The 110,376-nt window shown below is 47.9% G+C and overlaps 2 protein-coding genes across 5 annotated transcripts; both read right to left on the bottom strand.

Moving 5' to 3' along the window:
• Nucleotides 1-608: 608 nt before the first annotated feature.
• LOC140457041 (solute carrier family 22 member 6-A-like) lies at nucleotides 609-40,933 on the bottom strand. The gene is made up of 10 exons (XM_072550965.1): nucleotides 40,516-40,933; nucleotides 31,434-31,539; nucleotides 29,906-30,060; nucleotides 27,823-27,991; nucleotides 21,670-21,793; nucleotides 19,350-19,465; nucleotides 14,168-14,382; nucleotides 9,770-9,878; nucleotides 5,555-5,758; nucleotides 609-3,566 (listed from the first exon to the last, which is right to left on the bottom strand). Exons 1-10 carry the CDS (start codon nucleotides 40,913-40,915, stop codon nucleotides 3,473-3,475), a joined length of 1,692 nt encoding a protein of 563 aa, XP_072407066.1. The 5' UTR covers nucleotides 40,916-40,933; the 3' UTR covers nucleotides 609-3,472.
• A 6,890-nt stretch (nucleotides 40,934-47,823) lies between these two features.
• Nucleotides 47,824-104,203, bottom strand: LOC140457042 (solute carrier family 22 member 6-A-like). Of its 4 annotated transcripts, none has more exons than XM_072550968.1 (13): nucleotides 103,991-104,203; nucleotides 97,034-97,111; nucleotides 94,565-94,645; nucleotides 90,453-90,910; nucleotides 74,972-75,075; nucleotides 72,000-72,154; nucleotides 71,085-71,253; nucleotides 64,369-64,492; nucleotides 60,711-60,826; nucleotides 59,705-59,919; nucleotides 57,141-57,249; nucleotides 56,320-56,523; nucleotides 47,824-49,032 (listed from the first exon to the last, which is right to left on the bottom strand). In XM_072550968.1, the coding sequence occupies exons 4-13, from the start codon at nucleotides 90,855-90,857 to the stop codon at nucleotides 48,939-48,941; spliced, it is 1,695 nt and encodes a 564-aa protein (XP_072407069.1). In that variant the 5' UTR covers nucleotides 90,858-90,910; nucleotides 94,565-94,645; nucleotides 97,034-97,111; nucleotides 103,991-104,203; the 3' UTR covers nucleotides 47,824-48,938. The 4 variants fall into 4 exon arrangements, with proteins under 4 accessions (XP_072407069.1, XP_072407068.1, XP_072407067.1 ...); XM_072550967.1 differs by having other exon boundaries at nucleotides 94,565-94,642; nucleotides 97,034-97,114; XM_072550966.1 differs by having other exon boundaries at nucleotides 97,034-97,114.
• Between the last annotated feature and the right edge of the window lie 6,173 nt (nucleotides 104,204-110,376).

Genomic DNA, 110,376 nt, shown 5'->3' on the forward strand with positions numbered 1-110,376 from the left:
AATGCCAGCTTTTAAAAGCCACGGTGGCACAGTGGTTAGCACTGCTGCCTCACAGCGCTACAGACCTGGGTTCAATTCCTGCCTCAAGCGATGGACTGTGTGGAGTTTGTACGTTCTCCCCATGTCTGCGTGGGGTTTCCTCCCACAGTCCAAAAATGTGCAGGTCAGGTGAATTGGCCATGCTAAATTGCCCGTAGTGTTAGGTGAAGGGGTAAATGTAGGGAAATGGGTCTGGGTGGGTTGCTCTTCAGCGGGCCGGTGTGGATTTGCTGGGCCGAAGGACCTGTTTCCACACTGTAACTAATCTAATTTTCTAAAAACATTGAATTCAAATTCCACCGTCTGCCCTGGCGGGATTTGAACTGGGTCCCCAGAACATGTATCTGGGTTAACCTCCAGCGATAATATTGCTTGGCTGTCATTTCCCCCCTCTTGAGGTAAAAACAATGACTGCAGATGCTGGAAAGCAAATACTGGATTAGTGGTGCTGGAAGAGCACAGCAGTTCAGGCAGCATCCAACGAGCAGCGAAATCGACGTTTCGGGCAAAAGCCAACGTCGATTTCGCTGCTCGTTGGATGCTGCCTGAACTGCTGTGCTCTTCCAGCACCACTAATCCAGAATTTCCCCCCTCTTGTTTAACAATGTCACATTGACACACAGGACGGAATCTTGTGCTTCCAGAGGTGGGAGCTTTCAAAGTGGGAAGGCACATAAACAGATGGTGTAATGTCACACCCGAACTTTCACCCCTTTCCCGTCTGTGCCAGTATTAGATTTGGGCCCGCTCAAAGCTTATCCGCAATTGGTTACCCAGTTGCATTGGGGAAGTCACCATGCCCAGGGTAGCACAGTGTGGGCTGCCTGTTGGCTGGGGAGAGGGGAGGGAGTCCTTCAATCATTGGTGATCAGTACCTGATTGAGAGGTCGGACATAGGGTGGAGGGGGGAGGTGGTGACTGGTGACAGTCTTGCCCACTTGGTCACGCCAGAAACACTTCTCCTGAGCATCATTCTGGTAGCAGCCATTGGTGAGTGGTTGGGCACTGCCAGGCCTCAACGAACAATCTAATTAATGTTCGATTCAGTGGGCTTTGACTGGAAGAGGCAGTGCATGTCTGTCTCCAGTTGGCTGAATAGATCACCTCTGCCAAGACCATGGGCAATAAATGATAGATCTTCACCTCACAAAAGGAGGATATTTTTGCACATTATGGCTTCCTAGTCCCAAGGCACTCAGGCCAAGTGTACTAGCCTCCCTGCCAAGGTTATTTAGCACAGACCCAAGGCTGATCCCAGTTCAGTGCTGTTCAATTTACATTAGATTCCCTAATGTAAGTGGAAACAGGCCCTTCAGCCCAACAAGGCCACACCGACCCTCCGAAGAGTAACCTTCCCAGACCCATTTCCCTCTGTCTAATGTACCCAACACTATGGGCAATCCATCCTAACCTGCACATTTTTGGACTGTGGGAGGAAACTCACACAGACACGGGGGGAATGTGCAAACTCCACACAGACAGTCACCTGAGGTTGGACTCAAACCTGGGACCCTGGTGACCCTGACCACTGAGCCAACATGCCATTTTAACAATGGAATCATTGGAGATGCACAATAGAGTCATAGAGATGTATAGCATGGAAACAGACCCTTCGGTCCAACTTGTCTATTCCAACTAGATATTCTACATTAATCTAGTCCCGTTTGCCAGCATTTGGCCCATATCCCTCTGAACCCTTCCTATTCACGTCCCCATCCAGATGCCTTTTAAATGTTGTCATTGTACCAGCCTCCACCACTTCCTCTGATTCCATACATGCACCACCGTCTGCGTGAAAAAGTTGCCCCTTAGGTCCCTTTTAAATCTTTCCCCTCTCACCCTAAACCTATGCCCCTCTAATTCTGGAGTCCCCCACCCTGGGGTGAAGGACCTTGTCTATTCACCCTATCCATGCCCTCTCATGATTTTATAAACCTCTATAAGGTCACCCCTCAACCACTGACACTCCAGAGAAAATAAGTGAAAAGTTACGAAATCTGGATTGAGACCATCTTTGGCATGACGTTTGAGGATTTTTTTTTAAGCTTTGAGAAATCTGTGCTACTACCCTAGTGATCTAGTGCATCTGAGAGCTACTGTATGTCAATGCGTCATTGAGTGAGTTGTGACAAGAAGGTGTAGTTAGTAAGTTTGCAGACAGCACCAAAATTGGTGGCATAGTAGTCAGTGAAGACGGTTTTCTAAGATTACAAAGGGATTTTGATCAAATGGGTCAATGGGACGAAAGATGGAGTTCAATCCGGATAAATGCGAGGTATTGCATTTTGGTACAACAAATAAGGATAGGGCTTACATAATTAATGGTAGGGCCTTGGGTAGTGTTGACGTTTCGGGCAAAAGTCCCTCATCAGGAATGAAGGACTTTTGCCTGAAACGTCGATTCCCCTGCTCCTCGGATGCTGCCTGACCAGCCGTGATTTTCCAGCAACACACTCCCAACTCTGATCTCCAGCATCTGCAGGCCTCACTTTTGCCCTGGGTAGTGTTGTAGAACAGCAGGACCGAGGCAGGTTCAGGTCCATAATCCTTTGAAGTTTGCGTCGCAGGGTGTTTGAAAAGGCATTTAGCACACTTGCCTTCATTGCTTAATCCTTTGAGTTGGGACGTCATGTGGAGGTTGGACAGGACATTGGTGAGGCCTCTTCTGCAGTACTGTATCCAGTTCTGGTCGCTCTGCTTTAGGAAGGAGTTTATTAAGCTGGCGATGGTTCAGAAGGGATTTACTAGGATGTTGCCAGGTTTGGAAGGTTTGAATTCTAAAGAAAGGCTGGGTAGGCTGGGACTTATTTCCCTGGAGAGTAGGATGTTGAGAGGCGACCTTATAAAATTATGAAGGTAGTCGTCTTTCCCATAGGGTGGGGATTTCAAGATGAGAGGGGCACATGTTTAAGGTGAGGGAGAGCGATTTATAAAAGATATGAGGGGCAAAGTTTGTACATAGAGGGTGGTTCGCATGTGGAATGAGCTTCCCCAGGAAGTGTGGACACAGTTACAATATTTAAAAGACATTTGGATAAGGTAATGAATAGGAAAGGGTTTGGAGGGATATGGGCCAGAAGCAGGCAGCTGGGACTAGTTTAGTTTAAGATTATGGTCGGCATGGGCCGGTTGGAATAAAGGGTCTGTTTCTGTGCTGTATGACTCGATGACTCTTAAGCAGACCCATGCCACACAGTACAATAAAAGCACCATACAGTGGGTGCTGAGGATCTGCAGTAAAAACAGAAAGTGCTGGAGAAACGCAGCAGATCTGGCAGCAACTGTGCAGAAGGAAACAGAGTTAATGTTCCAAATTCAAGCCTTAGCTGTTTCTCTTTCTCTCTGCTGAGTATCAATTACACCTTCTGTTTTCTTCGGCTACACTACATCTGTCACGTAGACACTGAAGAAAGCTGGTTGTTGTTGTGTTTGGTTACACAGTCTGTTTCATCAATGATAGGTAGGTTTCCTGGAGTGCAACATCAGCCCTCTTGGAGTCCTTGGCCTTTTCAGCATCTTTTATTGTTCTGGAAATAAATGAGTTAGAACGTCGTGAACAGTGATTCAAAAACGCTCAAATTCTCTCCTGTTCCTTGACTATTTTTCCTACGTTCGCCTCACTCTCAAGGTCTAAACCAAGTCCTGTTTTCGCCCAGAATCTCACACACCTCCCAGCAGGTGCTGGCTGGATTGTGAAGACGATGGGAACCCTATGAATTTCTGATGCCTTTTGGCACATCTCCCTAAGACCATAGACATAGGAGTGGAAGTAAGGCCATTCGGCCCATCGCGTCCACTCCGCCATTCAATCATGGCTGATGGGCATTTCAACGCCACTAACCCATATTCTCCCCGTAACCCTTAATTCCTTGCGAGATTAAGCATCTTCCTGCTCTGGTCAGTATTTCCTGGATTAAATGTTGTTCAGCAATGTGGCTGGGAGCTCTCTCTCCCAGTAGAGAATCCCTCCAGTATGAAAGCAGGCCATTCGGCCCATCGAGTCCACATTGACCCTCTGAATGGCATCCCACCCACACCCACTTTTATCCCTGTAACTGCCATGGCTAACCCACCTAACACTATGGGACAATTTAGCACGGCCAATCCACCCTAACCTGCACATCCCTGGGCACTATGGGACAATTTAGCACGGTCAATCCACCCTAACCTGCACATCCGTGGGCACTATGGGACAATTTAGCATGGCCAATCCACCCTAACCTGCACATCCCTGGGCACTATGGGACAATTTAGCATGGCCAATCCACCCTAACCTGCACATCCCTGGACACGATGGGACAATTTAGCACGGCCAATCCACCCTAACCTGCACATCCCTGGGCACTATGGGACAATTTAGCACGGCCAATCCACCCTAACCTGCACATCCCTGGGCACTATGGGACAATTTAGCACGGCCAATCCCACCCTAACCTGCACATCCCTGGACACTATGGGACAATTTAGCACGGCCAATCCACCCTAACCTGCACATCCCTGGGCACTCTGGGACAATTTAGCACAGCCAATCCACCCTAACCTGCACATCTTTGGACTGTGGGGGGAAACCCGATCACCCGGAGGAAACCCCATGCAGACACAGGAGAAGATTCTGCAAACTCCACACAGACAGTTGTCCGAGGGTGGCATCGAACCCTGGCTCTGTGTGGCAGCAGTGCCATCCTTTATTCTCATGGGGGAGGTGACAGCCTAGCGATATTATCGCTGGTCTAGTAATCCAGAGTCCCAGGTAATGTTCTGGGGTCCTGGGTATGAGTCCCGCCACAGCAGATGGGGGAATTTGAATTCACGAAAAATCTGGAATTAAGAGTCTAATGATGACCATGAATCCATTCTTGGAGAAGAACCCACTTGGTTCACTAATGTCCTTTATGGATGGAAACTGGCATTCTTACCAGGTCTGGCCAACATGTGACTCCAGACCCACAGTGGTATGGTTGACTCTTATCTGCCCTCTGGGATATTAGGGATGGGGCAATAAATGCTAGCCTAGCCGGTGATGCCCTCATCCCGTGAGTGAATAACAAAAATGAAGTCCAAAACCCTTGAAATAAGGGCCAACCTTCCATTACCATTCCTGATTACCTGCTGTCCCTGTGTACTACCTTGAAACATGAGGGCAAGGATTAATGAATGTTTGGAGGCAAGGATCAGCCCTTGTCAGAGAGACACCCTCAGATGACAGGTTGACCAGGAAAGGTGGAAGAAATCTGAGGGAAGAGTTCTGGCAATCACATACAGCACACTCTATGCCAACCTTTGGGATCAGTGATCAACTCTCACCTTTTCACGGGTTGCACACCTTTTCTGCCTATTTAAGTCATGCTTCACACCCAAATTGAAAACATGAGCCTAATAAACTATTTTAAAAGTATTTAAATATTTTAGATTCCAAACCCAAACTCTTACTAAAGAGCTCATTGCTTGGCATCCTTTCGGCCATTTTGTTTTTAACACGTCTCTCAGGTCAGTGGGAATTTCCGCCGTTACAAACCTGTTTTCTGTTTCTTCGATGGTTTCCGGTAAAGGGGTGTTCCGTGTTTCAGGCAGGAGAAAGGCTGCAATTCCCGCTATTATTGCCATCCCGCCGTATATGGTCATGGGCAGAAACGAGAGGTAATCGCCGCTCATCCTTACGATAGGTGCTAACATGGACCCCACGCGGGCCATTGTGCTCACGAGCCCCATTCCCGTCTGCCTGCGCAGGATACACAAGAGAACAGCGAGAGGGAAGAGATGGTTACGGAACATTTCACCTCGTTACAATTTTTCTGACTTCCTTTCCTCTTCCCATGAAAATGCAGGCTCTGGCTGTAATAGTCTATTACATCACATGCTACTTCCCATATAAAGTAAAGTCACCACAGTCCCACTCTCTCATTAGAATCATCATATAAACCCTACAGTGTGGAGGCAGGCCACACCAACCCCTCCAAAGAGAATCCCCCCCCACCCCCCAACTCTGCATTTCCCACCTTAAGCTGCACACCAAGAGGCTATTTAGCATGGCCAATCCACCCTAACCTGCACATTCCTGAATACTATCGGACAATCATCCCGGACGAGCCCCCGTTTCAAGGGGTGGCACGGTGGCTCAGTGGTTAGCACTGTTGCCTCACAGCACCAGGGTCCCAGGCTCGATTCCAGCCTTGGATGTCTGTGTGGAGTTTACACACTCTCCCTGTGTCTGCGTGGGTTTCCTCCGGGTGCTCTGGTTTCCTCCCACAGTCCAAAGATGTGCTAAATTGCCTGCAGTGTTAGATGCATTAGTCAGAGGGAAATAGGTCTGGGTGGGTTACTCATCGGAGGGTCGGTGTGGGCTTATGGGTCGAAGGGCCTGTTTCCACATTGTAGGGAATCGAATTGAATCTAATCTAATCTAAAAAATGTTGCATGGGCAATCCACCCTAACCTACACATCTATGGACACTATGGGACAATTTAGCATGGCTAACCTGCACATCCCTGGACACTATGGGGCAATTTAGCACGGCCAATCCACCCCAACCTGCACATCTCTGGGCACTATGGGACAATTTAGCACGGCCAATCCACCCCAACCTGCACATCCCTGGACACTATGGGACAATTTAGCACGGCCAATCCACCCCAACCTGCACATCTTTGGACTTTGGAAGGAAACCCACACAGTCACGGGGAGAACGTGCACACTCCACAGAGACAGTCACCCGAGGGTGGAATCGAACCCAGATCCCTGGCACCGTGAGGCAGCGGTGCTAACCACTGAGCAACCACACGAGTGAGAGAATGAGAGAGATGACTGGTAGTGCCTTAACCTGAGAGTCACCATCTCTTAGTTGAGGGGAGAGGTTGAGAAGGAGAGTCCTTTAAGGTAACTCAAATGGTGTAGGAATTGAATCTCTAACCAACCATCCAGCCAACTGAGCTAACAAAGCTTCCTACAACGTCCTGATGTAACCAATGCGCAATGACCTTGCACTCTTTACTCTAACATAAATCTAAACCGTATCTTTCATTTCAGTATCAAAAAAGCTTATAAGCTTGATTACAACATTTTGATAGCGCCAGCATTCTTCATTAGGATGTGGCCTCTGATGGGAACGATGCCCACCAGTGGCTCAGTGGGTTAGCGCTGCTGCCTCACAACACCAGGAATCTGGGTTCAATCCCACCCTCGGGCAACTGTCTGTGTGGAGCTTGCACATTCTCCCCGCGTCTGCGTGGGGTTTCCTCCGGGTGCTCTGGTTTCCTCCTGCAGTCCAAAGATGAGCAGGTCAGGGTGGATTGGCCGTGGGAAATTGCCCTGTCGTGTTGAGGCTGGGTGGATTAGCTTTGGGATATGCAGGGGAAGAAGGATTGGGTGGGATGCCCGCCGGAGGGTCAGTGTGGACTTGAGGGACCAAAAGGCCTGCTTCCACCCTGTCGGGATTCTATGATTCTGCAAATGCTTCGTATTGTTTTCACTGTCATACCCTTCATGGCACATGTCCAAAGTTGCCTTTTTTTGCTTGCAGTCTTTTCTGAGTTAGAGCTAAGCTTACTACAAGGACATGAGCACAGAATTTAGGATGAGTGGAGGTTAAGGCACCTATTTGATGAAAAGCTGGACGTGTCACAGGCAAAAAAAAAATCTTTTTTCTACCCATAACTGCATTCACCTTTCTGATGTGGAGCCTTGCTAGATGCTACACAGTTTGCCTGGATAACTCCTATGACTGCAGTTCAATATAATGTTTTTACTACAAGAGTTGCTTTAGTTTTCCCTAAAGATGTGACACATTGCTATTTAATGGGAATTCTTTCTTTAATCTGGTCAATCTCTTATCAACAATGGTGACCTCTGGCTCTTATCAACAGAAAGTCTACTAAGTATCCCCTTTGCAATTCTATCTCACTGTAACATAGCTGATGCATTACTTAAAAACATTCTGCACTGTCTGTTGCAAATGCTTCATCGTTTTTTTCTGCTCTCTTCATTGAGATCACTAAGTCCTCCAGGAGGTGGATTCCACAGCACCTGGTCAAGACAGGTTCACCAGAGCATAGCACTGCTCTCTTGTCAGAGACAACTGGTAGTGAGTTCAACCTGATGGTCACAACCTCAGGTGAGGGGGAAGAGGTCAAGAAGGAGAATCCTTCACGGTAACCTCAGCTGACAACAGGAATTGAACCCATGCTGTTAGCATCACATGGTTTTCACAAACCAACCAGCCAGCCAAATGAGCTAAACTGACCCCACAGCAACTGGTACCTCAGGACTGATCATGTACAAATCTAGATTGTGGAGGGATCGTTGTTTTGCGTTGTTTTTTCATCCGCCGACCCCCAGGTTTTTGTGAACATTGCTCCAAGCGGTAGTACAATCATAGAATCCCTACAATTTGGAAGCAGGCCGTTCGGCCCGTTGAGTGTACACCAACATTCTGAAGGGAATCCCACACAGACCTACACCCTACCTTATCCCCTGTAACCCTGTGTTTCCCATGGCCAATCCACCCTCATCTGCATGTCTCTGGACACTACGAGGCAATTTAACACGGCCATTCCACCCTAACCTGCACATCCCAGGACACTATGGGACAGTTTAGCACAGCCAATCCACCCTAACGTGTACATCCCTGGGCACTATGGGACAATTTAGCACGGCCAATCCACCCTAACCTGCACATCCCTGGGCACTATGGGACAATTTAGCACGGCCAATCCACCCTAACCTGCACATCCCTGGACACTATGGGACATTTAGCACGGCCAATCCACCCTAACCTGCACATCCCTGGGCACTATGGGACAATTTAGCACGACCAATCCACCCTAACCTGCACATCCCTGGCTACTATGGGACAATTTAGCACGGCCAATCCACCCTAACCTGCACATCCCTGGGCACTATGGGACAATTTAGTATTGACAATCCAACTTTACCTACACATCCCTGGCTATTACAGGACAATTTAGTGTGTCCAATCCACCCTAGCCTGAACATCCTAGGACTGTGGGAGGAAACCTGGCAGAATCCCACACGGACATCACCGGAGTTTGGAACCGGGCCCAGGGTCCCTGGTGCCGTGAGGCAGCAGCGCCAACCTCTGAGCTGCTGTACAAAGAGAGAAGAAACCTCAGATAAATTCGCCTGATACTGTTGGGCAATCAATGTGCGCTAAACACGACCTCAGAGGCACACTTCCCAGCGATTGGGGAGCAGAAAATAAAAGAACCCAAGCATGCTGGGATACTTTACTGTTCATTAACCCAGGGTGATCAAAGTGATCTCAACCGCTGGATTAGCCGAGATAAGGCTGGTCTGTTTTGGGCTGTGTTTGCGACAGAGCCTCAACTCACTGTTCTAGTAAAGGCAGAAGGTGAACTTGCTGAACCACAACAGCTGAAGGAAAAAAATGTGTTGTGTGTGTGTGTGTGTTGTGTTTTGGTGTGTGTGTGTGTGTGTGTGTGTGTATGTGTGTGTGTGTTGTGTTGTGTGTGTGTGTGAGTGTGTGTGTGTATGTGTGTGTGTTGTGTTTGTGTGTGTGTGTGTGTGTGTGTGTGTGTGTATGTGTGTGTGTGTATATTGTGATGTGTGTGTGTGTTGTGTTGTGTGTGTGTGTATTGTGTTATGTGTGTGTGTGTGTGTGCTGTGTTGTGGTGTGTGTGTGTGTCTGTGTGTGTTGTGTGTGTGTGTGAGAGAGAGAGTATGTGTGTCTGTGTGTGTGTGTGAGTGTGTACTCACCTGACCACAGTAGGGTAGAGTTCACCTGAAAAGAGGTAGCAACAGCTGAAGGCTGCGGATAGACACCCTTTCCCAAGGGCAGCGAATAATGTTCGTAAGGACTGCATCTCTGTCGGAAAAACAGAACAGCCCACGGTTTACTGACTAATATTTTGAACAAATTAACTGTGGGATGAAAGTCGTCGACGTTTTGAGGTGATGTGTTGAGCTGCACAAGTAGAAATTCCACTGGAGTATTTACCAATTGGTTACAAACAGAAGGACAGCAAACGTTTCATTAATCGGCAGCTATGGGATAAAGGGACACGTCAGTTGATTGGATATTCCGGGTAATCAAGAGGTTCACATAATCAATGTAAGAACACACGCTAAGTAATAGAAATGTAATTCAGGGGGTATACACATCACTTTAGTAACAGTTCACATCACTACAGCTTTGCCTTAAATAAAACTTAATGGCAAAATGGTGGCTTACTGGCTCGCACTGCTGCCTCACGGGACCAGGGTTCTATCTCACCCTCGGGCGACTGTCTGTGTGGAGTTTGCACTTTCTCCCCGTGTCTGCGTGGGTTTCCTCCAGATGCTCCATTTTCCTCCCACAGTCCAAAGGCGTGCAGGTCAGGGCGGGGTGGCCATGCTAAATTGCCCTGTAACATCCAGGCCCGTGCAGGTTAAGTGGGTTAGTCATGGGGAAATGCAGGGTTACAGGGATAGAGTCAGTATGGGCTCGATGGGCTGAAAGGCCCACTTCCACACTGTGGGAATTCTATGATTCAGGGACCCTTCACGCTCACACCTCAGCAGACTGCTCAGAGATAGAGCCATAGAGATGTACAGCACGGAAACAGACATTTCGGTCCAACCCATCCATGCCGACCAGATATCCCAACCCAATTGTGGTACTTGAGGAGAAATTAACTCAAAGTTGACTCAACTGTCAATGTGGCCATTTGATGGAAGAACAAGTATTATTTATATTCAAGTAAATAAATTAGAAAAGCTATAATCACTGGACAGAATATTCATGGTATTTGTGGTATATAATTTTTCCCGGTTTATCGAGAGTGCCAGATCATAAGGTTAATAAAAAGTTTGCAGTGTTTCTACGTAGACAAGAACATATAAGTTAGGAGTGAACCTGCCTCTCAGCCTTTGATTCACCATTCACTGAGATTTGATTACTCCACATTTCTCGTACTCCTGTTCTCATTTCACCCCTTTGCTTAACAAGAGTCTAAGAAGGACGTCCTCTTGTGGTATGTTGGTAGGGTTCCTACCCCCTGGACTATAAAGCCTGGGGTTCAAGTCTTACTGGCTCCAGAGGTGTGTAATAACACCACTGAACAAGTTGATTAGAAAAATAGGTTAAGTAAAACAAAAGAAGGGGCCCTCCTACCCTACAGCGGTAGTGTCCAAGGATGTACAGGTCAGGGTGAATTGGCCACGCTAAACTGCCCGTAGTGTTAGGTAAGGGGTAAATGTAGGGGAATGGGTAGGTTGCACTTCGGCGGGGTGGTGTGGACTTGTTGGGCCGAAGGGCCTGTTTCCACACTGTAATGTAATCTAATCTAATCTAATCTATCCCTACTTCAGTCTGTGAGGTCCAGGTTCAAACCCCACTTGCTCCAGAAGTGTGGAACGATATCTCTGAATGGGTTGTTTCAACGAAATAGGTTAAAAAAAAAATCTAAGGAGGGGCCCTCTTGTGGGACAGTAGTAGTGTCTCTACCGCAGACTGGGAGGTCTGGACTCAAGTCCCACCTGCTCCAGAGGTGTGCAATAACATCCTTGAACAGGTTGATTTGGTTCACCAAAATAAAAGAAAAACAAGAATTTAAGTACCCCTGCCTCAAAGTATTCAAAGGCCCCATTTCCACCGAGTAGGAGATTTCCAGAGAATCTGTGAGAATTGGGTGACTATTTTATTCCAAACGCTGGTTCTTCAAGACAAGGTAACATGCCACCTCACAGCCACCTTGTCAGGACTCCTCTGTATCTTACACTTTAATCAAGTCATCTCTGACTATTCTAGACTCAGCGGACAGCAGCCTAGCCTGTCTAACCTTTTCTCATTAGGTAAACCACCCATTCCAGGGATTAGCCCAGTAACCCTTGTAAGAACTGCCTCCAAGGCATTTATATTCTTTCTTAAATAAGGAGATCAATACTGTGTGTAGAACTCCAGACGTGGTCTCACCAGTGGCCAATCTGACTGAATCATAATCTCCCTTATTTTGTCTTCAATTGCCCTCGCAATACATAAATCCATTCTATTAATATTCTTGCTGTACCTGCATGTCGCCTTTTGATGTTCACGCATTAGGACAACTAGATCGCTGTGAATCTTAGAGCTGCAATCTCTCACTAATTAGATAATATTTGATTTGATTTATTATTGGCAACTACTGAGATACAGTGAAAAGTTTTGCTTTGCATGCTAACCAGAGAGCATTGGTGAGGCCTCTTCTGGAGTACTGTGCCCAGTTCTGGTCGCCCTGTTACAGGAAGGATATTACTAAGTTGGAAAGAGTTCAGAAGAGACTTACCAGGATGTTGCCGGGAGTAGAGGGATTGAGTTATAAGGAGAGGCTGGATTGGCTGGGACTTCTTTCACTGGAGAGTGGTAGGTTGAGGGGTGACCTGATAGAGGTCTACAAAATCATGAGGGGTATAGATAAGGTGAATGGCAGGTGTCTTTTCCCTAAGGTGCAGGATTTCAAAACTAGAGAGTATGTCTTTAAGATGAGAGGGAGAAAGATTTTAAAAAGACACAAGGGGCAATTGTTTTACACAGAGGGTGGTTTGTGTGTGGAATGAACTTCCAGAGAATATGGTGGATGCGGATAGAGTTACAACATTTAAAAGCCATTTGGATAAGGACATGAATAGGAAAGGGTTCGGAGGGATATGGACCAGGAGCAGGCAGGTGGGACTAGTTTAATTTGGGATTATGGTCTGCATGGACTGGTTGGGCCAAAGGGTCTTTTTCCATGCTGTATGACTCTATGAAATCATACCTTACATAAGTATATTGGGGTAATAGAACAGAATGCAAAATGTAGTGTTACAGATACAGAGGAGTTGCAGAGAAAGTTCAACTCTAATATACAAAACGCCTGTTCATAAATCTGATAACGGCGGGGAAGAAACTGTTCTTGCCTGTGTTGGTGCGCGTTCTCAAATCTCTGTATTTTCTGTCTGGTGGAAGAGGGTGGGAGAGATTACAACTGGGGTGGGAGGGGTCTTTGATGATGTTGGCTGCCTTCCCGAGGCATTGGGAAATGTAGCAGGAGTCAATGGATGGAATGCTGGTGTTCCATGATGGATTGGGCTGTGTCCATATAATTTTCTATAGTTCCTCGTGATCTTGGACAGAGCAGTTCCCCAACCAAGCTGTGATGCATCTGGATAGGATGCTTTCTGTGGTGCAGAAAGCTTCCTTGTGAAGTCATTTTTCTCAGAGGGCAGTTTCACGCTTTCCCACATTATACTCCATTTTCCCATTCATTTAATCTGTTTCGATCTCTTTGCAATATCCTTATGTCCTTTTCACAATTTTATATTCACCCTTTGACTGTGTCATCAGTAAACTTGGCAACCATATCTCCAGTCCATTCATCTGAGTTATTTATGCCCATTGTAAGAGTTGAGAGCCCAACACTGGTCCTTGTGGCACCCCCCTCATTAGTCAATGCCAACTCTCATTTCTTCCTCCTGTCTGATTTCTGTCTGCCAAAATCTTTCATCGGCATCAATTTGTTACCCCTGACGCCATGAGCTTTTAATTTCTCCAATCTCCTTTGATGTGTCTCCTCAACAGTAACCTTGCAGCAATTTAAATGTGGTATTATCCAAAGGATAAGCATCTAGGGATAAAGGCAGCAGAGACGTGGGAACACCACCCCCTTGTAAGTCCTTTCTGAACCACTCACCCTCCTGACTTGGAAATATATCAGCCGTTCCTTCACTGTCGCCGGGTCAAAATCCTGGAATTCCCTCTCTCAGGGCATTGTGGGTCAACCTACAGCAGGTGGACTGCAGCGGTTCAAGAAGGCAGCTCAACACCACCTTCTCAAGGGGGAAAGAAATGCCGGGCCCAACCAGTTGACACCCACATCCCACTAATGAATAACTAAAAACATAAATCCACTGATCCCCCATTATGCACAATGCACATTACTTCATTAAAGAACTTCAATAAATTGTTCGATAAACGTGATTGTCCTTTCTCTAAACCATGTAGACTCTGCCCAATGACCTTTTACTCATCAACATGCCATTGCTATAGCATCTTCAATCGTAAGTTCTTACATCTTACCTGTGGAACATCCCTCTGGGGGTGGAACATTTCTCAACTGGGGTAAAAATTGACCAAGTTCTGTGACTATTAACCCTTACCTTTTGGGACAAAGATGTTCACCAGGTTAAAGCTCCCTGCCATGATAAGTGAAGTGGCCTGTGTGAACCTTCTTCCGATCAGGCTCATGAAGAGAAACGCAAGCAGTTTCGCTGGGATGTCTACAGCTCCGAAAATCAGCTGGATGAGGTAAATATCAACGCCAAATCCTTGCAGGTCTATCGCCAACCCGTAATAGGCAAAACTGGTCGAAAACCTACGACAGCAAAGAGAAGGATCAGCATTCCCTTTAATTTTCCTTACTGATAATTGCCTCCGATGTGCTTGCAACAGCGACTTTTGGGATCGGACGTCAGTGCTGTGATAGCGTGCTGGTGTCAGTCACTATGGATGGAATAGAGTCATACGTCATGGAAACAGACCCTTTGGTCCAACCAGTCCATGCTGACCATAAGCTAGTCCCACCTGCCTGCTCCTGGTCCATATCCCTCCAAACCTTTCCTATCCATGTACTTATCCAAATGTCTTTTAAACGTTGTAACTCTACCCACATCCACCACTTCCTCAGGAAGTTCATACGATGTATGAACCACAAGCTGTGTAAACAAGTTGCCCCTTATATCCTTCTGAAATGTTTCTCCTCTCACCTTTAAAAATATATGCCCCTAGTCTTGAAAGCCCCCCACCCTCGGGAAAAGACTCTAGAGATTCACTGGAAGGGAGGCTGGTTTTCAGGATAGACTGGGCTATGTTCACAACTCTTTGTAGTTTCTTGCAGTCTTGGGCAGAGCCGTTGCCGTACCACACTGTTATGCGTGTGTCTATGAGCAGGCGAGCATGTACCTTTAAGAGACCAGCACGGTGGCTCATTGGTTAGCACTGCTGCCTCACAGCGCATGGAACCTGGGTTTAATTCCAGCCTCGGGCGACTGTCTGTGTGAAGTTTGCATGTTCTCCCCATGTCTGTGTGCGTTTCCTCCGGGTGCTCCAGTTTCCTCCCTCAGTCCAAAGGTAGACAATAGACAATAGGTGCAGGAGTAGGCCATTCTGCCCTTCGAGCCTGCGCCACCATTCAATATGATCGTGGCTGATCATCCTTAATCAGTATCCTCTTCCTGCCTTATCTCCATTATCCTTGATTCCACTATCCTTGAGAGCTCTGTCCAACTCTTTCTTAAACGAATCCAGAGACTGGGCCTCCACTGCCCTCTGGGGCAGAGCATTCCACATATCCACCACTCTCTGGGTGAAGAAGTTTCTCCTCAACTCTGTCCTAAATGGCCTACCCCTTGTTTTTAAGCTGTGTCCTCTGGTTCAGGACTCACCCATCAGCGGAAACATGTTTCCTGCCTCCAGAGTGTCCAATCCTTTATTAATCTTATACGTCTCAATCAGATCCCCTCTCAGTCTTCTAAACTCAAGAAGTCGCTCCAATCTTTCAACATAAGATAAGATTCCAGGAATTGACTTCGTGAACCTACACTGCACTCCCTCAATAGCCAGAATGTGCAGGTTAGGGTGGATTGGCCATGCTAAATTATCCCATAGTGTCCAAGGAGTCTGCAGTCTAGGTGGATTAGCCATGGGATGTGTTGGGGTTGCAGGGATAGGGTGGGATGGTCTTCGGAGGTTTAATGTGGACTTGTTGGGCCAAATGACCTGTTTCCACACTGTAGGGATCCTTTGATATCTGTGTAACACCTTGCCATGCGATTGCCTAGTCGCATCTTTAATTTGTAATCCATTAAAAGGGTGTTGCTTTGTGAATAAACCTTCTGATTCGAGTTCCCAGTGAGAAGCCTGTCTCAGTGCTGGTTAGGAGAGGAAATGGCTTAGTGGAATTTTCGCTCGACTGTTAATTCTGAGACCCAGGTAATGTCCTGGGCACCTGGGTTTGAATCCCACCACAGCAGATGGTGCACTTTGAATTCAATAAAAAAAATCTGGAATTAAGAGTCTAATGATGACTGTGAATCCACTGCCAATCGCTGTAAAAACCCATCTGGTTCACTAATGTCCTTTAGGGAAGGAATCTGCCATCCTTACCGAGCCTACGTGTGACTCCAGACCCTAGCAGCATGGCTGACTCTTAACTGCCCTCTGATTCCACATGTTTTTATTGAATTAAATTCAACCATTGGCCGCGGCTGGATTTGAACCCAGGTCCCTGGAACCATTTACTGGATCTCTGGATTAACAGTCCAAAAGGTGTGGTGCTGGAAAAAGCACAGCCACCCAGGCAGCACCTGAGGAGCAGGAGTCAACATTTCGAGGGTAAGCTCTTCATCAGGAATTCCCGAAACGTCGACTTTCCTGCTCTTTGGATGCTGGCTGACTGGCTGTGCTTTTTCCAGCACCACACCTTTTTTGACTCTGATCTCCAGCATCTGCAGTCCTCGCTTCCTCCCTGGATTAACGGTTTGGTCGTAACATAATGCGGCCGCCATGTACCACTTCACCTGACGAAGGAGCAGCCCCAACCTAGTCAGCGCATTTGAAACCTTGTGATTTAAAATAGACCTGTTGGACTATAAACTGATGTTGTGTGACCTCTGACTTTGTCCACCCCAGTCCAACCCTGGCACCTCCACAAACATGGCTTCTCTGCCCATGACCTGAAGGACTGGCTCCCCCATGACCACATTTAGAGACCGGCAGTAACTCTCTGGTATTCTGTTCTTACCCAATGACAGGCCAGCCTTGGTTCAGTAGTGACATCCTCACCTCTGAAGGATGAGTCAGGAACTAAGTAATGTCTCATGGTTGATTTCAGTTTAGTTATAATCACACATTTAAAGTAATAATTTATAGATCAATCTAATATTATAATTTTCTGTTTAATAGTAGCCAACCTGAACCTTAGTCCTCCAACATCATGACATAGGTAGTCAGAGTTAGGTATCCTTGCCTTTATTGGTCAGTGCATGGGGTATAGGAGCTGGGAGGTCATGTTGTGGCTGTACAGGACATTGGTTAGGCCACTTTTGCAATACTGCGTTCAATTCTGGTCTCCTTGCTATAAGAAGAGTGTTGTGAAACTTGAAAAGGTACAGAAAACATTTAGATTAGATACCCTACAGTGTGGAAACAGGCCCTTCGGCCCAACAAGTCCACACCGACCCTTGGAAGAGTAACCCACCCAGACCCATTTCCCTCTGACTAATGCACCTTACACCATGGGCAACTTAGCATGGCCAATTCACCTGGCCTGCACATTTTTGGACTGTGGGAGGAAACAGGACCATCTGGAGGAAACCCACGCAGACACGGGGAGAACGTCTAAACTCCACACAGACAGTCACCCGAGGTTGGGATCGATCCGGGATCCCTAGTGCAGTAAGGCAGCAGTGTTAACCACTGAGCCACCGTGCCACCTGGAAGTTATGATGATGTTGCCACGGTTGGAGGGATTGAGCTATCAGGAGGGGCTGAATAAGCTGAGACTGTTTTCCCTGGAGTGTCGGAGACTGAGGAGTGACCTTATAGAGGTTTATGAGGGTCATGGTTGGGGTGAATAGCCAAGGTCTTTTTCCCCAGGGTAAGGGAGTCCAAAACTAGAGGGCATAGGTTTAGGGTGAGAGGGGAAAGATTTAAAAACAGACCTAAGGGGAAACTTTTTCACGCAGAGGGTGGTGCGTGTGTGGAATGAGCTGCCAGAGGAAGTGGTGGAGGCTGGTACAATTGCAACATTTAAAAGGCATCTGGATGGGTATATGAATAGGAAGGGTTTGGAGGGATATGGGCCAATGCTGTAAAATGAAAGTCGTCTGTTCCGATGCTATATATCTCCAAGATGCTGTGACTCTACTCTTCGAACTGAACCAGAAAGCAAGATCCAAAGTGTGCCCATAACGTTGCTGCCATGCTTTAGTAGGTATTAATTATAGCCTCAGCAAAGTTTCCTGAGTTTCTGCACTTGTCTATCTCCTGTTGTCTTATTGGCTAAAGTCTCAAATGAACAAATATTGGTTTCTGAGTATAAGACCACTGAAACCTACTCCTTGGAATCAGGAGTTCAAGTAGTCAAGCCTGATTTTAGATTCCTGAATCTGTAATCAACATTGACGACTCATTGAGTGTTTCCCTGGCTGCCTCTTCTTCTTGTCTATTTGCTACGTAATGCCCATCGGCATCTCCTGCCCACAGAGTCATACAGCATGGAAACACACCATGTTGTCCAACCAGTCCATTCCGAACAAAACTGCCGAATTAAACTAGTCCCACCTGCCTGCTCCTGGCCCATGTCCCTCCAAACCCTTTCCTATTCATGTCCTGATCCAAATGTCTTTTAAACGTTGTAACTGTACCACATCCACCACTTCCTCAGGAAGTTGATTCCACATGTGGAACCATCTTCTGTTTAAAAATATTTGCCCCCATATATTTTATAAATCTCTCTCCTCTCACCTTAAAAATATGTCCGAGTCTTGAAATTCCCCCACCCTTGGGAAAAGACAACTACTGTTAACTCTATCTATACCTCCCATGACTTTTATAAAGTTTTATATGGTCTCCTCTCAACTTCCTATGTTCCGGTAAAAAATGTTTCAGTCTATCTTTATAATTTAAAACCTCCATTCTCGGCAACATCCTGGTAAATCTCTTCTGAACCCTCTCCAGTTTAATAATCTCCTTCCTGTAACTGGGTGACCAGAACTGGACACAGTACCCCAGACGAGGCCTCACCAATGTCCTGTACAACCCCAGCATGACGTCCCAACTCCTGTACTCCTGAGCAATGAAGGCAAGCGTGCTCGATGCCTTCTTAACCATCCTGTGATGCAAATTTCAAGGAATTATGTACCTGAAACCCTAGGTCCCTCTGTTTTACAACCATCCCCAACCATTAATTGTATAAGCCCCACCCTTGTACCAAAATGTAACACTTTGTATTTTCTGTTTAATAGTAGCCAACCTGAACCATAGTCCTCCAACATCATGACGTAGGTAGTCAGAGTTAGGTATCCTTGCCTTTATTGGTCAGTGCATGGGGTATAGGAGCTGGGAGGTCATGTTGTGGCTGTACAGGACATTGGTTAGGCCACTTTTGCAATACTGCGTTCAATTCTGGTCTCCTTGCTATTTGTATTTTGTAGTTTGTATTTTAGCAGATTTAATTCCATCTGCCAATTTTCAGCCATCTTCTCCTAGTTAAGGAAAAATCATGATCCAAATTTGCTGACGTAAGTTTAAAAAGCAAACAAATATTTCCCAACAACTTACCAAACAAGCATGGTACAGCAGGCTATCTTGCGCATGACAGGAGTCCGGAACAGATCGAACACACTTCGCCTGTTGTTGATGACCAACTGTTCACTTTCCATATTTGACTTCAGAATCTGTGATACACACACACGCAAGGCTATGACATAATGTCATTAAAATGTGTGTTCCCTTCTCCTACAAGTTTGTGTTATAAAGAAAGGCTGGGCTCTTTTTCACTGGAGTGTAGGCAGTTCAGAGGTGACCTTATAGACGTGTATAACATCATGAGGGGTATAGATAGGGTTAATGCTTGGTGTCTTTTCCCTTGGGTGGGGAATTTCAAGACAAAGGGGTGCATTTTTAAGGTGAGAGGAGAAAGATTTAAAAAAGACATGAGGGGCAATTTATTTTTTACATAGAGGGCGGTTCACGTGTGGAATGAACTTCCAGAGGAAGTAGAGGATGCGAATACAGTTACAACATATAAAAGACATTTGGATAAGGACATGAATAGGAAAGGGTTTGGAGGGACATGGGCCAGGAGCAGGCAGGTGGGACTAGGTTTGTTTGGGATTATGTTCGGCATGGACTAGTTAGAACGAAGGGTCTGTTTCTGTGCTGTATGACTCTATGACATAAATGATCCATATTCTGGATTAGTGGTGCTGGAAGAGCACAGCAGTTCAGGCAGCATCCAAGTAGCTTCTTTGGATGCTGCCTGAACTGCTGTGCTCTTCCAGCACCACTAATCCAGAATCTGGTTTCCAGCGTCTGCAGTCATGGTTTTTACCTCATAAATGATCCATAGTTTAGTGCTCTTTAAGGTGCATTACAGCAAACAAGGATGATGACAAAACCATGGACATGAAACTGAAGTCCAGTGTATAGAGAGCCACCAACATGACTGAGTGCGGGAGAAGATAAGGTTGGTCTGAAGGGAGCGGATGTAAAATACCATCTCTCCTCCCTAGTTGGATGGCACCAGGATGGCTGGAAGGCTGCCATTTTCTTCCAAATGTACACCAGAGCAAACCGGTCCGAAGCGAAACCTTCGAACCCAACTAACCTCTTCAATCTCCCGCCCTTGCTACTCTGAAACATTGAGGTGCGATATCTTCTAACAGGATCCTAAGAATGTCAAACACCTGAAATATTGCAATAATATCGCGTGACTTCGTGAGGTCTATTTTGTCCTCTTTCTTTTTTAATGGAGAAAGGTTGAGACAAGCAGTCTGCTCAAAACCAATGAAGTAAGCAGCTTGTGAGGCCTGGGGGCTTGATTTTAAATGTTGGAACAATAGAAGCAGCCTGGCTGGGTGGGGTCAAGCTCCCACAGAACCAGGGTTTATAGTTCTAGCTTTCAGTAGCAGTTGCTGGGGTCTTAAAGCTGGATGTGGAAGCTTTTCTTACTCTGTCTGTTACAGTGAGAAGCTGGGGTTCTGTTCTTGTTGCATGAATTGCCTGTGAGACAATCTATTTTACTAAGTTTGCCTTTGTCACGGGTGTGTTTATGGGATGTTACTCTGTTGGAACAGTTAATTAGTAGTAGTTTATATATATATATATATATATATATTATTTTGTTAAGCATTTCAATAGTTACAATTAAGCTAATTCTTTTCTTTTGAGTTTTATTTTGCTTGTATTTTAACTGTAGTGTAAATAAAAGTGTTAAAGTCGAGAAGTTTGACCAATTGAATTGCATCTGGAACACAACATCTTACACCTACTGTTAAAATAAAGAAACGTTAGGATCTAGGCTATGTTAATATATTTTGATTTGATTTGATTTATTATTGTCACACGTACCAAGGGACAGTTTTGTTTTGAGCGTGCAGTACAGGCAGATCATACCATACAAAGTGCACTAGGGTGATAGAACAGAGCAAGGAATACAATGTTATGGCTCCAGAGAAGGTGCACAGACAGCGAGATTAACATGAGTTTGAAATTTGAGAAGTCCACTCAGGAGTCTGGTAACAGCGGGGAAGAAGCTGTTCTTGCATCTGTTGGGACATGTGTTTAAGCTTTTGTATGTGCTGCCTGACAGAAGAGGTTGGAAGAGATTATAACTGGGGGGTGGAAGGAGTCTTTGATGATGTTGACTGCCTTTCCAAGGTTTGGAACAATTTGTCAAATGTGGTGCTGGAAAAGCACAGCGGGTCTGGCAGCATCTGAGGAGCAGGAGAATTGACATTTCGGGCATAAGCCCTTCATCAGGAAGGGCTGCCCTAACAATATGTCTCTGCAAGATTAGGGTAAAGACCATCGGTTCAGTGATGGAACAAGCTGGGGTGAGTTTCAGTGTAAAACGCACACTCTTAAGACCATCACTTACTTCGACAGTGAGTTTTTTCCCCTCCTCCTCCTTGCCATTCATTTTTGCCACTCTCCTGAGCTGTTTCAGGGCGACATCAGCCTTGTCATTCAGAATGAGCCAGCGAGCAGACTCCGGGAACCACCTTGTGAGAGTGACCACACACATATACATTGGGGTTATTATCGCAACAGTGGGGAAAAAAAAAATCTTTCAGGCAACTTCTGATCATTTAGGAGGGTGCCTCAGCACAGAGATGGAAAAGAAGGATAAATTCTCAATACCACATCCTATTTTCACAATTCTCTTCCCTTACACAGGGTTACTTGCTAACTGAGTAGTTGTTCAGATAACAACTACACATTAAGCTTTTGCAAGTACCCCATTTTGGATGTAAACATGAATAGGACGTTGAATGGGGATTAGATTTTATTGTCACGTGTACTCAGGTACAGGAGTACATTGAAAAGTATACAACGTAGCCATTCCCGGCATTATCTTAGGTACAAAAGTACCAAGGTGCAAAATCTTGGGTACAAAGTAGAAAAAATAGTAAAAGGTTAAACATTACAGTCCCTCTTAGTATAAAGTAGAAAGATAAAGAAGTTAAAAGTTAGACATCACAGTTATTCTTAGCATTGAGTAGAAAAAAATAAAGAAATAAAGTTAAAAGTTCAAAAGTTTTTCTGAAGTGCTGAGTCATGCTGAGCTTGCACTCCCTGTATGACCTTAATCTCCTCCATTTTGACTCACTCTCCAGGAGACCTGGGAGTGCCTGCTCTCACCATCATGTTGAACTCATTCTCCCCATGATGGCTCGCTCTCCTCTGCCTTGCACAAACCCGCTCTCCACAGAAAGCAAGTACGTCAAAGAAAGGAAAGAAAGCAGTGAAAGAAGAAAGCTAAAACGTAAATGCGACCGAGAAAGGCTAATGTTCTGGCGACATGGGCCCGCAATCCTGCCACGGTGAGATCTGAGTACAATTTAAAATCTTGAATTTAAAACAAACAAGTTGGTCTAATGAGGACCATGTAATTAAGTGTCAATTGTTGGAAAGGTTCACCTGGTTCACTAATGTTCTTTAAGGAAGGAAATCTGCTCCCCTTTTACCTGGTCTAGCCTACATATGTTTCCAGACCCACAGCCATGTGGTAGACTCTTAACTGGTCCTCTGGGCAACTAGGGATCGGCAATAAATGTTAGTTCCATCATCCCTCCAACCTTCTTAACTAGCTTGTTAGTCGCACCATCTCGTCTAACTTGTCTAACTATTTAGTTCAACCATCTCTTCTAACCTTTCTATCTAACTAGTTAGTTTAATCATCTTGCCTAACCTTTCTAACAAGCTCAAAGAGTCATAGAGTCACGGAGCTGTACTGCGCAGAAACAGACCCTTTGGTCCAACTCGTCCATGCCATTTAGATATTCTAAATTAATCTAGTCCCATTTGCCAGAGTTTGGCCCATATCCCTCTAAACTCTTCCAATTCATGTACCCATCCAATTGCCTTTTAAATGTTGCATCCACCACTTCCTCTGGCAGCTCATTCCATGCACGCGCCAACTTCTACATGAAAATATTGCCCCCTTCGGTCCCTTTTAAATCTTTCCCCTCTCACCTTAAACCTATGCCCTTTAGTTGTGGACTCCCTTACCCTGGGGAAAAAAGACCTTGGCTATACACCCGATCCATGCCCCTCATGATTTTATAAATCTCTAGAAGGTCATCCCTCAGCCTCCAAAGCTCCAGGCATCTCCCCATAGCTCAATCCCTCCAACCCTGATCTTTAAGGGTCCCTATTCTCTCCGTAGTTCCCCTTTTGTCCTTAATGCCCTTTGGATTCTCCTTAACCCAATTTGCCATAGCTATCTCATGTCCTCTTTTTGCCCTACTGATTTTAAGTATATTCCCTTGTACTCATCCAGGGATTCACTTGATATATGCCTGACATATGCTTCCTTCTTCTCCTGGTTCAAAACCTCAATTTCTCTCGTCATCCAGCATTCCCTACACCTTCCAGCCTTGCCCTTCACCCGAACAGGAACATACTGTCTTTGGACTCTTGTTATCCCATTTTCTAACTGTCCCTTTTTTGTGTGAATATCCCAATCAGTTCTTGAAAGTTCTTGGGTAACACCATCAAAATTGGCCTTTCTCCAATTTAGAACTTTAACTTTTAGATCGGGTCTATCCTTTCCAATAACAATTTTAAGACTAATAGAATTATGATCACTGGCCCTAAAGTGCTCCCTCCACTGCGTTATTTCCCAAGAGTAGGTCAAGTTTTGCATCTTCTCTAGTAGGTACATCCACTTACTGGATCAGAAACTTTTTACACACAAAATAAATTGCTCTCCACCCAAGCCCTTAACACTAGGCTGGTCCCAGTCTATGTTTGGAAAATTAAAAGCCCCTACCATTACCACCTATTATTCTTCCTGATAGCTGAGAACTCCTTACAAATTTGCTTCTCAATTTTCTGCTGACGATTGGGGGGTGGGGGTGGGGGTGGGAGGGGGGAGCAGTGGGTGCTATCGTGCAATCTCAATAAGGTGATCTCCCTTTCTTACTTGTCAGTTCCACCCAAATAACTTCTCTGGACGTATTCCCAGGAATATCCTCCCTAAGTACTAGCCGTATTGTTAACCCTAATCAGAAATATCATTCCTTCTCCTCTCCTGCCTATCTATCCATCTATACCCTGGAACATTAAGCTGCCAGTCCTGTCCATCCCTGAGCCACGTCTCTAATCGCTATGATGTCCCAGTCCCATGTTCCCAACCATGCCCTGAGTTCATCTGCCTTACCTATCATCTGCCTTACCCTCTTGCATTGAAATAAATGCAATTTAATTTATCAATTTTACCTCCTTTTCCCAACTGTACCAGCCTCAGACTGATCTCTTTTCTCACTATCTCTCTGGGCTCCCCATCCGACTCTCTCCATACTGGTTTAAATCCTCCCGAGCAGTTCGAGCAAATCCCCCAGCAGTATATAAATCCCCTTCCAAATCAGGTGCATCCTGTCCTTCTTATACAGGTCTGGGAAGAGATTCCAACGATCCAAATATGTGAATCCTTCTCCCCTGCACCAGCTCTTCAGCCACACATTCACCTGCTCCAACCTCCTATTTCTACCCTCATGGCACCGGGAGTAATCAGTTCTTCCTAATCTCGAGGACCTCCTTTTTAAATTCCTGCCCAATTTCTTATATTCTCTCTTCAGAATCTCGTCCTTTCCTCTTCATGTCATTAATCCCAATGTGTAAACGATCTCCTGCTGGTCTCTCTCTCCCCTCCGTGCCCTCTCTGACATACCCTTCATGCTGGCATCAGGAGGTAACACACCATTCTGATGCCTCATTGTCAGCTGCAGAAATGTCAGCACCTCTGACTAGAGAGTCCCCTATCACAATCAGTCACTTGCTCCTGACATGCCCCTCATTATGTGGAACCAGTGTCACCACCAGAAACCTGGGTGTCAGTGCTACATTCCCCTCAGAGTCCATCATTCCCTACATTTCCAAAACAGCATACAGAAGCACCTTGATTATCCAAATATCAATTATCCGAATTTCGGATTATCCAAACAAGATCTCAAGGTCCTGTTAAAAACATTACATCAAAGTGAATTTGGACAACCTGTACTGAAGAACATGTGAAAACGCTGGCAAAAATTCAAAAGTCCACAAGCACCCAGCGACTGGATATTTCTTACGTAAGGGTTAGTTACACAGCCCTTTGCAAAAGTAAGTGCTTTATTCCTGTCACTTTACCGGACCATTCATGAAAAAAATGACAGGGAAAGTAAACACATGCGCAAGGTGGCACTTATGTCTTTCTCATGCTAAATTGCCCATAGTGTTAGGTGAGGGGCAAATGTAGGGGTATGGGTGGGTTGCGCTTTGGCGGGTCGGTATGGACTTGTTGGGCTGAAGGGCCTGTTTCCACAATGTAATGTAATGTAATCTAATCTAATCACGACACTGGGTTCAGCAGAAACTGACAAATGCTCTTGCAATTGTAGAAGCTGTTCGGGACCTTGCTTAATGCTGAGATTTTATATATTTATGTGATGGTAAGGGTTTAGCCCTTCTCAGTGTAACCTGCAATTTGCAAAACGCAAACATTAGATTGTTTAAATAGCAAACTCATCAAAATTATAGATTTAAACAAACTCTCTGGTGGAGCACAGCATTTGATCAGTATGGCTTCCCTTGTTTAAGGTCAAATCGATTATCTGAATAATCAGTTATGCGAGTGACATACTGCCGGCCCATATCATTTGGATAATCGAGGTTCCTGTGTACTTGTTTGAGATAGGGATAGCCACAGGAGACTCCTGGCTACTTCTCTTACCCTTCCTCAAGATAACCCATCTACCTGACTGGATCTGTGATTTTTCTACCTTCCTGCAAGTACCATCCATCATACCCGTCAGCTCCTGTAAAATCCCTCATTGCCTCTCGCTGCTGCTCCAAACAATCCATGTGATCCGATAGGATTCGCAACCAAACACATTTCCTGCAGACATAATCATCAGGAACGTGGTAACTCTCCCTAATCTCCCACATCACTCTACTAAAGGCCGTCTTGCACTTTAACAATCTACAGACCCAGAAAATAGCCTAGTCTTACTGCTCTAAAAACACTGCCCTAGAATAACTTAATACTTACGTTAAAAAAAGTTTAATCAAGGCACAGATTACAACAGGATCTGGACCAGATGGGCCAATGGGCTGAGAAGTGGCAGATGGACTTTAATTCAGATAAATGCGAGGTGCTGAATTTTGGGAAAGCAAATCTTAGCAGGACTTATACACTTAATGATCAGGTCCTAGGGAGTGTTGCTGAACAAAGAGACCTTGGAGTGCAGGTTCATAGCTCCTTGAAAGTGGAGTCGCAGGTAGATAGGATAGTGAAGAAGGCGTTTGGTATGCTTTCCTTTATCGATCAGAGTTTTGAGTACAGGAGTTAGGAGGTCGTGTGGCGGCTGTACAAGACATTGGTTAGGCCACTGTTGGAATATTGCATGCAATTCTGGTCTCCTTCCTATCGGAAAGATGTTGTGAAACTTGAAAGGGTTCAGAAAAGATTTACAAGGATGTTGCCAGGATTGGAGGATTTGAGCTTTACAGAGACGCTGAACAGGCTGGGGCTGTTTTCCCTGGAACATCGGAGGCTGAGGGGTGACCTTATAGAGGTTTACAAAACTATGAGGGGCATGGATAGGATAAACAGGCAAAGTCTTTTCCCTGAGATGGGGGAGTCCAGAACTAGAGGGCATAGGTTTAGGGTGAGAGGGGAAAGATATAAAAGAGACCTAAGGGGCAACTTTTTCACGCAGAGGGTGTTACGTGTATGGAATGAGCTGCCAGAGGATGTGGTGGAGGCTGGTACAATTGCAACATTTAAGAGGCATCTGGACGGGTATATGAATAGGAAGGGTTTGGAGGGATATGGGCCGGGTGCTGGCAGGTGGGACTAGACTGGGTTGGGATATCTGGTTGGACCAAAGGGTCTGTTTCCGTGCTGTACATCTCTATGACTCTATGACTCTATCTCAATAAAGCATATCATCAAAAACACCTGCTCTACTCCCAATTATAGATTTACAAACAAAAAACAATAAGTTACACTTTTAAAAAAAAACATTTCGCTGTTCCTCTACCTTGAGCTCCCCCACAAAGATTTCTCCAAGATCAACTGTGAGTTTTGCTGTCTGTTTATTTTTCTTAGAAGGAACTCCAATGTTTAAAGATACTTGAAACTAACAGCAGAGGCAGTCAGCTGTGAAGGATCACTGCCTGGTCAGACCGCTATGAAGGTTCACTGATCTTTCTTGGTACCTGGTAGCTGTTCTCTCTCTCCCTCACTCATTCCCACCATTTTAAAATGCCGCTGTTTGATCTCTTTTCATTTACAATGTTCCAAACCAACGCAACAGCTTACGAAAAGGCAATTACTGCTCCAAGCGTTCGAGAAAATCAGCTCCAACACTGAAAATACCTCAGAAAAGGAGCAGCTGCCACAGCCACAATTTTCTCCCGTCCTCCATCTTGGATTACCCAGAATCCCACCAGAGTTGGTTCCACCACCTCTCCTAACCTTTCCCCTCGTATGTACTGATCGATGGTGCAATCTGTGAAGGAGACCAGTAGAATGCGAACGTACCAAGAATAGAGGAAGAAAATGAAGTAAGGTAGAGACACTGTGAACTGAAGCCACCGCCAGTCTTGGATTCCATACGCTAAACCAGCCAGGTGTAGTTGACCAAAGGTGTAAAGAAAACCACTCAGCATTGAAATAGGCGTTCGAAATCTTGTTGGGATCCATTCGACCTCTGCAGAAGCACAAAGACAGGTGGAAAAAACTGAACGAATCGGAGCAAGCTTCTGCCAATACTGATTTGGAAAATCATGAGCCTCATCAGAGCACATTTAAGGAGCTTGCTTTAGGTCTACTTCTTCACTTGCCTACCCAACCCACAACGACGATGATACCTTCCATGGGTAAGGGCCAGGAGGCAGCTCCCAAATTCAACCCATCTGGAATTGCAAACTGAACCCTATGCTGCTGACATTAATCCCATACCCCAGTGCCCAAGGAATCCATAACATATGAATGTTAAGAAGGTGTTTCGCATGCTTGCCTTCATTTCTCAAACCTTTTGAGTTTAGGGAGCTGGGACGTCATGTTGAGGTCATTGGTGAGGCTTCTTCTGGAATACTGTGCCCAGTTCTGGTCGCCCAGTTATAGGGAGGAAGTTATGAAACTGGAGAGGGTTCAGAAAAGACTTACCAGGATGTTGCCGGGTATGCTTGAGTTAAAAGGAGAGGCTGAATAGGCTGGGACTTTTTCCCCCGCAGCATGGAAGGTTGAGAGGTGACCTTATTGAGGTTTATAAAATTATAAAAGATATAGATAAGGTGTCTTTTCCCTAGGGTGGGGGATTTCAAGACTAAGGCGCATATTTGTAAGGCGAGAGGAGAGAGATTTTAAAAAGACAACTGGGGGAGTTTGTATGTGGAATGAACTTCCAGAAGAAGTGATAGATGTAGGTACAGTTAGAACATTTAAAAGACGTTTGGATATGTAGTGGATAAGAAAGGTTTGGAGGGATATGGGCCAAGTGCAGGCAGGGGAGACGAGGTTTAGGTTTAGAATTGAGGTTGAAATTCATTCCACACACAAACAACTCTCTTGTATAAAAAAAACTCTCCGAGTTGTCTTTTTTAAATCTGTCTCCTCTCACCTTAAAAATATGCGCCTTGGTCTTGAAATCCCGCACCCAAGGGAAAAGACACTTGCCATCTACCTTATCTATACCCCTCATAATTTTACAAACCTCAATACGGTCACCTCTCAACCTCTGGTGAAAAAAAACTTCCCAGCCTATTCGACCTCTCCTTGTAACTCAAACCCTCTATTTCCAGCAACATCCTGGGAAATCTTTTCTGAACCCTCCCCAGCTTAATACTATCCTTCCTATAACAGGGAGACCAGAACGGGACACAGTACTCCAGACGAGGCCTCACCAATGTCCTGTACAACCTCAACATGACATCACAACTCCTACACTCAAAGGTCTGAGCAATGAAGGCAAGCGTGCTAGCGTTCGGTGCATTAGTCAGAGGGAAATGGATCTGGGTGGGCTGCTCTTCGGAGGGTTAGTGTGGACTGGTTGGGCCGAAGGGCTTGTTTCCACACTGTAGGGGAATCTAATCTAATCTCATGCTAAACAGCTTCTTAACCTTCGTAAATTAGTGAGATCTTCTGAGTGGGAGAAAGAGAGAGAGAACAAGGAGCTGGGCAGCTTGCTTAAAGAATGAAGGGGACAATATCCAGCACAAGCCTTGATCTGATTCTCTTGGTTGATGCTGAGAAATGTTGAGAACTCTGCGTTATGGACAGATTTTGGGGGGAGTTGGTGATAAGTTACTCACGACAGAACTCCCAGCCTCTTACTTGCTCTCGTAGCACTCATAATAGCTGGTGTAGTTATTTTCAATCAACTTGTCTGGGTGTATTACAACATACTTGTGGAGCAGGTAAGATTCAAACCCAATTTTCTGGTCCCAAGGTATGGACGCTACCACAACAGGCCTCAACAGTTGGTCTGATTATGTTCCAGAACAATGGTAACGCATGGGAAGATTCAAAAATGGCCATGCTATTGAACTTCAAAGACGGATGTTTACATTCTGTTCTGTTGAAATGGTCTTGAGCTGACAAACGGACATGTCATTTCACTTACTGAGGGAGAAAACATTGAGTATGATCCCCGACTGTGCCATTCCACAGAGGAACCTCCAAAAGCAAAATAAGGGATAGGAGGAGGCGAACGCAGAACAGGTTCCCGAGACACCTAACTGGAAATGGGACCACAGCAGGATAGTCCGCCTCCCGAACCTGGAATAAGCGCACAGTAAACATGAACTCAAAATTTAAAAAAAACAACGCGGTTAACTGTTACAAAATAAGCTTGGATTAGTCATTCACCTGCCTGGTGATATGGTCAATGTTTGGAACACGCTCAGTTCAGCTTTTAATTGATGTCGTGCAGAACTTTTACAGCTTGTCTACATTTAAATGCGTGCTCTCGCCAACCTGTATGTCAACACTGAGCTGTCGCAGCTACGTTACAGAATCCCCACAGTGTGGAAGCACGCTATTCGGCCCATTGAGCCACACACCGACCCTCTGAAGAGAGACCCACCCTGTAACCCTGCATTTCCCATGGCTGTTCCACCAAGCCGGCACATCCCTGGACTCAATGGGACAATTTCCCATGGCCAATCCACCCTAACCTGCACATCCCTGGACACTATGGGACAATTTCCCATGGCCAATCCACCCTAACCTGCACATCCCTGGACACTATGGGACAATTTAGCATGGCCAATCCACCCTAACCTGCACATCCTTGGGCACTATGGGACAATTTGGCATGGCCGATCCACCCTAACCTGCACATCCCTGGGCTCTATGGGACAATTTAGCACGGCCAATCCACCCTAACCTGCACATCCCTGGACACTATGGGACAATTTAGCACGGCCAATCCACCCTAACCTACATATCCCTGTGCACTATGGGACAATTTAGCACAGCCAATCCAGCCAAACCTGCACATCCCTGGACACTATGGGACAATTTGGCACGGCCAATCCACCCTAACCTGCACATCCCTGGACACTATGGGACAATTTAGCATGGCCAATCCACCCTAACCTGCACATCTCTGGACACTATGGGACAATTTAGTATGGCCAATCCACCCTAACCTGCACATCCCTGGACACTATGGGACAATTTAGCATGGCCAATCCACCCTAACCTACACATCCCTAGGCACTATGGGACAATTTAGCACGGCCAATCCACCTGAACCTGCACATCTTTGGATTGTAAGAGGAAACCCTAAGCAATCATTGGGGAGAACGTGCAAACTCCACTCAGACAGTCACCCGAGGATGAATCCCTGGTGCTGTGAGGCAGCAGTGCTAACCACTGAGCTGTCCCTCGCCAGAGGGGCAGTTAAGAGTCAACCATGTTGCTGTGGGTCTGGAGTCACGTGTAAGCCCAGACCAGTTAAGGAAGGCCGTTTCCTTCCCTAAAGGGACATTAGTAAACCAGATGGGGTTTTCCCAACAATTGACAATGGATTTATGGTCAAGAGTAGATTCTTAGTTCCTGCAATAATGCCGCTTGGCCATCGCCTCCCCGGAAAACACACTGAGTTGACATAATGCTTGACATCGCAATACTCCAGCCTCTCTTACTTGTCAGAAAGCCTGCCCAGGACGATGGCTCCCACCAGCAATCCGGCCATGTAGATCGATTGTGTGATTCGCTTCAGGGATTTCCAGTTGCAGACAAGGTCCCACTGTCAAGACAAGAATAGTTCTTGTCACATTGGCAGTCTGAAATCCAGGGAACAAGGCCAACATGGCAATGGGGATTCCTCCGATGATGAGGGTCAGCGAGACTGAGCCAGTGAGTGGAACGTGGGCCAACGAGGAGGAGATCGATCCCTTGCAGAAAATCTGGGCCAGGCATGGCTCAGCACTTCAGCAATACTGCTGACCTTTTAACTTTTTTTTAATTTCATAGAATCCCTACAGTGTAGAAGCAGGCCATTTGGTCCAACAATTCCACACAGACTATCCCCCCCACCCTACCCTGTAACCCTGCATTTCCCATGGCTAGCCCACCTAGCTTCCACATGCCTGGACACTACAGGGCAATAGAGCATGAGCCAGTCCACCCTAACCTGCACATTCCTGGGCACTATGGGACAATTTCCCACGGCCAATCCACCCGAACCTACACATCTTTGGACTGTGGGAGGAAACCGGAGCACCCAGGGGAAACCCCACACAGGCACGGGGGGTCGGGGGGGAGAATGTGCAAAATCTACTCAGACAGTCGCCTGAGGCTAGAATTGAACCCGGGTCCTGGGTGCTGTGTGGTAGCAGTGCTTACCACTGAGTCACTATGCCACCCCTTGCACCTCATTAATTGTGAGAAAGACTGTAATGTTCAATTCTAACTTTGTTCTTTATTTCTTTGAAGCTTGTTTTTAAGTTTTTGTACCTCAGTGCTTGTACCTAAGATGTGCGACATTGAAAACCTTTCACTCTACTCCTGTACCCGTGATAATAAAGATTAAATCTAAAATCTAATCATGTTTATAGCCCCATTCCTAATTGCCCAGAGGGCAGCCAACCCATTGCTGTGGGATCTAGACTTACATACATTTCCCTCCCTACAGGATGTTAGTGAACCAGATGGTTTTTACAAAAATTGCTTGTGATTACATGGTTTGCCAATGGTTCAGCTCCTTATTCCAGATTTTTTTGTAGAGTCGTACAGCACAGAAACAGACCTTTTGGTCCAACCAGTCCATGCTGACCATAATTCCCAAACTAAACTAGTCCCAGCTGCCTGCTCCTGGCCCATATCCCTCCAAACCCTTTCCTATTCGTGGACTTATCTAAAGATCTTTTAAATGTTGTAACTGTCCCCACAATCCACCCCTTCCTCTGGAAGTTCAATCGACACATGAACCACTCTCTGTATAAAAAAAACATTGCCTCTCATTTCTTTTTTAAATGTTTCTTCTCTCACCTTAAAAATATGCCCCCTCGTGTTGAAATGCCCCACTCTCGGGAAAAGACACTTACCATTAACCTTATCTATCCCCCTCATGATTTTATAAACCTCAATAAGGTCACTCCTCAACCTCATAAACTGCCTCCATTTGCCCTGCGTTTGGTCCATATCCCTCCATTCCTATCCCATCCATGGACCTGTCCGAATGTTTCTTAAGTGACAAAACTGTACTCACCTTCACCACTACCTCAGCAGCCCGTTCCACCCTCTGTGTGAACAAAGTGTCCCTTTGGATCCTTTTGTACCTCTCCCCTCTCACCTTAAACCTACGCCCTTTAGTTTTAGACTCCCCTACCATGGGGAGCAGCTGTTGGCTATCTCTCGTATCTACGCCTCTCATAATTTCATGGACCTCTATTAGGGTCACATGCTGGACTGAAAAATGACCAGCCTCTCCTTATAACTCAAACCCTCCCTTCCTGGCAACATCCTGATCAATCTCTTCTGAAAGCTCTCCAGTTTAATGATATTGAATTCAAATGTCACCATCTTCTTATCGAAATGGAGAGAAGCTTTAGATTGCAGAGGGATCTGGGCGTCCTTGTATGTGAATAACAGAAAACTAGGACGGAGGGCTGGCTGTTAATAAGCTGGGAAAATGAAATATTGGTAATTATTGTGAAAGGACTGGAGTATAAAAATAGGGAAGTGTTGCTGCATCTGCACAAGGCATTAATGAGTCCACACCTGGTGTATTGAGGACAGGTTTGGTCTCCTTACTTGAGGAGAGATGTAATTCAGTTAGAGACAGTTCAGAGAAGGTTCACTCAGTTGATTTGAGGGATGAGAAGGTTTGTCTTGGGAAGAGCTTGAGCACTTTAGGCCCATATTCTCTGGGGTTTTCAAGAATGTGCAGGGAGATTTTATTTTTTCATCTTGTAACTCCAACAAATGAGAATTAATTCACCAGGGAATGAAAAAGATTCTGTGTTATAGTGTTGACATCCCCTTAGTCTATGACAATATGGCTTACTCACTCCACTGCTGTGCAATGATTTCTAGGTGTTCGGTGGGGAATGGATTATTCATTGTGGATTTCAGTGGAATTTCTGTTTCTTTGACAGGTTAAAGATTGTTTTGACCACACTCATGCTGACCCAGTGAACTCAGAACTGATCATTTATGTAGGTCTTGTTTCATTATCAAGGATCAAAAAGCTCTTGTTTCCTCAGCAATTTTTAGGATAGTGTAAAGGTCACTGCACACTATCACACACAGACATGCACACACAAACATACACACACAACAACACACAGACTGACACGTGCGCAGACACAGACACACACACAGCCTGACACACATCACACACACACAAATACACCCAGACTGACACACACACACACAGATTGACACACACACACTCACAAACATACACACACAACACACAGACTGACACGTGCGCAGACACAGACACACACACAGCCTGACACACACACACAAATACACCCAGACTGACACACACACACCCAGATTGACACACACACACTCACAAACATACACACACAACACACAGACTGACACATGCGTAGATACAGACACACACGCAGCCTGACACACACAGCCTGACACACACACACACAAATACACCCAGACTAACACACACACTCACAAACATACACACACAACAACACACAGACTGACACATGCACAGACACAGACACACACACAGCCTGACACACACACACCACACACACACAAATACACCCAGACTGACACACGCACACACACACACACCCCCAGACTGACACACACACACAGATTGACACACACACACACAAACATACACCCAGTCTCACACACACACACACACTCACACACGCATGCAGACACAGGCAGACACAGACACAGCCATACAGAGACACAAGCACACAGAAACACACACACACACAGGGGTGAGTTTTATAAGTCCTACACAAATAGGACAGTTGTTTGTTGGGGGGGACGTATGGAGTGGAAAATCAGGAGGTTAGATACTCATCCCAGCCCCAAGAGCCAAATGTTGGCTACTGCATTGTGATGGGAAATCTCCAAGGTGTCCTTAACTCAGAGATGTGGCAGGAATGCTGACAATTTCATTCAGCGGCTTTCTGTCTATTGTCTGCAAATCCTTTTTTGGTGCAGAGCTTGGCATTGCAAAATTGGCACGCGGAGATCAAATTCCTGACCAAGCACCAACGCCTCTACTTCCTCAGGAGGCTAAGGAACTTCGGCACGGCCACAAGAGCCCTGACTGATTTTTATAGATGCACCATAGAAAGTATCCTTTCAGGATGCATCACAGCTTGGTACAGCAACTGCTCTGCCCAAGACTCTTAAGAAACTACAGAGAGCTGTGAATACAGCTCAGTCTATCACACAAACCAACCTTCCATCCACACTTCCCACTGCCGACATCATCAAAGACTCCTCCCACCCCGGTTATAATCCCTCCCAGCTTTTCCGTCAGGCGGAAGGGACAAGAGTTTGCAAACACTTACTAACAGATTCAAGAACAGCTTCTTCCTCGCGAGGTTATCAGACTTATGAATCAACCTCTCAAATGTTAGTTCTGATCTCGCTGACCCTGCACCCCCCCCCTGTGGCTGTGACACTTTGTCCTGCACTCTGTGCTGCTATCCCGATGCAGTCTGTGTGACGTGATTTACCCGTACAGCACGCCGTATCTTGGTACGCGTGACAACAACCAACCAGCGTGACCATCGGCATTCCCAATGCGGCATCCAACATCATGAGCAGGAAGGGCTCCCCGAGATCTAAAGCAAGCTGGTGGCACAGGAAGTACTCCTCTGCTCTGACTGTTCTTTTTCTTTCTTTCTTTTTCCCTCTTCTGTTTCTTCCCCCTTCTGGGGCAGGGGGGATGGAGGAGCTGGCGAGCCCCGGAGGCGAATCCCGGAGCACCGGTGGGGGGGGGGGGGGGGGGGGTGTTATAGAGGCGGGGAAGCAGCCCCAGGGCAGTGGGAAGCAAAGGGGGAAGCAGTCCTGGAACCTCCCTTGGAAAAGCTGAGAGTTGGTGCAGAGTGGACTGCAGGCTTGGAGTGGAGCAGGGAAAATGACTGGACCTGGCTCTAGTGCGGGCGGTCACATCACATGTTGAGCTGCTGCAGTGTAGTGTTTATTTGCAATTTGTTTTTCTGACTGTAATGTCAATCCTGTAACGATGTCTTATTTCCAACTTATTCTTTAAACTCTGTAATGTAATGCCATTAATTTTCTCTTAATTCCTCTTTTATATCTTAAGATTTGACCCTGACTTGGAGAAACCTTACAGTGTGGAAGTAGGCCATTTGGCCCATCGGGTCCACACGGAGCATCCCATCAACAACCCACCCAGCTACCCCATCCCTGTAATGACATTTCCCACAGCGAATCCACCTAACCTGCGCATCGTTAGACTGTGGGAGGAAACCAGAGCACCTAGTTGCAATGCACATAGACACAGGGAGAATGTGCAAACTCCACACAGGCAATTGCCCGAGGCTTGGATTGAACCCAGGTCCCTGGCGCCATGACGCAGCAGTGCTAACCATTGAGCCATGAGGGACATAGATAGGGTTAATGGGCAGTTGTCTTTACTTTAGGATAAGGGGTTTCAAGACCAGTGGGCACATTTTTAGGGTAAGAGGAGAGGGATTTAAAAAAGACACAAGGGGCAATTTTGTTTTGCACAGAGGGTGGTCCGCGTGTGGAGTGAACCTCCTGAGGAAGTGGTGCACACACTGTTTATAGAGAGATTTGGATAAGTGCATGAATGGGAAAGGTTTGGAGGGATATGGGCCAGGAGCAGGCAGGTAGGACTAGTTTAGTTTAGGATTATAGACTGGTTGGACCAAAGGATCTGTTTCCGTGCTGTATGACTCTATAAGTGAGGGGCAAAAATTAGAGGACTGGAAAGTTGCTCATGTTGTCCCCCTGTACAAAAAGGGTAGTAGGGATACTCTGGGTAACTACACACCAGTGGGCCTGACCTCGGTGCTGGGGAAGTTGCTGGAGAGGGTACTGAGAGATAGGATCTATTTATATTTGGAAAGGAATGAGCTTATCGGTGTTGGGCAATATGGTTTTGTGTGGGGGAGACCGTGCCTTACCAATTTGATAGATTTCTTCGAGGAAGTGACCAAGTTGTTAGATGAAGGAAGGGCTGTTGATGTCATAAACATGGACTTTAGTAAGGTGTTTGATAAGGTTCCCCACGGTAAACTAATGGAGAAAGTGAAGTCACATGGTGTGCAGGTGGATAAGGAACTGGTTGAGCAACAGGAGACAGAGAGTAGTACTTGAAGGGAGTTTCTCAAAGTGGAGAAAGGTGACCAGTGGTGGTCCACAGGGGTCAGTATTGGGGCCACTGTTGTTTGTGATATATATATAAATGATTTAGAAGAGGGCACTGTTGGTATGGTCAGCAAGTTTGCAGATGACACAAAGATTGGTGGAGTGGCAGAAAGCATAAGGGACTGTCAGAGAATACAGGAGGATATAGATAGACTGGAGGGTTGGCGGAAAAGTGGCAGATGGCTTTCAATCCAGACAAATGTGAAGTGATGCATTTAGGCAAGTCTAATTCTAGAGCAAATTATACAATGGATGGAAGAGCCTTGGGAAAAGTTGATGGGCAGAGAGATCTGGGAGTGCAGGTCCATTGTACCCTGAAGGTTCCTGCACAGGTGGATAGAGTGGTCAAGAAGGCATATAGTATGCTTGCCTTCATCGGACGGGGTATTGAGTATAAGAGCTGGCAGGTCATGTTAAAATTGTACAAGACTTTGGTTGCATTTAGAATACTGTGTACAGTTCTGGGCGCCACATTCCCAAAAGGATGTGGACGCTTTGGAGAGGGTGCAGAGAAGGTTTACAAGGATGTTGCCTGGTATGGAAGGGGCTGACTGTGAAGAGAGGTTGAGTAGGTTAGGATTGTTTTCAATAGAAAAAAGGAGATTGGGGGGGGGACCTGATTGAGGTTTACAAAATCATGAAGGGTATAGACAGGGTGGATAGAGGGAAGCTTTTTCCCAGGGTAAGGGGTTCAATAACGAGGGGTCACAAATTCAAGGTGAGAGGTGAAAATTTAAGGGGGATACACGCAGCCAGTACTTCACACAGAGGGTGGTGGGTGTCTGGAACGCGTTGCCAGCAGAGGTGGTAGAGGCAGGCAGGGTGGGTTCATTTAAGATGCGTCTGGACAGATGCGTGAGTAGGTGGGGAGCAGAGGGATACAGATGGTTTGGAAATGACCGACAGGTTTAGACAGTACATTTGGATCGGCTCAGGCTTGGAGGGCCGAAGGGCCTGTTCCTGGGCTGGAAATTTAAGTATAATGTGAGAAAATGCGAAAGTGTCCATTTAGCAAGACGACTAAAAAGACGCATGTAAGAGATTGCAGAGCTCTAAGGAGCAGAGGAATCTGGGTGTCCTAGTGCATGAGGCACAAAAGGCTGGTATGCAGATACTAGTAATTAGGAAAGTTAATAGAATGCAAGTATTTATTACAAGGGAAATGAAATACAAAAATAAGGAGGGCATGTTTCACTTATATAGGGAAGACCCCATCTATTTACAGTATTGGTCACCTGACTAACGGAAGAATTGTTGCTACTTTGGAAGCTGTTCAGTAAAGGTTTATTAACCTTGACTGAGCAAGTTGTCATATGAGGAAAGACTTGACCAACTTGCATTTGCCAGACCTAAGAGGAATAAAAGGTGGTTTGAGTAAAACATTTAAGGTCCTGATGAGGAAGATGTGCCAAGGATGTTGTCCGCTATGGAAGGATCAATAACCAGGAGTCACTGTTTCAAAGGCCCTTTTAAGACGGAGATAGAGTCACAGAACTGTACAGCATGGAAATATACCCTTCGGTCCAACTCGTCCATGCTGACCAGATACCCTAAATTAATCTAGTCCCATTTGCCAGCACTTGGCCCATATCCCTCTAAGCCCTTCCTATTCATATACCCATCCTGATGCCTTTTAAATGTTGACATTGTCCCAGCTTCCACCACTTCCTTTGGCAGATCATTCCATACATGCACCACCCTCTGCATGAAAAAGTTGCCTCTTATATCCCTTTAGAATCTTTCCCCTCTCATCCTAAATCTATGCCCTCTAGCTTTGGACTCCCCCCATCCCAGGGAAAAGACTTTGTCTATTCACCCTATCTGTAAACCTCTATAAGGTCACCCCTCAGCCTCCAACGCTCCAGGGAAAATAGTGCCAGTCTATTCAGCCCCTCCCTACAGCTCATACCCTCTAACCTTGGCATTATCCTTGTAAATCTTTTCTGAACCCTGTCATGTTTTACACATGGAGGTGAAGAAATTTCTCACAGATTCATCATGCACCTTCACATCTCTTCTCATCCAAAGACAGTAGAAGCAGAACCTCTGAATATTTTTAAGGTAGGAATGTACCGATTCTTGGAAAGCAAGAGGATGGAATTTTATCAGGAGGAGATAGGAGTATGAATTTGGTTATAACCAGATCCGCTGTGTTCTTATTAAATGGTAGGTTACCTTGAAGGGGTCAAATGGCCTCCAAGTGTGCCTTATTTGTACGTTCATGTGCTGTCACTCATTGAATCATAGAGCCATGCAGCATGAAAACAGACCCTTCGGCCCAACCAGTCCGTGCCGAGCATATTCCCAAACTAAACTAGTCCCACCTGCCTGCTCCTGGCCCATATACCTTCCCTATTCATGTACTTATACAAATGTTTTTTTTAAATGTTGCAACTTTACCTCACACAAATTACTGTCTGTGTCAAAAAAAAATGCCCCTTAGGTCTTTTTAAAATCTTTCTCCTCTCACCTTAAAAGTGTGGCCCCCCCTAGTCGGAAAATCCTCCCCACCATAGGGAAAAGATACTTGCCACTCATCTATAGTTGTTATGATTTTATTAATCTCAATAAGTTCACCCCGCAACCTCCCATACTCCAGTGAAAAAAGTCCCGGCCTATCCAGCCTCTCCTTATGACTCAAACCCTCCATACCCGGCAACATCCTGGTAAAGCTCTCTGAACCCTTTCCAGTTTAGATTAGATACCCTACAGTGTGGAAACTGTACCCTTCAGCCCAACAAATCCACACCAACCCTCCGAAGAATAACCCACCCAGACCCATTCCCCTCTGACTAATGCACCTAAGACTTCAATAATATCCTTCCTTTAAAAGGGTGACCAGATCTGGACACAGTACTCCAGAAGGGGCCTCACCAATGTCCTGTCCATCCTCAATATTGCATCCCAACTTCTATACTCAGAGGCCTCAGTAATGAAGGCAAGCGTGCTAAATGCCTTCCTGGCCACCCTGTTCACATGCGACGCAAACACCAGAAAAGTATGTAGCTGAAGCCCTAAATCTCTCTCTGTTCTACAACCTTACCCAAGGACCTGCTTTTAATCGTATGAGTCCTGTCTTTGTTTGTTTTACCGAAATGCAACACTGAGATGAGGCAATGTAGGACGGAAAATAAGCATTGAGACTTCACTCCTTTATCAGGAATCACTTTGCCCTTCAGACCAAACAAAGGCACACCTTTATCTGTGGTCCATCTCCTGCAAACACTACCTACTGGTTGAGTTAAAAACACCTCGTCGAGAAAAGGTGTGTACACACTCAGATAAATCCCTTCCTTCCATTTCACAACATATTCAATGGCACTGAAACCTTCAATAGATAGAAATTCTCAGGCGTTATCTCTGTGACAATTGTGGCTTTGAACTTAGAGTTGTCATAGGTCCACCCGTCAGTGCACTTCTGCGTGTGGTACTCAGTCACGTTTCCGTGCGTCCCGTTGAGATCCAGAAGGTGCCATTGAGGCGAGGAGTACATCAGGCATTTCTCCGGCTGTTGGTTGCGGTCCAGAGGGATGAAAACCCGGAGAAGTTCCTCCGTCTGCAGCCTCCCCATGTCATTGACGTACCTCGAGTCATTCACTTCCGCAGGGATCCTGCAGTGATGATCAGGAACAACGGCCACAAAGTTCTGGAGCAGGTTGTGACTCGGTGAGAGAAACGACGGCAGCGCCAGCAACAAGACGTGGATGATTTGGAACTTCCCCATACTTCCGACATCCTCCAGGATATCTCCGAACCCCATGGTTGCGGCTCAGGGATGGCAGCACTGAAGGAGAAGGACTGTGGCTGAGGGAAAGATCATGACACTGACGGAGAGACTGTAGCAGAGATGGAATGCCTTTGGGGCTGAACTGATCATTAATCCATAAATTTAAGTTTAATGTTTAAGCTGGTGATAACAGACCTTGCTTTTTCTCTCTAACCTGGTTGAACAGGTCTAAACACTGCGAAAAGAAGGCCACGGAGTTGTGGTTGGGGGGGGCTTGGGTGAGTTTATTGCTCAATGTTATATTAGTCATCAACATTTGAAAAGTCTGGTTAAACAGTCCCTTATATTTAGGGGGTACAGTCTTCTCAGTTTTCTCTGGCAGTGGTGTACGCAGCAACCCCCTGTCTTTTTAGAAGCATTTCAAATCAAATTATAATAATTGGCATTTTTCCCACACGTGTCCACTCCCTCCACCACTGACATCAGTCGCAGCAGTGTGTACCACCTACAAGGTGCACTGCGGAAATTCACCAAGGCTCCTTCCAAACCCACGACTACTTCCACCTGGAAGGACAGGGGCAGCAGATTCATGGGAACACCGCCACTTTCGGGTTTCCCTCCACTCCCCATCCCAACTCGGGAATACATCGGCCATTCCTTTGCTGTCCTGGGTCAGAATCTTGGAATTCCCTCCCTCAGGGCATTGTGGGTCAACACACAGCAGGTGGGCCTCAGCGGTTCAAGAAGGCAGGTCACCACCACCTTCTCAAGGGGGCAACTAGGGATGGGCAAGAAATACTGGCCAACCCATATCCCACAAATGAATAAATAAGAAAAAAAGAGATTGCGGGTCCATCCACAAAATCCAGAAGGATGTACAAATTGTAAAACTTTTTACCTGCATCCACTTCTCCTGCAATCTATTTGGCTGTTAAATAGTTGCCATTGACCATTGACTTACTGCAGCTTGTTAGTTCCTCCTGTTGTCTCCTTCACAAAGTCTGATTTGTAGACACACTCACAGAATCATAGAGGTCTACAGCATGGAGACAGGCCCCTCAGTCCAACTTGTCCATGCTGCAGAGTTTTCACAATTTAAACTATTTGCTCTGTGTTTGGACCATATCCCTCCATAGCTATCCCATCCACGCAGGCTGGACATCATAGTCAAGATTAGAGTGGTGCTGGAAAAGCACAGCAGGTCGGGCAGCATCCGAGGAGCAGGAAAATTCGACGTTTTGGGCAAAAGCCCTGGATAAGCTGGGAATTCTTTGCCTGGAGTGTAGGAGGTTGAGAGGGGTGACCTTATAGAGGTCCTGATGAAGGGCCTTTGCCCGAAATGTCGAACCACCCTAACCTGCACATCCCTGGACACTAGGGGACAATTTAGCACGGCCAATCCACCCTAACCTGCACATCCCTGGGCACTATGGGACAATTTAGCACGGCCAATCCACCCTAACCTGCACATCCCTGGACACTATGGGACAATTTAGCACGGCCAATCCACCCTAACCTGCACATCCCTGGACACTGTGGGACAATTTAGCACGGCCAATCCACCCTAACCTGCACATCCCAGGGCACTATGGGACAATATAGCATGGCCAATCCATCCTAACCTGCACATCCCTGGACACTATGGGACAATTTAGCACGGCTAATCCACCCTAACCTGCACATCCCCGGGCACTATGGGACAATTTAGCACGGCCAATCCACCCTAACCTGCACATCCCTGGGCACTATGGGACAATTTAGCACGGCCAATCCACCCTAACCTGCACACCCCTGGGCACTATGGGACATTTTAGCACGGCCAATCTACCCTAACCTGTACATCCCTGGGCACTATGGAACAATTTAGCACGGCCAATCCACCCTAACCTGCACATCCCCAGGCACTATGGAACAATTTAGCACGGCTAATCCACCCTAACCTGCACATCCCCGGGCACTATGGGACAATTTAGCACGGCCAATCCACCCTAACCTGCACATCCCTGGGCACTATGGGACAATTCAGCATGGCCAAACCCCCCTAACCTGCACATCCCAGAACACTACGGGGCAATTTAGCATGGCCAATCCATCCTAACCTGCAGACCTCTGGGCACTATGGGGCAATTTAGCATGGCCAATCCATCCTAACCTGCAGACCCCTGGGCACTATGGGACAATTTAGCACAGCCAATCCACCCTAACTGCACATCCCTGGGCACTACGGGGCAATTTAGCACGGCCAATCCATCCTAACCTGCAGACCCCTGGGTACTATGGGACAATTTAGCATGGCCAGTCCACCCTAACCTGTACATCCCTGGGCACTATGGGACAATTTAGCACGGCCAATCCACCCTAACCTGTACATCCCTGGGTACTATGGGACAATTTAGCACGGCCAATCCACCCTAACCTGCACATCCCTGGACACTATGGGACAATTTAGCACGGCCAATCCACCCTAAGCTGTACATCCCTGGGCACTATGGGACATTTTAGCACGGCCAATCTACCCTAATGTGCACATCGTAACGTGCACAGATTTATAAGGAAGTTACTGAGATTGGAGGGTTTGAGCTGTAAGGGAGAGCTGAATTGAATCCCTATAATATAGAAGCAGGCCATTCAGCCCATTAGGTCGAAACTGACCCTCCAAAAAGCATCCCAACCAGTCACACCCTATCCCTGTAACCCTTGACTTTTCTCATTGGTAACCCACATAGCCTACACATCCCCAGACACTGTGGGCAATTTAGCAGAGCCCATCCACCATAACCTGCACATCTTTGGACTGTCGGAGGAAACCGGATCACCGAGAGGAAACCCACACAGACACGGGGGGAGAATGTGCAAACTCCACACAGACAGTCGCTCGAGGGTGGAATCAAATTCATGTCCCTGGCGCTGTGAGGCAGCGATGCTAAGCACTTAGCCACCAGACTGAATAGGATAGGGCTTTTTCTTCCCTGGACCATTGGAAAATGAGGGGTGACCTTCTAGGAGTTTATAAAATGATGAGGGGTGTGGATAGAGTGAGGAGCCAAGGTGTTTTCCCCAGGATTGGGAAAGTCCAAAACTAGAGGGCATTAGGTTCAAGGTGAGAGGGGAAAGATTTAAAAAGGACCTGAGGGGTAACATTTTCACGCAGAAGGTGACATGTGTATGGCATGAGCTGCTAGAGGAGGTGAGTACAATTGCAATATTGAAAAGGCAATTGAATTGTCAGGATGGGTTTAGAGCGATGTGGGCCAAATGCTGTCAAATGGAGCTTAATTAATCTAGGATATGTGGTCAGCATGGATGGGTTGGACCCAAGGGTCTGTTCCCATACTGTCTGGCTGTATGATCTCAGCCTTCTAAGACTCCATCTTGGACGGTACAGCACATTGAGGTATGTTGGCTGAACTGTAACCTCCTTCTCTACATTGTGTCGATCGCAGCACACAAACACCAGTTTTGGCAAATTGTACTTTATTAAATTAATTTTCTGTATTCCAGTCATAGAACATGTGACAACAACAGAATATTGCTCCTTTAACAAGGTTATGCTGTGCTTGGCTTTTTTTTCAGAGAGATTAGGGACCTAAGCGGCAACTTTTTCACGCAGAGGGTGATACGTGTATGGAATGAGCTGCCAGAGGATGTGGTGGTACAATTGCAATATTTAAAAGGCATTTGGATGGTTTTATGAATAGGAGGGATATGGGCCAGGTGCTGGCAAGTGGGACTAGTTGGGTCAGGGTATCTGGTCGGCATGGACGGGTTGGACCGAAGAGTCTGTTTCCATGCTGTACATCCTGATGACTCTAGGTCATTAAAAAAGCAATTCCGAGAAGTCTTGGTTGAACTAGGTTAGCTTAGATTACTTACAGTGTGGAAACAGGCCCTTCGGCCCAACAAGTCCACACCTATCCGCAACCCACCCAGACCCATTCCCCTACATTTACCCCTTCACCTAACACTACGGGCAATTTCGCATGGCCAATTCACCTAACCTGCACATTTTTGGACTGTGGGAGGAAACCGGATCACCTGAAGGAAACCCCACACAGACACGGGGGAGAATGTGCAAACTCCACGCACACAGTCGCCTGAGGTGGGAGTTGAACCCGGGTCTCTGGCGCTGTGAGGCAGCAGTGCTAACCACTGTGCCACTGTGCCGCCCACGAACTGTTTGAGAATGTTTTCAAGTTTCTGAAAAAAAAACACTTATACATTGAAAGGGTTGTGGCCAGTTCTCCCAGCTCAGCCTCTCTCTGGTTTGGTTTGGTTTGGTCTTCACTGGTCTGGCTGTTCACTGAAAGCAGGCAGTCCGTTGTGAAGCAGCTGGACTCAGAGAAGCAGGTCCACGCGGATCCTCCCTCTCTCTGATATCTCTCCTGAAAGAACCTATGTTGGAGTTATCCTTTTATTTTTGCAATGAGGTGTTTATGAGGTTTGTTGCAAGTATTTGTAACACCATCATTAAGTTAGGATAATCTGTTGGGTTTTTGGATAGGTTAAGTTATTCTGTATTTTGTTTTCTTTCGTTTGTGTTTCTTGCGAATAAACTCTGTTTTCCTTAGACCTGAGTAGTTGTGCCAGATGCAACCCTCTTGGTATATTCACTTTACATTTATTTAAAACAACTCGCAAAGTTAGGGTTCGGGCTCCTTTCTTGAAATGTTCTGAGGGGGTCTGGCCTGGTCCATAACAATATGCATATTCTTTATGACACTGTTCTGTCTTCTTGTACAAGTCCTGTTCGGTGTGTGATTCCCCAAGTGCCAATGTTGTGCACCAGCGTTGACCCTCTCTTTTGCAATAATGTACTACCTCTACGAGTAGCCTCCCCGTGTCCCCTTTAAGAAAGGTCACAAGAGCTGATTTGGGCCACAGATGAGATCTGGCACCAAATGGTAGCAGTGTGATCGATTCGGGAAGGCTTGACCATTTCCAACACTGGATTTTGCTTTGAATTCAAGACCGAAAAGCGAAAGCATAGCACTGACCAGATGCAATGTGGTAGAATGGTATATCTCGGCTCCGTCACCCACTTGCTTTGAGGACATTTGCTGAAAGAAAGACCCATTTCGTCAAGGATTTTCATTTTGAATGCATCAGGACATTTGCCGGGGATGCCAATATCGAGGAAAGGGGCTGACTGCCCCGTCTCAAAGGCTCAGGTTAGATTTGAATTTGCGGCTTTACGTGAGATTGTCCGTAATGGCTCCATCCTGCACTCAACTGAGCAATGTAGTGGAGGTTCGTGTGTGGAATGCACTTCTGGAGGAAGTGGTGGATGTGGGTACACTTACAACGTTTAAAAGACATTTGGATAAATGCATGAATCGGAAAAGTTGAGGGAGATATGTGTCAAACACAGGGTAAATGAGTCTAGTTTAGCCTGGGATTATGGTTGGTGTGGACTGTTTGGACCAAATGTTTGGAGGACTATGGGCCAAATGCTGGCAATTGGGACTAGATTAATTTAGGATGTGTGGTCAGCATGGACAAGTTGAACTGAAGGGTCTATTTCTGTGCAGTATGACTCTATGACTCTTCTCAGACAGTATAAAGCATTGTGTTGCTTTACATTGGTATTCTTGTGAATTGTCCTGATGAGTGCAAAATGGAAGGCTCCAGCGATACTCGAGTCGTTTGAAGGTGAGGAGTGAGCTGTGGGACTCGCGGTGTTTCAGGAGCGAGAGGCCACACAGATTGCCAGTAATGACACCGTAGGTCTGCCAGACAGGTGACCCAGAGGAGGAGAGCTGATCCAGAGGCAGGCAGATGTCTCCTCGACTGTCTAGGTCCTTGCTCAGTCCTGTCCTCCTCCCATACCTCCTGCAATCCTCAAGTAAGATGGTGATAACCAAACAGTCACCTTCTTCTGGTCAATGCTGTGGAATATCCAACAAAGTAACATAGCGCATTTTGAGAAGGCAAAACCAGGGCAGAACTTACATAGCTAACGGTGGGGCCTTGGGGTGTGTTGCTGAACAAAGAGAGCTATAGGGGTGCGGATACATAGTTCATTGAAGGTGGAGTCACAGGTAGACAGGGTGGTGAAGAAGATGTTTGGTATGCTTTCCTTCTTTGGTCAGTGCATCGAGTATAGGAGTTGGGACATCACGCTGCGGCTGTACAGGACATTGGTTCGGCCACCTTTGGAGTCCTGCATTCAATTCTGGTCTCCCTGCTATAGGAGGGATATTGTGAAACTTGAAATGATTTTACAGATTTACAGGATGTTGCCAGGATTGGAAGGTTTGAGCTATAAAGGAAAGGTTGAATAGGCTGGGGTTATTTTACCTGGAGCATCGGAGGCTGAGGGTTGACCTGAAAGGGGTGTGCCTAAGGTGAATAGCCACAGTCTTTTTCCCAGGCTCGGGGAGTTCAAAACTAGAAGGTATAGGTTTAAGGCGAGAGGGGGAAGATTTAAAAGGGACCTGAGGGGCAACTTTTTCACACAGAGGGTGGTACGTGTATGGAATGAGCTGCCAGAGGAAGTGGTGGAGATTGGTACAATGACAACATTTAAAAGGCACTTGGATGGGTATATGAATAGGAAGGGTTCAGAAGGATATGGGCCAAATGCTGGCAGTTGGGACTAGATTAATTTAGGATATGTGGACGGCGTGGACAGGTTGAACCGAAGGGTCTGTTTCCATGCTGTATGGTTCGATGCCGTACTCAATAGGTGAAGCCCTCAAAGTTGTTTCAGAATAAACGCTGACAGAATCTCAGTGAAGATTGTGATAAAGTGCCCTGGAAAATTACCGACAAGTTAAATAAGTCTTTTAGAAACCTCTGGGAGCAAGGAGACTGCAACGTCGTGCCTAAAACCCTGTGCAATGGAATCGTTAGTCTCAAGCACCCACTCTACATTCAGGGATAAGTGTTCAGCTAAGTGCAATGCATCATAATTCCAAAGTTAAAAATCACACAACACCAGGTTATAGTCCAACAGGTTTAATTGGAAGCACACTAGCTTTCGGAGCGACGCTCCTTCATCAGGTGATAGTGGAGGGCTCGATCGTAACACAGAATTTATAGCCCATCTCCAAATCATGATCATAATTCCAGACAGCAATGGAGTTCCTGTTTTGGGAAACCCGGCTGTTTGAAGGGTGGTTAGGATTGCAAAATTCTTCCAGATGGACTGAAGTGCATCAAGAAGGTGACTCATCAGCCATCCCCCAAGGACATGCTGACTGGGCCAGCCATGCACACAAATGGTGAAAGAATTACAACGGAAATGAAATATCTTTACAGCATAGCTTGGGGGCCTATGGATAAAGGAATATCTTTATAGCACGGTTTATAGGTCAGGAAAATAAAGAATATCTTTATACCACGGCTTATGGGACATCAGATAAAGGAATATCTATATACAACGGCTTTTGGGGCCAGGAGAGGAACGTGTCCTTCCACCCAAGATTCCTAAACCACCCCCCGCAAAACACCACAATACCAAACCTGGGCAAATACTCATGTATGAACCGTCCACCAAAGGAGTCAGAGTTCATAACCACCAGTGCCACCCTCCCCCCAGCCAGATGGGGCCCGTCTTGTCGTGTGGGCTTCTCTAGAACACTCCCTCCCCAGTTGGAAGCCAAGCCTGCCCAATCAGGCTGACTGCTGGCCAGGAAATCTGTCAGTGCAAACGACCCGCGCTGCAGAGTTGGGGCCTAAACCGTGCGGGGAAACTGAAAGGTAATCCCGGTCTCCAGGCCAATGTAAACCCAGTGCTTTAATACCCAAACATCAGATTCTGCAAAATTCATTTCCTGTGTTTTAGATTTGTGATGGCTGCGAATCAATCACCTCATTATTTAGCAGCAGAAATCTTTCCAGTTGAGAATCCAACACAACATGAAAAAGTGAATGAAGGAAATACCAGCAAAACTTGCGGATGACACACTGTGGTCTGACTAGTCTTTTTTTTTACCTCAAATGACAGTACGTTCATCTCCAAGTGATACTAGTTTAGTTTTCCCTCTGGGACATTACAGGATATCAGTTGCCATTTGAGACAGCTGCTGAGTTATTGAGACCATGCCTTCTTTGGTTAAATGGTCTGCTCCATCTTTGACATGTGCGTCTCTTGTAGTGGAATCTCGTCTTTCTTTAGCTCTACATCTTTCTCAGCACCTCCTTTGGCTCTGGGTATGAACACATCATAGACCATTGATTAGAAGGTATTGCTTTTTTATCTGTAGTCTTTCTCATCGCCACCTCCCCCCCCCCCCCCAACCCACGACTCTTCTTCTGGAGACACCGCACCCAAGTAATGTGACAATGCTGTTGTTTAAAGAGGATACCTTGTCCTTTTCATTTAAAGAGAGGTTTTAAGACTGAGGTGATGAGCAGTCTAGTGGAAAGCCAGTGAAGGAAACAGGTTGTGAGGCCTTGGTGGGGGTGGGGGGCTGGTGGGTTGCTTAAAAATTGAAACAATAGAAGCAGCCTGCCTGGGTGTTGTCAAGTTCCCAAACACAGAACCAGGATCTTCAGTTTTCGCATTCGGCAGTTGTTGGGGTCTTGAAGAGGTGGAAGCTATTTTTTTCACCTTCTCTTAGTTACAGCCAAACACTTGGGATCTCTGCCTGCTACAAAGAGAATCTGTTTTCTGAATTTGCCTTTTGCCAGTGGGATGTTACTATATTGGAACAGTTATTGGGGTTTAGCAGTAAAATAATCTATTATGCTGTTAAGTTTTCCTGTCGAGCTAAATTAATCCAAGTTCCTCTTTCTCTTGTTGTATTTTAACTATAGTGCTTGAATAAATTGTGTTTTGCTGAACGTCGATTAGTTTGACCAGTTGCGTTGCATCAGGAACGCAGTTACCTTTACAAATAAGAAAAAGTTAGGGTCTAGGCTACCTTGTTATTATATTTGGAGGGAGTTTGGTCTGGTCCATAACAGTGACAATCCTTCAGGAGTGAGTGCAATGTCAATGGGCTGGTTCTCAGTCTGAACAGGATTCTTCCTGCACAGTCAATAGACAATAGGTGCAGGAGTAGGCCATTCGGCCCTTCGAGCCAGCACTACCATTCATTACAATCATGGCTGATTATCCACAATCAGTATCCTGTTCCTGCTTTATCCCCATAAACCTTGATTCCACTATCTTTAAGAGCTCTATCCATCTCTTTGTTGAAAGTATCCAGAGACTTGGCTTCTACAGCCTTCTGGGGCAGAGCATTCCACACTCCCACCACTCTCTGGGTAAAGAGGTTTCTCCTCAACACTGTGGACTATCCAGTGGGAGTCTCTCTGGACTGTAATCAAGGAGTAAAAATCCCGCTGGTTTCGCCCTCCATCTTTCTAACCAAGCGTCCTGACCAATGTTCCCACCAAGGTGTTGCATGTATGGTGTTATAGCACCCTGGACCGAACCAACTAAAACTGCAACACATTGCAGTGGCCAGGGCAAAATAAGCTAAAGGGAACATCGGTTCCTGAAGCCAAGTGTAGCATTCTTGTTACTGTGGTGGTTAAAAAGTCACACAGACCATATGCTGGCAGGTTGTGGTTGAGGAGGTGAGCTGATAGATGGTCCCAATAGGCTGGACGGTGGCACTATGGTTAGCACTGCTGTCTCACACTACCAGGGACCTGGGTTCGATTCCATCCTTAGGTGACTGTCTGTGCGGAGTTTGCACATCCTCCGTGTGTCTGCTTGGATTAGGGTGGATTGGCCGTGCTAGATTGTCCCATAGTGCCCAGGGATGTGCAGGTTAGGGTGGATTGGCCGTGCTAAATTGTCCCATAGTGCCCAGGGATGTGCAGGTTAAGGTGGATTGACCATGTTTAATTGCCCCATAGTGCCCAGGGATGTGCAGGTTAAGGTGGATTGACCATGTTTAATTGTCCCATAGTGCCCAGGGATGTGCAGGTTAAGGTGGATTGACCATGTTTAATTGCCCCATAGTGTCCAGGGATGTGCAGGTTAGGGTAGATTGGCCGTGCTAAATTGTCCCATAGTGCCCAGGGATGTGCAGGTTAGGGTGGATTGGCCGTGCTAAATTGTCCCATAGTGCCCAGGGATGTTGGAGAAAGTGAGGACTGCAGATGCTGGGGATCAGAGTTTAAAAATGTGTTGCTGGAAAAGCGCAGCAGGTCAGGCAGCATCAAAGGAGAAGAAGAATCAACATTTCGGGCATAAGCCCTTCTTCAGGGATGTGGAGGGTGTGCCAAGCAGGCTAAGATAAAAGGTAGGGAGGAGGGACTTGTGGGAGGGGTGTTGGGAATGCGATAGGTGGAAGGAGGTTAAGGTGAGGGTGATAGGCCAGAGAGGGGGTGGGAGCAGAGAGGTCGGGAAGAAGATTGCAGGTCAAGAAGCGGTGCTGAGTTCGAGGGTTGGGACTGAGATAAGGTGGGGGGAGGGTAACTGAGGAAGCTAGAGAAATCTGCATTCATCCCTTGTGGTTGGAGGGTTCCTAGGCGGAAGATGAGGCGCTTTTCCTCCAGGTGTTGAGTTGTCCAGGGATATGTAGGTTAGGGTAGATTGGCAGTGCTAAATTGCGCCGTAGTGCCCAGGGATGTGCAGGTTAGGGTGGACTGGCCATGCTAAATTGCCCCTAGTGTCCATGGATGTGCAGGTTAGGGTGGATTGACCGTGCTAAATTGTCCCATAGTGTCCAGGGATGTGCAGGTTAGGGTGGATTGGCCGTGCTAAATTGTCCCATAGTGTCCAGGGATGTGCAGGTTAGGGTGGATTGACCGTGCTAAATTGTCCCATAGTGTCCAGGGATGTGCAGGTTAGGGTGGATTGGCCGTGCTAAATTGTCCCATAGTGTCCAGGGATGTGCAGGTTAGGGTAGATTGGCTGTGCTAAATTGTCCCATAGTGCCCAGGGATGTGCAGGTTAGGGTGGATTGGCTGTGCTAAATTGCCCCTAGTGTCCAGGGATGTGCAGGTTAGGGTAGATTGGCCATGCTAAATTGTCCCATAGTGTCCAGGGATGTGCAGGTTAGGGTAGATTGGCCGTGCTAAATTGTCCCATAGTGTCCAGGAATGTGCAGGTTAGGGTGGATTGGCCGTGCTAAATTGCCCCATAGTGTCCAGGGATGTGCAGGTAGGGTGGATTGACCGTGCTAAATTGCCCGATAGTGTCCAGGGATGTGCAGGTTAGGGTGGATTGGCCATGCTAAATTGTCCTATGGTGCCCAGGAATGTGTAGGTTAGGGTGGATTGGCCATGCTAAATTGCCCATAGTGTCCAGGGATGTGCAGGTTAGGGTAGATTGGCCATGCCAAATTGTCCCATAGTGCCCAGGGATGTGCAGGTTAGGGTGGATTGGCTATGCTAAATTGTTCCATAGTGCCCAGGGATGTGCAGGTTAGGGTAGATTGGCCATGCCAAATTGTCCCATAGTGCCCAGGAATGTGTAGGTTAGCGTGGATTGGCCATGCTAAATTGTTCCATAGTGCCCAGGGATGTGCAGGTTAGGGTAGATTGGCCATGCCAAATTGTCCCATAGTGCCCAGGAATGTGTAGGTTAGCGTGGATTGGCCGTGCTAAATTGCTTATAGTGTCTAGGGATGTGCAGGTTAGGGTGGATTGGCCATGCTAAATTGCCCGATGGTGCCCAGGAATGTGTAGGTTAAGGTGGATTGGCCGTGCTAAATTTCCATAGTGTCCAGGGATGTGCAGGTTAGGGTGGACTGACCACACTGAATTGTCCCATAGTGTCCAGGGATGTGCAGGTTAGTGTGGATTGGCCGTGCTAAATTGCCCATAGTGTTCCGGGATGTGTAGGTTAAGGTGGACTGACCACGCTGAATTATCCCATAGTGTCCAGGGGTGTGCAGGTTAGGGTAGATTGGCCGTGCTAAATTGCACATAGTGTCCAGGGATATGCAGGTTCGGGTGGATTGACCATGTTTAATTGCCCCATCGTGTCCAGGGATATGCAGGTGAGGGTGGATTGGCCGTGCTAAATTGCCCCATAGTGCCCAGGGATGTCCAGGCTCGTTGGGTTAGTCATGGGAAATGTAGGGTTGCAGAGATGGTGTGGGTTTAGTTGAGATGCTCTTCAGAGGGTCAGCATGGACTCGATAAGCTGAATGGCCTGCTTCCATACTGTCGGGACTCTATGATCAAATATGACACAGACTATGTGCTATCTGGCTGAGGAGATGAGTTGAAAGATACTTCCAGTGGGACTTGCTGTTTCCCGAAACTCGACTTCAGCATTGTCTTTCCTTTTGATGGAAGCTGGGGTGATGATGTATCTTAACTGCGAGCGTTTGCTTTGTTGTGTGGGCGAATTATAGACGCAGGGTCAACAGTCCTAACAAACCATGCATTCACACAGCCCTACAAATGTAGAAACGTGTCCCGAGACATTTTGGGCAACATAACAAGACCAAACTGGGTGTCGAGCCAAAAGATACTGGGAATGGTGACCAGGAAACTAAAGCAATTTTAATGAGGAAATGAGGAATGGGAGTTGGAAGAGTTTGGAAGGGAATTTCAATAAATGGGACTTAGTCAATGGCCTGTGTAGGGAGAGAAATACACAGGGGTCAGAGGAGTGGTGAGTTTGGTCATGAACCGTATGGGTAAAGAGGTGATGGAGAATGGGAGAAGTGAAGCCCACAAAGCCCCAAACTTAACTACAACGACGAAGGACATTAGAATGTTAATTCTCAAGATGCCAGAGGTGTGGAAAGGGGGTTTCAATGATGGGTGATCTGAGAGACAGGTGGAGGTGAGCAGTGTTGCAGGGATGGACGTTGGCTGTCTTGAATGTGATTGGGATGTGAGCTGGGTAGCTCAGACTCAAAATGGACACCGCAGGTACCATTTGTTCAGCTCAATCTGAGATGGTGGCTGGGGCGGAGAGTTGAGTCAACGGCTAGGGGCATATGGAATTAGCAGAAGATCCTTACGAGTTGGGAGGCCATGTTGCGGCTGACATTGTCATTGGTGAGGCCACATTTGGAATACTGCGTTCAGTTCTGGTCTCCCTGCTACAGAAAGGATGTTGTGAAACCTGCAAGGATTCAGAAAAGGTTTACCAGGACGTTGTCAGGGTTGGAGAGGTTGAGCTGTAGGGAGAGGCTGAGTGGGCTGGGGCTGTTTTCCCTGGAGCTTCGGAGGTTGAAGGGTTAACGAAGGCAAAGAAAGGAAGAGGCCCTTCGGCCCCTCCAAGCCTGCGCTGATCCAGATCCTCTTTCTGAACCTGTTGCTTATTTTTTAAGGGTCTGTACCCCTCTGCTCCCTGTTCCTTCATGTATCTGTCTAGATACATCTTAAATGATACAATTGTGATCTTATAGAGGTTTATAAAATCTCTATAAGGCGTAAGGATAGGGTGAACAGCCAAGGTCTTTTCCCCTCAGTAGGGGAGTCCAAAACCAGAGGGCATAGGTTTAAGGTCAGAGGGGAAAGATTTAAAAGTGACCTAAGGGATAATTTTTTCACACAGAGGGTGGTACGTGTATGGAATGAGCTGTCAGAGGAAGTGGTGGAGGCTGGTACAATGACAACATTTAAAAGGCATCTGATTGGGTACATGAATAGGAAGGGTTTGGAGGGATATGGGCCAAGTGCTGGCAAATGGGACTAGGTTAGTTTAGGATATCTGTTGGAATGCACGAGTTGGATCAAAGGGTCTGTTTCCATGCTGCACCTCTCCATGACTCAAATACTTTCATCTTCCTGTTGTTCAACTCAGAGAAATTCTGTCCCCCAAGGACAGAGGTTAGCCAAGCATTCTGGTAACACTAAGGCAGTACCAAGAGGGCTGGTGAATTCAACATACACCTGGAATTCACCTCACGTCCTACATGTCGATGAGGAAGAGGAGGGGCCCAGGAATATCCTTGAGTGACTTCAGAAGTAATGTATGGGACTGGGAGCTGACGGGGTGTCATGGTGATGTTGCTGGTAATCCCGAGAAGCCAGCTGAGGGTCTGGGGATTATAGGTTCAAATCTCGCCAAAGCAACTTGTGGAGTTTAAGTTCAACAAACAAAATCACTTCTGGTGACTCGGAAACTTCCATCGATTGTTCTAAGGACACATTATGCTCAATAATGTCCTTCAGGGAAGGAATCCTGCCATCCTCAGCTGGTCTGGACTGCGTGTGATTCCCAGTCCACAGTAATGTGATTGACCAGAACATGCTCCCTGAAATGCCCAACCCAGTTCAGGGGCAATTAAGGGTGGGCTACAAACACAGTGACCGCTCCCCCCCCCCCCCCCCCACCCACCCCACCATGCCCCCACACGAAGGAAAAAAGATGAAGTTGCCCAGCTAAGAGTGAACAAAGTGTACTGAGCTGGAGAGTAGAAACCAAGTGAGAGAGCCATATATCACGGAAACAGTTCCTTCGGTCCAACCAGTCCGCCCAACCATAATCCCAAATCTAACTAGTCCCACCTGCCTGACCCATATCCCTCCAAGTTGGCAGGTGGGATTAGTTCAGCTTGGGATTATGTGGCATGGGCTGGTTCGACCGAAGGATCTGTTTCCGTGCTGTATGACTCCATGACTATCAAACCTTTCCTATTCATGTAATATCTGGATGTCTTTTAAATCTTATTACTGTACCCACTTCCACCACTTCCTCAGGAAGTTCATTCCACACATGAGCCACCCTGTGTATAAAAAGGTTGCTCCTCAAGTCTTTTTTAAATCTCTCCTCTCTCACCTTAAAAAAACGATTGAAATCCCCCACTGTGGGGAAACGACAGCTACCATTCACTCTATCCACATCCCTCACTATTTTATAAACCTCTATAATGTCACCTCTCAACCTCCTACGCTCCAGTGAAAAAAGTCTCAGCCTTTCTTTATAAATCAAACGTTCCATACCCAACAACTTCCTGGTAAATCTCTTCAGAACCCTATACGACTTAATAATATTCTTCCTATAACTGGGCCACCTGAACTGAACACGGTACTCCAGAAGTCTCCTCACCAATGTCCTGTATAAACTCAACATGACGTCCCAACTCATGTACTCAAAGGACTGGGCAATGAAGGCAAATGTGCCAAATGGCTTTTTGACTGCCCTGCCTATAAGTGATGCAAACTTCAAAGAATTATGTACCTGCATCCCTAGGTCCCACTGTTCCACAACACTACCCAAGGCCCTACCATTAATTGTATAAGCCCTGCCCCGACTGTTGTACCAAAATGCAATATCTCGCATTTATCCAGATGCAACGTCCGTGATGTAGTGTGGTCAACTGTCTAAAATGTTGCTAAGAGAGTAAAGGTATCAAGGTCACAGATACAGGGAAACGGCTCTGAATCCCTGATGAGTAGTTCTAGACAGGGTGATCTGTTGGAGAACCTGGAGTGGTGGGAATTGGGAGTGTCAATCAACACAATGGCTTAAGTATGGGGAGGCCAATGTTCTCCAATGAATGGCATGTTGTCCGTAGCTCAACCAACAATGCAAATCAAAGAGAAAATTGTTAGGTGTTACAGACCTGTTCTCCACCTCCTCGATGGTGTCTGGCAGTGGGACATTGAGAGTCTCCGGAAGCAGAAAGCCGGCAATTCCGGAGATTATCGCCATGCCGCCGTAGGTCGCCATCGGCAGAAACGCAACGTAATCGCCCGTTATTTTCACAACCGGTGCCACCATCGCTCCGATGCGGGCCATGGTGGTCACGAGACCCATTCCTGTCTGCCTACAGAGGCAAGCAGAGGATCAGAGGCTGTTGCTAGATTGTTGCCCCCATCCCATTGTTATGAAGGTGCTGACACCCGCTTACCATAATCTCTGAGCATTAGCGAGGACCTTGTCTAGTTGACCCTGGCAAGACCCTGGTAGTTATTGCAGCCTTATCTGACAACTCTCTCACCTGCTCTCTAGGACTTGTATATTTTCATTCCAGTAGCACTGAGCACCCCATTTGGCCAACAATTAAGCAGGTTTGAGGCTGGTCTCTGGAGGCTGGTGATGTTAAGGAATGGGGATGTGGTGCAGGGGGAAATGCATTGAGGTGATGATCATCGGGCTCAATGGGCTGAATGGCCTACTCCTGTTCCTATGTACAGCATAAGGCACATCCTGGCTTTGATACTTCTATTCTGTGAAGGCCCAGCCGTGCATTAAGCAGCTTCTTTACCCAGGAGACCATTCAGGGAGCCCTACCTTATGCATCTTAATGGCAAAGTGTTTTTGAATGCTGCTCACACTGATCCTCTATCTCAGCATCTTTCTATCTTTTGCCCCAAGAAGGTCACTCGATCTCTCAGTCCAGTTTTGCTGGCCTCAATGGTATCGCAGAACAGCAGAACCCACCTGACCACAGTTGGGTAGAGTTCACCAGCGTGGAGATAGCAACAGCTGAACGCAGTGGCGAGACATCCTTTCCCAATAGCAGCGAATGATGTTCGAAGGGTCTGCATGTCTGTAGGGGGGGGGGGGGGGGGGGGAATGGAGAAATGGGGATGTCAGCGCTGATAACAGTGTACCTTTGATGGAGAAACATTGCTCACCTTGGAGCCTGGGGAGGGAAATAACGACAAGTGCTGTAGAAACTCGGCACGGTCTGGTAGAATCAGTACAGCGAGTGAGAAACAGAGTTAACCTCTGGGATGGAACTGGAGGGGGCTGGAAACACCATGGGGAAAGAGGATAAAGGAGCGAGGTGAACAGGTGGAACCCCAGAGCAAGAGGCCAAAGGAGAGCCAATAGCAGTAGAGAAGCGACAGAGATGAAATGTCGGTGTTAATGATTGGTGTTGACAGAGGAAGTTGGATCAGATCCACTGAAAGACAATGGCGGTAATCAAGATGGAGGACAAAGTTCATCTTCTGCAGTTGTTGAGCTCAATATTGAGCCTTAAAGGCTGTAAAGTGTCAAAGTAAAAGATAACGTGTTGTCCCTCAGGTTTGCATTAGGCTTTGCTGGAATGCAGGATAATAATGGAAGCATTTCCAGACTCTCCCCAGTCCGGAGGGTCTGATGGCACAAGCCTGGACCCATATTGCTGAGCAGCAAGGAATTATAGAATCCCTACAGTGTGGAAGCAGGCCTTTCGGCCCATAACGACCCTCCAAAAGACATGTCACCCACACCCACCTACCCTATCCCCGTAACCCTGCCTTTGCTCTGTCTAATCCAGCTAGCCTGCACATCTGTGGACACTACGGACAATTTAGCGTGGCCAACCTATCTTTGGACTGTGGGAGGAGCACCCGGAGGCAACTCACGCAGACTTAGGGAGAACGTGCAGACTCCACACAGGCAGTCACCCGAGGCTGGAGTTGAACCTTAGCCCCTGAAGCTGTGAGGCAGCAGTGCTAACAACTGAGCCACCCAAATGTGATGGGTGATGACCCCCCCCCCTCAGCCTCAGAAACAACTTTTAGCAGCACATTCAAATGGGATGGTCTGATGGCCAGAGCAACCTTGCTCTCCCTCTGAATGCTGATGCTACAAGATAAGACTCCATTTTCTTGTGCCTCTGACTCAATTCCCACTCGCCTCTGGTGTCGTGCGTTTGGGATAGAAGATGGTGTGACAGCACCGAGCCTGAGGCCTGGTTGCCAAAATGGCGCCAACCGCACACACTGGAATATCTCCACAGAGATTCTTTCAGCCTGGCTCCAATCTGACTGGCACACAGAAAAGGCCGGAATGGTCAACTCAGTCACAGACCAAGAAACCAGGAGCCTGATCTTGGAAAGTGTGTCTCTTTAGACGTCCTGGTTTCTCCTTCTGTCTGCTTACTCTGGCATAGCAACTCTGCCTTACGGGTACTGACGACTAGGCAGAAGGCAACATAAGGGAGACGGGATTGGTCAGTGGACGTATTGAGGTTTGGAGGCTGGTGCAGAGTGAGAGAGCGAGTGAAGTTTGGAGGGATGGATTTGAGTAGAGAAGGTTGGTGTGAGCTGAAGGGAGATGGAGACATTTGAGAAAAATTTGGGAGCTGGGCTAATTACATTTGTGTGGGTACGGATAGAGAGAGGCAACACTGGGGACACTTGGCTGAAATCTAAATGAGCTTCATTAAACATTTTTATTTCAAAACATATGTTGGTCTGATGCATTATTGACCAATAATACTGAGATTTTCGAAAGTAGGAACTGAACGTTGCTTTATCGCTTTGTTTTAGCTTGCGCCTGCAATTACGTCCAATACTTAAAATAGAAAATAATTTGGGAAGCAATGGTTTAATAAATTGCTTGACATTTTCAAGCAGATTCCTTTGTTGAATACTTTAACACATTGGCACCGAGGGAGATAAAATCTTGGCTGGGTTCCATGGGCTAAAAGTGGCCAGTTGGAGCCTCTGTAGAGAGAACCTCTCTCAGCACAAACAGACAGTAGACTATTGACACCTTCATAGCCTAGCAACGGCTGTGAAATGGCCTCTCTAATGCCTGGTCCTTCTTTGCTAGAGGAGCCGAGACAGATACACCAGAGTCAAATCTAAACCAGGCTGGAAGCATCTCCTCAGAGATATTCTAGTGTATATGGTTGGTGCTATTTTGGCCGCTAGGCCTCAAGCTCAGCACTGATCCTCTATCATGAATGCACAGACGCCCAAGGAAATTGAGTCTTGTCTTGTAGCGTCAGGGCAGACAGAGAGAGCAAGGTTGGTCTGGCCTGGGAGAATCCTTGAACATGCCTGGGGAAAGAAGACACCCCTTCAGGTCAGGGAAGTGTCCTGTCGATACCACTTCTGGGATCCTGCTGTGCACTGCCGGATGTTTCAGTCAGGTTTTGCGCCACGAAGCCACAATGTTACCACCTAAAGTAAATCTCCCACATCTTCCTGGAAAGGACACCCTTCCCCGTGTTTAGTCTGAAGCCCATTGGAAAGAGAGGGATGTGGAAAACGTATAGGCCTCACCTTTTGGAATGAGGATGTTTGTGATAATGATGCTCCCCGCCAGGATGAGGGAGGTCCCCTGGGTGAACCGGCGGCCGATATAACTTAACGTCACAACCCCAATGAGCTTTGCTGGGATGTCCACAGCTCCGAAAATGATCTGGATGAGGTAAATATCAACGCCAAATCCTTGCAGGTCTATCGCCAACCCGTAATAGGCAAAACTGGTTGAAAACCTGGCAGAGGAAGGAGATGGCTGAGGGTGAGTTTGATCAAGTCGCAAACGAAGAGGTGGTGACGTAGTGGCAATGCCTCAGAACTTCAAGTTAATGCCTGGGAGGCTGACGCTAATGGCTCTGAATCTGTCTTTTCAGATAGTTAAATTTGAATTCAATAAAAATCTGGTGTTAAAACGTGAACCTAAGTGTTTGCAGATTGTTGTTAAGAACCGATGTTGTTCAATAATGTCCCCGAGGGACGTTCATCTGTCCCTGGGCCTTAAGAGCAGTCCAACCAGTCCATGCCAACCATAATCCCAAACTAAACTAGTCCCACCTACCTGCTCCTGGCTCATACCCCTTCAAACCCTTTCCTGTTCATGTCCTCATCCAAATGTCTTTTAACTGTTGTAACTGTACCCGCATCCAACACTTCCTCTGGAAGTTCATTCCGCACACTCTTTGTCTAAAACAGTTGCCGTGACCATCAACCCAATCTACACATCTCGTAAAGCTATAGCCTTCTATCAAGCCTCCCCTCAGCCTCCAGAGAAAACAACCAGAGTTTCTCTAGCCTCTCCCTGTAGCTCATACCCTCTAATCCAGGCAGCCTCCTGGTAAACCTTTTCTGCACCCTCTCCAAAGCCTCCAACAGCCTTCCTGTAATGTAGCAGCCAGAATTGAATGTAGCAATCTACGTGCGGCCTAACCAAAGTCTTATAAAGCTGCAGCATGACATCCTGACTCTTGTACTCATTCCCCTGACCAATAAAGTCAAGCATGTCAAATGCCATTATTTGATAACTTACCAAACAAGCATAGTACAGTAGGCTGTCTTGCACATGACAGGTGTTTTGAACAGGTCCAGCACACTGTATTTTCCCTTGACATTTGAAATCTCCTTTTCCATACTGGACTTGAGGATCTTTGGGAACACACACAATGTTATGACACATCAGTATTGAGCATGTCCCTATTCCTTGCAGCATCCAGGCTTATGATCAACCCGTGACTCAGTCTTATTAAGGATCGAAGAGCAGAGTGGGTTTTGTTAACTGAGAAAGTTACTTGATGAGCCAGGGAGGTATAAAAGAAGGCTGGGACTTCTTTCACTGGAGCGAAGGAGGTTGAGAGGTGACCTTATAGAAGTTCATAAAATCATGAGAGGTACAGATGGAGTTAATGGTAGGTGTCTTTCCCTCAGGATGGGGGATTTCAAGACTAGGAGGCACTTGAGGTGAGAGGAGACATTTAAAAAGGATATGAGGGGTAAATGTTTTTACACAGAGGTTGGTTTCCATGTGTAATGGAGTTCCTGAGGAATCATAGAATCCCTACACTCTGGAAGAAGGCCATTTGTCCCATTGAATCCACACCAGCTCTCTGAACAACATTCCACCCCCCCAGACTCACCCTATCCCTGCATTATACCCATGGCTAATACGCCTGGTCTGCACATTTCTGGTCACTATGGGTGACTCAGCATGGTCAATCCCACCCCAACCAGCACATCTTTGGACTGTGGGAGGAAACCCACACAGACACAGGGGGGAGAACAAAGCAAACCGCACACAGACACCCACCAGTGGAATTGAACCTGCGTCACTGGCACTGTGAGGGAACAGCGCTAACCACTGAACCACTGAGCCACCCTCAACACAGTAGTGGATGTGGGTACAGTTTAAAAGACATGAGGGTAAGTACATGAAGCGGATATGAGCCAGGAGCAGGCAGGTGGGGCAAGTTTAACTTGGGATTATGTTCGGCATGGAGTGGTTGGACTAAAGGACCTATTTCCATGCTGTATGACTCAGTAGTTTAATCAAGATTAGATTACTTACAGTGTGGAAACAGGCCCTTCGGCCCAACAAGTCCACACCGCCCCGCCGAAGCGCAACCCACCCAGACCCATTCCCCTAACACTACGGGCAATTTAACTTGGCCAATCCACCCTAACCTGCACATTTTTGGACTGTGGGAGGAAACCGGAGCACCCAGAGGAAACCCACGCAGACACGGGGAGAATGTGCAAACTCCACACAGTCAGTCGCCTGAGGCGGGAATTGAACCCGGGTCTCTGGCACTGTGAGGCAGCAATGCTAACCACTGTGTCACCCACAGCGCTGAAGGTAATGCATGGTAAATCAGGGTTTTGTAGGACAGTTTAGATACTAGACTGAAGTAGAATAAAAAAAGTTGGAAAGGTTTTGTGACAATAAAAATACATTGCAGGAAAAGACTTTCATTTCAATCGACCGAGAGTGCAACAGACAGAGGGGAAACGTAGGATGATGTATTTGCAGCTTTTAAACATGAAAAAGGAAATGTTCAGATGTGCCAGAAATGGAGAATATTGCTGAGGGACAGCTGCCTGAGGCTGGAATGAAGGAATCAAACGATGGATTTTCTTTCATATCCCACGCACGGGTGCAAAGGAGGTTCAGAACAAAGTCCCCATGTGCTCAAAGATGAAACACAGCAGATTCTGGAAATCTGACGCAAACACAGGGTGGCTCAGTGGTTAGCACTGCTGCCTCACAGCGCCAGGGACCCGGGTTCAGCTCTAGCCTCAAGCGACTGCCTGTGTGGAGTTTGCACGTTCTCCCTGTGTCTGTGTGGGGGGTTCCTCCAAAGTTGAGGAAACTGGAGTCGAACATGAACCAGTCTATAACCGCCCAGGGATGTGCAGGTTAGGTGGACTGGCCATGAGTAATGGGGATGTGGTGGATTGAGTTAGGAGGGTCGATGCAGACTTGATGGGCTGAAAGCCCTCTTCCTAGGTTGTATGCTCTGTTGGAAGGGTGGGGTGGCTTTACAGTCTACCCAATACCACGCTTTACGTACTTGAAAGCATGAAAGTGTACATTATCATTTCCTCAGAATGTTACAAAGTACTTGAAAGTCAAAGAACAAGGTATTGAAATGGTTTTGGGTTTGCAAAGTTTGATGATTGGGAAAGCTGAGGGAGGAGGCTTTGAGACCCTGCAGAACTCTCGCGGATAATTTAACCAAGCCATCGATTGAACTCTGTGGTAAAACGGACTAACAACCCGGGATAATGGTCCAGCAACAGGGATTCCAGCTGAACGTGTTTAGCCATTTAATCTGTCACAGCATTTCACTCAAGGCAGCAATGAACGGTTTGAGACTGTGCAGCCCTCCTCGTGGGCGAGAGCTGGGCATTTCACAATCAGAGCAGGCAAGGTGTTCAACAGGAAATGACGTGTTGCCCTGAAATAACTGCACCGAGGCCGGTATCCCCTCACCCTTTATTTACACACAAGAGAGTCCCTGACGCTGACCCAGCTCCCTCAGAGCCAGCTCTCGGAGTGAGCAGAACCCTGGACACTCCTGTTTATGTCTGTCAGCCAGGGCTCCCCCCTAGTTGGACCAGGTTTACATATCTGTGACGCCCACTCGGCTGACCTCCTTTCACTCACACACACACAATTGCTTTCGTGCGTAAAGAGACCTCCTATTGCTTCTCTCACTACCTCAACAGGCCCCAAAGTATTACATTGTGTGGTTGCTGTTGCCGGGCAGATATCCCGACACGGAAAGATCCCATAAACGGGCAATGTGTATCTGACCAAATTAACTGCTTTTATGATGTTGGTTGAGGGCTACAAAGAGATGTTGCTGGGGCTGGAGAGTTTGAGCTATAGGGAGAGGCTGTGTAGTCTAGGGCTATTTTCCCTGGAATGTTGGTGGCTGAGGGCTGACCTTATAAAGGTTTATAAAATCATGAAGGGCACGGATAGGGTGAATAGACAAGGTTTCCCTGGGGTGGGGAGTTCAGAACTAGAGGGCATAGGTTTAGGGTGAGAAGGGAAAAGGGACCTGAGGGGCAACTTTTTCACGCAGAGGGTGGTACGTGTATGGAATGAGCTGCCAGAGGAAGTGGTGGAGGATGGTACAATGACAACATTTAAGAGGCATCTGAATGGGGACATGAATAGGAAGGGTTTGGAGGGATATGGGCCAAGTGCTGGCAAATGGCACGAAATTAATTCAGGATTTCTGATCGGCATGGACAGGTTGGGCCAAAGGGCTTGTTTCTGCACTGTACATCTCTGTGAACGAATATGTTGACCAGGAATGTAAGAACAGGAGTCGGCCATTCAGTCCATTGAGCTTCACTGCCTTTCTAGCCCTAATGCTGGTCTTTGGACACCAGAGAGGTCATTCAAAATAGCATTGTGGTATCTTTTCTATCTGTCTGCGGGCTGGGGCAGACAGGGCTTCAGGTTAATGCTGCATCTGAGAGGCAGGACTTCAGGAGGACTGCACTTTCTCACTGCACTGGAAGTGCAAGCCTAGATATCTGAGACTCGGTGGCAGAATTTAAACTCACAAACCTCTCCCGAAGGCAATGAGAGTGCTAGCATCTGATCCATCAAACGCAGCTGCATCGTGCACTAGTCGGGGATAACAATGTGTGATTTAAGTTTTTAAGTTGGCACTTACAGCAGTGGTGAGTTTCTCTCCATCTTCCTCCTTGCGGTTCAGTCTTGCAACCCTTTTGAGATGTTTCAGAGCCACATTGGCCTTGCCATTCAGAATGAGCCAACGCGCTGACTCCGGGAACCACCTACGGGTATGACCACAGGGATAGCACCTGAGCAAAAACTCACACAGTTCATCAGGGCTATGTCAGTTGTTCGACAGCAGTACAACACGTGCTATTTTCTCCCTCGGCTATCCCTTTTTTGATGTCATTCACAGGATGAGGGCATACCACGCTGGGTCAAGAATCAACCACATTGCTGCGGGTCTGGAGTCACATGTAGGCCAGACCCACATAAGGGTGACAGCTTCCTTCCCTAAAGGACACCAGATGGTTCTTCCGACAATGGATTCACGATCATCATTGCACACTTAATTCCAGATTCTTATTGAATTCAAGACCTGCCACGGTGGGATTTGAACCCAGGTCCACAGAACATTAGCTGGATCTACAGCCCAGCGATTATACCACTGGGCTATCAACTCACCTAGACCTGCCCTACATCGATCATCACCTCCCCCCCGCTCCACCACTGCCACCCCACCATCACCTGGAACGTAGGACGTTGAGAGACGACCGTATAGAAGTTTATAAAACCGTGAGGGGTACAGATAGAGTTGATGATAGGTGTGTTTTCCCTAGGATGGGGGTTTCAACACAAGGGGCACATTTTTAAGATGAAAGAAAAGAGATTTAAAAAGGATATGGGGGCAAATGTTTCGCACAGAGGGTGGTTTGTGTGTGGAATGAACTTCCAGAGGAAGTGGTGGATTGTGGGTACAGTCACAACGTTTAAAAGACATTTGGATAAGGCCATGAATAGGAAAGGGTTTGGAAGGATATGGGCCAAGCGCAGGCAGGTGGGACGTGGCATGGACTGGTTAGACTAAAGGGTCTGTTTCCGTGCTGTATGACTCTATGACTGTCATTTATTCTGCCAGTGTCAGCTGTCACCTGTCTCAACTCGGAGGCCCTTTGATAGCGAGTTGGCACTTTGGGATAGGCATCTCCCACAATCCCCGGCGTTATCCGGCAACCGCCAGTCAGTGGGGGTTGATAAAAAGCAATTAGGAGTGGAAGCCCCTGGGTGGTTTGTCAAGTGGAGAAGCTCTACTGATGAGCGAGATGAAGTCAGGTTTTTGTGTGGAGGATCCTTCATGCCCAAAGTGATCTGGTGTGGATGAAGGTAGCCACCTTTCAGGCCTAGCTAGAAGAGGCTTATCAAGTAGACAGTGTGGAGTTTACTACCATTACTGCAGCTATTTACACTCTGTATGAATGCAACCTACATTACTCCAGAGACTGTTTGGAGCACTCCAGCCTGGGATTAATATCATCCAAGACCCTTGAATGTGATATTTACACAGATAATTATATAGACTTTTACATTCCTGATTGTCTGCGTTAACCAATTCTTAGGTCTTCATTGAATGTGTTTAGTTTGATAATAAATATGTTTATTTGGAAAACCCAATTGATAAATCTTGAAGGCCTTTAATCTTGGGAACAGGAAGAAGGGTCTGTCTTGGACTTTGTGACCTATGGAAAAGTGGGATCCCAGTGACTCTTCCAGCCTCAGTCACACCCAAGGCGAATGGGGAAGGAGTCTCCATGTCTTGCTGTCCGTCTCAGCCTTGGCAACAGGCAAGAGGCTGGCAACGAGACAGGTGCAGAGGAGGGTGAGGAAGGACATGGAGTCCGAACTTGCGACTGGGCCAGCTCTTTTCCGATGGGGGTGGGACAGGATTCTGGCAAAGCCAGCTCTGCCCCTGCAGTTACCTTCGGGAGAGTCTGTTGGGACCGGGGCCAAGCAACTCAAAAAGGGGAAGTCCCACCGGGAAAGGGTAGGAAGCCAGTCCACCAGGAGAGTTTGGGAATCATTCCTGATTCGGCAAGAAGAAACTGTGACCACTCAATCTTGCGCAGTCTGATTTATTACCACCTGAAGAGCGTGTTACCAAATTGGGCAGAACTGTTGAGTGAAGTAATTGCCAACTTGGTCACACTGAGGGGATCCCACTGTCCAATGTCCCAAACCTCTTCTACCACCACGCGTATCTCACGACATCTAGTGGAAGTGGCAGCCTAGTAGTATGTAGTCAAGGTGGGCATCGGTTCAGCTCAGTTGGCTGGACAGTTGGTTGTCAAAGTAGTGGGACACCAGTATTGTGGGTTCAAGTCCTGTGACCGGTTAAGGTTACCATGAGGGACTCTCCTTCTCAACCTCTTCCCCCTCACCTGAGGTGTGGTTAAACCACTGCCAGTCATCTCTCTCTGTCTAATGAGAGAGCAGCCCTACAGTCTGGGAAGATTATAGTGACTTGATATAGTCAATAGTTGCCTTGGGACTCCTTAAGTGAGTGTTGAATCCAGACCCGCATAAAATCTACAGATGCTTCTTCCAGTTTTCAAGATTAAATACCTTGCCTGTAAACCAGTTGGGTCTTCTTAATAAACATATTTATTATCAAAACTAAGCATATTCAATAAAGAATGAAGAATTGGTTAACTTAGACAGTCATAGATGTAGAAGTATAAATGCTTATCCCTGTAAATAACACACATTCCTAAGGCTTGGGTGAGATTGACCCCAGGCTAGCGTGCTCCTAACAGTCTCTGGAGTAATGTAGATTTGTCAGTGTCAATACTCCTCATAATAATGGGCACATTTTCTCCCTCCTTGGTGATGAATAGGAAGGGTTTAGAGGGTATGGGCCAAATGCTGGTGTCACAATGCTGTGGCTATCAAGAGGTTATTTCATCTTGGTTTTATTTGAAGAGAGGTTGTAAGGCAGAGGTACCAAGCCGCCTACTGAAGACCATTTGAGTCAACAGTCTGTGAGGCCTTGATTTTTTTTTAAGTTGGAACAATAGAAGCAGCTTGGCTGGGTGTGGCCAGCTCACTCACCAGGTTTTCTAGTTTTTTTTTTAAACTTTTTAGGCTTAACTTTAAGCAGAAGCGATTGGGGTCTCAATGGAGTTGGAATTTTCAGTGAATGTCTTTTGGCTGGTAGGAAGGGTTTGGAGGGATATGGGCCAGGTGCTGGCAGGTGGGACTGGATTGGTTTGGGCTATCTGGTCGGCATGGATGAGTTGGGCCGAAGGGTCTGTTTCCGTGCTGTACATCTCTATGACTCTCAATGACATTCATAGTGGTTGCATCCTTGTGGGGAGAAAGGGTCACTTTCACACTGAGGACAATACCTATTGTGTTATGTGGCAATGCCACCAATATAAATGGGATAGATTTCGGACAGATCTACAGCTCAACTCAGTTGTGCTGATGCTAGACTAGGAATACTGCGGTGAGTAACTCACCTCCTGACTCCCCAAAGCCTGTCCACCATTTACAGGTCAGGAGTGTGTCGGAATATTCCCTACTCGCCTAAATGACAGCAGCCCCAACAACACTCAAGACGCTCGACAGCATCCAGGACAAAGCAGCCCCCGCTTGATTGGCCCCACATTCACAATCATCCACTCCCTCCACCATCGATGCTCAGTACCAGCCGTGTGTACTATCTAGAAGATGCATTGCAGAAGTTCCCCAAAGATTCTCAGACAGCACCTTCCAAACCCACAACCACTTCCATCTAGAAGGACAAGAACAGCAGATACAGGGAAACACCACCCCCTGCAAGTTCCCCCTCAGAGCCACTCGCCATCCTGTCTTGGAAATATCTTGCTGTTCCTTCAGTGTCGATGGGACAAAATACTGGAACTCCCTCCCTCAGGGCATTGTGGGTCAACCCACAGCAGATGGACAGCAGTGGTTCAAGATGGCGGATCACCCCCACCTTCTCAAGGGGGCAACTAGGGACGGGGCAACCTCTACCATCTGGAAGGGCAGCAGATGCATGGGAATATCACTACATCCCCGCAAACTTCCCTCCGCGCCACTCCCCATCCGGACTTGGAAATCTATCGGCTGTTCCTTCACTGTCACTGGGTCAAAATCCTGGATTTCTCTCCCTCTGGATCTAACCCACAGCACATGGCCTGCAGCGGTTCAAGAAGGCAGCTCACCCCCACCTTCTCAAGGGGGCGACTAGTGATGAGTGATAAATGCTGGGCCCAGCCAGTGATGCCCTCAGCTCACGAATGAATAAAGAACAAATTCCTTATTTTCCTATCGTCAACAAGTCAGGGAGTCAACCCTAGCTCAGTTTGGAATGCAGGAGAAAAGAGCAGGAGCTCACTTGAATATAAGCCCCCAAACTGGTGAAGCTGTAACACAGGATTGGTTGCCCACCAAGCAAGATGTGATAGTCTGAGCTTAGAAGATCCAAGAACCAACAGATTAGATAAAAGCTCTGCCGACTGCCAGCTCCAGCTGTGAATTCGGACGCGGAGAGTGGAAGAAGCTCCATAAATATTCCAGTCCTCCGTGATGAAGAGGCTGAACACATTCGTGCAATAAACAGGGATTTGCATTTGGAGCAGGTCCAACCACCCACACGCAGAACGATCGGTCCATCTCGCCCTTCTCCTGAGCTCTCAGCATCAATGATGCCAATCTTCACCCAAGACTTGTAAGGGTTCAGAAAAGATTTAGGACATAGAACAATACAGCGCAGAACAGGCCCTTCAGCCCTCGATATTGCGCCGACCTGTGAACTATTCTCAGCTCGTCCCCCTACACTATCCCATCATCATCCATGTGCTTATCTAAGGATTGTTTAAATCTCCCTAATGTGGCTGAGTTAACTACATTGGCAGGTAGGGCATTCCATGCCCTTACCACTCTCTGAGTAAAGAACCTGCCTCTGACATCTGTCTTAAATCTATCACCCCTTAATTTGTAGTTATGCCCCCTTGTACACCCTAACGTCATCATTCTTTGGAAAAAGACTTTCACTGTCTACCCAATCTAATCATCTGATCATCTCGTATATCATTTACAAGGGTGTTGCCGGAGTTGGAGGGTTTGAGCTACAGGGAGAGGCTGAACAGGCTGGGGCTGTTTTCCCTGGAGCGTCGGAGGCTGAGGGGTGACCTTATGGAGGTTTACAAAATTATGAGGGGCATGGATAGGGTGAATAGACAAGGTCTTTTCCCCAGGGTACAGGAATCCAAAACGAGAGGGCAACCGTTTAAGGTGAGAGAGGAAGGATTGAAAAGGGACCTTAAGGGACAATTTTTCCCACGTGTATGGAACGAGCTGCCAGAGGAAGTGATGGAGGCTGGTACAATGACAACATTTAACAGGCATCTGGATGGGGACATGAATATGAAGGGTTTAGAGGGATATGGACCCAATGTTGGCAAATGGGAACTAAATTAATTTAGGATACCTGGTCTGCATGGACGAAGAGGACTGAAGGGTCAGTTTCCATGCTGTACAGCTCTGTGACTCTACGCATACAGCTCCAGCAACACTAAAGAAATTCAGCACCACCACCCATGTCAAAACAGCCCACTCAGCCGGTGCTACAAGAAACGCCTTGAACATTCACTTCCTCCGTCAGTAACCCACAATGGCAGGAGCGAGTGCCAGCATATGCAGGGGACTCACTGAGGCTCCATCTCCAGCCCCTTCCAAAGTTGTTACCGCCTATCACTTGAAAGGACCAAGGCAGCAGATGCACACGAGCACCATTAGAAGTGAAAGGTTCCCTCTCTTAAAAGGTGTACGCTTTCACTGTTGCTTCTCTGCAAACTACTCAGCACTTAAACTCACCTCTGAGCTTTACCCTGTATTTTGCGGGCCAGCGGGGAGTAGCCTGTGATTGCTGAACCCGACCTAAACCTCCGAGCCACACACTATCCCATCTCGGTACGATACCCGTGATTCCTTCGCCAACGCTGGGTCAAAATCCTGGAGGTTCCTCCCGAGCAGCTTTCCAAATGTACCCGCACCAAATGCAGGGCCTCAGGGAGAAAAATAATCACCACCTAAAGGGTAATCGGGGTGGGCAAGAAATGTAGGCCTTGCCAACCAAGCTCACACTGCACCAAGAGATTTGAAAACGATGTACTCAGTGATGTTGCGGAATACAGCCTTGCTATCCTTTCCATAACAGCTTAACTCTGAGCATTAGTGGGCTGTTAGACTGCTGGCACATAAGCGAATCAGACCTTGAACCTGCGAGATTTTGCCTCACAGATCGTTTAGTCGCACAGCAAGCAGTGCCTTATTCAGTGACTTTAGCTGTGAAGAAAGATTGGATAGACTGGGTTTGTTTTCACTCCAACGCAGGAGGTTGAGGGGGCGACCTGGTAGAAGTTTGTAAGATTGTGTGAATGGCAATGGTTAGAATGAAAAGTGTGAGGCTTTTTCCCAGGGTGGAGGGGTCAATTACTAGGGGACACAGGTTCAAGGTGAGATGGGTGGGGGACATTTAAAGGAGATAGGCGAAGCAAGTTTCTCACAGAAAAGATGGGGAGAGGCTGAAACGCGCTGCCAGGTAGTGGACGCAGACACAGTAGCAGCATTCCAGAAGCACCTGGACAGATACATGAATGAGGAAGGGAATAGAGGGAGATGGATCCTGTAAGGGAAGGTGGTATGGAAAGGCAGAATGTGTCAGCACAGGCTTGGAGGGCCGAAGGGCCCATTCCCGTGCTGCTCTTTGTTCTTTGACATTGCCCTCATGAGGGCATCTTGACGACTCCTGATCTCACTCCCTCCACACTCCCCTCCTCATCCCCTCCTGCCAATGGGGCCAGACTTTACCATGAGGACAGAAAGAAGATATAAAATGGAACAGCCACAGTGAACTGAAGCCAGCGCCAGTCTCGGATTGCAAAAGCTATGCCAGCCAGGATCAGCTGACCAAATGTGTAGGAATAATTGAAATAAGTTGAAACCATCGTTCGCACTCTCATCGGGATCCATTCAAGACCTGGAGGGATTTAAGTGAGAGATTCATAGTGTTAACTCAACGATACAAATCCCTTCCGTTTTTATATCACATGGTCACTCATGACCTCACAATGTATCCCAAAACTACTCAAAGCCAATGAATTGCCTTTGAAACGTACGTACTGATCGAATATAATCAAACACCACAGATGATTTATCCCAGCAATGAACAGCGATGACTTTTATGATTAAGGCTAAAAATATGGACTTAACAAACCCGTCTAGCAGTTTTTCAGATAGTGGCCAAGAAGCTCCAAAAGGTGGAGCACTCTCTGTGTGTGGTGGCTCAGTGGTCAGCACTGCTGCCTCACAGCACCAGGGAGCCAGGTTCGATTCCGGCCTCAGGTCTGTGTGGAGTTTGCAGGTTCTCCCTGTGTCTGTGCAGATCCCCTCCGGGTGCTCTGGTTTCCTCCCACAGTCCAATGATGTGCGGTTTAGGGTGGATCGGCTGTGCTAAATTGCCCCATAGTCTGCAGGCTTGGTGGACTAATCATGGTACGAGGTAGGGATGGAGTAGGATGCTATTTGGAGAATCAGGTGGGCCAAATGACCTGCTCCTGGACTGTATGGGTGCTATGACATTCAAAATAGATGCCGAATTATCCACACAGGTATTCACAAGACCTTTTGAGCCCCGGCTTTTTATTTCTCATGGGCTCTGGTCAGGATGTGACGTTGACCCTAAGAAGTAACTAGGAAATGACAAGAGCTTAATGTTCCACGTACTCAGGCAGAAGATGTTGAGGATAATCCCTGACAGTGCCATCCCACAGAGAAACCTCCAGAAGCAGAACAAGGGATAGGAGGAGGAGAACGCAGCGCAGGTTCCCGACACTGCCATCTGGAAGTGGGACCACAGCAGGAGACTCCGCCTGCCGAACCTGTCAATGATAAACACATTCAGACAAAGCGACTTCCTTCATCACAAGCCTTTGCACCCGATTTGCGAATTGCTTCACCTGCCCACGATCTCATGAAGGTTAATCTTTGGAGCGGGCTCTGTTGACTCTTTCATTGGTGTTGGGCGTGACCTTTAGACCCTGAACTTCCAGCTATTACTGGACTCTGAGCCAGCAATGGACTGTCGCAGAAGCTACTGTGCAGGGTGCCTGAGGAGAGGCCGATTGCCTAATCCACGAGATTGTCCTGTTTGCAACTTCAAGTTCCATAGAATCCCTACAGTGTGGAAACAGGCCATTCAGCCCAACAAGTCCACAGTGGCCCTCCAAATAGCATCCCACCAGACTCACCTCCCCCAAACCCTATCCCTGTATTTCCACTGGCTCATCCACCTAATTTACATGTGCCTAGATACAATGGGACAATTTAGCACGGCCAATCCACCCTAACCTGCACATCCCTGAGCACTATGGGACAATTTAGCACGGCCAATCCACCCTAACCTGCACATCCCTGGGCACTATGGGACAATTTAGCACGGCCAATCCACCCTAACCTGCACATCCCTGGGCACTATGGGACAATTTAGCACGGCTAATCCACCCTAACCTGCAAATCCCTGGACACTATGGGACAATTTAGCACGGCTAATCCACCCTAACCTGCACATCCCTGAGCACTATGGGACAATTTAGCACGGCCAATCCACCCTAACCTGCACACCTTTGGACTGTGGCAGGAAACCAGAGCACCCGGAGTGACCCCACGCAGACACGGGGAGAACACAGACAGTCGCCCGAGGGTGGAATCAAACCCAGGTCCTTGGTGCCATGAGGATGAGGTTGGGAACATTACTTAAATCCCATGGATCACGTTGCTTTCAATCAAGCAGCACATGTTAGATAGACAGTTCATTTTCTGCAGTTATGACAAAGTCTGGTCTCTGCCATAGGCAAGACCTTTCAATGGAGCTGACTACTTTTAATTGGGGAAGTAGGGTGAAGGGGGGTCGATGGCCTAGTGGTATTATCACTTAACTATTAATCCAGAGACCCAGCTAATGTTTGGAGGACCTGGGTTCAAATCCCTGCCATGGCAGATGGTAGAATTTGAATTCATTAAAAATCTGGAATTAAGAGTCTAATGAAACTTGAAAGGGTTCAGAAAAGATTTACAAGGATGTTGCCAGGGTTGGAGGGTTTGAGCTATAGGGAGAGGCTGAACAGGCTGGGGCTGTTTTCCCTGGAGCGTCGGAGGCTGAGGGGTGACCTTATAGAGGTTTATAAAATCATGAGGGGCATGGATAGGGTAAATAAGCAAAGTCTTTTCCCAGGGGTGGGGGAGTCCAGAACTAAAGGGCATAGGTTTAGGATGAGAGGGGAAAGATATAAAAGGGACCTGAGGGGAACATTTTTCACACAGAGGGTGGTACGTGTATGGAATGAGCTGCCAGAGGAAGTGGTGGAGGCTGGTACAATTACAACATTTAAGAGGCATCTGGATGGGGATATGAATAGGAAGGGTTTGGAGGGATACGGGCCGGGTGCTGGCAGGTGGGACTAGATTGGGTTGGGATATCTGGTCGGCATGGACGGGTTGGACCAAAGGATCTGTTTCCATGCTGTACATCTCTATGACTATGACACTATGACTCTTAATTGCCTCTGGGCAATTAGGGATGGGCAATAAGTGCTGACCTAGCCAGCGACACCCTTACCCCATGAATGAATTAAAAAAAAACCTTCAGTGATGTCCTGGAACTGAGATGACTGGCCTCCAATATCCACAACTATCTTGCTTTGCTTGACTCCAACCAGCGGAGAGTTTCCTTCCTCAGTTACCAATGACTTAGCTGTCCCTGTCCCTTCCTCCTGCCTCCCCTCTGCAATCTCGCTTCTTCCCGCGTCTCCATGCCAGTCCCTCCCCCTCCCCTCACTGCTTGCCCCCCCCGACCGCACATTCTGCTCCCCTTCCCCCATTGCTCCCATGAGCCCTCGTCACTTCCTTCACAACTGGCTCACTTGGTCCACTCCGATCCTCCCTTGGAAGCAAGGAGGGAGTGGGAGGAATGAAGCGAAGGGAGCGAGGAACCTAAACGTGGGGGTGGGGGTGGGAGAGGGTTAGTAAACAGGAGGCAACCAGAACCCTGTGGTATGCTGTCTTCTGCCTCGGTACCATCTTTATTGCAAGCTGCGTCACGGGTATTGCTCCGTTTTCCGAACGCCAAATCCAACGTTTGGCCTCCCCGTTGGGAACCCAACGCCTGGAGGAAGAGTGCCTCACCTTCCACCTTGGGACCCTCCAACCACCGGAATCAATGTGGATTCCTCATCTCCCCTCCCCCCACCTTATCCCAGCTCCAACCCTCCAACTCGGCACCGCCCTCTTGAACTGTCCCACCTTGTCCGTCTTCCTCCCCACTCATCCGTTCCACCCTCCTCTCAGACCTATCACCATCACCCCCACCTTCATCCACCTATCGCATTCCCAGCCACCTTCCCCCCCAACCCTCACTCCACCTCCCATTTATCTCTTAGCCCCCTTGAGCCACCCACACCTCCCTCCCCAATTCCTGATGTTCCAAATGTCGACTCTCCTGCTCCTCAGATGCTGCCTGACTGGCTGTGCTTTTCCAGCGTCATGCTTCTTGACTCTGGCCCTTGTTGGGAACCACCCTTTTTTATTAACCTGGCAACTTCAACGCACTGAGAGAGAGAGAGAGAGAGAGAGAGAGATTGAGAGTGAGAGAGAGAGGGAGAGCTCTGCATTTGCAGCTTACCTCTCCCGCTGGGCCTTACCTGTCTGAAAGCCATCCCAGTATGATAGACCCCGCCAGCACTCCGCCCATGTAGATAGACTGCACCATTTGTCTCAGAGATTTACTGTTACAGACGAGGTCCCACTGTCAAAAGCAAGAATGGAATCCGTGTAGTTCGGGAAAACACATGCAGCAGTGAGACTCCTAAAAACAGGTCGTAAGCGAAGGGGTGCTGGGGGAGTCACTCAAAACTGACCGGTTATTGGGTCACCCGCGTGTTTTACGCATTGAACTGAAACTGGCAGCACCCATGCTCAATTGCCCCCTGAGTGTCAAAGCAAGGCACTGTGGATTCCACATTCCAGATCATAACACAAAGCTGAATGCCGGAGCTGTGCCATTCACGCTGCTTTCACCCAGAGGATACTGGAATTATTGGGCGGACGTGGGTTGGAAGGGGAGCTCCAATTGAGGATGCCCTTTGTTTAGAGTTCCACGTGCAGAGTTACAGCTGGCAACATTTTAATTTGATTAGAATGAGGCCATAAGATCATAATGGCAAGACGTAGGCCATTCAGTCCATCGACGCTGCTCCCCCATTCAATGGCTGATCTGATCACCTTGAACTCCACTTCCCTGCCTTTTACCCTCCTGATTTAAAAACCTATCTCAGCCTTGAACCTACTTAATGACCCCAGCCTCGACATCCCTCTATGGGAAAGGATTCCACAGACTGACTCCCCTCAGAGAGAAGAAATTCCTTCTCATCTCTGTCTTCAGTGGGTAACGCCCTTATTCTGACATGACGCCCTCTGGTCCTTGACTCTCCCCTTGACCTTACCCTGTCAAGCCCCCGAAGAATCTTGAATGTTTCAATAAAGTCACCTCACATTCTTCTAAACTCCAACGGGTATAGGCCCAACTCATTCGAGTAAAACCTAGTCCTGGTCATGGTGCCGATGAAGTTGGTGTCAATTGTTGTAAAAGCCCACGCGTTCACTAGTGCCCTTCAGGGAGGGAAATCCGCCAGCCTCACCCGGTCTGGCCAACATGTGACTCCAGATCCATAGCAATGCATTTGGCTCTTAAACTTCCCTCTGAAATGGCACACTCATTTGTTTTATTCAATTCATTCGTGGGATGTGGGGGTTCGCTGGCTGGGCCAGCATTTATTGCCCAGAGGGACAGTTAAGAGTCAACCACATTGCTGTGGGTCTGGAGTCACATGTAGGCCAGACCAGGTAAGGCTGGCAGTTTCCTTCCCTAAAGGACATCATATGGGTTTTCCCAACAATCAGCAGTCGTCATCATTAGATTCTTAATTCCAGATTTTTATTGAATTTAAACTCCACCATCTGCCATGGTGGGATTTGAACCCAGGTCCCCAGAACAATACCCGGGGTGTCCCTGGATTAACAGTCCAGCGATAATCCCCCCTCAGCCTTTGCCTCAGTTCAAGATCAGCCAGTGATTGGCAGAATGGTGGCTCAGAGGTTAAGTGCTGCTGCCTCACGGTTCCAGGGACTGGGTTCAAAGAGACCTTGGAGCGCAGGTTCATAGCTCCTTGAAAGTGGAGTCGCAGGTAGATAGGATAGTGAAGGAGGTGTTTGGTATGCTTTCCTTTATCGGTCAGAGTATTGAGTACAGGAGTTGGGAGGTCATGTTGCGGCTGTACAGGACATTGGTTAGGCCCACTGTTGGAATATTGCATGCAATTCTGGTCTCCTTCCTCTTGGAAAGATGTTGTGAAAGTTGAAACGGTTCAGAAAAGATTTACAAGGATGTTGCCAAGCTTGGAAGATTTGAGCTATAGGGAGAGGTTAAATAGGCTATCGTTGTTTTCCCTGGATCGTCGGAGGCTGAGGGTTGACCTTATAGAGGTTTATAAAATCATGAGGGGCATGGATAGGATAAATAGACAAGGTCTTTTCCCTGGGGTGGGCGAGTCCAGAACTAGAGGGGCATAGGTTTAGGGTGAGAGGGGAAAGGGTCCTAAGGGGCAACTTTTTCACTGAGGGTGGTGCATGTGTGGAATGAGCTGCCAGAGGAAGTGGTGGAGGCTGGTACAATTGCAACATTTAAAAGTCATCTGGATGGGGACATGAATAGGAAGGGTTTGGAGGGATATGGGCCAAGTGCTGGCAAATGGGACTAGATTGGGTTGGGATATCTGGTCGGCATGGACGGGTTGGACCGAAGGGTCTGTTTCCGTGCTGTACATCTCTATGACTGTCTGTGTGGAGTTTGCACGTCCTCCCCACGTCTGCTTGGGGCTTCCTCAGGGTTACTCCGGTTTCCTCCCACAGTGCCATAAATTGCAGGTTAGAGTGAATCGGCCGTACTATCTTGCCCACAGTGTCTAGGAGTATGCAGGCCAGGCGGGTTGACCATGAGGAAATGGAGTGAGATGCTCTTCGGAGGGACAGTGTGGACTTGACTGGTCAAATGGCCTGCTTCCACTCTGTAGGGATTCTATGAATGGCAGTGACCAAAGAGCCTTGCTATTAATGCACACAGCCCAAGAAAAAATTGTAAATGAAAGAACATACGGAAGACCTTTTGGCACAGCTGACGCCTCACGGTGTAGATGTCAGTCCTTCCTCACCTTACCAGCCTATCCCAGTCCTTTCCCCCCTCATGCACTCACCAGAGTATCAAGGTAGGGTAAAACGGAGTTAAGGCACAGATCGGCCATTCTATAATTGAAGAGTGGAATGGGGTTAGAACGTAAGAAATGAAGACCAGGAGTAGGCCTCAAGCCTACTCCAGCATTCAGTAAGATCATGGCTGATCTTTTCATGGACTCTGCTCCACTTACCCACTCTCTCCGAAACCCTGAATTCCTTTCCTGTTCAACTGTCTTCACATTAAAAGCATTCGATGAGGTAGCCTCACCTGGGCAGGGAAATTCGACCAATTCACAACCCTCTGGGTGAAAGCGTTCCTTCTCCGCCAGTGAAAACCACCTCCTTGCTTCTACCTTATCGACTCCCTTCCTAGGTCGATCGCCTCCTGCTGATCCTGGGCTTCCTAGCTAATCCTGCCAGTCCCGAGAGTGAAGCTTTCACATTCACAACATGAAATGAATGATCAGCCTTTCAGCGGCGGGGTTTATTGGAATCACAGTGTCCCACCAGCAGTTCCAACAAACTGTAACCCGGTCCAGATCCAGGGGAGGACTCATTCCTCCTGGTAGAGCTGCATTTTTGTCTCTCGCTGCAGCCAATACTCAATGACCTTTAAATATTCAGAGAATCCCGACAGTGTGGAAACAGGCCCTTCGGCCCAACAGGTCCACACCAACCATCCGAAGAGGAACCCAACCAGGCCCATTCCCCTAACCTACATTTACCCCTAACTAACACCCCTAACCTGCACATCCCTGGGCACTATGGGACAATTTAGCACGGCCAATCCACCCTAACCTGCACATCCCTGGGCACTATGGGACAATTTAGCATGGGCAACCCACCCTAACCTGCACATCTTTGGATTGTGGGAGGAAACCGGAGCACCCGGAGGAAACCCCACGCAGACACGGGGAGAATATGCAAACTCCACACAGACAGTCATCTGAGGGTGGGATTGAACCCGGGTCCCTGGCGCCGTGAGGCAGCAGTGCTAACCACTGAGCCACCATCCCTGCCTGCGCCATGAAAGGTACAAAGGCACCTCACTTGAATGTCAATGTCAAGTTCACCAGCAGGATGGGGTGGGCGGGACTGGGGAACGACTGAAAGGAGCTATCGATTCTTGGGATCGTTCTTGACAGCATTCCCGATGCTAGCAAGGCCAGGCCGAAGGGCCTTTCACTGCTTTGCCCTTGGACTCCGGCCTGTTGAAGTGCGAAGGGTGTCGCAGGCGCGGGATGTGTCGTTCACCTCGAAGGATTAACCTTTGGGAAACTCGTAGGGGTAAGCAATCCAGGTGGGAGGGATTCATTTTTATTCCCTCTTGGATTCAACTGGAGTTGATCAGCCTTCAGCGAGAATGTAAAGGATGGACTGGCTGACTGACTGGGCGTAGACTTGGAGGCGAACCACTCAAACAGACGTATCACCTTGACCCTTCCATCTCTGGGTCAACAGCGCCAGGCTTGGAGGCAGTTTAACCCTCCAGCAGTGTATTGACAGAACCCAGCTTTTATCAGTGTGAGGGCTGCCTCGTCTGGGGGCAGTGTTCGCTCCTCAGACAATCCCAGCTTCAGATTGACTCGTAAATGAGCCCCCTGTCTGCGGGACTTTGTTCCGGTCTTTGTGTACACACGTGCTTCGAGAGTTGCAACGAGCGTTCTTAAACACTGCGAGTCCAGTTCATGTCAGAACGCGATCGGAAGATCAAGGCTGCTGTGTTATTTGTTTGAGCAGGGACATGAAGGCCTGGACCCCTTCTTCAAATGTACCTGTTTGCTCAGAGTCTGAGAGTCAGCACTTCTGTTTGGCCGTGGCAATAACCAATCGTGCTCCGATTTTTGCCTGCACACATTGAATCCCTGGAATCCATACCGGGTGAGAGCTGGCCATTCGGCCCATCAGGTCCACCCTGACCATCTGAACAGCATCCCATCCAAACCCATCCCAACCCACCCCTGTAACCCAGAATTTCCATGGTTAATCCAGCCTAACCCGCACATCCCTTGGCACTATGGGACAATTTAGCACGGCCAATTCACTCTAACCTGCACATCCCTGGACACTATGGGACAATTTAGCAAGGCCAATCCACCCTAACCTGCACATCCCTGGGCGCTATGGGACAATTTAGCGTGGTCAATCCACCCTAACCTGCACATCCCTGGGCACTATGGGACAATTTTGCACGGCCAATCCACCCTAACCTGAACATCCCTAGACACTATGGGACAATTTAGCATGGTCAATCCACCCTAACCTACACATCCCTGGGCACGATGGGACAATTTAGCGCGGTCAATCCACCCTAACCTGCACATCCCTGGGCACTATTGGACAATTTAGCACGGTCAATCCACACTAACCTGCATTTCCCTGGGCACTATGGGACAATTTAGCATGGTCAATCCACCCTAACCTGCACATCCTGGGTACAATGGGACAATTTAGCACGGCCAATTCACTCTAACCTACACATCCCTGGACACTATGGGACAATTTAGCACGGCCAATCCACCCTAACCTGCACATCCCTGGACACTGTGGGACAAGTTAGCATGGCCAATCCACCCTAACCTGCACATCCCTGGGCACTATGGGACAATTTAGCACGGCCAATCCACCCTAACCTGCACATCCCTGGGCACTATGGGACAATTTAGCACAGTCAATCCACCCTAACCTGCACATCCCTGGGCACTATGGGACAATTTAGCACGGCCAATTCACTCAAACCTACACATTCCTGGACACGATGGGACAATTTAGCACGGCCAATCCACCCTAACCTGAACATCCCTAGACACTATGGCACAATTTAGCATGGTCAATCCACCCTAACCTGCGCATCCCTGGGCACGATGGGACAATTTAGCGCGGTCAATCCACCCTAACCTGCACATCCCTGGGCACTACTGGACAATTTAGCACGGTCAATCCACACTAACCTGCACATCCCTGGGCACTATGGGACAATTTAGCATGGTCAATCCACCCTAACCTGCACATCCCTGGGCACTATTGGACAATTTAGCACGGTCAATCCACACTAACCTGCACATCCCTGGGCACTATGGGACAATTTAGCACGGTCAATCCACACTAACCTGCACATCCCTGGGCACTATTGGACAATTTAGCACGGTCAATCCACACTAACCTGCACATCCCTGGGCACTATGGGACAATTTAGCGCGGTCAATCCACCCTAACCTGCACATCCCTGGGCACTATTGGACAATTTAGCACGGCCAATCCACCCTAACCTGCACATCCCTGGGCACTATTGGACAATTTAGCACGGCCAATCCACCCTAACCTGCACATCCCTGGGCACTATTGGACAATTTAGCACGGCCAATCCACCCTAACCTGCACATTCCTGGGCACTATGGGACAATTTAGCATGGTCAATCCACCCTAACCTGCACATTCCTGGGCACTATGGGACAATTTAGCATGGTCAATCCACCCTAACCTGCACATCCCTGGGCACTATGGGACAATTTAGCACGGCCAATTCACCCTAACCTGCACATCCCTGGGCACTATGGGACAATTTAGCATGGCCAATCCACCCTAACCTGCACATCCCTGGACACTATGGGACAATTTAGCACGGCCAATCCACCCTAACCTGCACATCCCTGGACACTGTGGGACAATTTAGCATGGCCAATCCACCCTAACCTGCACATCCCTGGACACTATGGGACAATTTAGCACGGCCAATCCACCCTAACCTGCACATCCCTGGACACTGTGGGACAATTTCACATGGCCAATCCACCCTAACCTGCACATCACTGGGCACTATGGGACAACTTAGCATGGCCAATCCACCCTAACCTGCACATCCCTGGACACTATGGGACAATTTAGCACAGCCAATCCACCCTAACCTGCACATCCCTGGACACTGTGGGACAATTTCACATGGCCAATCCACCCTAACCTGCACATCCCTGGACACTATGGGACAATTTAGCACGGCTAATCCACCCTAACCTGCACATCCCTGGGCACTATGGGACAATTTAGCCCGCCCATCCACCCTAACCTGCACATCCCTGGACACTATGGGGTAATTTAGCACGGCCAATCCACCCTAACCTGCACATCCCTGGGCACTATTGGACAATTTAGCACGGCCAATCCACCCTAACCTGCACATTCCTGGGCACTATGGGACAATTTAGCATGGTCAATCCACCCTAACCTGCACATCCTGGGTACAATGGGACAATTTAGCACGGCCAATTCACTCTAACCTACACATCCCTGGACACTATGGGACAATTTAGCACGGTCAATCCACACTAACCTGCACATCCCTGGGCACTATTGGACAATTTAGCACGGTCAATCCACACTAACCTGCACATCCCTGGGCACTATGGGACAATTTAGCGCGGTCAATCCACCCTAACTTGCACTTCCCTGGGCACTACTGGACAATTTAGCACGGCCAATCCACCCTAACCTGCACATTCCTGGGCACTATGGGACAATTTAGCACAGTCAATCCACCCTAACCTGCACATCCCTGGGCACTATGGGACAATTTAGCACGGCCAATTCACTCAAACCTACACATTCCTGGACACGATGGGACAATTTAGCACGGCCAATCCACCCTAACCTGAACATCCCTAGACACTATGGCACAATTTAGCATGGTCAATCCACCCTAACCTGCGCATCCCTGGGCACGATGGGACAATTTAGCGCGGTCAATCCACCCTAACCTGCACATCCCTGGGCACTACTGGACAATTTAGCACGGTCAATCCACACTAACCTGCACATCCCTGGGCACTATGGGACAATTTAGCATGGTCAATCCACCCTAACCTGCACATCTCTGGGCACTATTGGACAATTTAGCACGGTCAATCCACACTAACCTGCACATCCCTGGGCACTATGGGACAATTTAGCACGGTCAATCCACACTAACCTGCACATCCCTGGGCACTATTGGACAATTTAGCACGGTCAATCCACACTAACCTGCACATCCCTGGGCACTATGGGACAATTTAGCACGGCCAATCCACCCTAACCTGCACATCCCTGGGCACTATTGGACAATTTAGCACGGCCAATCCACCCTAACCTGCACATCCCTGGGCACTATTGGACAATTTAGCACGGCCAATCCACCCTAACCTGCACATTCCTGGGCACTATGGGACAATTTAGCATGGTCAATCCACCCTAACCTGCACATTCCTGGGCACTATGGGACAATTTAGCATGGTCAATCCACCCTAACCTGCACATCCCTGGGCACTATGGGACAATTTAGCACGGCCAATTCACCCTAACCTGCACATCCCTGGGCACTATGGGACAATTTAGCATGGCCAATCCACCCTAACCTGCACATCCCTGGACACTATGGGACAATTTAGCACGGCCAATCCACCCTAACCTGCACATCCCTGGACACTGTGGGACAATTTAGCATGGCCAATCCACCCTAACCTGCACATCCCTGGACACTATGGGACAATTTAGCACGGCCAATCCACCCTAACCTGCACATCCCTGGACACTGTGGGACAATTTCACATGGCCAATCCACCCTAACCTGCACATCACTGGGCACTATGGGACAACTTAGCATGGCCAATCCACCCTAACCTGCACATCCCTGGACACTATGGGACAATTTAGCACAGCCAATCCACCCTAACCTGCACATCCCTGGACACTGTGGGACAATTTCACATGGCCAATCCACCCTAACCTGCACATCCCTGGACACTATGGGACAATTTAGCACGGCTAATCCACCCTAACCTGCACATCCCTGGGCACTATGGGACAATTTAGCCCGCCCATCCACCCTAACCTGCACATCCCTGGACACTATGGGGTAATTTAGCACGGCCAATCCACCCTAACCTGCACATCCCTGGGCACTATTGGACAATTTAGCACGGCCAATCCACCCTAACCTGCACATTCCTGGGCACTATGGGACAATTTAGCATGGTCAATCCACCCTAACCTGCACATCCTGGGTACAATGGGACAATTTAGCACAGCCAATTCACTCTAACCTACACATCCCTGGACACTATGGGACAATTTAGCACGGTCAATCCACACTAACCTGCACAACCCTGGGCACTATTGGACAATTTACCACGGTCAATCCACACTAACATGCACATCCCTGGGCACTATGGGACAATTTAGCGCGGTCAATCCACCCTAACCTGCACTTCCCTGGGCACTATTGGACAATTTAGCACGGCCAATCCACCCTAACCTGCACATTCCTGGGCACTATGGGACAATTTAGCATGGTCAATCCACCCTAACCTGCACATCCTGGGTACAATGGGACAATTTAGCACAGCCAATTCACTCTAACCTACACATCCCTGGGCACTATGGGACAATTTAGCACGGCCAATCCACCCTAACCTGCACATCCCTGGGCACTATGGGGTTATTTAGCATGGCCAATCCACCCTAACCTGCACATCCCTGGGCACTATGGGACAATTTAGCACGGCCAATCCACCCTAACCTGCACATCCCTGGGCACTATGGGGTTATTTAGCATGGCCAATCCGCCCTAACCTGCACATCCCTGGGTACTATGGGACAATTTAGCACGGCCAATCCACCCTAACCTGCACATCCCTGGGCACTATGGGGTAATTTAGCATGGCCAATCCACCCTAACCTGCACATCCCTGGACACTATGGGACAATTTAGCACGGCCAATCCACCCTAACCTGCACATCCCTGGACACTGTGGGACAATTTAGCATGGCCGATCCACCCTAACCTGCACATCCCTGGACACTATGGGACAATTTAGCATGGTCAATCCACCCTAACCTGCACATCCTGGGTACAATGGGACAATTTAGCACAGCCAATTCACTCTAACCTACACATCCCTGGGCACTATGGGACAATTTAGCACAGCCAATCCACCCTAACCTGCACATCCCTGGACACTGTGGGACAATTTCACATGGCCAATCCACCCTAACCTGCACATCCCTGGACACTATGGGACAATTTAGCACGGCTAATCCACCCTAACCTGCACATCCCTGGGCACTATGGGACAATTTAGCCCGCCCATCCACCCTAACCTGCACATCCCTGGACACTATGGGGTAATTTAGCACGGCCAATCCACCCTAACCTGCACATTCCTGGGCACTATGGGACAATTTAGCATGGTCAATCCACCCTAACCTGCACATCCTGGGTACAATGGGACAATTTAGCACAGCCAATTCACTCTAACCTACACATCCCTGGGCACTATGGGACAATTTAGCACGGCCAATCCACCCTAACCTGCACATCCCTGGGCACTATGGGGTTATTTAGCATGGCCAATCCAAATAACCTGCACATCCCTGGGCACTATGGGACAATTTAGCACGGCCAATCCACCCTAACCTGCACATCCCTGGGCACTATGGGGTTATTTAGCATGGCCAATCCACCCTAACCTGCACATCCCTGGGTACTATGGGACAATTTAGCACGGCCAATCCACCCTAACCTGCACATCCCTGGGCACTATGGGGTAATTTAGCATGGCCAATCCACCCTAACCTGTACATCCCTGGGCACTATGGGACAATTTAGCACGCCCAATTCACCCTAACCTGCACATCCCTGGGCACTATGGGACAATTTAGCATGGCCAATCCACCCTAACCTGCACATCCCTGGACACTATGGGACAATTTAGCACGGCCAATCCACCCTAACCTGCACATCCCTGGACACTGTGGGACAATTTAGCATGGCCGATCCACCCTAACCTGCACATCCCTGGACACTATGGGACAATTTAGCATGGTCAATCCACCCTAACCTGCACATCCTGGGTACAATGGGACAATTTAGCACAGCCAATTCACTCTAACCTACACATCCCTGGGCACTATGGGACAATTTAGCACAGCCAATCCACCCTAACCTGCACATCCCTGGACACTGTGGGACAATTTCACATGGCCAATCCACCCTAACCTGCACATCCCTGGACACTATGGGACAATTTAGCACGGCTAATCCACCCTAACCTGCACATCCCGGGGCACTATGGGACAATTTAGCCCGCCCATCCACCCTAACCTGCACATCCCTGGACACTATGGGGTAATTTAGCACGGCCAATCCACCCTAACCTGCACATCCCTGGGCACTATTGGACAATTTAGCACGGCCAATCCACCCTAACCTGCACATTCCTGGGCACTATGGGACAATTTAGCATGGTCAATCCACCCTAACCTGCACATCCTGGGTACAATGGGACAATTTAGCACAGCCAATTCACTCTAACCTACACATCCCTGGACACTATGGGACAATTTAGCACGGTCAATCCACACTAACCTGCACAACCCTGGGCACTATTGGACAATTTAGCACGGTCAATCCACACTAACCTGCACATCCCTGGGCACCATGGGACAATTTAGCGCGGTCAATCCACCCTAACCTGCACTTCCCTGGGCACTATTGGACAATTTAGCACGGCCAATCCACCCTAACCTGCACATTCCTGGGCACTATGGGACAATTTAGCATGGTCAATCCACCCTAACCTGCACATCCTGGGTACAATGGGACAATTTAGCACAGCCAATTCACTCTAACCTACACATCCCTGGGCACTATGGGACAATTTAGCACGGCCAATCCACCCTAACCTGCACATCCCTGGGCACTATGGGGTTATTTAGCATGGCCAATCCACCCTAACCTGCACATCCCTGGGCACTATGGGACAATTTAGCACGGCCAATCCACCCTAACCTGCACATCCCTGGGCACTATGGGGTTATTTAGCATGGCCAATCCACCCTAACCTGCACATCCCTGGGTACTATGGGACAATTTAGCACGGCCAATCCACCCTAACCTGCACATCCCTGGGCACTATGGGGTAATTTAGCATGGCCAATCCACCCTAACCTGCACATCCCTGGGCACTATGGGACAATTTAGCACGCCCAATTCACCCTAACCTGCACATCCCTGGGCACTATGGGACAATTTAGCATGGCCAATCCACCCTAACCTGCACATCCCTGGACACTATGGGACAATTTAGCACGGCCAATCCACCCTAACCTGCACATCCCTGGACACTGTGGGACAATTTAGCATGGCCGATCCACCCTAACCTGCACATCCCTGGACACTATGGGACAATTTAGCACGGCCAATCCACCCTAACCTGCACATCCCTGGACACTGTGGGACAATTTCACATGGCCAATCCACCCTAACCTGCACATCACTGGGCACTATGGGACAACTTAGCATGGCCAATCCACCCTAACCTGCACATCCCTGGACACTATGGGACAATTTAGCACAGCCAATCCACCCTAACCTGCACATCCCTGGACACTGTGGGACAATTTCACATGGCCAATCCACCCTAACCTGCACATCCCTGGACACTATGGGACAATTTAGCACGGCCAATCCACCCTAACCTGCACATCACTGGGCACTATGGGACAATTTAGCACCGCCAATCCACCCTAACCTGCACATCCCTGGACACTGTGGGACAATTTAGCACGGCTAATCCACCCTAACCTGCACATCGCTGGGCACTATGGGACAATTTAGCCCGCCCATCCACCCTAACCTGCACATCCCTGGACACTATGGGGTAATTTAGCACGGCCAATCCACCCTAACCTGCACATCCCTGGACACTGTGGGACAATTTAGCATGGCCAATCCACCCTAACCTGCACATCCCTGGACACTATGGGACAATTTAGCACGGCCAATCCACCCTAGCCTGCACAACCTGGACACTGTGGGACAATTTCGCATGGCCAATCCACCCTAACCTGCACATCCCTGGGCACTATGGGACAATTTAGCACCGCCAATCCACCCTAAACTGCACATCCCTGGACACTGTGGGACAATTTAGCATGGCCAATCCACCCTAACCTGCACATCCCGGGGCACTATGGGACAATTTAGCATGGCCAATCCACCCTAACCTACACATCCCTGGGCACTATGGGACAATTTAGCATGGCCAATCCACCCTAACCTGCACATCCCTGGGCACTATGGGACAATTTAGCACGGCCAATTCACTCTAACCTACACATCCCTGGACACTATGGGACAATTTAGCACGGCCAATCCACCCTAACCTGAATATCCCTAGACACTATGGGACAATTTAGCATGGTCCATCCACCCTAACCTGCGCATCCCGGGGCACGATGGGACAATTTAGCGCGGTCAATCCACCCTAACCTGCACATCCCTGGGCACTATTGGACAATTTAGCACGGTCAATCCACACTAACCTGCACATCCCTGGGCACTATGGGGCAATTTAGCATGGTCAATCCACCCTAACCTGCACATCCTGGATACAATGGGACAATTTAGCACGGCCAATTCACTCTAACCTACACATCCCTGGACACTATGGGACAATTTAGCACGGCCAATCCACCCTAACCTGCACATCCCTAGACACTGTGGGACAATTTAGCATGGCCAATCCACCCTAACCTGCACATCCCTGGGCACTATGGGACAATTTAGCACGGCCAATCCACCCTAACCTGCACATCCCTGGGCACTATGGGGTTATTTAGCATGGCCAATCCACCCTAACCTGCACATCCCTGGGTACTATGGGACAATTTAGCACGGCCAATCCACCCTAACCTGCACATCCCTGGGCACTATGGGGTAATTTAGCATGGCCAATCCACCCTAACCTGCACATCCCTGGGCACTATGGGACAATTTAGCACGGCCAATCCACCCTAACCTGCACATCCCTGGGCACTATGGGACACTTTAGCATGGCCAATCCACCCTAACCTGCACATCCCTGGACACTATGGGACAATTTAGCACGGCCAATCCACCCTAACCTGCACATCCCTGGACACTGTGGGACAATTTCACATGGCCAATCCACCCTAACCTGCACATCCCTGGGCACTATGGGACAATTTAGCACCACCAATCCACCCTAACCTGCACATCCCTGGACACTGTGGGACAATTTAGCATGGCCAATCCACCCTAACCTGCACATCCCTGGGCACTATGGGACAATTTAGCCCGCCCATCCACCCTAACCTGCACATCCCTGGACACTATGGGGTAATTTAGCACGGCCAATCCACCCTAACCTGCACATCCCTGGACACTGTGGGACAATTTAGCATGGCCAATCCACCCTATCCTGCACATCCCTGGACACTGTGGGACAATTTAGCATGGTCAATCCACCCTAACCTGCACATCCCTGGTCACTATGGGACAATTTAGCACAGCCAATCCACCCTAACCTGCACATCCCTGGACACTGTGGGACAATTTCGCATGGCCAATCCACCCTAACCTGCACGTCCCTGGGCACTATGGGACAATTTAGCATGGCTAATCCACCCTAACCTGCACATCCCTGGACACTATGGGGTAATTTAGCACGGCCAATCCACCCTAACCTGAACATCGTTGGACTATAGGAGGAAACCCCACACTGACACGGGGAGAATATGCAAACAGTCGCCTGGGTCCTTGGTGCTGTCAGGTGGCAGTGTTCACCACTGAACCCCCACAGAATTGGGGCTAATTTGCCCCCAACCTTTATCAAGGTCCAAGTGTAATGTCATTGCTACCAAGTACCCTTGGAGATAAATTCCTTAGAATCTTAACAGCCGGCAAGAGCAGAATTCTTGATCTGTGCTCAGTGTCCAAATGATAACCATGATGTGGTGGGGCTGGGTGAACAAAGATGTAAATCACACAACGCCAGGTTAAAAGAGTAACGCTCTGAAAGCTTGTACTTCCAAATAAACTTGTTAGACTATAACCTGGTGGTGCGTGGCTTTTAATTCTGAATGATCACCCACTGGAGGCGAAACATCAGGCACAGCAAGCAATTACGAGGAAGGCGAGTGGGAATTTGGCCGTCATTGTCAGAAGAGTTGAGTACAGGAGCAGTGAAGTCTTGTTACAGGAGCTTGATTCGGCTGCGCCAGCAATAAGGTGTGCAGTTTTGGTCTCCTTATTTCAGGAAAGTCGATGGATTGCAGCAACGGTTCACCAGGCTTGTTTTCGGGATGGTGGGGCTTGTGCTTTGGAGAGAGATCGAGTAAATTGTCGAGGTTCGGAGAGTGAGAGGTGATCTCAATGATACAAAATGCGTAAAGGGATAGACAGGGCCAATGCAGGTCAGGCATTTCCCTTGGATGGTCAGGCTCGAACTCGGAGACACCATTTATAATGTGAGGAGTGCCACTTAGCTCCGAGATGAGGATAAATGAATTTCCTCCAAGATGAATCTCACTGAAAAGGTGAGAACCTTTGGAATTCAGTAGGCTGTGGAACGTTAGTCTTTGATTTTGTTTAAGTTGGAGATTGATTGTTTTCTGATGACGAGGGGGGGGTACAGAGTTAGGGTGATGGATTGAGTAATAGGCACTGAATCGTTCGATCAGCTATAATCATATAGAGTGACGGGCAGGCTCAATGGGCTGAATGGCCTATTCCAATTCTTATGTTGGCAAGGAGAACCACCTCAGCTCCTCCAGATTCTGCCCCTCGCTGAAATATCCTGTGCTTTTCTGGGTAACCTCCCTGATGTACATACTTCTGGAAGTGTGGTACAGCTGTGATTCATTCCATTAACTCAGCCTTCACTTCAAGTCACAGAGACGTACAGCACGGAAACAGACCCTTTTGGCCCAACCCCTATGACCCCTAGTTTTGAACTCCCCAACCCCTGGGGCGAAAAGACCTTGGCTTCCGCAACTTCCACTATTTACAAACACCCGACGGAAGTTTTGTGGCTTGCGCAGTAGATATTTCGAGCGTACCTCTGAAACGATTGTGGCTTTGAACCTGGACGTGTCGTATGTCCAGCCGTCCGGGCAGGCCCGAGTGCCCAGCTCTGTGGCGTTGCCCTGGATCTCGCTGAGGTTCAGGAGGTGCCACTGGGGTGAGGAATACACCAGGCATCGCTCCGGCCGCTGATCCTGGTCCAGGGGGATGAAGGCGTGGAGCAGCCCCTCCGTCGGCGGCTTGCCTGTGACGTTGGCGTACCGTGATGCGTTCAAACCCGTAAAGTGGACGCGACAGTGATGGTCGGGCACGATGGCCACGAAGTTCTGGAGGAGGTTGTGGCTAGCCATGAACAGCACTGGGAAGGCCAGCATGCAAATGTGGATGATTTGGAACCTTCCAAAGCTCCCGACCCTCTCCAGGATATCGGCAAAGCCCATCGCTCCGTCTGACAAGCAGGAGAGATGGCGACCTACAGAGAAGCTGTTGGGGACTGAGAGATCATGATACTGGTGAAGAAACTTAAAGTTTTCAGGATTACTGCAGCATTCGTAGATTTAAGTAATGTTTAATCGGATGATAACAGATTTACTTCTCTTTGGCTAAATTGCCCAACTCCCTTTGTTTGTTTTTCCACACACAGGGTTGAGGTCAATATTGAGGAACTTGGTACAGAAACGTGGACCCAATTTTGTCCGACTCCACCTTGAGGAAACTGAATGGAGCAGTTCGAATCATGCCAAATTGCTTAGTCACGCCAACCTTGATGTACCCACCTTGCCACCACCCCCCCCCCCCCCCCCCCCGCCCCCAACATCAACACACTGTTTTGGACATATCGGGTACCGGTACAGAAGAAATTCAGACCTGCTTTAAATAAGCACATTTTGTCCACTGTTGGTATCAAGACTGAGTGGTCACGGAGTCATGCAGCACAGAAACAGACCCTTCGGTCCAGTCAGTCCATCCCGACTATAATCCCAAACTAAACGAGTCCCACCTGCCTACTCCTGGCCCATATCCCTCCAAACCCTTTCCTATTCATGTCCTTATCCAAATGTCTCTTAAATGTTGTTAATTGCACCCGCGTCCACCACTTCCTCAGGAAGTTCATTCCACGTGCAAATGTGTAAAATATTTGCCCCTCGTGTCTTTTTTAAACCTCTTTTGTCTCACCTTAAAAATGTGGCCCCCTAGTCTTGAAATCCCCAAACCTAGGGAGAAGACAATTACCATTTACTCTCTATATAGCTCTCATTATTATATAAACTTCTATAAGGTCACCTCTCAACCTCCTACACTCAAATGAAGAAAGTCCCAACCTATCCAGCCTTTCTTTATAACTCAAACCCTCCATTTCCCGGCAGCATCCTGGGTAAATCTTTTCTGAACCCTCTCTAGTTTAATAATACCCCTCCTGTGACTGGGCGACCAGAACTGAACACAATACTCCAGAAGAGGCCTCACCAACAGTCCTGTACAACCTTAACATGAGGTGTGAGCAATGAAGGCAAGCATGCTAAACTCCTTCTTCACCACCCTGTGTACTTGTGACGCAAACTTCAAAGAATTATGTACCTTGGTTCTGCAACACAATCCCAGGCCCATTTTAGACAGACCCCCTACAGTGTGGAGACAAGGCCTTCAGCCAACCCGTCCACACTGACCCTCCGAAGAGTAACCCACCCAGACCCAGTTCCCTCTGACTGATGCACCTAACACTACGGGGCAATTTAGCACGGCCAATCCACCCTAACCTGCACATTTTTAGATTGTGGGAGGAAGCCGGAGGAAACCCGCGCAGACACGGGGCGAATGTGCAAACTCCACACAGACGGTCGCCCAAGGCTGGAATTGAACCCAGGACCCTGGTGCTGTGAGGCAGCAGTGCTAACCACTGAGCCAACGTGCCAGCCCGACCATTAATTGTATAAGCTTTACCGTTGTTTGTTTTGCATTTATCCAGATTGAACTCTAGCTGCCATTTTCAGTCCAGTGACCCCATTTGATCAATATCCCTTTGCTATCTTCTCTGCCACCAGTTTTGCTGTCATCCACAAACGTACCCACCACGCCTTCAATATTCTCATTCAAATCATTTATATAAATGACAAATGAATGTGTTGTAGAACAGAGAGAGACACAGGGGTACAGGTACATAATTCTTTGTGAAGTTTGCACCACAGGGTGGTTAAGAAAGCTTTTAGCACGCTTGCCATCATTACTCAGTGCTTTGAGCATTGGAGTTGGGACGGCATGTTGAGGTTATACAGGACATGAGTGAGGCCTCTTGCCAATACCGTGCTTAGTTCTGGTCGCTGTGTTACAGTAAGGATATGATTAAGCTGGAGAGGGTTCAGAAGAGATTTACCGGGATGTTGCTGGGTTATGGAGGGTTTGAGTTATAAAGAAAGGCTGGATAGGCCAGGACTTTTCCTCACCAGAGGGTCGGAGATCGAGAGGTGACCTGATAGAAGTTTATAAAACAATGTGGGGTATAGATAGAGTTAATGGCAGTTGTCTTTTCCCTCGGGTGGGGGGGGTTTCAAGACTGGAGGGCACATTTTTAAGGTGAGAGGAGAGGGATTTAAAGAAGAGGGGCAAATGTTTTACACAGAGGGTGTTTCTTGTGTGGAACAAACCTCCAGAGGAAGTGGTGGATGCGGGGACAGTTACAACGGTTAAAAGACATTTGGATAAGTCCATGAGTAGGAACAGGTTTGGAGGGATATGAGCCAGGAGCAGGCAGCTGGGACTGGTTTAGCTTGGCAAAGTGAGAAGAAATTGCTGAAAACATTCAGCAGGTCTGGCAGCCGCTGTGGAGAGAAATCAGAGTTAATTTTTTCGAGATATGTCCAGAGGCAGGGTCACACGACCTGAATTGTAACCTCTGATTTCTGTTCACTGATGCTGCCCGGACCCGCCGAACTTTTCCAGCAATTTCTGTTTTTGATTTACAGCATCTGCAGAGCTTTCATTGGCATGGTCGAGCTGGGCTGAATTTGCATTTTAGCTTGTTTGTGACAGGAACAACATGCAAAATCAAGTTGGTATGGTAGAAGTCACCGTTTCCGTGTTCTGTATGTTCACTCACCGAGCATCTTAATGATTAACCCTTCTCAACCAGGCTAGTGTTCGGAATAAAAGAAATTAAAGATTCGTAAATGGTTCAAATTTCCATTCTGTCGGGTTTGCCCCGAGCTGCCTCTTACTTAAGCCCAGATCTTGGAGGCAAACGTGTCATCACATGCCCTGAATTCTAACGCAAGATGCTGGGCTTTGGGAGTTCAACTTGCTTGTGGGAACAACTGAATCCGTTGGATTGGAGACAGCAGAACCAGTGACATACAGCAGAAGAATGGGGATAACTGATGTAATGGTGGCAAGGGAGTGAGACATTATCTTGTTTATGCACCATCTGCCCATACTGCAGCAGCTCCTCGCCCTTCAACAGTAGAGCCAGCTTCCAATAAATCAATTGGGTTTTTTTTTATTCCTGAAAAGAAATGCACACCCATGTGATCATTTGAATCAAGCAACACAAATAGCAGAGCGAAGATGTCACCTAGCGAGACATTGGAATTATTTTGACCCTCCGGGCAGATTTTGCCCTCGCTTGTGGGTAACTTTGGCAGCTAGGATCTCCCAATATTAAGAGGAATCGGTAGTAAGGCAACATGATCCCGAGCTGAGGCAGGGACGGACAACACGGTACTTACTGGTGAGAGGCTGGACCAGCAGAAGAGCTGGCTTCATTGCTTGAAAACTGGTTGTCCAGTGAGGTCACACCTGTGTACAGTTTTGGTCTGTTTACTTGAGAAAGGATTGTTATGGACCAGGCCAGACCCCCTCAAAACATTGGAAGGAAGTAGCCCGGACCCCAACTTTCCCAGTTGTTTTAAACAGGTATAAAGTGGATTTTCCAGGGGAGGATCAGCTGGTCAAACCACTTAGTTTTATACAAAACAGAGTTTATTTACAAGATTACTGAATGAAACACAGCCAACAGAAAGCAGAATGCTGAATAACTTAACCTATCCGAAAGCCCAACCGATCACCCCAACTTAATGATGCTGTTCCAAATACTTGCAACAATCCCCACAAAGACGCCTTGGCACAAAAGGTAAAATCAAACACGGGGTCTTACGGGAGCGACGTCAGAGAGAGAGAGAGAGTGTCCCAGCCTCGACCTGCTTCTGTGGGTCCAGCAGCTTTTCCGAAATTACTGCTGAAGAGAAAAAAAAACCAAAACCAGAGATAAGCTGAGCTTGGAGAACTGGCCACTCCCCTTTCATTGTACAAGGGTTTTCTTTAAAACTCGAAAGCCTTTTGTCTGAGTCAGTCTCTGTTAGCTATTATCAAATTGGCTGCAAAACCCTTCAACCTCCAGACTTTTTGGAGTCTGTGTCGTTTATGATCTCTCTGAAAAAGGAAACCAAGGACAGCGTAACCTTGATAAAGGAGCAGCTTTGTCACACCTCCTCCCTTGAAAAAAAATGAACCATCACAATCCAAAGATGGGTTTATTTTAAGACCCCTTAAAAAAATGTTAGTACTCTAAAACACATATATACATTACATCGACTGTAGAAGTGCAAACAGAGAGTCATCGAGATGTACAGCACCGCGTTACCAAACAGTCAGGAAAATGACCAGGATATGTGGCCTGCAATAGCTCAGTTGCCTGAGTTTTCACTGGCCTCTCAACCACAGTAGGCAGCACACCTACCGGTGAATCAGCTATTTCGTTAGCAAGGACAAATTGTATTCCTGGAGCTGAAAGATTGTCCAGGACTCCTACCACAACTTCTCTTCACTGGACACTCTAACCTCACTTTACATACTTTTTATCTCACCGTGAATTCCCCGTTACTAGTGCCTTTTCTGGCAAAAGTCTTTCAGAAGGACATATCTCCTCATCTTTCAGCATCACAGACTGAGAAGATCCTGTGTCCATGAATATTGTCACCTGCTGCTCATGGCCTATGTGAGTAAACTTTATCTTTGTAGGTATATGGTTGAAGAAGATCCGGCACTTCCTCCTTAACCAACCTCCGACCAGCTTGTACTTTCTGGTGCAGTTTTCCAGCCTCCACTGAGCTTTCCATTACCACTCCAACAAAATTCCCTGGCTTATCCTGCTTTCCTACATCTGGCTTCCCGGTGCTTTTCCTAATCCACCAACACTATGATCTCATGTGGCCAATTTACTGCAGTGATAACACCAGAGCTTTTTAACTTCTCTGTTCCCCCTTCAAGGGTTTCCTTTTTACACTGTGCTAAGTTACCCTTATGATCTTCACCGAGATCTACCTTTCCCTTTCCACGTGAGGATTTCTCTTTTCCCCAATTTCTATCCCTCACGGATTGAAATTGATTCTGGAAGTCAAACCTTGATTGATGCACCAACTCATAACCATCAGCCACTTCAGCTGCTAATCTTGTTGTTTAAACTCTCTGCTCTTCCACGAGTTCTCCCTACTTCAGGAGTGAATTTTTGAACGCCTGTCTCAGTGCCAACTTCTGATGTTCAAACACCAGTGCTAACCACTGAGCCACTGTGGGGGAACATGGTGGCTCAGTGCTTAGCACTGTAGCCTCACAGCACCAGGGACCCAGGTTTGATCCCTGCTTTGGGTGACTGTCTGAGCATTCTCCCCGTGTCTGTGCACACAATCCAAAAATGTGCAGGCCAGGTGAAGTGGCCGTGCTAAGTTGCCCATTGTTTTGGTGCATTAGTCAGGGGTAAATGTCGGGGAATGGGTCTGGGTGGGTTACTCTTCGGAGGGTCGGTGTGGACTTCTTGGGCCGAAGGGCCTGTTACCACACTGTAGGGAATGTAGTCTCCCTGTCTTTCTTCCTTTTCTCCTTCCTCTGCTTTTAATCGTAATTCCTTGCCTTTTGCCTCTAACTCAAGCTGCTTCCTTTTCAATTGAATTTTAGCCAACTCTCAATGTTCTGATGGCGTTTCCAGCAAATTTAAATGCTGAGCTACTGCGATAATCATCTCTCCTTTCTTTAAGGAAGGAGGCAGCTCCAACCCCAGCTTGTCTGCTAATTCCAGCAGCTCGGCCTTAATCAACTTTTGTAAGACCCTCGAAGTCACTTCTTCCACCCCCAAGAAAGTCTTGGTGACTGAAAGAACCATTGGTGTCCCAAGGCAGTGTGTAAACCAACCAAATTCAACACCCAGAACCAAAAAACACGAAGACCTACCACTTGCTGCCTCTGAGTCCAGTAGCCCTAATCCCAGTTTGGAACTACAGAACAAATCCTGCAAAGAGCCCCCCAGTCTGTTATGGGCCAGGCCAGACCCCCTCAAAACATTGCAGGAAAGTAGCCCGGACCCCAACTTTCCCAGTTGTTTTAAACAGGTATAAAGTGGATTTTCCAGGGGAGGATCAGCTGGTCAAACCACTTAGTTTTATACAAAACGGAGTTTATTTACAAGATTACTGAATGAAACACAGCCAACAGAAAGCAGAATGCTGAATAACTTAACCTATCCGAAAGCCCAACCGATCACCCCAACTTAATGATGCTGTTCCAAATACTTGCAACAATCCCCACAAAGACGCCTTGGCACAAAAGGTAAAATCAAACACGGGGGTCTTACGGGAGCGACGTCAGAGAGAGAGAGAGAGTGTCCCAGCCTCGACCTGCTTCGGTGGGTCCAGCAGCTTTTCCGAAATTACTGCTGAAGAGAAAAAAAAAACAAAGCCAGAGAAAAGCTGAGCTTGGAGAACTGGCCGCTTTCCTTCCAATGTACAAGTCTTTGTTTTAAAACTCGAAAGCTTTTTGCCTGAGGCAGTCTCTGTTAGCTATTCTCAAATTGGCTCTAAAACCCTTCAACCCCCAGACTTTTTGGAGTCTGTGTCGTTTACGATCTCTCTGAAAAAGGAAACCCAAGGACGGTGTAACCTTGTTAAAGGAGGAGCATTGTCACAGGATGGACTGGCCCTGGAGGAGGTGCAGAGGAGGTTTACCAGGTTGATTCTGGAGTTGAGAGAGTTGGCTTATGAGGACAGACTAAGTAGACTGGGGATTGTATTCATTGGAATGTAGAAGAATGAGGGGGGAGGGGGAGGGGGATCTCAGACATATATCAAATGAAGGGAATAGATAAGACAGAAGCAGAGAGGTTGTTTCCACTGGTAGGTGAATGTAGAACAAGGGGGCATCGCCTCAAAGTAAGGGGGAGCAGATTTAGGACTGAGTTGAGGGGGTGGGGGGAGGATTTTCTTCACCCAAAGGGTTGTGAATGTGGATTTCCCTTCCCTGTGACACAACCTCACTTGCATGTTTTTCAGACAAACACAGGCAGATTTTTTAAACAGGAAAGGAGTTAAGGGTTATGGAGAATGGGCAGGCCAGGGTGAATTGGCCACGTTGAATTGCCCGTAGTGTTAGGTAAGGGGTAAATTGTAGGGGTATGGGTGGGTTGCACTTCGGCGGGGCGGTGTGGACTTGTTGGGCCGAAGGGCCTGTTTCCACACTGTAACGTAATCTAATCTAAAAGTGGAGCTGGAGCCACGGAAAGGTCAGCCATGATCCTATTGAACGGAGGGGTAGGTTCGATGGGCCAGATGGCCTACTCCTGCCTCTACTGCTTATGTCCTTGTTTATAACAATGACAGCAGTTTCAGGAGAGAACGTCGGAGTGTCACATTGAGGGCTCTCGGTCACCACCTCAATCCCCAAAACTAGGCCAATTTCCCTCCAGAGGAATTGGCAATCGGGCTGTTTAAAACGGAAGTGAATTGTTGTGGAGAATTCGTGTTTAATCAAGGCAGAAACTATCCTGAACCCTTTCTAGAGACTCCAGTTGAAAATCAAGCCATAGTAACACAAATAAGGATTGAAACAGGGATTATCACAGGGACACAGGAATGCTTTAATCTTTTAATGTGATCCTACACAGAGGGAAACAAGTTAACACTTTGCACGACCATCCTAAAGCAGCCCCAGTGCGTCTGGGAAAGACCTGAAACAGGAGCCGCAGAGTTGAAAGCACTGACGTTCGCAGCACTGACACAAAGGGTGAAATGTCAAGTGAGGGTCAAAACCCGGTGTCAGCCAAGTGTACCCTCAAGTTTAATTGTCCACCATCATTCGTGACTGGATTGGCAGGGCCTCAGAGCTTAGCTCTGATCTGTCGATTGTGGGATCGCTTAGCTCTGTCTCTCTCAGTCTGCTCATGCTGTTTGGGATGCCAGGTCTCCTGTTTGGTAGCTTTACATGATGTTTGGTTCTCCCCAGTTCTGCTCCTGGCATGTCTCCTCCTGCACTCTCCACTGAACCTGTGATACCATAAACTTCAGAACCTTTGTGGATTGAAAGAATTAGCAATGCCACTGTCTGGACTGAACTATTAAGGAATTAAAAACAGCATGCTAATAAGCCATCCCCGGGAAGGAGGATTCGAAGCTGTTTCCTGGGAAAGGGGAGGTAACGTTGCTTGATAGTGTGCTGCCTGGTGACAAGTGGGCAATTAAGATTCAAGCAAAAGGAATAGAATCCCTACAGTGCGGAAACAGGCCCTTCAGCCCAACAAGTCCACACGAACCAGTCCTGAGGTAAAGGGGTTCAATGCAGAACAGGCTATGTTTCAAACAGAAGCCAGCACTGAATGTGACAAAGGACAGGGGAGCTGCTTCTGATAAGGTAGCAAGCTACAGATTTGAGTAATCAGTGATGGGAATGAAAGAATCTACAGCATCATTCATAACATCACACTACAAACATGAGAGAGAGAAAATCGTACCGGAATTCACTCAGGAGTTATTCAGCAGCAGAACTTTGAAGGACCACACTGCTTAAGGATCAAACCCTGAACACCAGAGACAGATCACCGTCGGTTGGAATCATAGCTAGATTCCACCATTAATCGGGTAATTGTTAAGTTGAGTTGTGAAGTTTAACTTGCTTACTTGAGGGGTCTTATTTCAAGTTTAAATCGTTGTTTCAATATTTGATTACCTGTGAGATTTCCTATTAAGTAGCCAAATTAAAAACTTACAAAACAACAATCCGCTGGTTTGATGGCATGGTTGAGTGGGGGTTATACCAGGCCTTGAGGTTACAGATTGTGCTGGCGTACAGTTTTACTGCTGTTGATGACCCACAGTGCCTCTTGGATGCCCAGTCTTGAGTTGCTAGATCTGTTTGAAGTCTGTCCTATTTAGCACAGTGATAGTGCCACACAACACGATGGAGGGTATTCTCAATGCGAAGGTGGGACTTAATCTCCACAAAGGTTGTGGAGTCTTTGTGGTACAAAGTCTTATCAATACTGTTACGGACAGATGCATCTGCAGATCAATAAGGATGATGTCAAGTATGTTTTTCCCTCTTTTTGGTTCCTTCACCACCTGCCACAGATCAAGTCTAGCAGATATGTCGTTCAGGATCCGACCAGCTCTGGGTCGTTCAAGAAAGTTCATTTGACCTGATGCCTGAGTTAGGCTTGTTATCTTACAAGGGGAGGTCGGAGAGCCTAGTCTTCCATCCGTTGGAGTTTAGAAAAATGGGAGTGGTGTTATTGAAACATTACAGCACACGGACTGCAGCGGTTCAAGAAGGCAGTTCACCACCACCTTCTCAAGGGGGCAACTAGGGACGGGTAATAAATGCTGGGCCCAGCCAGCAATGCCCACATCCCATGTGAAATTCTGTTCGCCGAGCTGGGAATTTATGTTGCGGACGTTTCGTCCCCTGTCTAGGTGACATCCTCAGTGCTTGGAAGCCTCCTGTGAAGCGTTTCTGTGAAGAATTCACCACATCGGAGAATTCACCACAAAGGTTTACAGGAAAGCCACACACACAGACCAAGTCCTGAACTACAAAAGCAACCACCCCAACACACACAAAAGAAGTTGCATCAAGACACTGTTCAAAAGGGCCACAGCACACTGCAGTGCACCAGAACTACAAAAAGAGGAAGAAAAACACCGATACAATGTATTCGCCAAAAACGGATACCCACGCAATTTCATCAACAGATGCCTAAGGGACAGACAACGGAACGAGGACATGCCGCAACCCAAAGGACTAGCCACATTACCATACATCAGGAGCATTTCCGAACTGACAGCCAGACTACTGAGACCACTAGGACTCATAACAGCACACAAACCAACAGCCGCTCTCAGACAACAACTCACCAGAACGAAGGACCCGATACCCAGCATGAGCAAAACCAATGTAGTGTACAAAATCCCATGCAAGGACTGCACAAAACACTACATCGGACAAACAGGAAGACAGCTAACGATCCGCATCCATGAACACCAACTAGCCACAAAACGACACGACCAGCTATCCTTAGTAGCCACACACGCAGATGACAAGCAACATGAATTCGACTGGGACAACACTACTATTATAGGACAAGCCAAACAGAGAACAGCCAGGGAATTCCTAGAGGCATGGCACTCATCCACAGATTCAATCAATAAGCACATCGACCTGGACCCAATATACCGACCACTGCAACGGACAGCTGGAACTGACAACCGGAAGCGGCAGAGACAAATCACTACAAATGCCGGAGGAAAGATCACAGAAGCGCTTCACAGGAGGCTCCCAAGCACTGAGGATGTCCCCTAGACAGGGGACGAAACGTCTGCAACACAAATTCCCAGCTCGGCGAACAGAACCACAACAACGAGCACCCAAGCTACAAATCTTCTCACAAACTTTGAATCCCATGTGTAAATTTGTGACAATGCTTTAAATGGTTATTTTATCCGGTTCTTTTTTAAAGAGAGGTTTTAAGACCGAGGTGCTGACCTGTCTAGTAGGAATGCCAGTAAAGTGAGGCCTTGAGTTTTTTTTAAAAGTTGAAAGAATAGAAGCAGCCTGGACGGGTGTGGCCAGCTCTCACAGACCAGGGTCTCTCGGTTTGTTTTTAGATTTAGCTTTAGGCAGTTGCTGTTGGAGTCTCCACGAGGCAGGAGTTTTGAAGTCGCAGAAGCTATCGTTTCCCTCTCTCGGTTACGGCTCAAAGCTGGGGTTTCTCTCTCTGCAGCTCAGTTACCTCTGAGACAAATCTGTACATCTGAAATCTGCCTTTTGTGTTTATGGCATGTCACTAAACGGGAACAGTTTGTTCCTAATTGTTAACTGTACCTATTATCCGCTTAAGTATTCCAATAGTGTTAAATTATTCTGTTTTGTTTTGGTTGTAATTCATCGACAGTATTTGAATAAATTGTCTTTTGCTTAATGTCAAGTAGTTTGACCAGTTGCGTTGCATCGGGAACAGACACTTTATATTTGCCTGTATAAATAAGAAAAAGTTAGGGTCTAGGCCAGTGTTTCTCAACCGTTTTGTTTGGCACGGCTCCCTAGGAGCTCTTCTCAGGTTCCAGGCCCTCCCCTTCAAACAGGAATACAACACAAAAACAGATAGACAGAAACCAATTTATTATTGAACACCAAGAAAACTGGGATGTTGCGACATACTGGACAAAACTTGAAAAACAGACTCTGTGAAATTAAACATCTATCGGGCCTAAAGCGATCCTTGAACTTGGTGCTTTTCTGCAAGTTTCATGATATTGGGCTCCAGATTAGACAATGACAGTCAAAGGTCGCCTCTCGTTGCGAAATCAATTCTGTTCCTGGTTTTTGCCTGGCTGTGTGGGAGGGGCTTAAGCAACTAATTTACCAGTTGCGCTGAATTCAAACTGTGCGTTAGAAAGATAGTATAAATAGGAGGGCAACTATTGATTCCAGTGATGGTTGTTGCTTGGGTATTTCATCGGTTCCGTTACCAGGGCCCCCATAAGCCCGTGGGGCTCCCCTTCTCACAGTTTTCAGTCTATGGCCCCCTTCAAATGTGCCAGGACCCCAAAGGGGGCCATTTGGCGCCGGTTGAGAATGGCTGATCTCGGCTACCTTCTTAATATATTTTGAGGGGGTCGGATCTAGTCCTTAACAAATCTTGGGGGGGGGAGAAAATGGCCTGCTGGTATTATCGCTGGTCTGTTAATCCAAAGTAATGTTCTGGGGACTGGGCTTCAAATCTTGCCGCAGCAGATGGTGGAGTTTGAATTCAATTTAGCTAAATCTGGAATTAAGACCCTAATGGTGATCGTGAATCCATTGTCGGCAATGCCCATCCAGTTCATCAAGGGTCCTTAAGGGAGGGAAACTACCATCCTTGCCTGGTCTGGGCCTACCTGTGACTCCAGACTCACAGCAATGTGGTTGACTTTTAACTGCCTTGTGGGCAATTAGGGATGGGTAATAAATGCTAACCCTCATCCTGCGAATGAGGGAAAGAGGAAAAGAAGATTTTAAAAATAAGATCCTGAAGGGAATTGATGCTGGAAAGGATGTTTTCCCTTGCAGAAGAGACTAAAATAAGAGGGAGAGTTGCCACAGTCTAGACACTAGAGAGAGAAAGAGAGAGAGACAAATGGTGATGGTTTAACCTGATGGTCACCATGCCTCAACTGAGGGGAGAGGTTGGGAAGGAGTCTACTTCAGGGTAACCTCAGCTGTTGACCCCTCTCTGTCTTGGGAACAGGGGCCATGCAGGAACCTATCGTTGAGGCCACAGACAGAATATCCCTGACCGTGCCTGGATGTCACAGCAGGTTCGAGGGAGCTGAGCGGCTTACTCCAGCTCCCCATTGGTGGAAGTGACCACAAACGACATGCTCAACGCCAACGTCCTTTTCCAAGAGACGCCCTTTCAATTAATGCCCCTCACAAACCCGTTGAAAAGATGGAGAACATTGGGAAGTTGTTTCTTCATCCAACAAGCAAAACAGCGAGAGGCTGAGATCAAATCCCAGCCGGTCTGTGAATCTACCAGGATGAATATTATTTTTTTTTAAAATCGAAACAAAACACTACCGCATTCAAGTCAGTAGGAGTCCCTCAACCTGGTGGGAGCAATAAAGCTGGCGCAGATGACCAAGCAAGAGCAGGGGTCTTTGTGGGACTTCTATCGCAGTTGAAGAAACAGTGACCAGAAGTGAACACGTAGGCATCAACAGAGTACTGTGGAGGCATGCATTCACAGAGAAAGAGCAAGCTAACGCTCTGAGTCCAGACGATACCTCATCAGAGCTGGTGAAGCCTGGAGGGGACAGCGTTTACGCGATAGTTTTATTTTAGGGTGGGGTGGAGCGGTGTTGAGGGTTGGCGGGTACAGGGTGCTGACGTTGAGAAAAGACGTTGACAGTTCAGATGAAGTGATCGGAATGTGAGAGTGGCAGAACAACAGTCTGTCTCCTGCCAGACTTGGAAAAGGACACGCCATCGTCCCAGCGTTCTTACATTCCGACCACATAACCTGAACTATCAACACCTCTTCTCCCCCAGCACCCGAGACCCACTAACCACCCCACCTCCAGACTCGAAACATCGACTTGTGGATGCCGTCTGGCCCTGCTGTGATCTCTAGCATGTGTTGTTTTCAGTGGAGATCCCTGAGTCCGCGGTAACTTGTTCCTACCTCTGTTGAGAGGTGACAGACTCAGGCACACACACTGTCACAAGAACAGGAGAGACAACGGGACAATACTGGATGCGAGTATTAGCCATTAAATCCACTTACCCGCAAGGTCGCAAGGGCAGGGAATTCTTTGTCGGAAAGGAGCCAGGACTCACAGAGGCTGTTCTCGGGTAGGGATCAGCCGAGTCGGTCAGAGAGAAGGTTAGAAAACCATGGGCCCCCTGTCCTCCGTCAAACTCCTTGCCCACCGACACAAGAAGCACATTGACATGAGCTCTTGTCTAAGATCTCCCTCTACATGAAACTGTGCTCGTGTCAACACGTGCAAGTTTGTTGACCTGCAGAAACCTGACAGAGCCCCGTAAACAGCTTAACCCTTTGTGGCTCAGATGGAAAACGTTGGAAGTGCTGCACTGATCAGGAGATGAGAGGGAAAGAGAAGCCAGCCTTTCAATCTGTATTTCTTTTCGCTGATGTGGTCTGGCCGTACTGAGTCCTTCCAACGTTGTTTAATTTGCCAGAGCTACAGAACCTGCAGTATTTTGCTTGAGCTTCCCCACCCCTCCCCCCACTCTGATGAAGTCATAGAAGTTTACAGCATGAAAACAGGCCCTTCGGCCCAACCTGTCCATGCTGCCCAGTTTTCAGAAATTAAACTAGTCCCATTTGCCTGCATTTGGTCCATATCCCTCCAGACCCATCCCATCCATGGACCTGTCCGAATGTTTCTTAAATGACAAAACTGTACTCGTCTCCACCACTTCCTCTGGCAGCTCTGTTCCAGACACTCACCACCCTCTGTGTGAACAAATTGCATCCTCTCGACCCATTTGTAGCTGTCACCTTAAACCTGCGCCCTCGAATTTTAGACTCCCCTACCATGGGGAAAAGCTGTTGGCCAACTGCCTTATATATTTTCCTTGTGATTTTATAGACCTCTATAAGGTCACACCCTTCAGTATCCTATGCTCCAGGGATAAAAAAGTCCCAGTCGATTTAGAGTCTAATGATGACCATAAAGCCATTGCTGATTGTTGGGGAAAACCCAGCTGGTTCACTGATGTCCTTTAGGCAAGGAAACTGCCATCCTTACCCGATGTGGGCCTACACGTGACTCCAGACCCACAGCGATGTGGCTATCTCTGAAAACTGCCCTCTGGGCAATTAGGGACGGGCAGTAAATGCTGGGCCTAGCCAGCAACGTTAGCTTCCCGCGAATGGAGAAAAAGCACCCAATAGATTCAGTCATGTCCTTTAGGGAGGGAGATCTGACATCCTTACCCAGTCTGGCCTACACGTGATTCCAGAGCCTCACTGACGTAGTTGACTCTCAACTGCCCTCTGAAATGTCCAAACGAGCCATTCAGTTCACGTTTAATTGACAAGGGAGTCAAATATTGCGGAGTTGACTGTCAGGAAAATGGACCTGTAAGCCATATCAGATCAGCCATGACCACTAGAGGTTGAATAGTCCAGAGAGGCTTTAACGAGCTGTTGTTTACAACATTTAAAAAGCATCTGGATGGGGACATGAATAGGAACGGTTTAGAGGGATATGGGCCAAGTGCCGGGAAACGGGACTAGATTAATCTAGATTTTCTGATTAGCCTGGACTAGATGGACCGAAGGGTCTGTTTCATTGTTGCTTGGAAAGTGTTTTCAACTGTCCTTGCATGTTCTGGGAGTGCTCCGGAAGACGAGTTAATGTCAAACAGAACGTATTCCACAGCACAAGCATGTAATGGGGGAGCACGCACTGGTAAAATATTTACAACTGGTCAGCATTGTTGAACCAGGAGAAAGGTTACTGAGGCACAAGGCACTGTGCTATTTACCAGGCCCTTATTTCACATTGTTGTGGAACTGTGCTTTCAAAAGAGGTCATCAACAGGCCACTGCAACAATTTATCATTGACTCATAGAACTCTACAAGATGGAAACAAGGCCACACTGACCCTCCGAAGAATAACCCACCCAGACCAATTCCTCTACCCTATTACTCAATATTTACCCCTGACTAATGCACCCGACCTGGGCACTATGGGGCAATTTAGCACGGCCAATCCACCCTAACCTGCACATCCCTGGGGCACTATGGGACAATTTAGCACGGCCAATCCACCCTAACCTGCACATCCCTGGACACTATGGGACAATTTAGCACGGCCAATCCACCCTAACCTGCACATCCCTGGGCACTATGGGACAATTTAGCACGGCCAATCCACCCTAACCTGCAGATCCCTGGGCGCTATGGGGCAATTTAGCACGGCCAATCCACCCTAACCTGCACATCCCTGGACACTATGGGACAATTTAGCACGGCCAATCCACCCAAACCTGCACATCCCTGGGCACTATGGGACAATTTAGCACGGCCAATCCACCCAAACCTGCACATCCCTGGGCACTATGGGGCAATTTAGCACGGCCAATCCACCCTAACCTGCACATCCCTGGGCACTATGGGGCAATTTAGCACGGCCAATCCACCCTAACCTGCACATTCCTGGGCACTATGGGGCAATTTAGCACGGCCAATCTACCCTAACCTGCACATCCCTGGGCACTATGGGACAATTTAGCACGGCCAATCCACCCTAACCTGCAGATCCCTGGGCACTATGGGACAATTTAGCACGGCCAATCCACCCTAACCTGCACATCCCTGGGCACTATGGGACAATTTAGCACGGCCAATCCACCCTAACCTGCACATCCCTGGGCACTATGGGACAATTTAGCACGGCCAATCCACCCTAACCTGCAGATCCCTGGGCACTATGGGGAATTTAGCACGGCCAATCCACCCTAACCTGCACATCCCTGGGGCACTATGGGACAATTTAGCACGGCCAATCCACCCTAACCTGCAGATCCCTGGGCGCTATGGGGCAATTTAGCACGGCCAATCCACCCTAACCTGCACATCCCTGGGCACTATGGGGCAATTTAGCACGGCCAATCCACCCTAACCTGCACATCCCTGGGCACTATGGGGCAATTTAGCACGGCCAATCCACTCTAACCTGCACATTCCTGGGCACTATGGGGCAATTTAGCACGGCCAATCTACCCTAACCTGCACATCCCTGGGCACTATGGGACAATTTAGCACGGCCAATCCACCCTAACCTGCAGATCCCTGGGCGCTATGGGGCAATTTAGCACGGCCAATCCACCCTAACCTGCACATCCCTGGGCACTATGGGGCAATTTAGCACGGCCAATCCACCCTAACCTGCACATCCCTGGGCACTATGGGGCAATTTAGCACGGCCAATCCACTCTAACCTGCACATTCCTGGGCACTATGGGGCAATTTAGCACGGCCAATCTACCCTAACCTGCACATCCCTGGGCACTATGGGACAATTTAGCACGGCCAATCCACCCTAACCTGCAGATCCCTGGGCACTATGGGACAATTTAGCACGGCCAATCCACCCTAACCTGCACATCCCTGGGCACTATGGGACAATTTAGCACGGCCAATCCACCCTAACCTGCAGATCCCTGGGCACTATAGGACAATTTAGCACGGCCAATCCACCCTAACCGGCAGATCCCTGGGCACTATGGGACAATTTAGCATGGCCAATCCACCCTAACCTGCACATCCCTGGGGCACTATGGGACAATTTAGCACGGCCAATCCACCCTAACCTGCAGATCCCTGGGCGCGATGGGGCAATTTAGCACGGCCAATCCACCCTAACCTGCACATCCCTGGGCACTATGGGGCAATTTAGCACGGCCAATCCACCCTAACCTGCACATTCCTGGGCACTATGGGGCAATTTAGCACGGCCAATCTACCCTAACCTGCACATCCCTGGGCACTATGGGACAATTTAGCACGGCCAATCCACCCTAACCTGCAGATCTCTGGGCACTATGGGACAATTTAGCACGGCCAATCCACCCTAACCTGCACATCCCTGGGCACTATGGGACAATTTAGCACGGCCAATCCACCCAAACCTGCACATCCCTGGGCACTATGGGACAATTTAGCACGGCCAATCCACCCAAACCTGCACATCCCTGGGCACTATGGGGCAATTTAGCACGGCCAATCCACCCTAACCTGCACATCCCTGGGCAGTATGGGGCAATTTAGCACGGCCAATCCACCCTAACCTGCACATTCCTGGGCACTATGGGGCAATTTAGCACGGCCAATCTACCCTAACCTGCACATCCCTGGGCACTATGGGACAATTTAGCACGGCCAATCCACCCTAACCTGCAGATCCCTGGGCACTATGGGACAATTTAGCACGGCCAATCCACCCTAACCTGCACATCCCTGGGCACTATGGGACAATTTAGCACGGCCAATCCACCCTAACCTGCACATCCCTGGGCACTATGGGACAATTTAGCACGGCCAATCCACCCTAACCTGCAGATCCCTGGGCACTATGGGGAATTTAGCACGGCCAATCCACCCTAACCTGCACATCCCTGGGGCACTATGGGACAATTTAGCACGGCCAATCCACCCTAACCTGCAGATCCCTGGGCGCTATGGGGCAATTTAGCACGGCCAATCCACCCTAACCTGCACATCCCTGGGCACTATGGGGCAATTTAGCACGGCCAATCCACCCTAACCTGCACATCCCTGGGCACTATGGGGCAATTTAGCACGGCCAATCCACTCTAACCTGCACATTCCTGGGCACTATGGGGCAATTTAGCACGGCCAATCTACCCTAACCTGCACATCCCTGGGCACTATGGGACAATTTAGCACGGCCAATCCACCCTAACCTGCAGATCCCTGGGCGCTATGGGGCAATTTAGCACGGCCAATCCACCCTAACCTGCACATCCCTGGGCACTATGGGGCAATTTAGCACGGCCAATCCACCCTAACCTGCACATCCCTGGGCACTATGGGGCAATTTAGCACGGCCAATCCACTCTAACCTGCACATTCCTGGGCACTATGGGGCAATTTAGCACGGCCAATCTACCCTAACCTGCACATCCCTGGGCACTATGGGACAATTTAGCACGGCCAATCCACCCTAACCTGCAGATCCCTGGGCACTATGGGACAATTTAGCACGGCCAATCCACCCTAACCTGCACATCCCTGGGCACTATGGGACAATTTAGCACGGCCAATCCACCCTAACCTGCAGATCCCTGGGCACTATAGGACAATTTAGCACGGCCAATCCACCCTAACCGGCAGATCCCTGGGCACTATGGGACAATTTAGCATGGCCAATCCACCCTAACCTGCACATCCCTGGGGCACTATGGGACAATTTAGCACGGCCAATCCACCCTAACCTGCAGATCCCTGGGCGCGATGGGGCAATTTAGCACGGCCAATCCACCCTAACCTGCACATCCCTGGGCACTATGGGGCAATTTAGCACGGCCAATCCACCCTAACCTGCACATTCCTGGGCACTATGGGGCAATTTAGCACGGCCAATCTACCCTAACCTGCACATCCCTGGGCACTATGGGACAATTTAGCACGGCCAATCCACCCTAACCTGCAGATCTCTGGGCACTATGGGACAATTTAGCACGGCCAATCCACCCTAACCTGCACATCCCTGGGCACTATGGGACAATTTAGCACGGCCAATCCACCCTAACCTGCACATCCCTGGACACTATGGGAGAATTTAGCACGGCCAATCCACCCTAACCTGCACATCCCTGGGCACTATGGGGCAATTTAGCACGGCCAATCCACCCTAACCTGCACATCCCTGGGCACTATGGGACAATTTAGCACGGCCAATCCACCCTAACCTGCAGATCCCTGGGCACTATGGGACAATTTAGCACGGCCAATCCACCCTAACCTGCAGATCCCTGGGCACTATGGGACAATTTAGCATGGCCAACCCACCCTAACCTGCACATCCCTGGGCACTATGGGACAATTTAGCATGGCCAACCCACCCTAACCTGCACATCCCTGGACACTATGGGACAATTTAGCATGGCCAACCCACCCTAACCTGCGCATCCCTGGGCACTATGGGACAATTTAGCATGGCCAACCCACCCTAACCTGCACATCCCTGGGCACTATGGGACAATTTAGCATGGCCAACCCACCCTAACCTGCACATCCCTGGACACTATAGGACAATTTAGCACGGCCAATCCACCCTAACCTGCACATCCCCGGGCACTATGGGACAATTTAGCACGGTCAATCCACCCTAACCTGCACATCCTGGGCACTATGGGACAATTTAGCACGGCCAACCCACCCTAACCTGCACATCCCTGGGCACTATGGGACAATTTAGCATGGCCAATCCACCCTAACCTGCACATCCCCGGGCACTATGGGACAATTTAGCACAGCCAACCCACCCTAACCTGCACATCCCTGGGCACTATGGGACAATTTAGCACGGCCAACCCACCGTAACCTGCACATCCCTGGGCACTATGGGACAATTTAGCACGGCCAACCCACCCTAACCTGCACATCCCTG

The sequence above is a fragment of the Chiloscyllium punctatum genome, chromosome 31, assembly GCF_047496795.1.
Source record: "Chiloscyllium punctatum isolate Juve2018m chromosome 31, sChiPun1.3, whole genome shotgun sequence".
Classification (NCBI taxonomy): domain Eukaryota; kingdom Metazoa; phylum Chordata; class Chondrichthyes; order Orectolobiformes; family Hemiscylliidae; genus Chiloscyllium; species Chiloscyllium punctatum.

Coding starts and splice junctions, on each gene's coding strand:
- LOC140457041 (XM_072550965.1), bottom strand. CDS start 40,915: ATGGGGTTCGGAGATATCCTGGAGGATGTCGGAAGTATGGGGAAGTTC. Junction 21,794..27,822: donor ATTTTCTTCCTCTATTCTTG/GTACGTTCGCAT, acceptor CACTCTCACAAG/GTGGTTCCCGGAGTCTGCTC. Junction 14,383..19,349: donor TGCTGTACCATGCTTGTTTG/GTAAGTTGTTGG, acceptor TTGCTGTCGTAG/GTTTTCGACCAGTTTTGCCT.
- LOC140457042 (XM_072550969.1), bottom strand. CDS start 90,857: ATGGGCTTTGCCGATATCCTGGAGAGGGTCGGGAGCTTTGGAAGGTTC. Junction 75,076..90,452: donor AAGCCACAATCGTTTCAGAG/GTACGCTCGAAA, acceptor TGCTTTTGACAG/TGGGACCTCGTCTGTAACAG. Junction 60,827..64,368: donor GAGAGAAACTCACCACTGCT/GTAAGTGCCAAC, acceptor GTGTTCCCAAAG/ATCCTCAAGTCCAGTATGGA.